The sequence below is a fragment of the Macaca thibetana genome, chromosome 12 (genome assembly GCF_024542745.1).
Source record: "Macaca thibetana thibetana isolate TM-01 chromosome 12, ASM2454274v1, whole genome shotgun sequence".
Lineage (NCBI taxonomy): Eukaryota > Metazoa > Chordata > Mammalia > Primates > Cercopithecidae > Macaca > Macaca thibetana.
Genome location: NC_065589.1, coordinates 34,843,676 through 34,973,540, shown reverse-complemented (window position 1 = coordinate 34,973,540; position 129,865 = coordinate 34,843,676). Strand labels below are relative to the sequence as shown.

Sequence of the window (129,865 nt, the reverse complement as noted above, 5' to 3'; positions counted from 1 at the left end):
GGGAGGATTGTTTGAGCTCAGGAGTTTGAGACCAGCCTGGGCAACACAGCGAGACACTGTCTTTACAAAAAGTAAACAAATTAGCCAGGCATTGTGGCACACGCCTGTAGTCCCGGCTACTCTGGAGGCTGAAGTGGGAGGATCACTTGAGCCTGGGAGGTCAAGGCTACAGTGAGCTATGATCATGCCACTGCACTCCATTCTGGGCAACAGAGCAAGACCTCGTTTCAAAAAGTAAATAAAATAAAATAAAAAGGACAGGTCTGGAGCCAAGGCTGTCAGCTGGGACTGGAAACTCAAGGCTCTCCCTACCCAGGGAGACCAAGCATTGGCGCATCTCCCTGCTAACGAGGGCTCATTTTGGTCTTCCCATTCATCCTCTTCCCTGTGGTGCTGTGACCTGACTGACCCCTCCTCTGGCTGTCCAGTCCCCACTCCACACCACAGAGCACATCTAGCCAAAGAAGGAAGGTGGGAAAAAGCTGAACACGCAGGGATATGAAATCAGCCTCCACAGACACCGTTTCTGACCCTCTCCAGACATCAGCAACAAGGTTTCCAGAAGCGCTGGGGAGCTGTGTGGCAGGATAACCTCCTTCCAGGGCCTTCCTTGACTCCTGATTCAGTAATCACGATGCCACCAGCAGACAAACCTAACACATACCTGTATAGAGTCATGTTCACTCAGCAGTTCTCTAAGAGAACAACTGTGTAAATTTCCTTAATAGGAAATGTTTTTAGAAGGAACATATGGAGAGTCAAAAAGTGGCTAAATATAAATCTATATTTACAGAACTGAATCAGGAGCAAAGAAAATTTAAACAGAAAGAGCTGGATGGATAAGCTTTCTCTCAAGACAGGTTTTTCTGTGTGTGTGTGTGTGTGTGTGTGTATGTGTTCAGTGTATGTGAATTTCTAGAACACCAGTGTTACCTACAGTTAAAAAAAGAAAAGGAAAAAATCTGATGCCAAAAATAATTTTGACGCCAGTCACATTACAGAAGTATCCAAGGCTCAGCCGGACGCGGTGGCTCACGCCTGTAATCCCAGCACTTTGGGAGGCCGAGGCGGGCGGATCACGATGTCAGAAGATCGAGACTATCCTGGCTAACATGGTGAAACCCCGTCTCTACTAAAAAATACAAAAAAATTAGGCGGGCATGGTGGCGGGCACCTGTAGTCCCAGCTACTTGGGAGGCTGAGGCAGGAGAATGGCGTGAACCCCGGGGGAGTTTGCAGTGAGCCAAGATCGCGCCACTGCACTCCAGCCTGGGTGACAGAGCGAGACTCCGTCTCAAAAAAAAAAAAAAAGAAAGAAAGAAAGTTAGTGGATAAAGGGATAGAGAATTGGGTACTTCTTTTTTTTTTTTTTGAGACAGAGTCTGGCCCTGTTGCCCAGGCTGGAGTGCAGTGGTGCTATCTCGGCTCACTGCAACTTCTGCCCCTTGGGTTCAAGCCATTCTCCTGCCTCAGCCTTCCGAGTAGCTGCAATTTACAAGCACCTGCCACCATGCCCAGCTAATTTTTTGTATTTTAGTAGAGACAGGATTTCACCCTGTTGCTCAGGTTGGTCTCGAACTCCTGAGCTCAGGCAATCCGCCCGCCTCAGCCTCCCAAAGTGCTAGGATTACAGGCGTGAGCCACCAAGCCCAGCCTCTGTCCATTAACTTTTATCAGCAGTAAACTCATTGGTTGCATTACAGACGTGGAGATGATCAAATAGAACATAGATTGTTCTAATACAAGTTTCAAGCTTAAGATTATTTTTTAACTAAAGTAACCCTACGAGAAATGTTTTACATTACCAATGCTGAAAGCAAAAAGAGGCAAACTTTGGGCTGGGCTTGGTAGCTCATGCCTGTAATCCCAGCACTTTGGGAGGCCGAGGCAGGTGGATCCCTTTAGGTCAGGAGTTCAAGACCAGCCTGGCCAACAGGGTGAAACTCCGTTTCTATCAAAAATACAAAAAATTAGCTGGACGTGGTGACAGGCACCAGTAGTCCCAGCTACTCTGGAGGCTGAAGCATGAAAATTGCTTGAACCTGGGAGGCAGAGGTTGCAGTGAGCAGAGATCACGGCACTGCACTCCAGCCTGGGTGACAGAGCGAGACTCCATCTCAAAAAAAAAAAAAAAAAAAAAAAAGAGTGGCAAAGTTAGCAGGAATGAAGGAAACTCCCATGGCTTAAAAAAAAAAAGAGAAAGGAATGAACATTTATTGAGCAATTACCACATGCAAGATGGTTGGTGGGCATTCTCTCCTTTGAGTTTCATAATATAACTTGTATGAGTCTGTTCTCACGTTGCTACAAAGAAATACCTGAGACTGGATACATTTTTCTTTTTTTTTTTTTTGAGCCTGAGTCTCACTCTGTCGCCCAAGCTGGGGTGCAATGGTGTCCATCTCAGCTCACAGCAACCTCCGCCTCCCAGGTTCAAGTGATTCTCCTGCCTCAGCCTCCTGAGCATCTGGAATTACAGGTGCGCGCCATCACGCCCGGCTAATTTTTTGTATTTTTAGTAGAGACAGGGTTTTCACCATGTTGGCCAGGCTGGTCTTGAACTCCTGACCTCAAGTAGTCCACCCGCCTCAGCCTCCCAAAGTGCTGAGATTATAGGCGTGAGCCACCACACCCAGCCATATTACTATTGTTATTTTAGAGCTTTATTGGCCACATCAATTTCCAAGCCTTGAAGAGAAAGTCCCCAGTGTCAAATAAAGGTGCTCCCTCTTGAAAGGACAGATTAGGTTTTATGACTCACAGGGCTAGTATCATACATATTGAGCAAGTTTGGGTGAAAAGCTATACATATTTATGAGAGGAGCCTGGCACACATGCAGTGGGTAATTTTTGTATTTTTAGTAGAAATAGGGTTTCATCATTTAGCCAGGCTGGTCTCAAACTCCTGACCTCAGGTGATCCTCCTGCCTTGGCCTCCCAAAGTGCTGGGATTACAGGTGTGAGCCACTGCGCCCGGCCCATAGGGGTGGATTTCTTTTTTTTTTTTTTTTTTTTTTTTTGAGACGGAGTCTCGCTCTGTCGCCCAGGCTGGAGTGCAGTGGCCGGATCTCAGCTCACTGCAAGCTCCGCCTCCCGGGTTCGGGCCATTCTCCTGTCTCAGCCTCCTGAGTAGCTGGGACTACAGGCGCCCGCCACCTCGCCCGGCTAGTTTTTTGTATTTTTTAGTAGAGATGGGGTTTCACCGTGTTAGCCAGGATGGTCTCGATCTCCTGACCTCGTGATCCGCCCGTCTCGGCCTCCCAAAGTGCTGGGATTACAGGCTTGAGCCACCGCGCCCGGCCGGATTTCTAATGAATAGCTAAGCACTATCCCTTTGCTGCTGTCCTCTCAATAGTGAGTTATTGCAAGAGCTGGTTGTTATAAAGTGTGGCAACTGCCTGCCCCCATCTCTTGTTCCTGCTTTTGCAATGTGAAGTGCCTGTCCCCACTTCACCTTCTGCTGTGAATAAAAGCTCCCTGAGGCCTCTTCAGAAGCCAAGCAATGTCTGTGCCATGCTTGTACAGCCTGCAGAACCATGAGCCAGTTAAACCTGTTTTCTTTGTAAATTACCCAGTCTCAGGTATTCCTTGTTAGCAATGCAAGAATGGTCTAATACATATCGAGACCTTACATGTTTACACAGTGTATTAGTCCAGTCTCACACTGCTATAAACTGACCAAGACTGGGTAATTTATAAAAGAAAGAGGTTTAATTGACTCACAGTTCCACAGGGTTGGAGAGACATTAGGAAACTTACAATCATGGCAGAAGGGGAAGCAAACATGTCCTTCTTCATGTGACAGTAGGAAGGAGAAGTGCTGAGCAAAAGCAGGAAAATCCCCTCATAAAACCATCAGATCTCGTGAGAACTCACTCACTATCACGAAAACAGTATGGAGGTAATCGCCCCCATGATTTAATTACCGCCCACTGTGCGGATTATGGGAACTACAAGCCAAGATGAGATTTGGGTGGGGACACAGCCAAACTATATCACACAGTATGATGTGATATACTACTTTACTCAATTGGATAATTGGAAAAAAACTGTAACAGCATAGGATAGGTCCTGCCAAGTCTCCTCCTGTTGCTTTCCTTTACTCAAATGTCAATTAAAAAAAAAAAAATAGAGACAGAGTCTCACTATGTTGCCCAGGCCAATCTCAAACTCCTGGCTTCAAGCAATCCTCCTGCTGGGGCCTCCCAAAGATCTGGAGTTACAAGCATGAGCACTGTGTCTTTCCAATGGCAATTTTTGAATAAAAGGATTAACTACTAATTCTGAGGCATTGGAGATTGAGGAGAATGAGAAAGACGGCCAGCACTGTGTGCTTCTCTGGCTGTTCATTGTATCAGTTTGCATGAGAGGGCAGTGGGCTCAGTTTACTGAACAGTAGTTCCCCTACTTCATGAATGTTTTTCAAGGATGATTCTAAAAGGAACTAGAGGAGTAGGTAACAGCAGCATTGATGGAAGATTCTGAGAGGAAGTAAGCCACATCTAAGGAACTCTAGCCAACTAAAAATAAGTTCTTTATCTAGTATTTAAAAAGCATCTTCAGTGTAATCAACCAAAAATTTCCTAAGAAAAATGGGCTTGCTCATACGTTGTTGGTATGAAGATGTATTGTTATAAAGGTTTGAGAAGGCAATTGACAATTGACAATATGTATCAAAATTATTTCTTTTTTTTTTTTTTTTTTTTGAGACAGAGTCTCACTCTGTAACACAGGCTAGAGTGCAGTGGTGCAATCTCAGCTCACTGCAACCTCTGTCTCTCAGGTTCAAGCAATTCTTGTGCCTCAGCTTCCCTAGTACCTGGGATTACAAGCATGCCTGGCCAATTTTTGTATTTCTGGTAGAGATTGGGTTTTGCCATGTTGGCCAGGCTGTTCTCAAACTCCTGACCTCAAGTAATCCACCCGACTTGGCCTCCCAACGTGCTGGGATGACTGACATGAGCCACCACACCCAACCTTATCAAAATTCTTAATGTCACTGCCATAACATAGCAGTTCCACTTAAAGAATACACCTATAGGAGTACTTATGCCTGTAATAAAAATTTTGACTAAGGTAATCAAATTAAGCAACATATGCATAATGGGAGTCCCACAGAGGGAGGGGAAAAAAACAGGTAAAAATAATATTTGAAGAAATGATTGCCAAAACCTTTCCAAATTTAATGGAAAATATTAATTTACACATCCTAGAAACTCAATAAACTCCAAGTGGGATAAACTCAAAGATATGCACACTGAAACATCTTATAGTCAAGTTATCTAATGTCAAAGACAATGAGAGAATCTTGAGAACAGCAAGAGAAAAATGACACATAATGTACAACAGATCCTCAAAGAGATTAACAGCTTACTTTTCATCTGAAACTGTAGGGGCCAGAAGTCAGTGGAATGACATATTCAAAGTGCTGAAACAAAGACCATCATACAAGAATTCTACATCCAGCAAAATAGCTTTCGAAAATTGAGACATTAAGACATTCGAATAAACAAAGATAATCAAAAACTGAAAAAATTCATCACTAGTAGACCTGCTCTATAAGAAATACTAAAGGGAATCCTGGGCTGGGCACAGTGGCTCACGCCTGTGATCCCAGCACTTTGGGAGGCCAAGACGGGCAGATCACAAGGTCAGGAGATCGAGATCATCTTGGCTAACATGGTGAAACCCCATCTCTACTAAAAAATACAAAAAATTAGCAGGGCGTGGTGGTGGGCGCCTATAGACCCAGGTAGTCAGGAGGCTGAGGCAGGAGAATGGCATGAACCTGGGAGGCGGAGCTTGCAGTGAGCTGAGATCGCACCACTGCACTCCAGTCTGGGCGACAGAGCGAGACTCCATCTCAAAACAACAAAAAAAGAAATACTGAAGGGAATCCTTCAGCTACATGAAAGAACACTAGACAGTAATTGAATCCAAGAAATAAAGAATCCAAGAAATAAAGAGCACCAGTAAAGGTAAAAATAAAACCGCAAAGGTAAATATAAATAACATTATAAATGGGTTTGTGTTTGTGTGTGTAACTCTTTTCCTACCTAATTTAAAAGACAAAAGTGGCCAGGCATGGTGGCTCACACCTGTATTCCCAGTACTTTGGGAGGCTGAGGCGGGCAGATCACTTGAGGTCAGGAGTTTGAGACCAGCCTGGCCAACATGGTGAAACCCCGTCTCTACTAAAAATACGAAAATTAGCTGGGGGTGGTGGTGCATGCCTGTAATCCCAGGAACTCAGGAGTCTGAGGCAGAAGAATTGCTTGAACCTGGGAGGTGGAGGTGTCAGTGAGCTAAGATCACGCCACAGCACTCTAGCCTGGGCAACAAGAGCAAAACTCCATCCAAAAAAAAAGAAAAAATTTTATTTTGCCTCATAGAACATAACAACATATAAGTGACATAAATAGGCGTTTCATTAACTGATATTTACCTATTACTATAACACACTGATATTTTCTTTTCTTTGTTTTTTTGTTTTTTGAGATGGAGTTTTGCTCTTGTTGCCCAGGCTGGAGTGCAATGGTGTGATCTCAGCTCACGGCAATTTTCCGCCTCCCAGGTTGAAGCGATTCTCCTGCCTCAGCCTCCCAAGTAGCTGGGAATACAGGCATGCACCACCACACCTGGCTAATTTTGTATTTTTAGTAGAGACAGAATTTCACCATGTTGGGAAGGCTGGTCTTGAACTCCTGACCTCAAGTGATCCACCCGCCTCAGCCTCCCAAAGGGCTGGGATTACAGGAGTGAGCCACTGCACCCAGCCTCAGTAAGTTGATTTTTATGACTACTAATGGGTCCCCCAAAACAGATCTGAATCATAATTAGTCTACTTGTTATAAGAAAGTATGTGTTTGGCTTTTTGTTTAAGGAAAAAACAAAAAAAAAATTGGAAAATATTTTCAAAAATAAATGTTTATCAGCATTTTTATGGGAAACAATCTGGTGGAACAGGAGCCCAGCCAGGTAAATCATACAATCCAAGCAGAAAGAAATCATGGGAACGTGTCTCTGAATGGAGAGAGAAACATGGCTTCACAGGAAGCTTGCTTATTGAGATGTAGGACAAATAAAGTGGGTGAAAGAGGTTAAAAAAAAAAGCACTCTGAGAGGAGATTGAAGCGTAACTTTAATACACAAAACAAAAGCTGTATTCCACACTTCTGATCATCTCCCCTCTCTTACTCTTCAAGCTTTAGATTCCAACTTTCTAATACCACATCCAATCATATCGAATTAGCCTGAAGTTTGATTTGGAAGGCGGGTGACCCAGTCTCATTTTGGCCTGATGACATTTTGGGCTTGGGGCTATCTCCCTTTTTCAGTACTTAGCTCAACTACAGAAATAATACCAGCAATAATATCATACCCTTACCATGCACCTCTAATTGAAATGTGAATGGATGTGCTATTGGCCAAGGGCCCCTGTCCACTAATTATGTATCATCTGAAAATCTGACCCAAGTATCTGACAATCAAAGAGGGATAGCTTTCATCCTGCTGTTATCTGTTCACAGTTATGCCATCTGGCTCTTCTACCCAGAAGAAAACTTGGCATCCATATTCAACCGGAATGACCGTCAATTCTCAAAACATCTTATTTTCTCTTTGCCAAGAACCAAGTGACAACTGATCTCAAAGTGTAAGCACCTAACCTATAAAACAAATGACTTGGGGGAAGAGGCATTTTTCTCAATGAAAAATAGGGTTGAGAGAGTATTTTTGTGTCATCAGACATCTCAAACTATTTTCTAACAGTATAACCTAATTTATATTTTCTTTGTGTTTGTCTCTGACTTTTCAGTTCCTTTTTAATAAATACTTTTTGAGCACCTGCCATATGAAATGAAATGAAATGAAATGAGCCAAGCACTAAAAGGATACCAAGCTGTACTAGTCAGGGAAATGGCTCTAGCTCTGTAGGAATAAAACATCAGATTTCAGGCCGGGCACAGTGGCTCACGCCTGTAATCCCAGCACTTTGGGAGGCCAAGGCGGGCAGATCACCTGAGGTCAGGAATTCGAGACCAGCCTGGCCAACATGGAGAAACCCTGTCTCTATTAAGAATACAAAATTAGCCAGGTGTGGTGGCGTGCGCCTGTAATCCCAGCTACTCGGGAGGCTGAGGCAGAAGAATGGCTTGAACCCAGGAGGCAGAGGTTGCGGTGAGCCAAGATTGCGCCACTACACTCCAGCCTGGGCGACAAGAGCGAAACTCCACCTCAAAAAAAAAAAAAAATTACCTTTACCTCATTAAACTCCTGAGAGCAAGAGCAAGATGGGTCACCAACAACTGTACTGGGGCCACCCGCAAAAATTTGGCCAGGGTTCTGGCTCTTGTCGCGTCTGCTCAAACCAGCATGGTCTGATCCGGAAATACGGCCTCAATATGTGCCGCCAGTGTTTCTGTCAGTATGTGAAGGATATCGGTTTCATTAAGTTAAACTAAATGATGTTCCTTCAAAAGACTATCCAAGGCATCTACCTAATGAAAAACCATGACAGTTCTCTGTACATAAAATAAGCATTTATTTTTTTTAATCTTTAATTTAAAAAAAAAAGGGGAAAGAAACTTCATCAGAGTAGAAAAGAGTTAATAGAAGAGGGGTATCATGGAGGAAGTAGCATTTGAAATGATCCTTGACAGAACTGCCAGACAGCCTTTGTAAGAGCAGCATTCCAGAGGGAGCAGTGAGCACTAATAAAGCAATAGTGGTGGGGAGAGAATGTTGAGTAACTAGTTTTCCTCAGCAAAGTTTTTCATGGGGAAGAGATTAAGCTTTAAACGTGAGTTAGATCCCTGCTATCTAAGACCTTGAATGTCAGGGAAAGAGGTGTTTTGTTTTGTTTTTTGCTTTGTTTTTTTTTGACACGGAATCTTGCTCTGTTGCCCAGGCTGGAGTGCAGTGGTGCGATCTCAGCTCACTGCAGGCCCCGCCTCTCGGGTTCATGCCATTCTCCTGCCTCAGCCTCTGGAATAGCCAGGACTACGCAGGGAAAGAGTTTTAATTCCATTCCCCCGTTATCATGATCATTATGCTTTTTTTTTTTTTTTTTTTTTGAGACAGAGTCTCACTCTGTCACCCAGGTTGGAGTGCAGTGGCACCATCTCGGCTCACTGAACCTCTTCCTTCTGGGTTTAAGCAATTCTCCTGCCTCAGCCTCCCGAGTAGCTGGGACTATAGGTGCGTGCCACCATACCCAGCTAATTTTTTATTTTTAGTAGAGACGAGGTTTCACCATGTTGGCCAGGCTGGTCTCAAATTCCTGACCTCAGGTGATCTGCCTGCCTCAGCCTCCCAAAGTGCTGGGATTACAGGCGTGAGCCACCACATCCAGCCAGATCATCGTGCATTTTTAACACAAAGGCCCAAGAACAATTATAGCATTAATTGTTGACAAGTCATGGCCCCAGACCAGAAAATACATTCAGTCAGAAAAGATTTCATTTTGCAGAGGGCAACGCTAATGACAGCATCAAATTGCATTCACGAGCTGTAATAGAGTCCAGAATTTTGCATTTGTTCCCATGTGTCTTAATGTTTATTAAATCCAATCCAAACATCTCTACTACACTCTTGCTCTACTTCTCCCCAGATTGTCTCATATATTTATCTAGAGATCCCAGCAGTAGCCTTACACACCAACATCATAAACCATGTGTGCCTCCTCTCAGGTAGGGAAAGGAAATCTTATCAGGGCTGGGAACTCTAAATACAAAACCCAAACACTGTATATTCCACAAATATGATTTCCTTTTCCTTCAGCAGACAGTGCAGTCACAGTATTAAGTTCAACAGTAGTGTATGATCCATACTAGGAACTTTACGGGCATAAATATTTATTTTTTAAATTTTAGGTGCACAGTAACAGGAGGAGTACATACAGCAGCATTGGGACGCCTTAGGAAGGTAGTAATTAAACTTTGTCTGAAGTTGCTTAGCTTGGTAATTCTAGCGTTCTGGGAATTATGCCTTTCATGTGTATCCCTCCAAATCAGTTGAGGTTTCAAAATATACCCAAGTAGAGTATTTGAGAAATTCTAGTTGCGGGTAAGATCTGACTGTTTTGCATTGTGCTGTATACATCAATCTATTAATATTAGTTGTTTCCTTTTTGGAACACAGTAGGAAATAAACAGACAAATTAGCAGATAGCTTACAAGAGAGATGGTGGCTTCATGTCTTCTACAAAAGTCTTACTTGAGGTTCTATGACTTGCCTTTACTTATTCTTTCGATTCCATTTAATATAATTCAGTCTTACAGAACTGTTTTTAAGATATGCATGATATAAACTAGAACTTAGATATCTAGACTTCTAAGTATTATAAACTTAATTTTATTTGCTCCATAAAATAATTATAAGGAAGCAATATTCTTTCTTTCTTTCTTTTTCTTTTTTTTTTTTTTTTTTTTTTTTGAGATGGAGTCTCACTGTGTCACCAGGCTGGAGTGCAGTGGTGCGATCTCAGCTCACTGCAAGCTCCGCCTCCTGGGTTCATGCCATTCTCCTGCCTCAGCCTCCTGAGTAGCTGGGACTACAGATGCCCGCCACCACACCCGGCTAATTTTTTGTGTTTTTGGTAGAGACAAGGTTTCACTGTGTTAACCAGGATGGTCTCGATTTCCTGACCTCATGATCAAGGCCTCGGCCTCCCAAAGTGCTGGGATTACAGGCGTGAGCCACCACACCCAGCAGGAAGCAATAATTTTCATAACAACCAATATTTATTTTTTATAAGTTCACATTCACAGCCATTTTCCCACTATTGAATTAGCAAAAATTTAAAAAACATTGTTGGTGAAAATATCATGAGATAACCATTTTCATTCACTGATGCTGTGAATTTAAATCAGAACAAACTTTCTCAAAAACGATTTGGGAAAATGTATCAAGAATTTAAAACATCTATTCCATTTGTCTCAATTATATACATACGCACAAACAGAGCTAAAAGAAATGTCCCGCCCCTTGCCAAGTCAAGGTGTTAATAATAGTTATTTCTTGGTGATGGGATAATAGGTAGTTTTTATTTTGGAATTATATTTCTAAAAATTTTATACCCAGTGAGAAAGTATTACTCACTGATTATAGTTCATTTTCATCGCTGAAGAATATTTATACAGGCTGGCCACGGTGGCTCACGCCTGTAATCCCAGCATTTTGGGAAGCCAAGGTGGAGGGATCACCTGAGGTCAGGAGTTTCAGACCAGACTGGCCAACATGGTGAAAATCCGTCTCTACTAAAAATACAAAAATTTGTCAGGTGTACTGGCGGGTGCCTATAATCCCAGCTACCAAGGAGGCCAAGGCAGGAGAATCGTGTGAACCCGGGAGGTGGAGGTTGCAGTGAGCCGAGATTGCACCACTGCATTCCAGCCTGGGTGACACAGTGAAGCTCCGCCTCAAAAAAAATACAAAAAAAAAAAAGAATATTTATAGAGAATTTTAATAAAACAAAATATTCACAGTATGCAGTAAAAAAACACTATATTTTTAAAAGAATATAATAGCAACTAATTTTGTATGTATATAAGTGTGCATATGTATAAATATATGACCATTCACCTAATAAATACATCTGCTTAGCAAAGACTAAAATGAGGAACAAGCAAATCAAGTCTAAAACCATGTTAGCACTTTTGGAATATGTATTATGGGTTATTTTTAATTTCTGGTTTTTCATTTTCTTAACACTGAGCTTGTATTGCTTTAATATTTTAAAAAATACTATTAAAAAATCAATTAGAAAAAAATCTCTGCCGAGCATGATTATATCATACATGTGTTCACTGCACTGTTACAGATCCCATCAAGTTGTCAGCTTCCTCATTATAAAGTAAGGGGATTTGGCCAGGTGCAGTGGCTCACGCCTGTATTCCCAGCACTTTGGGAGGCTGAGGCAGGTGGATCACCTGAGATCAGGAGTTTGAGACCAGCCTGGTCAACATAGTGAACCCCACTCCCACCCCACGCCATCTCTACTAAAAATACAAAAATTGGTGTACTGGCAGGTGCCTGTCTCTACTAAAATTAGTGTAGTGGCAGGTGTCTCATTTCTACTAAAAATACAAAAATTAGTGTAGTGGCAGGTGCCTGTAATCCCAGCTACTCAGAACACTGAGGCGAATTGCTTCAACCCCAGAGGCGGAGGTTGCAGTGAGCCGAGATTGCACCATTGCACTCCAGCCTGGGCGACAACAACGAAATTCTGTCTAGTCCCAGCTACTCAGGAGGCTGAGGCATGAGAATCGCTTGAACCTGGGAAGCGGAGGTTGCAGTGAGCCGCAATTGCATCTCTGGACTCCAGCCTGGGCAACGGAGTGAGACTCTGTCTCAAAAAAATAAAAAAATAAAAATAATATTATATAATATAATGAGGGGATTATATTTGGTGTTCTCTAAGACACCTTCCAGCTCTAAAATCCTCTAAGTCCATGAACTATACAGCAGACATCTAGTAAATAGTTATTAAAATAACGGACCAGGCTGGGCACTGTGGCTCACACCTGTAATCCCAGCACTTTGGGAGGCTGAGGCAGGTGGATCACTTGAGGTCAGGAGTTCGGAACTAGCCTGACCAACACGGTGAAACTCCGTCTCTACTAAAAATACAAAATTAGCCAGGTGTGGTGGTGCACGCCTATAATCCCAGCTACTTGGGAGGCTGAGGCAGGAGAATCGCTTGAACCCAGGAGGCAGAGGTTGCAGTGAGCTGAGATCGCACCATTGCGCTCCAGGCTGGGCAACAAGAACAAAACTAACTGTCTCAAAAAAAAAAAAAAAAAAAAAAAAATATATATATATATATATATATATATTCTATTGTAAGTCTCAAAAGACTCCAAACTTGAGGTGTCAAGGTGTGATAATCAGAGGATGGCCTTGGCATTAAAGAAACGGCTGGAATCCTGGCTGGGTCTCACTTTCCTCATTTGAGCAGTGGGGATAATAACACCTCTCTCAAAAGACTGAGAAGGAACTGAAATGTGATCAGTCTGCAGGCCTTGTGTGTTGGCTTGCGTGGAGTAGATGCTTCATACATGACAGTTTTCTCCTCAATAATCCAAGGCTTGATCTGCCAGATTGCACCGGACCATCAGTTTGCAATCCCAGGATCTAAGCTCCCCTTTCGGGCCCCCACATCTGGAAGTGGAAGGGTCCCATTTGTGAGGACTAAGTGATATTTAGCTTTGGGATGTTGAGTCACGGGTTCCGGAGAGATGTGCGTGCAACAGCCAGAGCGGCCAGGGCAAGTCCTCTGATCCCGAGCACAGAGAAGGAGGCAGCAGGGGAAGACGGGGGAGGGGTGGAGGAGAAGCTTGGTCCTGTGTTTTCCTTCACGCGTGCTTGTCCACCCACTCACCAAACTTTCTTCCTCCCCCACTCCCTTCCTTCAGAAGACATCAATGATGCAGATTACCTGGCAGTCCCTGTGCTGGGTAACAGAGTTTGAAAACTGAATACAATATTGGCTCTGGGCCAGGCACAGTGGCGCATATCCGTAATCCCAGCACCTTGGGAGGTTGAGTCAGGAGGATCACTTGAGCTGAGGAGTTCAAGACCAACCTGGGCAACATACTGAGAGCTCCTCTCTACTAAAAAAAAATCAAAGTAATTAGCTGGGTGTGGTGGTGGACACCTGTGGTCCCAGCTACTTAGGAAACGAGGTGGGAGGATCACCTGAGCCTAGGAGGTCAAGGCTGCAGTGAACCTTACTGCACTCCAGCCTAAGCGAGAAACAGAGTGAGACCCTGTCTCAAAAAAAGATACTGGCTCTGCCCTTAAGGGTCTCTGGTCTTCTAGGGGAGGCAGACAACATTGTGAAACCCCATCTCTACTAAAAATATTTTTTAAAAAAATTAGTCAGGCATGATGGCAGGTGCCTACAATCCCAGCTACTCGAAAGGTTGAGCCAGGAGAATCACTTGAACCCCGGAGGCGGAGGTTGCAGTAAGCCGAGATCGCGACATTGCACTCCAGCCTGGGTGACAAGAGTGAAACTCCATCTCAAAAATAAATAAATAAATAAATAAATATCACAAGCCTACCCACATGATCAGCCCTGCACACTAGTGGGGTTCACAGGAAGGAAGACTCAGATCTGTTGGAGGGGCTGGTGGGCCATGGGACACGGTGAGAGGCGGCTTCCCAAAGGCAATCCCCTCAAGGTCATTTTTCTTTCTGACGGAAGTGGATTTTGCCCTATCGATCAAGATGTGCTTGAGATGGGGAGAGGAATACCCATCAGGAGCTCCCAGTGGGGATGGGAATAGTCCGGCTCCTCCATGACGGAATCTTGGGGAACTCCTCTCACCAGAGAGAAGGGTGTGACGAAAGGGGGCTTAAGACCAGATCCTGAGGGGCGTGAATCACAATTATAAAGTAGGAACAGTCTGGTGAAGGCAATGGACCATTCCCTGAAGTAGTTTAAAGTAGTTTAAAGCTCGGAGGGACACAAACACACCTGTATTTTACAGAGCAACCTCAGAAGAAGGTGCTTCACAGTTTGGCCATGGAACAGACTGGAGCCTGGGAGGCCAGCTGCAGGCCCAGACAGTCCAGCATCGGGTGATGAGGTGGGTCAGGCTCAGGGAGAAGCAAGAGGAGAAGCGACAGCACGCAGGAATGCAGGGGTGGCCAGGAGCTGCTGTCGCCATTCCTGAGGTGTGTAACCGTGGACATTGCCTGGCTGAGTAACTCTGGGCATTGTTTAGCTTCGTTTGTTGCTGATACTACCTGGAGAGATCATATGGTCACCAGCTTGTTTGTCATTGTTGTTCTGTGTGACTCTGGGAAAGGGTCTTCTGCCTCTTTCTTATATTGCCATTTGTATTCCAAGTTGCAATTCTCCTGAACCAATTAGAGTTCTGTTTTGGAGACTATCTCCAGAAATTCACTAACTTCCCATTTATCTTTCTTTTATCTCCATTCTATGGTATTTTTCAGCAACAATACTATTCTCCAGAAATGCATTCTAGGTGAGACCTTTTTTTTTTTTTTTTTTTTTTGAGACAGAGTTTCATTCTGTCACCCAGGCTGGAGTGCAGTGGGGCAATCTTGGCTCACTGCAACTTCCACCTCCCGGGTTCAAGCGATTCTCCTGCCTCAGCCTCCTGAGTAGCTGGGATTACAGGCGCTTGCCACTACACCCGGCTAATTTTTATATTTTTAGTAGAAACTGGGTTTTGCCGTGTCTCTAGTCTCGAACTTCTGGCCTCTTGTGATCCGCCCGCCTCGGCCTCCCAAAGTGCTGGGATTACAGGCGTGAGCCACCGCGCCTGGGCTAAGTAAGACCTTTTTTAATCTCCACATTTGAGAAATAGTATGCTTTCCTTTGTACAAACACACTAATGTGTGACTTCTGGAGGGTGAATCTGTCACAGTGAGTGACCAGACCACACTGAAATTCAGGTGCTAGAAGTCTACTGTGGTTTGAAGGTCTGCGTTCCCTCCAAATCTCATGTTTTGAAACAGAATCACCAACGTCACAGTGTTAAGAAATGGGGCTTTCCAGAGGTGATTAAGTCATGAGAGTGGAGCACTCGCGAGTGGCATTAGGCTTGACTGACCTACCAAAAAGCTTGATCAACTGCATTCAGCCCTTTTCCCCTTCTGCCCTCTGCCATATGAGGTCACACCGTCCCTCCCTCCTGAGGATGCACCATTCATGAAAGTAAAGACTGGGTCCTCACCAGGCAACAAACCTGCTGGTGCCTTCATCTTGGACTTCTCAGCCTTCAGAGCTGTAAGATATAGATTTCTGGGTTTTTTAATAAATAAATTACCCAATCTGTGGCATTTTGTTATAGCAGCACAGACTAAGACCGTGGTTCAGATAGGATACTTTTTTTTTCTTCTTTGTTTTTTTTTTGAGACGGCGTCTCACTCTGTCACCTAGGCTGGAGTGCAGTGGCGTGATCTTGGCTCACTGCAACCTCCACCTCCCAGGTTCAAGCGATTCTCCTGCCTCAGCCTCCCAAGTACCTGGGATTACAGACATGTACCACCACACCTGGCTAATTTTTGTATTTTTAGTGGAGGTGGGGTTAAACCATGTTGGCCAGGCTTGTCTTGAACTCCTGACCTCAGTTGATCCACCTGCCTCGGCTTCCCAAAGTGCTGGGATTACAGGCATGAGCCACCATGCCCAGCCTACTGTTTAGTGAGGCGCTCTCTCAGGGATACAATGCCTTACACAGAATTCAAACTTTGACTCAACAACAAGAGCAAAAAATTCTGTGTGTCATTGGCTTTTGAGATTATTTGTAAAATGTAGACATTGCTGAACGCCAAATGCCAAGAATAACATTTCTTCTAAATTCATCATGAGTGGCTTCTGGTAAAATAATGTGGCCTGTCAAAATCACCTTTAATACTACAATTCACAAATTATCAAATCTCTTATTTTTGTTTTTTGATATTTCATTTACTGCTTCCAAGCTTTTAGATAAGTTATAATTCTTCTGAAGATATAACTGCTTGTTTCTGTTTTCACTACTGTGTTATAGTTTGATTTAGATGTTTAACAGTTAAATATCAAGTTTTTTGGGGGCTGAGCCTGGTGACTCACATCCGTAATCCCAGTACTTTGGGAGCCCAAGGCGGGCAGATCACCTGAGGTCAGGAGTTTGAGACCAGCCTGGCCAACACGGTGAAACCCCGTCTCTATTAAAAATACAAAAATTAGCCAGGCATGGTGGCAAGTGCCTGTAATCCCAGCTACTTGGGAGGCTGAGGGAGGAGAATCACTTGAACCCAGGAGGCGGAGGTTGCAGTGAGCCGAGATCACGCCACTGCACTCCAGCCTGGGCAACAGAGCAAAATTGCCTCTCAAATAAATAAATTGATTAATCAATACAAATGAAGTTTGTTTGGTATAGTGTAAGTTAAAGTGTTTTTTATATTGCTAGCATGAAGAAATAAATTTACAAGGGGTTTTACTTCTCCACAAAGCAGATAATTTGCATGTTTTGTAAACTGCTTAGCATGGTATAAATGTGAGATAATTTAAGCCAGAGGAAAAAGATTTTTATCACACCACTACTCCCTTGGAAAATATTTAAAATATGGTAATCATATTTCTAATTTCCCTTTGAAGATACTTTTGGATAGATTCCAGGAAAACGACCCTTTGTAAAACAGATGAATGTTTCATCTAAAAATTTGGTCCACTTATAAAAAGTTAACTATCAAACATGTTTAAGTGTCTATGTTAGTTACTGTGGTACAAATTATATTCAGTAGAAGTTTCACGCTGAGAAAAACCACGATGTGCATAAGATGAATGCATTCATGGTGATTATGCTCTTCAGGAGCTAGAAAATAACTACTTAGGAAGATTATGCAGGAGAGTAATTGCTGTTTAATGGAGAAAAACGGGAAAATAATTATAAGAGTAAAGAAGACATTTCCTAACCATCTGTCATTTAAAAATCAGAAACAAAAAAAGGAAACATAGCATGTTTTTCAGAAAGACTTGGAAATGATGCCAAAAGGCAATACTCTGGTGGTGCACACACAAAAGAGCTCTCAGAAGAGTCTGAGATTACTATATAAAAACAGTCTAAACACCCAAGGTGTATTTACTATTACAGTTAGTCACCTTTATTTAACATTTCTATGTAGCCAAAAGTAGAGAACAAACCCAACTGAGATGTCCATCACTGGAACCAGGAAACAGCAATGGGAAGACATTTTCTCCCACTAGAAGAAAAAAAAGATAACTATAGGGAAAAGCAGTCTTCTTCTTTTTTTCTTCTTTTCCCGAGATGGAGTTTCACTCTTGTTGCCCAGGCTGGAGTGCAATGGCACGATCTCGGCTCACCGCAACATCTTCCATCTCGGCTCACTGCAAACTCTTCCTCCCAGGTTCAAGCAATTCTCCTGTCTCAGCCTCCCGAGTAGCTGGGATTATAGGCATGTGCCACCACACCCAGCTAATTTTGTATTTTTAGTACAGAGCGTTTCTCCATGTTGGTCAGGCTGGTCTTGAACTCCCGACCTCAAGTGATCCGCCCGCCTCGGTCTCCCAAAGTGCTAGGATTACAGGCGTGAGCCACCGTGCCCAGCTGAAAAGCAGTCTTCTATTTATCACTTTGAATTTTGGGTTTTGTTGAATGCATTGAAGAAATATTAGTAAGCTAATAAAGGACTATATTGTTACAGGCTTTATTCCTATAACATTTTATTGGTGGTCTCTTCTGCTGAAGCAGGTGTTCTTTAGACTATAGGTAGGCTGGGTGCGTGGCTCACACCTGTAATCCCAGCGCTGTGGGAGGCCGAGGCAGGTGGATCACTTGAGGTCAGGAGTTCAAGACCAGCCTGGCCAATATGGTGAAACCCCATCTTTACTAAAAATACAAAAATTAGCCGGGCAAGATGGTGCGTGCCTGTAATCCCAGCTACTGAGGAGGCTGAGGCAGGAGAATTGCTTGAACTCAGGAGGTGGAGGTTGCAGTGAGCCAAGATCACACCAGCGCATTCTAGCCTGGGAGTTTGAGACCATTCTAGCCTTAGGAGTTTGAGACCAGCTCTGTCACTAGCCTGGGTAACAGAGCGAGACTCCACCTCAAAATTTTAAAAAAAAAAAAGGGCTATAGATATTAGCCCCTGAAATGTGCCTATCAGAGTCTCCAATCCTGACTTGGAGGAGCTGTTGATCTGGATGTGGAGGAAGAAGCAACACCATGAATTATTCAGTGTGATTGGCTTGCTGTTGTTTAATAACACAGGAATTAATAACCAGACAAGACAATAATACAAGAGATGTGAGGCAGTATGTGATTAAGGGTGCAGCTGGAAGTGATCTCTCGCCTTTAAATTTCCGAACACTTTAGCTGTGTTCCTTATGACACTTTCCCCTTTCTCTCTGTTATTACTGTAATTTCTTGTCTTTTTCTCTTGACAACGGTGAACTACTGCAGGGCAATTCCGTGTCTGGTTCGTCCTTGATTCCCCACACAGAGTCTAGCCTGGGCCTGCCTAGCACTGCTGCCAAGAAATATTTATTTCAATAAAATGAGGGACACAGGGGATAAGTTTTGGGTGTGAAGAGGGGGGAGGGGAAGGGTATTGCTTGCTGTGAAGATTCTCACTTTGGGCAAAACTAGATTTTTTTTTTTTTTTTTTTCCTGAAACAGGGTCTCACTCTGTTGCCCAGCCTCCCGAGTAGCTGGGACGCACCACCACACCCAGCTAATTTGTGTGTGTGTGTGTGTATTTTTTATAGAGACGATGGCACACCATGTTGCCCAGGCTGGTCTCAAACTCCTGAGTTCAAGCAATCCACCCACCTTGGCCTCCCAGAGTGCTAGTATTACAGACCTGAGCCACTGAGCCCAGCCTGTATATATGTGTGTCTGTGTGTATATAAAAAATTATCTGGAAAGTTTTAAAAAAGATCCAGAAATACCCAGGCAGAGAGACGCTCACTGAAAGCTCTGCCTCCCAGGTTCACACCATTCTCCTGCCTCAGCTTCCCGAGTAGCTGGGACTACAGGCACCCACCACCACGCCTGGCTAACTTTTTGTATTTTTAGTAGAGACGAGGTTTCACCATGTTAGCTAAGATGGTCTGGATCTCTTCAGCCTCCCAAAGTGCTGGGATTACAGGCGTGAGCCACCGCGCCCAGCCATGAATTAATATTTATAAAGTATTTCAAACACTGTCTAGCACAAAGTAAGGACTCAATGAGTTCAACTTTTATTACTTTTTAAAAAGTATTCATCTGTATTGTAGCCCCTTGATCTAGATGAGAAAGTTGAGCTTAAACAGGTTAAGTCAAAGACTGCAATCTGGTCACTCACTGTTGGCTTGCCTGGTTTAAACAAATGTTTAAATGGATTGTAACCATTTGGAACCTGAGAGATTTCATATGAATATGAAGAATTCTGGCTTATTTGAGTGACAGGATAATCTCTTAACACTGGGCCAGCATTCCTGCAAGGCACCCACTGGCTCTTGCTGACCAGTGGCTTCTCGTTGCAGATGGAGTCTGCACTCTCCAGTTCATCACCACCCCAGCATCCCTACTCTTGCTTCTAACACTTTCCTCTATTTTGTACCACCTGCCTGGCCCTTATGGGCAACTCAAGGAAGAAAGGAAAGAAGAGATAGAGGAAAAATGGATTCAACAAATGAAAGTGTTCTTTCCGATTATTGCTATGTATACATTTTAATCATCAAAACATGCTTTATTTGATAGAAGGATCAAATCTGCCTTTGTAAAACAAGAGCCTATTTTAACCATTAAGACAACACACACGTTTGATTTGGAGGCATGTTCTCATTCAAAACCTTGCAAAATATTATTTCTTCTTGTCTGGGAGATGCTGTCTCTCTTCGGGAAGAACCTTGAGAGAAATGTCTATGAATGTGTCTGTAGAATGAGGATAGGACAACAAACATATTTTGAAATAATTTTTCTTTCTTTTAAAAAAAACAGATACTTTTAAAAGAAAATGCTGATTTAAATTACATAGCTCTTTTTTCCATTCTTACTCATCATTGTGGTTTCAATCAGTATTACATTTATTCCCCAGAGCTAGGATTGTTGTGTTTTTAGAAAGGGAGTCTGTTTGAAGGGACTCTATACTCTTGCAGTAATTAAAATCCTTTTAGGAATCTTTGACTTTGACTTACTGCTTTGTTTTAAATTATTGAAATTATTGAACTTCCCCATTATATCTCAGAAAAGGCTGTAGTTGTTCTCATTTATAATGGCACAATATAAGTTTAAAGATAACTGTCTCCACATGAATGCATCTGCAAATCCATCTCCCTTCTCCCTTCTCCCATCCAGGTTAAGAAGCTCCACTGCGCTCTGTCCATTGCAAGTTGAGAGGTGAGGCCCCAGCTGTCACATACAGTGAGTGAAGAAGCTGAGCTTCCCTCAAAGCCTGGGCCTCCACCTGCTGTATGATTTTTTTTGTTTGTTTGTTTTTGAGATGGAATTTCACTCTGTTGCCCAGGCTGGAGTGCAATGGCACTATCTTGGCCCACTGCAACCTCCGCCTCCCAGGTTCAAGTGATTCTTCTGCCTCAGCCTCCTGAGTAGCTGGGATTACAGATGTGCACCATCACACCTGGCTAATTTTTGTATTCTTAGTAGAGAAGGATTTTCACTATGTTGGCCAGGTTGGTCTCGAACTCTTGACCTCAGGTAATCTGCCTGCCACAGCCTCCCAAAGTGCTGGGATTACAGGAGTGAGCAACCGCACCCGGCCCTCTATTTGCTTTATATTTATCTTTCCAAACTCTCTCTCCCACTCTTCTTTTCAAATTTTGTTTCAAATTCATGATTTTGTTTTAGATAAGCTTCTTTTTTTATTATTATTTTTCTTTTTTTTTTTTTTTTTTTTTTTTTTTGAGACGGAGTCTCCATTTCTCCCCAGGCTGGAGGGCAATGGCGCAATCTCAGCTTACTGCAACCTCTGGCTCACTGCAACCTCTGCCTCCCAGGTTCAAGCAAATCTCCTGCCTCAGCCTCCCAAGTAGCTGGACTACAGGCATGCGCCACCATGCCCAGCTAATTTGTATTTTTAGTTGATATGGAGTTTCTCCATATTGGTCAGGCTGGTCTCAAACTCCCGACCTCAGGTGATCCGCCCGCCTTGGCCTCCCAAAGTGTTGGGATTACAGGCGTGAGCCACGGGCCCGGCCATAGGTAAGTTTCTTAAAGGAAATGCAGACTTCAATTACTTTCACCTTGGCTGTATATAAAAAGTTATCTGGGAAGCTTTAGAAAAGGTTCAGGAATACCCAGGCAGAGAGCAAAGGGAATTTGCTCCCTGTTCCCATAGAGACATTAAATTGAAATTGCTTGGATCAGCCGGGCACGGTGGCTCATGCCTGTAATCCCAGCACTTCAGGAGGCCAAGGTGGGCAGATTATAAGGTCAGGCGTTCCAGACCAGCCTGTCCAACATGGTCAAACCCATCTCTACCGAAAATACAAAAATTAGCCGGGCCTGGTGGCACATGCCTGTAGTCCCAGCTATTTGGGAGGCTAAGGCAGAAGAATCACTTGAACCCAGGAGTGCAGTGAGCTGAGATCGTGCCCCTGCACTCCAGCCTAGGTGACAGAGCAAGACTGCGTCTCAAAAAAAAAAAAAAAAAAAGAAAGAAAAAAATTACTTAGATCCTAAGAATGGGTATTTTTTTAAATTGTGGTAAAACAAACAACAACAAACCCACAATGTAAAATTTGCCATCTTAATCATTTTTAAGTGTACAGTTTAGTAGTGTTAAGTAAATTTACATTGTGATGCAACAGATTTCCAGAACTTTTTCATCTTGCAAAGCTGAATCTCTAAACTTTTTTTTTTTTTTTTTTTTGAGATGGAGTCTTGCTCTGTTGCCCAGGCTGGAGTGCAGTGGTGCGATCTCAGTTCACTGCAATCTCCGCCTCCCAGGTTCAAGCGATTCTCCTGCCTCAGCCTCCCAAGTAGCTAGAACTAAGGCGCCTGCCACCATGCCCAGCTAATTTTTGTATTTTTAGTAGAGATGGGGTTTCACTATATTGGCCAGGCTGGTCTCAAACACCTGACCTTGTGATCCACCTACCTTGGCCTCCCAAAGTGCTGGGATTTCAGGCGTGAGCCACTGCACCCGGCCATCTACACCCATTAAACAACTCCCCACTTCCCCTTCTCATCAGCTCCTGGCGACCACCATTCTACTTTTTGTTTCTATGAGTTTGACTACTTTAGATGCCTCATATAAGTGGAATCATACAGTATTTGTCTTTTGTGGCTTATGTCACATAGCATAATGTCCTCAAGGCTCATCTATGTTATAGCATGTGTTGGCATTTCCTTCCTTTTTAAGGCTGAATAATATTTCATGGTATGTACATAACACATTATCTTTATCCGTTCATCTATCAATGGGCATTTAGGTTGTTTCCACATCGTAGCTATTGTGAATAACGCCGTGGTGAACACCGGTGTGCAAATACTATATCTCTTTGAAATCCTGCTTTCAATTATTTTGGATATGTAGCTAGAAGGGGAATTGCTGGATCATATGGTAAGTATATTTTTAATTTTTTGAGGAACCTCCGTTCTGTTTTCCATAGCAGCTGCATCATTTTACATTCCCACGAACTGCACAAGTGTTCCAAAGAGCATGGGTATTTTTAAAAGCTCTTTCAGTAGAAGCTTTCTGTTTATTATCTTTTGCTTTCCTTTTTTCTTCTCTATCATTGCCTTAACACAACCTATCTCGTTTGCCTGGACTAACCAATTGGTTTGATACATTTTCCTATATTTTCTTTCTTTTTCTTATTGGAGGCTATACAATTCGATTCTTTTATAATAGACTTTAAATTTTTTTACATGTATATTATTTAATAAAATGCTTTTTTCTTTTTTCTTTTTGGAGCAGGGTCTCACTCTGTCACCCAGGCTGGAGTGCAGTGGCATGATCTCGGCCCACTGCAACTGCAGCCTCCTGGGTTCAAGCAATTATCATACCTCAACCTCTGGAGTAGCTGGGATTACAGGGGCACACCAACACCCCTGGCTAATTTTTATATTTTAGCAGAGATGGGGTTTCACCATGTTTGCCAGGCTGGTCTCGAACTCCTGATCTCAGGTGATCCACCTGCCGTGGCTTTCCAAAATGCTGGGATTACAGGTGTGAGCCACTGTGCCCGGCCATAAAATACTTTTTTCTAACAAAATCGAAAGCTTTTTACTGTTTTTATCTTTTCTTAAACACATCGTGACATTTAAAGTATGCTTGAATAATTTGTTGTATAACTTTATCCCCCACTCCATCATAATAGTGTTCTCTGGAGGTTTAATTTAACATTCTTTTAAGCACCCTCACCCCATACATTTTTTCACAATTGTTAAATTTTCTGACATAATTTATCAATTTGTGTGCTAAAATCTGTTTTCTGTGTACAGATGTATCTGAGTCACTTTTCCTCTTGCCACTTTCAAGAAGACCTGCTACAATACAAAGTATTATTCAAAATATGTAACAACCAGGGCCCTGGAATCAAACTGAGCTGACTAATCAGCATGCTCTCTTCCTGCAGGTGGGGTGGGGGGGAGGGGCTGCTGAAGGAGGATAGAAGGATTGTGGTTGGGGGGAGCGGTGGAGAGATAGGGGAGGTGAGAGGCTGTTCTGGGAGAGATAACTGGCGGATACTTGGGCTTTGGGGTAACGGTATTTACTAGCAAGTAAGGAAGTGTTCAGGAGCTATATTAAAGGTATTTACCCGTAGGGTAGCATGGGCACTCACTAGCCAGAATAGGGCACTGACCTATCAAAATGAGCACTGACTTTAAGCAGCCTCTTTGTTCACACCAGTGCTGCCATCCTCGGTGAGCATCAGCCACAGCCTGCAGAGAGAGAGAGAGAGAGAGAGAGAGAGATTATATGCAGTTTTTTGTTTGTTTGTTTGTTTGTTTTTTTCTTTTTCTCGAGATGGAGTCTCACTCTGTCATCCAGGCTGGAGTGCAGTGTCGCAATCTCGGTTCACTGCAACCTCCGCCTCCCAGGTTCAAGCGATTCTCCTGCCTCAGCCTCCCGAGTAGCTGGGATTACAGGTGCATGACACCATGCCCGGCTAATTTTTGTATTTTTAGTAGAGGTGGGGTTTCACCATGTTGACCAGACTGGTCTCCAACTCTGGACCTTGTGATCCGCCCGCCTCTGCCTCCCAAAGTGCTGGGATTACAGGCATGAGTCACCATGCCTGACCAGTCTTTTTTTTTTTTTTTTTTTTTTTTTTAAGATACTTACTGTTCTAGTGTGGAATATTGTCTGGAATGGAATGGTTTAAATAGTACCATAGTGTAGTTTAAAATATAAAATAGGATTTGGAACCTTATTGTGATAAATTTCTGTATGGGATGTATGTGGTTGTCTCCCCCCGCCAAAGTAAGGAACCCTTTTAAAGCATGTTGAGAAGGTATTTTTTGATATGAAAGGGTGAGAGGCCTTTAAATCTTTCAGGGATACATATAAGCATAAGGATACAGCCTCTATGGAGAAGGTGTGTGCAGCACTCAAAGTTGCTAACATCAGCTTCCTAACTTTCAGCCAGGGTTCTTACTGCATTTGGCATGGCTCTGATGAGACAGTGGAGAATTTCTGACAGTATAGCACACTACCTTCTGACAAATGGGGTTAAGCTGCCAACAGTGACAATCAGGGATTCCGTAAGAAATTCTGGTCATTAAATCGATTTTATATTATTACTTTTTTTGTTTGTTTTTTTTTTTGAGACGGAGTCTCGTTCTGTCGCCCAGGCTGGAGTGCAGGGGCGCGATCTCGGCTCACTGCAAGCTCCGCCTCCCGGGTTTACGCCATTCTCCTGCCTCAGCCTCCCGAGTAGCTGGGACTGCAGGCGCCAGCCACCATGCCCAACTAATATTTTTTTTTTTTTTTTTTTTTTTTTTTTAGGTGGAGACAGGGTTTCACCGTGTTAGCCAGGATACTCTTAATCTCCTGACCTCGCGATCCGCCCGCCTCAGCCTCCGAAAGATTACAGGCGTGAGCCACTGTACCCGGCCTGTATTACTACTTTTTATTAGGTTGGTGCAAAAGTAATTGTGGTTTTTGCCATTACTTTTAATGGGAAACACCGCAATTACTAATCTTCCGTTTGTCACAGGACTTTAAAACCATGTATTTCCCCTCAATTTTTTTCTCCTTTTGGTTTAATAGTTGTTAAGACATTTTTTCGTAATTAGCACAGTATGTTTGACTGCAGACAAGTTTATGATACTTCTAGGCTATAAATCTTTAGAATTCTGTGAATTTCAACATTTGAAGTAGTCCTTCAGTTATATTTACATATGTTGTAAATATGTAAATATATATACACACACATATTTTTATATATATATAATATATATATATATTTTTTTGAGACAGGGTCTCACTCTGTCACCCAGGCCAGAGGGCAGTGGCATGATCTCAGCTCACTGCAACCTCCACCTCCCCAGTTGAAGTGATTCTGCTGCCTCAGCCTCCCCAGTAGGTGGGACTACAGGCGCCCACCACCACACCTGGCTAATTTTTGTATTTTTTTTTTTTTTTTTTTTTTTTTTGAGACGGAGTCTCGCTCCGTCACCCAGGCTGGAGTGCAGTGGCCAGATCTCAGCTCACTGCAAGCTCCGCCTCCCGGGTTCACGCCATTCTCCTGCCTCAGCCTCCCGAGTAGCTGGGACTACAGGCGCCCGCCACCTCGCCCGGCTAAGTTTTTGTATTTTTAGTAGAGACGGGGTTTCACTGTGTTAGCCAGGATGGTCTCGATCTCCTGACCTCGTGATCCGCCCGTCTCGGCCTCCCAAAGTGCTGGGATTACAGGCTTGAGCCACCGCGCCCGGCCTAATTTTTGTATTTTTAGTAGAGTTGGGGTTTCACCATATTGGCCCTCTGGGGCCTCTTTCATGAGGGCACTGGTCTTTAACTCCTGACCTTGTGATCTGCCCACCTCGGCCTTCCAAAGTGCTGGGGTTACAGGAGTGAGCCACCGTGCCCAGCCATGAATATATTTTTAGTTTAGGGAATCTTCCAAAATACAAAGCACTCCCAGTTAGGTATCAATGAGTTTGAATTATTGGTAAGAGTTTGAATTATTGACAAAATGTCAAAAATATCATTTAATTTTAGATAATAATCTTATTAAATATATTTTTGTGGAAAAAAATGAAAGCTTGTTTTATTTTGCACCTACATTGCAGTAGTTCAGCAGTGTAGATACTGTTTTCCCTCAGCACCTTGAAGATACTACTTCACTGGCTTCTTTGTGGCATTTAATCTCTCAGTTGAGAAGACGGTTGCCTAATTGTCATTCCTTTCCCCCAATCTTTTATCTCTGATAGTCTTTTATCTCTGATAGCCCTTAAGATTTTCTTGTTGTTCTTGATGTTTTAAAATTGTTCTGTAATGAATTGACTTCTTTATCCTTTTGGTTTGTAACACACTTTTGTAAAAATTCAACTTTCCCTTCATTTTCTTCTGGAATCCTCGCAATCTAACCTCAATACTCCTCCATGGTTCTCTCATGTTATTCTCGTCTTTGGTCATGATTGCGTGAATTCCTCCACTCCAATTCAGTAATCCCCTTTTCAAAGGTATCCAGCCTAGAGTTCATTTTTTTCAATTGATTTTTAAATTTTAATGTCTATTTTTAAATTTCTACTTGTTCTCTTTCAGATCTACCTCTTTATTCTTCCATAATAGTTTTTTTTTTTTGCTTCCTACTTTCTTGTTCTTTTTTAATGGAGGAAATATCTTTATCTCTTTAAGTATCATAAGCACATTTATTTTCAATTCCTTATCAAACAGTTCCACAAAATTATTATTATTATTATCATTATTATTACTATTGAGACAGTCTTGCTTTGCAGCCCAGGCTGGAGTGCAGTGGCACGATCATGGCTCACTGCCGCTTCAATCTCCCGGGCTCAAGCCATCCTCCCGGGCTCAAGCCATCCTCCCACCCCAGCCTCCTGACTAGCTGGAACTGCAGAAGTGAGCCACTACACCTGGCTAATTTTTTTATTTTTAGGTTAAGGTTAAGGCCACACTGTGTTGCCCAGGCTGGTCTCAAACTCCTGATCTCTCAAAATGCTGAGATTACAGGGAAGAGCCACCATGCCAGGCCTAATTTTATCTAGAGTGAATTTATACTCTTAACTGGGGAGGTGGAATTCATACTCTTTCTTATGTAAAATATTTTAATGTGGTTCTGAACTTTACTTTGCAGGAGGCTATTCTGAGCGGAAAGAGCTGTAGTCTTTTATCTATTTTCTCCTTCCTGTTCCCTCCCTGCTCTTTTTCCTACCTGACAGTATTGCCTTTCCCTCCACATAGCAGCCTGGGACCTCAGCTCAGAAGCAGAAACACGGCATTTTTTCTTGGTATTCCTGCCTTACTTTGATATTGTAAATATCACAGTATTTACAATACCACAATTATCACATATTTACACTATCAAAATAAGGCAGGAATACCAAAAAATTAAACTCACATGTCAATTTGAGAAAAATTTATAGGACTATGACATGTGTTAATGTGTCATTTAAAAAATCTTCCATTAAAATGTTGTATTTTTTTCTTTTGATTCCTTCACTACATTAGGCATTAGGCTCTGTCCCTGAATTCCTCTTTCCCGACTTCTGCTTCGGTAGCTTTAAGCCATGGGGTATCCAACTTTTTTTCAGGCTCCATCACAAGAGGGAGCCCTATCGCTAGTCCCCATCCTCAAAGCTCTCTGCGTGATGTTGTCTACTGCTACTCTTCACTACCCTGTGGGAGCCAAAGCCTTGGGCGTATGAACAGAAGACAAGTAGGTATACAGCTGCAATTCAGCTCTCTTCACTGTGTAATTTTTGTTTGTTTCTGTGCCATGGAGGTATGTATGTTTTTGCATTCTGAACCAACTATATCATTTTAATTTCCCCTTCTTGTAAACTTTTTATTGCTACATGTTTGGAATGAGGGTAGGGGCTGAAGGTGGGAGAGGGGGAGAGATTCATCAGAGAATGAGGCTGACTCACGTCTTAGGCAGTTATCAGTTGTGTCCTTCTGCTAATATTCAAGGTGCAAAAGTTTAGGCTGGGCACAGTGGCTCACGCCTATAATCCCAGCACTTTGGGAGGCTAGGCCAGTGGATCACCTGAGGTCAGGAGTTCAAGACCAGCCTGGCCAATGAAACCTGTCTCTACTAAAAATACAAAAATTAGCTGGGTGTGGTGGCACGTGCCTGTAACCCCAGCTACTAGGGAGGCTGAGGCAGAAGAATCACTTCACCCTGGGGGGAGGAGGTTGCAGTAAGCAAAGATCGAATCGGCCTCAAAAAAAAAAAAAAAAAAAAAAAGAAAAAAAAATGTTATGTTCATGTTTTATTTGGCAAGCTATTTCATACTTTTTAGTTTTTATTTCTTTGTTTTAATTTACCAATAAAGCAAAGGCAAACCATTTAATTTCTATTTCTGATTACAAAAGCAATAACTTTTTTTTTCTTTTTTCTTTTTCTTTTTTTTTTTTTTTTTTTTTTTTGAGATGGAGTCTCACTCTGTCGCCCAGGCTGGAGAACAGTGGCCAATCTCAGGTCACTGCAACCTCCACCTCCCAGGGTCAAGCGATTCTCCTGCCTCAGCCTCCCGAGTAGCTGGAACTACAGGCGTGCATCACCATGTCCAGCTAGTTTTTGTATTTTTAGTACAGATGATGTTTCACCATGTTGGCCAGGCTGGTCTCAAACTCCTGACCTCACGTGATGTGCCCACCTCAGCCTCCCAAAGTGCTGGATTACAGGCATGAGCCACTGCTCCGGCCACAATAACTCTTCATTATAGAAAATTATTAAAATTCAGGAAAGGGGAAATACTAGTTTGGAGAATGGTGAGTGGGATGCTTTAAGGATGCCTCCTCTTTGAAGATGTGCCTTGAAAGATGAGGATTTTAGCAGTAGGATTGTGAGGAAAGAAAAGATAGAAGGGCATTTTAAAGGGGGGATGGAATCCAGATATGGAAATAAAAATATTCCACATGCTTCACAGGATATTGCTGGGTACATGGAGTAAGGGTGGATATGTAGATAAAGCTGGAAATGATTTGGGATGAGATTTTGCAGATCTTGAATGTATTCTTCAGGAAATGAAAATCCAAGTTCTTGGCCAGGCGCGGTGGCTCACACCTGTAATCCCAACACTTTGGGAGGCTGAGGTGGGTGGATCACATGAGGTCAGGAGTTCAAAACCAGCCTGGCCAATATGGCGAAACCCTGTCTCTACTAAAAATACAAAAATTAGCCAGGTGTGGTGGCAGGCGCCTGTAATCCCAGCTACTTAGAAGGCTGAGACAGGAGAATTGCATGAACTCTGGAGTCGGAGGTTGCAGTGAGCCGACATCGCTCCACTGCACTCCAGCCTTGGGGACAGACACTCCTTTTGTCTCCAAAAAAAAAAAAAAAAAAAAAGGAAAGAGAAGAAAAGAAAATCCAAGTCCACATTTGTCCTTAAAAAAAATTCCTGTAAAGCTCTTTTTGTACCATAGCACAGAGAAGTACAATGTTACATTTGAGAAACACTATTTTGTTCATTTCCTGTGAGACAAGTTTGAATGTAAAATGGGAGGAAAAGCCTTGTGTTTTAGTTCCTTCCTGATTCCCCCTCACCACCCCCCGAAAGGTAGGCAGGAGCTGGGGAGGAGAGGAGTTATATATTCACTCTCCACAATTAAACACAAGTAAAAATCCACATCTATCCCCAACAGTAAAAGTCACATAACCAGCACTTTAACTATAAACACAGAAAACGTTTTATGTTGCTACAAGAGCAAATGTATAATCAAGAAAGATTCTTTGTAATGTTATCTAAAACTTGAAAAGTCTATAGTTTTGGTTGGTTGCCCAGTAAATTGAAAGGACTTTTTTTTTTTAATCTTGGGTTTCGTTTTTCTTGGTCTAAAGCCCAATCTATTGCCAGTGGTGACTCAGAAGGGATGCCTGAAATAGTTCTTCTGAAGTTATCTCTCTTTGTGTCTTATCATCCGCGGATGGCCCAGACTTTCTCATGCATCTATGTATTTCACAAAAGCCTAGCACAGTGTTCCCATGTTAAATATTTGCTGAATTACAGAAAAGCATTTCAACTCATCTGTCAAATATGTGAGACAACAAATAGCATTTGGTGATGTGTCCACGGATGTGCAGTTAGAATTGTAAGGCCAAAGTAACCCAGAAGTTTCCTTTTCCCTTTTTCTTGACCAGGAAGAACTGTCCAATGAACGCTATTCACTGATGAAGGAAAAGTTCTGGTAAAGATATTTTTTCAAAATATTAAGATAAAAGTAAAAGCACTTATTTTCAGAAAGTGATTATCATTAGCTAGAAAAATCGAATCACAAGGCTAGGCACGGTGGCTCACACCTGTAATCCCAGCACTCTGGGAAGCTGAGGCAGGCGGGATCACAAGGTCAAGAATCGAGACCAGCCTGGCCAACATGGTGAAACCCTGTCTCTGCTAAAAATACAAAAATTAGCCAGGCGTGGTGGCAGACACCTGTAGTCTCAGCTACTTGGGAGGCTGAGGCAGGAGAATCGCTTGAACCCGGGAGGCAGCGGTTGCGGTGAGCCAAGATCGTGCCATTGCACTCCAGCCTGGGCAACAAGAGTGAAACTCCGTCTCAAATAAATAAATAAGTAAATAAACAAAACGATGTGTTTCCTCATGGTTCTGGAGGCTGGAAAGTCTTTGATAAAGACACCGGAAGATGTAGTGTGGTGTCTATGGAGGGCCTGCCTTCTGGTTGGTGAGCAGCACCTCACTGTGTCCTCACGTGGTGGAAGGGGAAAGGCAGCCCTCTGGGGCCTCTTTCATAAGCACTAATTCCATTCATGAGGTCTCCCCTCTTATGACCTAATAACCTCACCATGTGTCTAGAATTGGTGGGTTCTTGGTCTTGCTGACTTCAAGAAGGAAGTCACAGACCCTCGCGGTTAGTGTTACAGTTCTTAAAGACGGTGTGTCCAGAGTTTGTTCCCTCAGATGTTCAGATGTGTCTGCAGCTTCTTCCTTCTGGTGGGTTTGTGGTCTGGCTGACAGGAGTGAAGCTGCAGACCTTCGCGGTGAGTGTTACAGCTTTTAAAGGTGGCGCGTCTGGAGTTGTTCATTCCTCCTGGTGGGTGGGTTCATGGCCTCACTGGCTTCAAAAGTGAAGCTGCAGACCTTCGTGGTGAGTGTTACAGCTCATAAATGCCACGTGGACCCAAAGAGTGAGGAGCAACAAGATTTATTGCAAAGAGCAAAACACCTAAGGCTCCACTAGTGTGGAACGGGACCCTAGCGGGTTGCCACTGCTGGCCTGCTTTTATTCCCTTATCTGACCCCTCCCACATCTTGCTGATTGGTCTATTTTACAGAGAGTTGATTGGTCCATTTTGACAGCGTGCTGATTGGTGCGTTTACAATCCCTTAGCTAGACATGAAGGTTCTCCAAGTCCCTATTAGACTCAGGACGTCAGCTGGCTTCTCCTGGTGTATCCTGCACCCCGGCTGCAGGCCAAGCTGCCCAGCAGTCCCGCGCAGTGCACCCGCACTCCTCAGCCCTTGGGCGGTTGATGGGACCGAGCACTGCAGAGTGGAGGACGGCACTCATAGGGGAGGCTCCCCGACCTCGCAGGAGCCCACAGCAGAGCGGGCGGCTCAGACATTTCGGGCTGCAGGTCTGGAGCCCTGTCCCACGGGGAGGCAGCTGAGGCCCCGCGAGAATTCAAGAGTGGTGCATGCGGCCGGCAGTGCTGGGGGACCTGGCACAACCTCCGCAGCTGCTGGTTTGGGTGCCAAGCCCCTCACTGCCCGGGCCAGCAGCGCCATCTGGCGGCTCCGACTGCGGGGCACGCCAAGCCGGCCCGCGCCCTCCCGAACTCGCGCTGGCCTGTGAGCACCCAGCTCGGCCGGGTTCCCGCCCACGCCTCTCCCTCCGCACCTTCCCAGCAAACAGAGGGAGTCGGCTCTGGCTCCTGCCTTGGCCAGCCCAGAGAGGGGCTTCCACAGTGCAGTGTCGGGCTGAAGGGCTCCTCAAGCGCCACCAGAGTGGGTGCTGAGGCCGAGGAGTCGCGGAGAGTGAGGGCTGCTAGCATGTTGTCACCTCTCACCAATGGGCCCACCTGCTAATACCATCCCTCACCTTGAGGATTAAGTTTTTAATATATGAATTTTGGGGGACACAAATATTTTGATCATAGAGAGAAGGTAAATTGGTACTGCTCTAAACTAAGGAAACAGAGAGGACTCTGGGAAATGCTCCTCCCTCCCTGGGGCTTCTAAGCTTTTCAAATATTTTCATCATTGCCATATATCTCCCCTTAACCACTCTACAGCCCTGGATTAGACCGTAGCATAAGCCATGATTTTCAATTTGCTTATAATCTGGTGTAGAGTTTCATTCATTCATTCAACATACATGCAGCGCCTACAATGTGCCATAAATATATGCCAGAAAGGCAGAATATTTGCCAAACAAATCGTGCAGCTACTGTATGCAGTGAAATTTGGGAAGCTGTCTCTGGGGGTCAGATAGCTTGGGAAGGCTTTATCAAAGAACTGGTGATTTGAAGTCGGACTTGTAAAATGGATGGGATTTAAACTGAAGAAGGAGGAGGTAATGCTGGAGGTACAGAGGTGTGAGTAGAGGACATGAGGGAATTCAAACTGGAAAGGGGGGTTCCAGGCCAAGGGTGGTGGCTCAGGCCTGTAATCCCAGCACTTTGGGAGACCAAGGTGGGCAGATCACTTGAGGTCAGGAGTTCGAGACCAGCCTCGCCAACATGGTGCAACACTGTCTCTACTAAAAATGCAAAAATGGGCCAGGCGCGGTGGCTCAGGCCTGTAATCCCAGCACTTTGGGAGGCCGAGGCGGGCGGATCACGAGATCAGGAGATCGAGACCATCCTGGCTAACATGGTGAAACCCTGTCTCTACTAAAAATACAAAAAAATTAGCTGGGCGTGGTGGTGGGGGCCCGTAGTCCTAGCTACTCGGGAGGCTGAGGCAGGAGAATGGCATGAACTCAGGAGGCAGAGGTTGCAGTGAGCTGAGGTCGTGCCACGGCACTCCAGCCTGAGCGACACGGCGAGACTCCATCTCAAAAAAAATTAGCCAGGCATAGTTGCAGGCGCCTGTAATCCCAGCTACTCGGGAGGCTGAGGCAGGAGAATCACTTGAACTGGGGAAGTGGAGGTTGCAGTGAGCCGAGATCATGCCACTGCACTCCAGTCTGGGTGACAGAGCAAGATTCTGCCTCAAACAAATGAACAACAACAACAAAACAAATTTATACTTTAAAAGGGGGAATGCTGCTATGTAAATTCTATCGCAATGTTTTTTTCAAACTTAGACTATTTATTTATGATCCCTACATGGAATTAAACTAAATGATAAAAAATTTTCTTAAAATCAAGGTAGGAGTCACTTTTTAATCAAAGATTGCATTCTTTTTTTTCTTTTTTAGCTTTTATTTTAGGTTCAGGGGCACATTGTTCAGTTTTGTTATATAGGTAAACTCATGTCACGAGAATTTGGTGTCCAGAACATTTCATTACCCAGGTACCAAGCGTAGTACCTGTTAGGTATTTTTAAAATATGAAACGCTTCATGAAATTGCATGTCATCCTTATGCAGGGGACATGCTAATCTTCTCTGCATCATTCCAATTTTAGTATATGTGCTGCTGAAACTAGCACCAAAAGTTATATTCTACAGTATATGTCAAATGAAAATTGCATCTGATCTATGAATATTACTCTGGAAAAATCCCTTGAATTGTCCAGGGTATAGTAATAGTCAGGATTAATATATTCTTTACCATCTCTTCATAAATGTGGTGCAGCCAGTTTTTCCTCCAGCGTTGGAGTCCATCACTGTTGCTGTGGATCGGCAACAAATGAAGTCATTGGTTTGCATTTCAGGCCTCCCTTGTATTGAAAATACAGTTTGTGTGAACATAGTTGACTTGTCAGAAATTAAAGACATAGATGATGCAATTTCCCTGAATTATTTTTTTTGAGACTGAGTCTTGCTCTGTTGCCCAGGCTGGAGTGCAGTGGTACGATCTCCGCTCACTGCAACCGCTGCCTCCTGGGCTCAAGTGATTCTCCTGCCTCAGCCTCTTGCGTAGCTGGGACTACAGGCATGCGACACCACGTCTGGCAAATTTTTATTTTTATTTTTAGGTTTATCCATGTTGGTCAGGCTGGTCTCCAACTCCTGACCTCAAATGATCCACCCGCCTTAGCCTCCCAAAGTGCTGGGATTACAGGCGTGAACCACTGCACTCAGCCTTGAACTCTTAAATTCTATTTACTTCATACTATTTTATCTAATTCCTTTCCTCACTTGTATTTACCTTTTTTTTTTTTTTTTGAGACGGAGTCTGGCTCTGTCCCCCAGGCTGGAGTGCAGTGGTGCGATCTGGGCTCACTGCAAGCTCTGCCTCCCAGGCTTACACCATTCTCCTGCCTCAGCCTCCCGAGTAGCTGGGACTACAGGCACCCGCCACCATGCTGGGCGAATTTTTTTGTATTTTTAGTAGAGACGGGCTTTAACCATGTTAGCCAGGATAGTCTCGATCTCCTGACCTCGTGATCTGCCCATCTCGGCCTCCCAAAGTGCTGGGATTACAGGCGTGAGCCACTGCACCTGGCCTGTATTTATCTTATGATTAAGTTCTTCTATCTAGTCCTCGTGAACCTTAACATTCTTTCTGTATATAATACATTCTCCTGAAAAAACATAGTCTTCCCCCAAGTAGATATAAGTTTTATATTTTTATTTTTTAAATCTTTTTTTATTTTTAAAACACAGTTGAGATCATTCTGTACATACAATTTAATAGTATCTTGCTTTTTAGGGTTTTTTTTGTTAAGGTTTATTACATGTTCTTAAACACCATATCTTTCATCAAGTGAAGATATTTAGCCATACGAATGGTTACACATTTTTATTTTTTTTAGTGTTCTGATATTATAAATAATGTTGCAATGGACATATATGAACATAAATCTTAGTCCTCTGATTGTACTTTTCCATATTTTAAAATCTTTGTTTATTTATTTATTTTGAGATAGGATCTCATTCTGTCACTCCAGCTGGAACACGATGGCACAGCTCACTGCAGCCTTGACATCCCTGGGCTAAGCAATTCTCCCACCTCAGCCTCCCAAAGTCTCAAAGTGCTGGGACTACAGCTGTGAGTCACATGCCAGCCTGACTGTACTTTTGGGTTTTTTTGTTTTGTTTTGTTTTGAGGCAGAGTTTCGCTCTTGTTGCCCAGGCGGGAGTGCAGTGGCGTGATCTTGGTTCACTGCAACCTCCGCCTCCTGGGTTCAAGCAATTCTTCTGTCTCAGCCTCCCGAGTAACTGGGATTACAGGTGGCCGCCACCAAGCCCAGCTAATTTTTGTATTTTTAATAGAGATGGGGTTTCACCATGTTGGCCAGGCATGTCTCGAACTCCTGACCTCAGGTGATTTGCCCACCTCAGCCTCCCAAAGTGCTGGGATTACAGGCGTGAACCACCCCGCCCGGCCTGCTTGACTGTACTTTTTTTTTTTTTTTTTTGAGACAAAGTTTCACTCTTGTTTCCCAGGCTGAAGTGCAATGGTGTGATCTCGGCTCACCACAACCTCTGCTCCCAGGCTCAAGTGATTCTTCTGCCTCAGCCTCCCAAGTAGCTGGGACTAAGGCGCCCGCCACCACGGCTGGCTAATTTTTGTATTTTTAGTAAAGATGGGGCTCCTCCATGTTGGTCAGGGTGGTCTCGAACTCCTGACCTCAGGTGATCCACCCGCCTCGGCCAACCAAAGTGTTGGGATTATAGGCATGAGCCACCGTGTCGGCCAACTGTACTTTTAAGTGTGGTTTATATGCTCACTATAATAGAATGGTTTTTATGTGAAGAAATGGTCTATGTGGGAAACTGATAGCTCTTAGTCATTAAGTGGAAAATAAATTGTGTTTTTTTGTTGGTTTTCTGTTTTGTTTTGTTTTGTTTTGAGATGGAGTCTGGCTCTGCCACCCAGGCTGGAGTGCAGTGGCGCGATCTCAGTTCACTGCAACCTCCACCTTCCAGGTTCAAGCGATTCTCCTGCCTCAGTCTCCCGAGTAGCTGGGATTACAGGCATGTGCCACCACGCCTGGCTGATTTTTGTATTTTCAGTAGAGACGGGGTTTCACCATGTTAGCCAGGCTGGTCTCGAACTCCTGACCTCAAGTGATTCACCTGCCTCGGCCTCCCAAAGTGATAGGATTACAGGCATGAGCCACTGCACCCGGCCAATAAATGCTTTTTGAGGATTGCCTTGGGATAGTGAGATTTTAAAGGGTTCAAATGCTAGGAGAAATGACATTTGAGGGGTGTTCAGTTTTTAATCTTTTTATCTCTTTATCAGTTTTCAACTTTTGTCTTTGTTCATGCCTCTCATCTCTGAACATTATATCTACTATTTTTTTTTTTTTTGAGACAGAGTCTCGCTTTGTTGCCCAGTCTGGAGTGCAGTGGCGCGATCTCGGTTCACTGCAACCTCTGCCTACTGGATTCAAGCAATTCTCCTGTCACAGGCTCCCGAGTAGCTGGGACTACAGGCGCATGCCACCATGCCCAGCTAATTTTTTGTATTTTTAGTAGAGATGGGGTTTCACTGTGTTAGCCAGGATAGTCTCGATCTACTGACCTCATGATCTGCCCGCTTCAGCCTCCCAAAGTGCTGGGATTACAGGCATGAGCCACCACACCCAGGCAATCTACTCAGGATTTTTTATGGGATTCTTAAATAAGAACCTGTAAGTGCCAAATCTCAAAATTTCCCCCATTTCCCACAACAGCGGTTGTCCTGGCCTCACCCAATCCTTTTGATTTCTTTTTTTTTAAAAGCCAAAAATCAAACAAAAGTGTTGGGATTTAAAACCAGATTTAATATATCTGCTAAGTATTAAAGGTGCTACCAGTAGGTACAATACTACTAGGTACTAAGTCAATAATTCCATTCATAGTTGTTTTTTTTTTTTTTTTTTTTTTTTTTGCCAAGTTCTGTTGGTCTCCTCTTTAGTGTATCCCAGACCATTCCTACCAACATTACATGCCAATCTTCCTTGATGCAAGTTTTCCTTTTACAGTCGTGATCTTTCTTTCTTTTTAGAGATGGAGTCTTGCTATGTTGTCCTGGTCTCAAACTCCTGGCTTCAAAATAGGAAGATCTGTTTCTCTTGTGTTCTCTTTGGATGGCTGCTGGACCACTGTTTCTGTGCACAAACAAAGGGGCAGAGCTGAGGAACAGTCATTCCTCCTCGCTGTCCATTATCTGTTGCCAACATGGTTATTTTCATCTTTTTGCCACAAGCTCATTGCTCACAGCATTTTCCCTCTCGTGTACCTGCTGCCTCTTGATTCTCACACATATGAGTGTGACCCTGGACAGGTCCTTCTGTTCAGAGCTGAAGCAATATGAAGAGACTTCATAGCTTTTTATCTACTTAGTTAGATCTTTTGACTTATCTGCATAACTTTCGTAAAGTTACAAAACTTAAGTAGAGTTTTGGCCCACAATAAATAACCACCTTAGAAACTCTAATCGAGGTAAGTAGACCAATTTCCTAAGTGCTCTCTAATTATGTTTTTAAATTTATTGTCAAACCAACTATGACCATAAATTGAAGTGCTGTGGTTAGAGGGTACATTTCTAGTCAAATGAATCACAAACTCATGTCAGCTGGTCAAGGAATAATATGCTATTTTCAGTTTTTATAGTAGTAGGAAGCAATAAATGACAAGGACTCACATGCAATAAAGCTGTTATCAGTCTCTGAGAAAAATCTCATATATTAGTAGTTATGTTATAGCTATACCAACCTAATAAATTCAGATGTCTTTTGCATATTAGATTACTTTCCCACCACAAGCATGCTACAAATAATGTTTGTCTTTCTAAAGACAAACATTTGTCACAGTCATTCCTACCATTCTTGCATGAATCACACTGGTTCATCTGCTATGACTTAGAAGATTATGGCCAATGGTCAACACAAGCCAAAGTGATAAATGTGCAGTTAGCTCATGTGAAAGCCCATGTAGACTCATTTCTGGAACAACGGGAGGAAGATTTATGGTAGTAAGGCAGTGGCATGTGTGAGAATTTTCATAATGGTGGAGTTGAGACATGGAGGAATTGGGGTGAGAGGTTAGACTCATCAAGTTTAGAGAGAACTGCTGAATCAAGCTCATGGCAGCAAGCCAGGGGCAGTAGCTCGCGCCTGTAATCCCAGCTTCTTGGGAAGCTGAGGCAGGAGGATTTCTTGAAGCCAAGAGTTTGTGATCAGCCTGGGTAACAGAGCAAGACCCCGTCTCTAAAAAAAAAAAGTTAAGAAAAAAAAGAGGCCAGGCACGGTGGCTGACGCCTGTAATCCCAGCACTTTAGGAGGTTGAGATGGGTGGATCACCTGAGGTCAGGAGATCGAGACCATCCTGGCTAACACAGTGAAACTGCATCTCTACTAAAAATACAAAAAAAAAAAAACCAGCTGGGCGTGGTGGCATGCGCCTGTAGTCCCAGCTACTTGGGAGGCTGAGGCAGGAGAATCCCTTGAACCCAGGAGGTGGAGGTTGCAGTGAGCCGAGATCTCACCATTGCACTCCAGCCTGGGCAACAAGAGTGAAACTCCATCTCAAATAAAAAGAAAAAAAAGAAAGATACAGAGTAAAGGAAGGTTTCAGATCGATGCTAACCTAGGTCCCCAAATTCACCCAGTGGGCATACTGTGGGTTCTATGGCACATGAGGGCCCCCAGCCCTGGTTTCAGCACTGGGCAGCTCTGCTGTTAAATGAGTGGAGTCATAATTTTATCTCCTTTCCTTAGAGGACTCTAAGTCACTGAGGTGACAGGTGACAACAAGAGTTTATAAAAATCTTGATGATGTCCTATACATCAAGGAACACATTTTAAGTTTTTTTCAAAAAGACAATTATCATTAGTAAGAATGCTAAATAATTCATACCACTACTCTCTATTTTTTTTTTTTTTTTGAGACAGAGTCTCGCTCTGTCACCCAAGCTGGAGTGCAGTGGCAAGATCTCAGCTCACTGCAATCTCTGCCTCCTGGGTTCAAGTGATTCTCCTGCCTCAGCCTCCTGAGTAGCTGGGATTATAGGCACGTGCCACCACACCGAGCTAAATTTTGTATTTTTAGTAGAGATGGGTTTTGTCATGTTGGCCAGGCTGGTCTCGAACTCCTGACCTCAGGTGATCCGCCACCCTCGGCCTCCCCAAGTGCTAAGGTTACAGGCATGAGCCACCGCACCTGGCCCCATTACTCTCTTTAAGGTGTCGTGTAATTGAAGAAAATTCATTTTCGTGATGTAGATAAAAATCAGACACTACCAATTGCCCGAGTTGTTCTTATTTGTATCCAGGCCCCTCTTAAATTTTTTCACCACCAATAAGGACAAAGCAGCTACAAATGCCAGAGATCCCAAGATCTCAAGAGTGGCCCTTGGCATGGAGTAGAGGCACAAGGTTAGGGGATGTCCCATTGAGGTAGGTTCGATTTTTTTATAGGCTTGGGACAGGACTTGTGGTGAGGGAAGAAGTTCAGTTCAGTTCAGTTTCCTATTATGGTAACTGGCCAATTTTAACACACACTTTACAAATTATGTTTCATTTTGGTGAAAATGCACTTTGGAATTAATCATAAGAAGAATCTTGAGAAAGATGCAGAAAGTAAATCTACTTTTCTGCTTATCATTATGAAGCATAATGTTTACTTTTTTTTTGAGACAGTCTCTGCCGGGTGCGGTGGCTCAGGCCTGTAATCCCCGCACTTTGGGAGGCCGAGACAGGCAGATCACCTGAGGCCGTGAGTTCGAGAGCAGCCTGACCAACATGGATAAATCCTGTCTCTACTAAAAATACAAAATTAGCTGGGCGTGGTGGCACATGCCTGTAATTCCAGTTACTCAGGAGGCTGAGGCAGGAGAATTGCTTGAACCCAGGAGGCGGAGGTTGCGGCGAGCCGAGATGTCACCATTGCACTCCAGCCTGGGCAACAAGAGCGAAACACGGTCTCAAAAAAATAAAAAATAAAACATACAAATAAAAATACAAAAAATTAGCCGGGTGTGGTGGCGGGCACCAGAGTCCCAGGTACTCTGGTGACTGAGGCAGGAGAATGGCGTGAACCCGGGAGGTGGAGTTTGCAGTGAGCCGAGATCGTACCACTGCACTCTGGCTTGGGTAACAGAGCGAGACTCCGTCTCAAAAAAAGAAAGAACGAAAGAAAGAAAGATAACATTCTTAGATAATTTCTACCCAATAAAGAATTCAAGGGCCAGGTGTGGTGACTCAAGCCTATAATCCCAGCACTTTGGGAGCCAAAGGTGGGAGGATGACTTGAGCCTCAGAAGGTAGAGGTTGCAATAAGCCAAAATTGAGCTGCTGCACTGCAGCCTCCGTGATAGAGTGAGACTTTGTCTGAAAGAAAGAGAGAAAGAAAGAAAGAGAAAGAGCTGGGTGTGGTGGCTCACATCTGTAATCACAGCACTTTGCGGGGCTGAGGTGGGAGGATCACTTGAGTTTAGGAGTTTTAGATCATCCTGGGCAACACAGCAAGACTCTGTCTCTACAGAAATTTTTAAAAACAAGCTGGGTGTGGTGGTGTGAGCCAATAGTCGCAGCTACTCAGAAAGGCTGAGGCAGGAGGATCCCTTGAGTCCAGATATGCAAGGCAGCAGTGAGCTATGATCAGGCCATTGCATCCCAGCCTGGGTGACAGAGTGAGACAGAAAAAGAAAGAAAAGAGAGAGAGAGAGAGAGAAAGAGAAAGGAGGAAAGGAGGGAGGGAGGGAGGGAGGGAAAGAAAGAAAGAAAAGAATTCAAGAAAACAAGGATCATGTTATCATACAGGAAGAGTCTTAAATTTATTTGAAAAGGTGAGAAATTGGAGAATTTAGATGTTCTGACTATTGTCAATCTCTTGTGGCTCTTCAGATGGATAGCAAGACCCAGGCTGCTATCACACACAGGTGTGCTGCCATAACCTGAGATGCTCTGATCTAGAAAACTTCTAGAGGACTTGAAATACAGCTGAGGTAACTCTTTCCTCTCCAAAGTTACAAGAGTTCCACAGAACTACTCCTACTCCAAACAATAAGATTCCTGTATCAAATGCAATAACAGTTTAAAATATAGTTTGGTCAGGCTGGAGGCGGTGGCTCATGCCTGTAATCCCAGTCCTTTGGGAGGTTGAGGTGGGCGGATCACCTGAGGTCAGGAGTTCAAGATCAGCCTGGTCAACATGGTGAAAGCCCAGTCTCTACTAAAATTACAGTGGTGGGTGCCTATAATCCCAGCTACTCGGGAGGCTGAGGCAGGAGAATCTAGCCATTGAGCAAGACTCCATCTTAAAATAAATAAATAAATAAAATATAGGCTGGTCTGTGTGCAGTGGTGTTTACAACTAAGATCACCACGAGTTACAGATTTCTTTGTTCCTTCTCCACTCCCATTGCTTCACTTGACTAGCCTAATTCTTCCAAAGAAAATAGCTAGGCACCAGAACAAAAGATTGAACTTAAAACTGGAGTATGACAAGATGTCAAGGAAGCCTGGGGGGGTACTGTACCCAGATACAAGTTCTAATGGCCATGGACTGGCATTTTATTATTATTTATTTATTTTTATTTTTTATTTTTTTTGAGACAGAGTCTGGCTGTGTCGCCCAGGCTGGAGTGCAGTGGCGCGACCTCGGCTCACTGCAAGCCCCGCCTCCCGGGTTCACGCCATTCTCCTGCCTCAGCCTCCCGAGTAGCTGGGACTACAGGCGCCCGCCACCACGCCCGGCTACTTTTTTATATTTTTGGTAGAGACGGGGTTCACCGTGTTAGCTAGGATGGTCTCAATCTCCTGACCTCGTGATCCACCCGCCTCGGCCTCCCAAAGTGCTGGGATTACAGGCGTGAGCCACTGCGCCCGCCCGCATTTTATTTTTTTTCAGACAGAGTCTCGCTCTGTCGCCCAGGCTGGAGCGCAGTGGCCCAATCTCAGCTCACTGCAAGCTCCGCCTCCCGGGCTCAAGTGATTCTTGTGCTTCAGCAACCCAAGTAGGTGGGATCACCTCAAGTGATCTGCCCATCTTGGCCTCCCAAAGTGCTAGCATTACAGGTGCGAGCTGCCGCACCGGGCCCAAGCCCAGAAATTTGTGTAAAAGTGGGCCCTGAATAAGATGATATCCGTGAAAGCCCTGACAGAAGTTAAAACAAAATCTCCCTTTGGAGACACTTTTATAATTCAAGGCACATGGAATGTCTAACGAACAGTTGCACTTTGCTAAAAATGTGTTCACAGTGAAAAATTACAGAGCATGTGAGGAAGTGATCTACAGGGGAGTCAGGAAGCAAAAGGGGAGAATTAGCACCCTGAGAAACTGAGACAGTAAATGATAAAATAAGAAACAACAAAAGAAAACAAAGAGGCAATCAAATAAAATACAAAAAGGAAACGATGAAAAGTAATATGCTATTTAGTAAAAGAGATGTTAGAATACGACCTAAGTGTACATACTCCTACAAACTCACTGATTCATAATGGATTCAAATTGAAACTAGAGAATTGAAAGTAAGCTTGAAAATGTTTGATTATACTTTAGAATAAATTACCTGAAAGAATTATGAATTATGTGACTCTCATTGGATTTTATTATCTCATTGGATTTTATTATCTCATTGGATTATGTGACTCTCGTTGGATTATATTAAAAGCCATGTGACAGGTTTAGCTTAGATGATAAATGCATACATTTTTCATTGATTTTGAGCTGCTATACAAATAAATTTTTTTCAGAGAAATGTTTTCTGGGCTGGGCGCGGTGGCTCACGCCTGTAATCCCAGCACTTTGGGAGGCCGAGGCAGGTGGATCACCTGAGGTCAGGAGTTGGAGACCAGCCTGGCCAACATGGTGAAACCTTGTCTCTACTAAAAATACAAAAAAAAAATTAGCCCAGTGTGGTGGCAGGCGCCTGTACTCCCAGCTACTCGAGAGGCTGAGGCAGGAGAATCACTTGAACCTGGGAGGCGGAGGTTGCAGTGAGCCAAGACCACGCCATTTTACTCCAGGCTGGGGACAAGAGCGAGACTTCGTCTAAAAAAAGAAAAAGTTTTTAAAGTTTTAACTTGTTTAAATTAATAAAATAACATAACTTTTTTTTTTTTTTTTGAGACGGAGTCTTGCTCTGTCGTCCAGGCTGGAGTGCAGTGGCACAGTCTCAACTCACTGCCAGCTCTGCCTCCCGGGTTCACGCCATTCTCCGGCCTTAGCCTCCTGAGTAGCTGGGACTACAGGCGCCCACCACCATGCCCAGCTAATTTTTTATATTTTTAGTAGAGACAGGGTTTCACCATGTTAGCCAGAATGGTCTTGATCTCCTGACCTCGTGATTCACCTGCCTCGGCCTCCCAAAGTCCTGGGATTACAGGCATGAGCCACCACACCCGGCCACACTATTGATATTCTAGCAGAGTCTTTTCTGGGTCTTTTTTCCTGAACGATGTTTGGTTTTTTGTTTTTGTTTTTTTGTTTTTGTTTTTTTTGGAGACAGAGTCTCACTTTGTCACCAGGCTGGAGTGCAGTGGCGTGATCTTGGCTTACTGAAATCTCCGCTTCCCAGGTTCAAGCGATTCTCCTGCCTCAGCCTCCCAAGTAGCTGGGATTACAGGCATGCACTACCATGCCTGGCTAATTTTGATTTTTAGTAGACATGGGGTTTCTCCATGTTGGTCAGGCTGGTCTCGAACTCCCGACCGCAGGTGATCCACCCACCTTGGCCTCCCAAAGTGCTGGGATTATAGGCATGAGTCACCGCACCTGGCCCTGAACAATGTTTTCTTACGAAGCTGAACTTACACTGAAATACTGTTTAGTATGCCCTTTGTTTTATAAATGTAACCTACATCATACACATTTTCCCATGTCCTTAAAACTTGCTATAAGTATAGTTTAAATGATTATATAGTATTTCTTCCTGGATACACCATTTATTTAATAATTCTCATTATTGCATATTTAAATTGCTTCCTTTCTTTCATTGTTATAACTCTTCAATAAATATTTGTGCATTAGTCTTTGTTTATGGGTTTAACTATGTCCTTAGGCTACATCTATAATTTTTAAAATCAAGGGACAAGCCTTGATCTTTACAATTCATGTATTCAAATGTATTTTATTTCAATTCAACAAAATCCACTGAGCATTCACTAAATGCCACATAACTTTTCCCTAGACACTTATTATTTGTCTTTGTTTTGTTTTTCTGATTGTCAAAGTCATCACATAGATAATTTGGAATATATATGTGTGTTTTTCAAAAAGGAAAAGCCAGGAAAGAGGAAGCATCAATGAATTCAGCTATTTTCTATGTTCAGTTTGTAGGATCTAAGCCAACAAAAAGAAAACTCCAAATCGAAGAACTTTTGCTGGGCATTAAAAAATTTGCAAAGTGCACGGTGGCTCACACCTGTAATCCCAGCACATTGAGAGGCCAAGGCAGGTGTATCACTTGAGGTCAGGAGTTTGAGACGAGCCTGGCCAACACGGTGAAACCCCGTCTCTACTAAAAATACAAAAATTAGCTGAGTGTGGTGACACGTGCCTGTAATCCCAGATACTCTGGAGGCCGAGGCATGAAAATCGCTTGAATTTAGGAGGCAGAGGTTGCAGTGAGCTGAGACTGCTCTACTGCACTCCAGCCTCGGTGACAGAGTGGGACTCTGTCTCAGCAAAACAAATAAATAAAAAACTTTAAAAAGTAGACCAGGCATGGAAGTTCATGCGTGTAATCCCAGCACTTTGGGAGGCTGAGGCTGGTGGATCACCTGAGGTCAGGATTTTGAGACCAGCCCGGCCAATAAAGTGAAACCCCGCCTCTACTAAAAATACAAAAAATTAGCTGGGCGTGATGGCGGGCACCTGTAATCCCAGCTACTCCGGAGGCTGAGGCGGGAAAATCGTTTGAGCCTGGGAGGCAGAGGTTTCACTGAGCCGAGATTGAGCCATTGCACTCTAGCCTGGGCAACAGAAGCGAAACTTCGTCTCAAAAAAAAAAAAGTAAAAATTTGCAAAGCAAGTTTGCTGTATGGGTACAAAGGTGATGGAGTGGTGGTTTATTTCACTTGATCTTTGGAATATGTCTGCACCAAATCAGTAAGGTAAGTCAAATTACCACCTTTCCAGACTTTCTTCCTGCTATAATTCTGTATTTGGTGGCAATTTTTATAACAACATTAAAAAACTATGTTGGTTTACCAAAATGTCTAATCAACCAAAACATACACGTTTCAGAGCTGTGTTTACAAACTCCAGCTCTTCATTACTTACTTCAACTAAAAGAAACACTAACCCTCTAATCAAATAAACCAAATTTACTCACAGCAACAATTTCCTGGAAAACCTAAATTTAAAAAACAATTAAGTTGAACTTATTTCAAATAGGCCAATTGATTTCCATTCTGTCTTAGACACAGAGGTAGATAGACTATTTTACGTCTGCTTAGATTCTGCCATAGCAGAGAAAATGATTTAAAAGTCATAGTGCTGGCTGGGCGTGGTGGTTCATGCGTGTAATCCCAGCACTTTGGGAGGCTGAGGCTGAGGTAGGCGGATCACCTGAGGTCAGGAGTTCGAGACCAGCCTGACCAACATAGTGAAATCCCATCTCTACTAAAAATATAAAATTAGCCAGGCGTGGTGGCATGCGCCTGTAATCCCAGCTACTCGGGAGACTGAGACAGGAGAATCACTCGAACCTGGGAGGCGAAGTTTGTAGTGAGTCAAGATCGCGCCATTGCACTCCAGCCAGGCAACAAGAGTGAAACTCCATCTCAAAACCAAAAATAATAAATAAATACATGTTGTAGTGCTAAAACCTAGAAATAAAGCAAAAGGTTACAGACAGAGGAGGAGTGATAAATCAAAGGACAATAGTTCTGTTATGAAGTTACCTGCTCCAGTGCTCAGTTCTCCTAGCATACAGCTCTAACCTCACGGCCACTGCTTATGGTTGTTTGTGCCCTGAATAATCCCAGGGGGCGCCATTCACAGCAAGCCCTGGCAGAGGACTCAAGCATTGTAATTCAATAATGCAACAGACTGAGATGACTTCAGAAAGAATAAATGACAGTAGTTTATTATATGAAGGGATATATTTCTGAAGAAACAAAGAAAAGTGACAATTGTGTATACAGTTGAGAAAAACGAAACACCTTTTTTGCAGGGAAATGTCTTTTGCCTTGTGCGCCAGTCTAGGCTGGAACCATCTGCAAATTTTTGAAAGTACCCTGCAAAAAGCTGAGGCTGTGAGTGTCTGTCAAAAAGTAATGTGGGGAAATAGAAATCTAAGACATTTAAGAAAATAGAAATTACTTCAACTTAGTGCCTAAATAATCCCTTAAACAATGCTCAATGGTGAGGAAGAGGAAACGCAACATGAATAACAGGAAAAACTACAAACTGGTCTTCACTTTGCAAGAATAGTTTCTCTTGTGCTTCCACTGCTCGCCTACCACTTCAGCCTTTTCACACCATTGGCCGAAATAAATAACTAAAACAATGTTTTTACATTTTTTTTAGACACAAGGTCTTATTATGTTGCCTAGGCTGGATTCTAATTCCTGGGCTCAAGAGATCCTTCTGCCTCAGCCTCCTAAGTAGCTGGCCCTGTAAGTATGGCCCACTACTCTCAGGTAATAATTTAAAAATATGAGAAACCATGGGGATAGATTCCAACCCTCTGTTTTCCAGCCTGGGCAAGCCCAATAAAGAGTCAGGTTGGATGCAACCAGGTCTCACGGATGTCTTCCAAGGCTGGTTTGCTGAAAATGGCAGCTTCCCCTGCCTTATTTTTATTTATTTATTTATTTATTTTTGAGACGGAGTCTCGCTCTGTGGCCCAGGCTGAAGTGCAGTGGCATGATCTCGGCTCACTGCAAGCCCTGCCTCCCAGGTTCACACCATTCTCCTGCCTCAGCCTCCCCAGTAGCTGGGACTACAGGCGCCCGCCACCACGCCCGGCTAATTCTTTGTATTTTTAGCAGAGACGGACTTTCACCGTTTTAGCCAGGATGGTCTCGATCTCCTGACCTTGTGATCCACCTGCCTCAGCCTCCCAAAGTGCTGAGATTACAGGCATGAGCCACCGCACCCGGCCTCCCCTGCCCATTTGTAATCTTTTTCTAGGGCCAGAACCCTGGAAGATTCAAGGAGACAAAGGAAGGGTGTCTGTGTCTAACATTTGGTACACTGTGTTTGCGGGGCATTTCTTCTATTTCATGACCTGATTAATCAAATTTTCACTATGCATATACTTTTCCTTTGGAGTCACTATGCATCTTTAGAAGCCATATCAACTTTTCCTGTGCAGAAAGGTGGAAACAGTAAGAGCTTGGGAATCAGGCAAAACCAGATTTTGAATCCTAGCTCTAAACTCTGGGCAAGTGACCTGTACCTTACTTTCTTCATCTGAGAAATGGGGAAAACAATGAGCTCCTCATGGAGAAATAATATAATAGCTGAAGATCATTTGAGACAGCACCTGGCATGCAAAAGTCTCAAAGAAAATGTAACTAGTGTTGACTAGCCATTTAGAGAGGAAAAGATTGGACTTAAACAGCCAGACTGCCAGAACCTGAGCATGTTGGCTTGTCACTTACAGCTATGTGACCTTGGGCGGGTCACTTCAACTCTGTTTCCTTATTCCCTAAGATGGGAATAATGAGAGCGCTGCTTTGTGGGTAGTCGTGAGGAAGGAATGAGTTAATCCATATACAGGACCAAGAACAGCACCTGTCATGTAGTAAATTCTCAATAAAAATCTTAGCCATTATGATCCCTAGGCTCAGAACTAAAAAAATTATTTCCCCTATCTCATAAGCTTGTTGGGAGGTTTATATGAGACAACCTATAAAAGTACTTACGGCCAGGTGGGGTGGCTCACGCCTGTAATTCCAACACCCTGGGAGACAGAGGTGGGCAGACTGCTTGAACCCGAGAGTTTGAGACCAGCCTGGCCAACAAAGTGAGACCCTATCTCCACAAAAAAAAAAAAAAATTAAAATTTAAAAAGTGCTTAGCAGAGCTCTCAGCTCACTTTAAGTCTTCAAAATTAGGTATTAACTTGGTGATTATTATTATTATGATTATTAGTTCACTATATTGAAAAGTTCTGTAGTATAAGACAGCTTTCTATATTTCTAACAATAATTATTTAGTATTAGTAATTAATTAAATACTATCACTAGTTAGTAAAATCAGCATTTTCACATATGGCTGCTAAAAATGTGAATTGAAAAGGGTTACACTAATATAATTAAAGCATACAACTTATTAGCCTTTTTGGAAATTTCCTACTTTACTACTTTCTAACTTTTTATAATACAAATTTTCTGAGTTTTCTACATGTTGTCATATGAGTTCGGTAAAAATATATTTATTTCCTTCAAAGTAATTTGAGTCAGTACCTTGGTATTCAGCTAAATTGAACTCCGGTATTTTGGAACAGTATCTGTTGACACAAATATATTTGGCATCACTGGCGAATTTAAAACTACATACAGACAGTGTCATGATCCCTCAAACTCAAGGCGACAGTACTATTACAGAGGACAAGCGTTGTTAAAAAGCTTTACGTTGTCATTTCTATACTGAACATATGGGCATTCTAGTTTCTGGTTAACAGTGGCAGTTACAAAGGCTAAACTATAGTTTTGCAAACATTCTAAACAAAATATTTAGGATTGCTCAAGAAAAGAAGCATGAGAATCTGGCAAGATACACACTGAGACACGTGCAACCTCTCATTCACCTTCTATCTGATCCTGAGGTGACTGCATGGGGTAAAAATCAGTTCCCTTGCTCACTTCAGCCCAGAGGCATATCTGATTCTCACCAACCTTGAAGATATGGGCTCATGCTCGAGATTTTGTTTGGGTTCTGCCTAGATATTTCTAGTCTCAGAAATTCCCTGATGGCTAAATTAAATGGAAAATCTAAGAATTCAGACACTGACAGGCCCGGGAAGAATATTTGTGACTCTGAATCTTCTGCAACAACATTTTGTTTTTCTAAGTAAAGAAGTAATCTGAGGAGGCCCTTAGTGCTGAATGACCAGACTTTGTCACCTTGCCTCGGTTTCAGGTTTTCATAGGGCCTTCCAGAGGTCAAGAGAGGCATTGGCCACTTCCATATTAAACAAAAACCAAAAAGAAGAAGAAAAGATTTGCCAAAATAGGGTTATAAGATTTGTGGCGTATTTTAAATATCGGTATTTAACAAGTAAGCAATTCTGACACCCACATGCACACACACATTCAGTTCAGTATAATTATTATATTCCCAAAGTGATTGGGGGGTTATTAGGGGATTTATTTAAAATATTGGTTCATAGTTCATGAGAGATGAGACAGTAATGAGACAGAAAGCTAAAGTTGGTTGATGCCATCTTCTTTCTTCAAATCTGCCAGTGCTTCTATTTAACTATGGCTGTGACCTGGTGGCACCAAGGCCCTTGATGATAGTGAGGCCTGGAGCTAGTGGCCTCCTGATGTCCCATTTTCAGTCTCAAGACGTTTCCTCTTGGAAATATCCAGCTTATACACATAGGCACCACTGCCTAGCTTTTCTTTTTTTAGGCAGAGTCTTGCTCCATCACCCAGGCTGGAGTGCAGTGGCATGATCATTGCTTACTGCTGCCTCGATCTCCAGGGTTCAAGCTATCCTCCCACCTCAGCCTCTCCAAGTGCTGGCATTACAAGTGTGGGCCGCCATGCCCAGCCCTACCTTTTTTTTTTTTTTTTTTTGAGATGGAGTCTTGCTCTGTTGCCAGGCTGGAGTGCAGTGGTGCAATCTTGGCTCACTGCAACCTCTGCCCACCAGGTTCAAGCGATTCCCCTGCCTCAGCCTCCCGAGTAGTTGGGACTACAGGCGTGCTTTTTTTCACTGAATGACCCTGTGGAGAGGACTCATGAAAAAAATCAGGCTGATTTCAAATGATAGCTTATCCAGTTTATCAGATTGGGGTATAGGATGGCCAAGTAGGATGGCAGGGGTACAAAGAGGGATTTGGACTTAGGGTCAATGCCTTAGAAGCGCCTCTTTCTGTCAAACCTTCAAGCTGTGCTACTAAATAATTAATATGAAGGTTACAAACTTTTTGATATATGTAGTCTGGGCTTCATTCAGGAGCCAAGGAGCCCCTATAAAATATGTCAGGTTCAGTGGCTCTCCAGTGGCTTCCCATTTCCCGCAGAATACACTCTAAAACCCCGTCTAAGGCCTGCAGGCACTTTAGGACCTAGTGGTACCTTGCTGCCTCTTCGAACCACATCTTCCATTTTCCCCCAACCCCTCTTCCAGGTACCTGGCCCCTTGACTTTCCCCTAGGGCTCTGCTTTCGGGCTATTCCCCAAATACCCATAGAGCTTGTACCCTCTCACTTCATCCAGGCTGTTTTCTATGCCCCTTGTTAGTCTGCTTGTGCTGCCATAACAGAGTACCACAGATGAGTGACTTAAAAAATTTATCTTCTCACAGTTCTGGAAGCTAGAAGTCTGGGATCAAGGTGCTGGCAGGATTGGGTTCCTCTGAGGGTGGTGAGGAAGGGATTTGTTCCGGGCCTCTCTCCTTGGCTTGTAGATGACCATTCCCTCCCTCAGTCTTCACACGGCCTTCCCTCCACATGTCTATGTCCAAACTTCCTCTTCTTTTTTTTTTTTTCGAGACAGAGTCTTGCACTGTCGCCCAGGCTGGAGTACAATGGTGTGATCTCGGCTCACTGCAACCTCTGCCTCCCGGGTTCAAGCGATTCTCCTCCCTCACCCTCCCAAGTAGCTGGAATTACAGGCGCCCACTACCACGCCCAGCTAAGTTTTTGTATTTTCAGTAGAGACAGGGTTTCACCATGTTGGCCAGGCTGGGCTCAAACTCCTGACCTCAGGTGATCTTGGCCTCCCAAAGTGCTGGGATTACAGGCGTGAACCACCACACCTGGCTGGCTCTTGAGATTTTGATTATTTTTCTCTCATTGATGTGTATTTTCTGATTTCTCTGTAGTGAATATAAATTCTGTAAGAGAGAAAAAACAGTAGAAGTTATGAATGGTTAATAGAAGATATGTTGTCATACTTTTAACTGGCTGTTAGGTTAAGAAAGAAAAAAGACGCTGTTTTTCTTTTCAGTGGGAATGGTGGGAAGCACAGAGTGGGTGATGTCTCCAAACCCAGCAGCTGGGGACATAGCCTGCACAATCCATCCCATCTGGATTCACGTCCTAACTTGCCACTTTCTAGATCCATCATCTCAGGCATGTCTGTCACTCATAGTGTCCTGGTTCTTCATCTGTCAAATGGAGTAATATTGTACTTACAGGACATAGAGCTGCCTGTAGTCTCTGGCCCAGGCTGGAATTTTATTCTTTTGATCTCAGTGATTTGGAAATATCAAGACACCAAGGGTCAGAGACTAGTCCAAGGGTTTGGTTCTCCTTTTACTCCCCTTCAAGGGCAAGCCAAGCAATGTCCAGATACTGCTCACGTTGCTTCTGGGTACAGGGCCTGAGCTAGGGTGAAGTAGTAAGGTGCTTGCCACAGGCACCATTGCTAAGGCGCACCAAAACCACTTGGTACTCATCATAAATAATGTGTTAATGCAATATTTTAAAACATAAAATTATAAAAATGTACAATGAACAACATAGCAATAATTTTGATAAAGACACGGTAAGTATTAATAATTTTTTCTTTGCCTCGGGCTCCGTTATGGATGAGTTAAGCACTGCTTCCAGCCCACAGCCTGAAGGGAGCAGACCATCAATTATCCAAATCATTATTAATTACTTCTTAATTATAATTAATTATCCAAATTGTCTTGAGTCTCAGAAGCTGCATTGCTTGTTCTGTGTTTATTTTGCTTTCAGTCAAGGCCCTGTTAGGATATCAATAGGGAATATTTATTTTTCTGACCCTGTTTGTTCCTTTCCTCTATATAGATACCTAATCATAATTGCTACCTAATTGTGGCCCTTCTACCTCACTGAGAACTCTGAAGGGCAGGTTGCTCCTTATACTTTTATAGAAACATAAAATGCTAGCAGAGTATGATTTCTACCCAAAAGAGCACTAAGCAGAGTTTACAGATGTTGCAGATACTTCTGGCGAAGGGCACCCAGACCTGGGCATACCTTGCTTCAAAAACAGGCCATAGCACACAGTCTGCTCATTCCATCCACTTCCTAAGAGAAGGGAAATTCTTATGTGATGGAGTTAGGCAGGTCTTTAGTCTTGGTGGAGGGTTTCCTGAGGGACTTTCATATTACCGTATCCTGGGATTTTTGTGGGTATTAGTTAATCATGTAAAGCAATACCCTGTACATATTCACATGGTAATTGCTAGTTAAAAGTAGCAATGATAGGCCCGTGCTGTGGCTCATTCCTGTAATTCCAGCACTTCAGGAGGCCAAGGCGGACACATCACCTGAGATCAGGGGTACGAGACCAGCCTGACCAATATGGTGAAACCCTGTCTCTGCAAAAAATACAAAAATTAGCCAGGCGTGGTGGCACATGCCTGTTGTCCCAGATACTTGGGAGGCTGAGGCAGGAGAATTGCTTGAACCCAGAAGGTAGAGGTTGCAGTGAGCTGAGATTGTGCCACTGCACTCCAGCCTGGGTGACACAGCGAGACTCTTTAAAAAAAAAAAAAGTATCAATAACAATCACATTTAAAATCTTGTCTTATGGCTGGGTGCGGTGGCTCACACCTGTAATCCCAGCACTTTGGGAGGCCAAGGAGGGCGGATCACAAGGTCAGGAGATTGAGACTATCCTGGCTAACACGGTGAAACCCTGTCTCTAATAAAAACACAAAAAATTAGCCGGACGTGGTGGCAGGCACCTGTAGTCCCAGTTACTTGGGAGGCTGAGGCAGAAGAATCACTTGAACCCGGAAGGCGAAGGTTGCAGTGAGCCGAGATTGCGCCACTGCACTCCAGCCTGGAGACAGAGTGAGACTCCGTTTCAAAAAAAAAAAGTAGCCAGGCATGGTTGTGGGTGCTTGTAACCCCTGCTACTTGGGAGGCTGAGATGGAAGAATTGCTTGAACCTGGGAGACGGTAGTTGCAGTGAGCCAAGATCATGCCACTGCACTCTAGCCTAGGCAGGTGAGTGAGACTCTGTCTCAAAAAAAGAAAAAAAAAAAAAAAAGAAAGAAAAATATGATGTTCTTAATGTGTAAATTTTAGGAAATTTGGCCTATTACTCTTTTTAGTTTGATTAAATGTATGTGTGTGTGTTGTTTTTAAAAAAATGTAAGTTGAATATATATTGAAAATATAAGTTGACATGACAAAATAGACTTAATTCATAGCAAATTTGTTTCTGAAAGCACCTGCAGAAAGCTGCGTTCTTTGTAACTCTTAAAAAACTCAGAGGCAAGGAGAAAAATGGGATTCTTTGGATGCCAGATAGTGCATAAGATTTAGATTTGGTTACAGTAATTTTAGCATAATCCATTGTAAGGTGATGATCTGGATGAACTTCACAATAGTGAAGAAACTGGTTTTGAGATTTGGGTTTTTTTTCCCCTTCACTGGAAGGAATGTTGCTCACCACATCTCTTCTACTTGCCTTATGTTTTTAGATTAATGTTTCCTGGAGAGGTGAAACACACTGAGATTAGATAGCTGTATTCTGTAAGAAGTCTGACTGTTCTGAGATTACCATGCTGTGGGGAATGTGCAACCAGTCCCACATGTGCCAGCCTTCACAGGCTAGTCACCTGATTTGCAAGTCATCATAAACTTTCAGTCTCGGGGATGTGATCTGGAGAAGAGTGGAAGAATCCCACTGACAGCTAGAGCGAACACTCCAGACATATAGCCCCAGGAGAGCAGTCTCAGCCAGGTCCAATCGTTAGGTCCACTCCAGCTGAGGCCCCCGTCATCCCGGAGCAGGGATGAATAGCCCCTGCAGTGGTCTGCCTAATTTCCTGACCCGAACTCATGAGCTTTATACAATGGTTGTTGTTTTTTAAAATGCTACAGGAGAATAGAAATTAGAAGCAGAGGCATAAAAAAGAATAGGAAAAGGCCAGGCGCGGTGGCTCAAGCCTGTGATCCCAGCACTTTGGGAGGCCGAGACGGGCGGATCACGAGGTCAGGAGATCAAGACCATCCTGGCTAACATGGTGAAACCCCGTTTCTATTAAAAAATACAAAAAATTAGCCGGACGAGGTGGCGGGCACCTGTAGTCCCAGCTACTCGAAAGGCTGAGGCAGGAGAATGGTGTAAACCTGGGAGGCGGAGCTTGCAGTGAGCTGAGATCCGGCCACTGCACTCCAGCCTGGGCGACAGAATGACACTCCATCTCAAAAAAAAAAAAAAAAAAAAAAAAAAGAATAGGAAATACTGAACAAAATAAGGAATCATTGCACACAGTTCTCAAATTGTGATTGTTAGTACTGTCAATTCAACTTTTTCATCTATTTATCCATTCATTCAGGAAAAATTTGTTGAGAGTACTACAAGCTAGTTAGTGTGGGAGATACTAAAAAATGACTAAATTAGCTCTGATCTCAGCAAGTTCCTAGTTTAATGGGGGTGTCAGACAAGTAAACAATTAGCATACACTGTAATACAATGTTGCTCTATTGTAAGGGTTTGGAGAAGGAACTGATTGCTTTGAAGATGCAGAATCTCACAGTCTTGAAAGAATCAAAGAAATTCATAGGAGCTCTGAGGCTCAAAGACTGCATAGAGGTTTATTGGATGGCCAGAGCAGGGCAGCTACTGAGTTCCCAACTCTTTGGATCTCGGAGCTAACACTATGGCTGCAAAGAACAGGACAGGCCCAGTTTGGACACTCTGGCTTCAACTGCTCCTGTGAGCTCAGAGTTTTTCTTTTCCTTTCCTGCGCAAAGCAATGATTACATAGCCAGAATTTTTTTTTTTTATAAGAGGATTCACGGCCGGGTGCGGTGGCTCGTGCCTGTAATTACAGCACTTTGGGAGGCAGAGGTGGGCGGATCATTTGAAGTCAGGAGTTCCAGAGCAGCCTGACCAATATGGTGAAACCCCGTCTCTACTAAAAAGTACAAAAAAGTTAGCTGGGTGTGGTGGCACACACCTGTGGTCCCAGCTACTCAGGAAGGCTGAGGCAAGAGAATCGCTTGAACCCAGGAGGCAGAGGTTGCAGTGAGCCAAGGTTGTGCCATTGTACTCCAGCCTGGGCAACAGAGTGAGACTCCATCTAAAAGAAAAAAAAAAGTATTCTATTTCATCTGTGTGTTGAAAAGAAACAGCTCATGGAGTGTGTGGCATTATTCAATGTAGACTCATCAAACAAGCACCTTACAGAAGCAAGGTCTGCTCAGCAGAGGAGACAAGGACCTATTCCCAATAAAATTCAATCTAAGTAGGTATTTTGTTTGTTCATTTGTTTTAATGTGTTTTCTATACAAACATATCGCTTAAGACAAGTTTCCTGGGCCCTATATCCATCCAGGTTGCTGTCCTAATGCCTTCTGATAGAAAATTTCTAGAGGCACTTAAGGGTAGACTGCATGCTGTGAGGATAAAAATAGAGTTGTCTTAACAATAGGGCAACAGAGCCATCACGAGTAAAAGATGACGTCCTAAGATCCATGAGCTTTGTTTCTAGGGGACAAATCTGGTTCAAAAGACTTCTTCAAACTTTTCCCTGCTGTCAAGTTTAATGCAATTCCTCCTCCTCCTCCAGTTTTGCCTTTCTAATGTCAGATTGATTTGAGAAGGTAGCTGTCAAAAAGGCTACTAGAATAATCTGGAGGGAATGTGTTAAGCCATTGCAAGAAAATGGTTCCAGCTGGCCGGGCACAGTGGCCCACGCCTGTAATCCCAGCACTTTGGGAGGCCGAGGTGGGTGGATCACCTGAGGTCAGGGGTTCGAGACCAGGCTGGCCAACATGGTGAAACCCCATCCCTACTTAAAAAATACAAAAAATTAGCCAGGCATGGTGGCAGGCACCTATAATCCCAGCTGCTTGGGAGGCTGAGGCAGGAGAATTGCTTGAACCCGGGAGGTGGAGGTTGCAGTGAGCCAAGATCGTGCTATTCATTGCACTCCAGCCTGGGTAACAAGAGCGACACCCTGTCTCTAAAAAAAATTCTCGCTTTGTCACCCAGGCTAAAGTGCAGTGGTGCTATCTTGGCTCACTGTAACCTCCGCCTCCTGGGTTTAAGAGATTCTCCTGTATCAGCTGGAATTACAGGTGTCTGCCACCATGCCTGCCTAATTTCTGTATTTTTAGTAGAGACAGGGTTTCTCCATGATGGCCAGGCTCCTCTCAAACTCCTGACTTCCAGTGGTCTGCCCACCTTGGCCTCCCAAAGTGCTGGGATTACAGGCATAAGCCACCAGACCTGGCTAGTTTATTTATTTATACTTGTGTTGTTCCAAGATTAATTTTGTAGTAAGTTTATTTCCTGAGCAAGAGTAGATGGCAGCTCTCTTATAAAACTAGTTAACTGCAAACAACATGTTGTTATAGTCATTGGAACTAGGAGTAGAGCAGGCATTTGCTTTAGAAAACCAGGAGCCTGAACAGACACTTCCGGAAAAAAAAAAAAAAAAAAAGGATCTTCCACCGCCACTGGGAGGTGATCTGAGGAAGTCTAGCAGTGGGCTGAAAAGGCTGAGTAAGATTTTAGACCTTTTGCTTGGGAGGCCGAGGCGGGCGGATCACAAGGTCAGGAGATCGAGACCACGGTGAAACCCCGTCTCTACTAAAAATACAAAAAATTAGCCGGGCGCGGTTGTGGGCGCCTGTAGTCCCAGCTACTCGGGAGGCTGAGGCAGGAGAATGGCGTGAACCCGGGAGGCGGAGCTTGCAGTGAGCCGAGATCCGGCCACTGCACTCCAGCCTGGGCGACAGAGCGAGACTCCGTCTCAAAAAAAAAAAAAAAAAAAAAAGATTTTAGACCTTTTGCAGCACCTAGGCAAATGAAACTGAAAGCAAATACACCAGTTTATACGGCGGAGAAGAGTAAAGAGCCCAAGAAGGCAAAAGGAAGCTCCTAGTCTCTCTTAAAACTGCAAGCCTTTCCTAGATTTTGTCTCATAAAATACCCTGATGTTTGGAACTGTAATCACAGTGGAAATTTGGGGCAAGAACTGACCTGTCCAATGAGCACTATCTGCCCTGGTGATATGGCAAAGTAACACTCTTCCCCCTTTTTTTTTTCTCAGAGCATAATTTCACGTAAATTAGCTTTCTCATCTCAACTGACTCACTTGGCAGAAACAAATCTACATGCTGTAGAAGACAGAAGGCAGGAGAATAGTTCAGAAGGAGTAAAAAGAGATAAGTGGAAGAAGAATTGGGCAGTGTACTAAATTATAGGTACCAGCACCATCGTATGCCCAATTTACTGAAAAATCCAGATTGGAATTTTTTGAAATCAGGAATGAGAGAAGTTGAGCTGTTCCACATCATATTAGGCATAACAGTAATTCTTAAAATTTTTGTTAAGAGTTACCTTTGAGAATATGATGATAACTGTAGACTCTCTGCCGAGAACAAAAGTACATATAACTTAAACACAAAATCTTATTATATTAGAAGAACGAGTTATGATACCTGAGATGGAACCAATTAGTCACAACACACACACAATATACTGTATATCCCTGATCTCTTGACTGTCATAAAATTGTTCTTGCATCTAACCTGAAGTCTCATTCTATAGTTTAATCCTCTCTGCACTTTTTCTGTCTTCTTAGCTTAAGAAAAGATCATTACAAATTCCTTGTTTTTCACATACTCTTGCAAAGGGCTATGAAATTTTATTGCTATTAGTCTTTCTCTCTCTTTCTCTCTCTCTCTTTTGAGACGGAGTCTCTCTCTGTCGCCCAGGCTGGAGTGCAATGGTGCGATCTCGGCTTATTGCAACCTCTGCCTCCCGGGTTCAAGAAATTCTGCTGCCTCAGCCTCCCAAGTAGCTGGGATTACAGGCACGTGCCACCATGCCTGGCTAATTTTTGTATTTTTAGTAGAGACAGGGTATCACCATGCTGGCCAGGTTGGTCTCAAACTCTTGACCTTGTGATCCACCTGCCTTGGCCTCCCAAAGTGCTGGGATTACAGGCATGAGCCACCACACCGGGCCTGTTATTACTCTGGTTTTAAACAGAAACTTCCTTAATTTTTCCTTACAGAATGTGGCAGAGACTGCTAGTTGCCTTCCAATATCCATTTCTTCCTTTTGTATTAGTCACCCTAGCTATATGATTATGTTTTTCTTTTTAGCTTCCCCTGTAGCTAGGTATGGATATGTGACTAGACTTTAAGCCAATGATTTGTAAGCACTATGCTATGTGGGCCTTCCAAATTTTTTTCTTTTTTCTTCTTTTTTTTTTTTTTTGAGACAGAGTCTTGCTCTGTTGCCCAGGCTGGAGTGCAGTGGCACCATCTTGGCTTGCTGCAACCTCTACCTCCTGGGTTCAAGCAATTCTCCTGCCTCAGCCTCCTGAGTAGCTGGGACTACAGGAGCACGCCACCATGCCTGGCTACTTTTTTGTATTTTAGTAGAGACAGGGTTTCACCATGTTGCCCAGGCTGGTCTCAAACTCCCAAGATCAGGCAATCTGCCCACCTCAGCCTCCCAAAGTGCTAGGATTACAGGTGTGAGCCACCGTGCCCGCCCAAATCTAGCAAGTTTTAAAATGATGTAATTGTTCCCTGATGGTAAAAATCCAAAACCAATACTTCAAAACTTATGGAATGTCACACGCCTGTTAAATAGAATATTTAGCATTATCCTCTATATTTTCATCAATTAATAAACACAACTTGGACAATAATTTCAGTTGAATTTCATGAGTTTGGCTGTGTCAAATTATGTTTTATATGGCAGTGGTGTCTTCAACTCAGAAATTTGATGCTTGGTGAATGAACGGATTAATCGATAGGTGGAAGGATACATGAGTGAATAAATAGACAAAGATGCTTAGCAATGTTCTAAATGCTTAAACATTACATGTTTAAAAAAATTTGGCCGGGCACAGTGGCTCACACCTGTAATCCTAGCACTTCGGGAAGCTGAGGTGGAAGGATTGCCTGAGTCCAGGAGTTCAAGACCAGCTTCAGCAACATAGTGAGACCTGGTCTCTACAAAAAGTTTTTAAAAAATTAGCTGAGCATGGTGGTGCACGCCTGTAGTCCCAGTTACTCAGAAGGCTGAGGTAGGAGGATCACTAGAATCAAGGAGGCAGAGGATGCAGTGAGCCAAGATCATGCCACTGCATTCCAGCCTGGGTGACAAGAGTGAGACCCTGTCCCTCCAAGCAAAAAAAATTCAGTGTGTTCTAGTTTGTTGGGTAATAAAGTATGACTCAGGTGAAAATTGTGAAGTATTTTATTTTTTAATTGACAAAACAATTGTATATATTTATGAGGTACCATATGAATACATTCTAGAATGGCTAAATCGAGTTAATTAACATATGCATTACCTCTACATATTTTTCATTTTTTTTTTTTTTTTTGTGGTGAGAACACTTAAAATCTACTCTCTTAGCAATTTTTAGCTTCCCCCGCAGCTAGGTATGGCTATGTGACTAGGCTTTAAGCCAATGATTTTTAAGCACTATGCTATGTGGGCCTTCCAAATTGTTTTCTTTTTTCTTCTTTTTTTTTTTTTTTTTTGAGACAGAGTCTTGCTCTGTTGCCCAGGCTGGAGTGCAGTGGCACCATCTTGGCTTGCTGCAACCTCTACCTCCTGGGTTCAAGCAATTCTCCTGCCGCAGTCTCCCGAGTAGCTGGGACTATAGGCGCCACCATGCCTGGCTAATTTTTTTGCTTTTTTTTTTGAGACAGAGTTTCGCTATGTAACCCAGGCTGGAGTGCAGTGGTGTGATCTTGGCTCACTGCAACCTCCACCTCCATGGTCCTGGTTCAAGCAATTCTCCTGCCTTAGCCTCCCGAGTAGCTGGGATTACAGGCAGGCACCACCATGCCCAGCTAATTTTTGTATTTTTAGCAGAGACAAGGTTTGACCATGTTTGCCAGGCTGGTCTTGAACTCCTGACCTCATGATCCGCTTGCCTCGGACCTCCCAAAGTGCTGGGATCACAGGTGTAAGCCACCATGCCCCACCTTTTTTTTGTTGTTTTTTTTAACGGAGACAGGGTTTTGCCATGTTGGCCAGACTGGTCTCGATCTCCTGACCTCAAATGATCCACCCCGCTCAGCCTCCCAAAGTGCTGGGATTTCAGGTGTGAGCCACCATGCCCGTCCCCCCAAATTTTTCTTTCTTTTTTCCTTCCTCCACACTGCTGTCTGAAATGAAGATCCAATAGCTGGAGATCAATAGCCATCCTAGGCCGTGAAGGTGGAGGTGATGGCCAATGTTGTCTGTTGACTCCCTACTGGAAGTTTTGCAAGAACAGGAGCCTTTTTTCATCTTGGTGAAAGCAACATCCCCAGCACTTAAAAATTATGTGACATGTGCTAAGAGCTCAGGTATTGAATGGATAGTGAATGTATGAGTTAACTCTGGACCTATACAAAGTCTCAGCTTCTCTGACAGAATCAAACTCTTGCTTAATTCAAAGCACATTCCTCCTACTTGCCTCCCTTTGCTCTCCCAGACTTGCCACTGTTATAGAATAGAATTTTTTTTCTTAATTCTCTCCAATATTTCCTTCATTCAAAACGTTTTAAAATCTATTTCCATAACAATGCTTCCCAATATCTTCCTGGTTAGCAACTTTTAAATTCTTGAATTTTCAGGGTCATAGATATCTGTTTTTGTGTGTGTGTGTGTGTTGTTAAATGCAGGCATTATTTTGTACCTTAAAATAGGCATCGTCTCAAGTCTACAAGATCATCCAAAATGGTATCTAAAGACATTCCTAGGATTTCAGACAATTTTCTTTTTTTTTTTCTTTGAGACGGAGTCTTGCTGTGTCACCCAGGCTGGAGTGCAGTGGCCTGATCTGGCTCACTGCAACCTCTTCCTCCCGTGTTCAAGCGATTCTCCTGCCTCAGCCTCCCAAGTAGCTGAGACTGCAGGCGCCCGCCACCACGCCCGGCTAATTTTTTGTATTTTTAGTAGAGACAGGGTTTCACCATGTTAGCCAGGATGGTCGGGATCTCCTGACCTCGTGATCCGCCCGCCTTGGCCTCCTAAAGTTTTGGGATTACAGGCTTGAGCCACCGCGCCCGGCCGGGATTGTTTTTAAGGGTTAAATAAATACACCACAGTTGGAACACTGGCACATAGTGCTTGCCAAATGGTAACTATTCATCTTCACGGAATCAAGACTGTGGTACCCGACTGCATGATTCTCAGTTTTGCGTGAGAAAATCGTGCTTTATGTGCTGTTTTTAGTACAAGAAGGGAAATCTGGAAGTCCCTGCCTAGAGGGGAGAAACAGGCAAGAAAAGGGAGTTGGTGAGTCCCAGCATTTCAGAGTTGGCAGGGACGAGTTAAGTCCCTATTTTATGGACGAGGAAGTGGAAGGGTGACGTGTCCTCGAGTCTCATTCAAGACCCACAGCCACAACTCTTTATGGAGAGTAGGACCAGGGCTCCAGGGTTGCCATGATCACGTTGCAGGTGAAAAGTAACGCTCATTGGAAGACAGGAGCGGAGCATTTAGTTACAAGAACAGTTAACAATTTGGGTGTAACCAAGTTCAGTGAGCAAACGAAAGTTGTCAGACTCGGAAAAACAGAGTTGCTAATGGAACGCACTCTTTACTAATAACGGCTTTCTACAGAGATCATTGACTCAACTTCCAGTTACAAATGCCCGTGCGCTTCCAGTAGGACCGGAAAGCTCCCAGCAGCCAGCGATGAATGAAAATCGGAGTCCGGGCTGGCGGCGTGAGGGGCGGGGCAGCTGCCAGGCGGGGGCGGGGCAGTGGGTCACGTGCCAGGCTTCGAGGCGGGCACCGGAGGGGGAACTCTGAGCATGATTGGTTCCTCTTAACCAGGTGACCGCAGGTCGCGTTCCGGTTGGCAGGCACCAGCCAGGGCCAGCGGCCCTCAGTCGGTAGGCGGCGGCGGAAGGAGGAGGAGCTCCAGCCGCGCTCTCTCTGGGCAGTGGCTGCGCCTCACAGCGCTTGTTGTGTTCCCCACCCCTTTTAAATAAGCCGGGCTGGTCACCGCCCTCGCAGACGAGTCAGCTCTAGGGAGGCGGCGGCAGCGCGGCGGCGGGGGTGCGGCCGAGGCCCGAGCCCTGCCCGGGGCCGGGCCGCGGGGCGGGCGGGCGAACCGCGGACGAGGCGGCGCCTGCTTGCGCGGTGCAGCCCCGGCGTAGCCCGGGGCTGCCGGTGCCGGCCGCGCCATTGTTGGGGGAGGGGGTGGCTGCTGAGGGCGGCGGAGTAGGGGGCGAGCGAAGGCGCCGGTGGCGGCGGAGAGGAGCGGAGGCGCCCCATGGGGAACACGCTGACCTGTTGCGTGTCCCCCAATGCCAGCCCCAAGCTGGGCCGGCGCGCGGGGTCGACGGAGCTGTACTGCGCGTCCGACATCTACGAGGCGGCGTCCGGGGACGCGGTGGCGGTAGCGCCCGCTGCGGTGGAGCCTGCCGAGTTGGATTTCGGAGAGGGCGAGGGCCACCACCTGCAGCACATCAGCGACCGCGAGATGCCCGAAGGTAAGGAGGCGGCGGATGCCATCCGCCCTCGGGCTCACCTCTGCCCGCCGCCTCCCCCAGAGTCCCCCGGGAGGCATCCGCCGCCTCGGGCTCCTTCCTGCCGGTAGCCGGTTTTCCCGGGGCTGGGCTCCGGGACGAAGGCTGGCTCTGCCTCGCGTCCCCACCCTTTATTCTTTCACTGCTGCGTCTGGCCAGTTTCTTTCCCTCCTCCTTACCCTAACGCCCAGTTATTGCTCCCTCTTTCCATTCTCTCAAGCCGGCTTGGGATCCTCTAGTCCGCCGCCCTTCTTGTTTGTAGCTCTGTTCATTGTCTGGTGGGACTTTGCTAAGACTTTTGGGGCATATTGTTTTCCTTTTCTCAATGGAAACTCAAATACCTCAACTTCGGAGTACTCATCCCATTCCCTCAACCCATCCAGATGGTACCTAAGTGAAGGAACCAGGTAAGGGTCTGATTGTTCCTTTCTCCCATCCGTGAAGGTAGCTGATGCCCGCGACAGTTTAGACCCAGATGTTTGGGAATTTCTTATTTAGACTCAAAATAGAGGTTGCCATAGGAGACACTATATGATATTCCTAATAGGTTAAGTCGGCTTGAAAGAAGCTGCTTTATTCCTTCCAACTATAATTTGAACACAGAAAGAAAGAAATGGGTGGGGGGAGTAAAATAACTGTGAAGGGTGTGAGAGGTTATTACCAGTGGTGCAGAAAAGTTGCTTTTTTGAGACGGAATCTCGCTCCGTCCCCGGCCCAGGCTGGAGTGCAGTGGCGCTATCTCTGCTCACTGCAACCTCCGCCTCTAGGTTTCAAGCGATTCTTCTGCCTCTGCCTCCTGAGTAACTTGAGATTACAGGCGTGCGCCACCACGCCCAGTTAATTTTTGAATTTTTAGTAGAGACGGGGTTTCACCATGTTGGTCAGCCTGGTCTCGAACTCCAGACCTCGTGATCCGTCCACCTCGGCCTCCCAGAGTGCTGGGATTACAGGCGTGAGCCACCGCGCCCAGCGGTTGTTTTTAACTCAGAGTTTAGCCACCGAGTTCTGATTGCTTTAAAATTCCCACGGTGACAAATACATCTCCAGCCATTCTCCGGTGACTTAACAGACTTCATTACCTCCTTGTTCTAAAAGAGAGGTGGGGTGGTTCGTGGTTAAAAGTTTCAAAAGAGACAAAATATAAGTTTAGACTTTAATTTATTTTTTTTTTTTTTGTTTTTTTTTTTTGTTTTTTTGTTTTTATTTCTTTTTTTTTTTTAATTTATTTATTATTATTATACTTTAAGTTGTAGGGTACATGTGCATAACGTGCAGGTTTGTTACATATGTATACTTGTGCCATGTTGCTGTGCTGCACCCATCAACTCCTCATTTACTAGACTTTAATTTATAATGTAATGGTTTGGAAGTTAAAATGCTAGACGCTGCCTGCTCAAAAGTGTTTCCGTGGCTCCCCTTCCTTCTTCCCAGTCCTGCCAATAGAATCCTGGTCAAAGATGAGAATGTTGGAGTTCGTCAGAGTCTAAACCGTTGGGGTAGGGGTAAGGAGAGAGGAAACGTTTAGTTTTTTGCCTCTAGAATTTTGGAAAGAGATTAGGTAAAAATAATTCCGGGCAACGGCGTGGTTCTTGAATAAAAACTAATTGCTTTGAAGTAGAAAAACATTGTATCATAAAGATGTTTAAATCCAGTGGGCTCTTTGTTTCATTTAAATGCCAGAGATTTCATTACTATTGAGGGAATGTTAGAACTCTTCTATTTAAACTTTGCTTGGGCTCTTAATTTCTTTAAAATAATAATTAAGCTTCATAATGGACATGCCTTCGTAACTGGGAACTACTGTACTCACCTTGCGGAATATTCAGACATTGTGAAAGAATGAACAAATGTATTATGTGAGTTAATTGATTGTACCTTTATATACAAAGCATGTAAGTACTTGTGAAAACTTAATGCTCTCTTAGAGAGGTGCCAGGTAAGCCTCTGAGTGATTTTACACACCAGTTAGTAGATGGATGGGTGGTGTTGGGTGAGATCCACAAATAAGGCTCTCACCCAGTGTACATGAAAATACATATTTTCATGTACATTTAATTTAGCCCTTCCAAAATAAGGCCTGTGTATATTCCCCGTGTTGCTAATGAAGAAATGAAGAGTTAGATATCTGGAATGACTATGTAAGACGGCCACTGAACAGAACTGAGGTTCTCAGTTCTCAGACTGACATGGAGATGAGATATGCCAAGTTCAGTTCTTTAAAAACTTTTAAAAATACAGAATTCATCATGTATTTTACCCATAAAGTAGTCCTGTATTTGAGAACTTATTTCGGTCTTGATTAGTTCCTTTCAAAGTTTGTTTTACACGATTCAGAGGCAACATTTACATCTCTCTTTCTTTTTTTTTTTTTTTTTTTTTTTTTTTGTAAAGAGAAAGAGTCTCACTGTGTTGACCAGGCTGGCCTCGAACTCCTGGCCTGGGCTCAAGCAGTCCTCCCACCTCAGCCTCCTAAATAGCTGGGACCTCGGGTGTGTGCCATCTTGTCTGGCTCCGTGTTATGTCTATACATTCATTTCAGTGGATAAGAATAAAAGTTAGAGGTAACAAAATGGCCTAAATATACCCATCAAATAAACAGATTGATAAATTTGAAGAGTTTGTTCTGGTACCTGTGAATTGAAGCTGAGAATGCCCTGGACAGAGGGATATTAGGGGAAGCTGGCAAGAAGGAAGGTAAGGTGCCAGGCATTAAGCATTAAGGATGATGATAAGGAGTGCTAAATCAGAAAAGTTGAAAAAAGAGAATTTGTAACCACAGAATTTACCATTGTATATTAGTGTGACAGTTACATTTTTATTTCAATTTGTCTCAATTTATTTTTGTGGCATTCAATAAAGTGATAATAGAAATCTCAATTTCGGCATTTGCCTATTATTCATAAGTTTCCATAGAAACATGGCCAGAACACCAAATATAAAGTATAGACACATTGAAAGTTTGCTTTTAGTATCTTTATTTCAGACAATTTTATATCAGTCTCCCTGGAAACAGAAATTTTTACTTAGATGTAAAACATTTGGCTGGGCGTGGTGGCTCACGCCTGTAATCCCAGCACTTTGGGAGGCTGAGGTGGGTGGATCACGAGGTCAGGAGTTCGAGACCAGCCTGGCCAACATGGTGAAACCCCGTCTCTACTAAAAATACAAAAATTAGCTGGATGTGGTGGCGGGCGCCTGTAATCCCAGCTACTCAGCAGGCTAAGGCAGGAGAATCGCTTGAACCTGGGAGGCAGAGGTTGCAGCGAGCTGAGATCGTGCCACTGCGCTCTAGCTTGTGCAATGGAGCAAGACTCTGTCTCAAAAAAAAACAAAAAAAAAATTTTAGCTTTTCTACAATGAAGAATTATTTTTGTTACTTAAACAAAAATCATACATAAATTTTGCTCGGCTTTGTTCTTCAAGCTGTTTCTTTCTTTCTTTTTTTTTTTTTTTTGACAGAGCTTCACTCTTGCCTAGGCTAGAGTGCAGTGGCACAAACTCAGTTCAGTGCAACCTCTGCTTCCCGGATTCAAGTGATTCTCCTGCCTCAGCCTCCCGAGTAGCTGGGATTACAGGCGTGTGTCACCATGCCCAGCTAATTTTTGTATTTTTAGTAGAGATGGGGTTTCGGTATGTTGGCCAGGCTGGTCTTGAACTCCTGACCTCAAGCAGTGCAGCCGCCTTGGCCTCCCAAAATGCTGGGATCATAGGCGTGAGCCACTGCACCCAGCCTTTTTTTTTTTTTTTTGAGAAGGAGTTTCGCTCTTGTTGCTCAAGCTGGAGAGGAATGGTGTGATCTTGGCTCACCATTGTAGCCTCTGCCCCCTGGGTTCAAGCGATTCTCTACTTCGGCCTCCTAAGTAGCTGGGGTTACAGGTGTGTGCCACCATGCCCGGCTAATTTTTTGTGTTTTTAGTAGAGATGGTTTCACCATGTTGGCCAGGCTGGTCCGGAACTCCTGATCTCAGGTGATCCACCTGTCTCGACCTCCTGAAGTGCTGGAATTACAGGCGTGAGCCACCACGCCTGGTCTGGTCAAGCTGTTTCAAAGAGATGCTCCTAAGAACCTACTAAACATTTCAGATAGGCTCAAAAGTATTTTCTACTACCATGCCTTTATTTAATGGTATGTCTAACATAACTGACGGTAGTATCAGTAACACAAGATAGTAAGATCTTATTGTCCAATTTTATTAATACTCTCGACTTTTCATAGAGCCTTTTACGTTCTGACGTTAGGAGGTTTGCTAATTTGCTGACTAAAGGCGCTCTCTGAAGTGACCTTTTCTATTCCCTTCCCTTGATGGGTGAAGGTAGGGAAAGAATTGGCAATGTGATGTGGAAAAACCTCTGAGCAACAGATCTTTCCTCTTTCCAGTAGCTATTTTAAGCCCCCCCCCCTTTTTTTTTGCTTTTTTGAATAATGATATGTTTGATGTAAAAGACTCGGAGAATACAGAAAAGTCATTGATTATACTCAGAATAGTGAGTTAACTTTGATTAATATTTTGGTATTGACTTTTTGATTTTTTTGTATGCATATGAATATAACATTTTATTTTAGAAAAATGAGATCATTCTATATGAGCTGCTTCATAACTTATAGCAGTGAAATAATGTCATAAATTCCTGAACCACTGCTTGACATCCAGAGAGTGCTCCAGTATATCTTTCCATGCCAGGGCACCCTGCTCTGTCGCATGCCTTTTTATAACTGCTTAGTGTACCATCAGATGGTTGGAGTATCATTTACCTATCCTTTATGAATGGGCATCTTTTATAGTAACATCATACACAGACTCGTTACGTTTGATTTCAAGGGTACCAAAACACATTTTGATGATTGATGCCTTGTACCTCCCTATAGAATTAAGTTAAATCTATGGGTTGAGTCATTTTTGTAGTTAAGATATTTTAGTGTTAAATGTTTTTATGCCAAATTGGAGTTAGCGTTGACTTTTTCCTGGACATTTGAATTCATCATTTAATATTTTTTGTTTCTTGGTAGCCTATCTTGCATCTTTAATTCTGAATAGCTACCACTTTAAAAGATTTGATGCTGTCTTAGATGACAAATCGAGAGAGTGTTAGAAGAAGTCTTACAAGATGTGGGAAAACTGGGAGAAACTTGACTAGTTTTGGGGGTGCTGAAACATGTTTATTGAGTACCTTTAGGTGGCCAAGCTATGTTCCAGATTCAGGGCAAACAGTGGTATACAAGACAGAGCCTCATCCTAACTCTGATCCTTACATTCTAGAGGGAGCTAGGGATAGATAATATATGAATAATCAGGAATGAGGTGGTGAGGTGCTGGGGAAAAAAGTATAATAGGGTCATGGATTGGGGAGGAGGACAGTTACATGGGGGTTGTGGGGATGAAAGATGGCTGCTCTCCTTAAGTGACCTGTGAGCAGTCCTAAAAGTGAGAAAGGAGCCTTGTGAGGATGGTTGGCGAGAGCCAGGGGTCCACGCAGATGGATAGTTACTTTGGAGTTCCTTGAATGGGAGCAAACTTGTTTTTGGCAAAGGACAGAAAGATACAGGGTGGCTGCTGAAGAGTGAAAAGGATGCCAGGACTATGGTGGGTTAAGTCCATGTATACATAGTGGGCCTTGGCAAAGAATATAGACTCTAGTTGTGATAGGAAACCATTGGAGGATTTTTTTTAATTCTGGGAAATATTTTTAATTCTTTCTTTTTTTGAGATGGAGTCTCACTCTGTCGCCCAGGCTGGCTCAATCTCCGCTCACTGCAACCTCTGCCTCCCGGGTTCAGGCGATTCTCCTGCCTCAGCCTCCCTAGTAGCTGGCACTACAAGCACATGCCACGACACCCGGCTAATTTTTTGTATTTTTTAGTAGAGACAGGTTTTCACCATGTTAGTGAGGATAGTCTCACTCTCCTGACCTCGTGATCCGCCTACCTTGGCCTCCCAAAGTGCTGGGATTACAGGCGTGAGCCACCGCACCCGGCCAATATTTTCAGTTGTTTAAGAAAAAGACCAGACAGTGGCTCATGCCTATAATCCCAGCAGTTTGGGAAACTGAGGCAAGAGGATTGCTTGAGCCCCGGAGGGGGCTGGGGCTAGCCTGGACAACATACTGAGACCCTACCTCTACAAAAAGTAAATTAGCCAGGTGTGGTGGCACACACCCATAGTCCTAGCTACTCAAGAGGCTGAGGCAGGAGAATCTCCTGACCCCAGGAAGTTCAAGGCTGCAGTGAGCTATGATTGCGCCACTGCCCTCCAGCCTGGGTGACAGTGAGACTGTCTCAAAAAAAAAAAAAAAAAACAAAGAAAAAAAACCAGACTAGCTGCAAAAGTAGGTAACAAAGTGATGAATAGACAAGTCACAGAAAAATAAATGCAGATGATCCTTAAACACAGCTTCACACTTAAGAGAAATACAAATGAAAACTATGCTGTGACTTCTCTGCTGTTGGGAGAAGAGCCAAAAACTTGACAATACATTCTTTGGTGTGGCTGCAAAGAGAGTTGCATTCGTATATTGCTGGTGAAAATGCAAAGTGGTTTGAGTCTGTGAAGGGGAATTTGGCATAATCACAAACATTGCAAATACATTTAATCCAGAAATTCTACTTCAAGGAATTTATCCTGAAGGCATACCCCATAAATATGAAATAACATGTGCATAAGGCTCTGTTGCATTATTTTCAGTAGCTAAATATTGGAAATAATATATCTAGTTAGAAACTGGTAAAATAAACTGTTATATCCACACAGAGGAGAACTATAAAAAAAAAAACAACAAATCTCTCTTTACTGCTATGGCTATGGCGTGATACCCAGATATCCAGGATATGTTACATGAAAAAAACAAGGAGGAGAACAGTAATCTTATTTCTTACATTACTGTAACGAATAATATGTATTTGCTTATTTAAAACAACCACACTGAGGCCGGGCGCGGTGGCTCAAGCCTGTAATCCCAGCACTTTGGGAGGCCGAGACGGGTGGATCACGAGGTCGGGAGATCGAGACCATCCTGGCTAACACGGTGAAACCCCGTCTCTACTAAAAAAATACAAAAAACTAGCCGGGCGAGGTGGCGGGCGCCTGTAGTCCCAGCTACTCGGGAGGCTGAGGCAGGAGAATGGCGTGAACCCGGGAGGTGGAGCTTGCAGTGAGCTGAGATCCGGCCACTGCACTCCAGCCTGGGCGACAGAAAAAACAACCACACTGAAAGGAATTCTTGGTGGTGGTGTGAGACTGTTTTTCCCTTAATTTCAGGGGTAGCCAAAGTGCATATTTCCTCAAGATGTTATTTTGGTATGGGCTTTCCAATAAATGCTAACTGTTCACTTTTGCTTTTAATTTGTGAAAACTTTGTTTTGTAATTTATTGTGCATTATGTGGTATATAGCAATTGCTTTTTTTTTTTTTTTTTTTTTTTGAGATGAAGTCTAGTTCTGTTGCCCAGGCTGGAGTACAGTGGCACGATCTCAGCTCACTGCAACCTCCACCTCCTGGGTTCCAGCAATTCTCCTGCCTCAGCCTCCTGAGTAGCTGGGACTACAGGCATGTGCCACCACGCCCAGCTGATTTTTATATTTTTAGTAGAGATGAGGTTTCACCATCTTGGCCAGGCTGGTCTTGATCTCCTGACCTCAGGTGATCTGCCCACCTCAGCCTCCCAAAATGCTGGGATTACAGATGTGAGCCACTGCACCTGGCCTATCGCAATTGCTCTTGCATTTCATTTTTTTCTCACTATATTTTGAGTTAGGTAGTATAGGAATTATACTTGTTTTACATATAAGAAGACAGGCTTTGAGAGGTGTAAATTGAGTTTTCCAAAGTTTTTTAGTTTGTTTTTTGTTTTTGAGATGGTCTTTATCTGTTGCTGATGCTAGAGTGCAGTGGTGTGATCATGGTTCACTGCAGCCTCCACTTCTTGGTCTCAAGTGATCCTCCTGCTTCAGCCTCCCAAGTAGCTGGGACTACGTTTTCCAAGGTTTAAAAAGATAAGACTTGGTATGGTCATGTGTGGTGGGTCACGCCTGTAATCCCAGCACTTTGGGAGGCTGAGGCAGGCGGATCACGAGATCAGGAGACAGAGACCATCCTCGTCAACATGGTGAAACCCCGTCTCTACTAAAAATACAAAAATTGGCTGGGCGTGGTGGCACGTGTGTGTAGTCTTAGCTACTTGGGAGGCTGAGGCAGGAGAATCGCTTGAACCCCAGAGGCGGAGGTTGCAGTGAGCTGAGACAGCACCATTGCACTCCAGCCTGGGGGGCGGTAGAGTGAGACTCTGTCTCAAAAAAAAAAAAAAAAAAGGCTTGATAGATCAAGAATGTAAATTTCAGATATATGGCATATAGGATTAGAATTTATAGAATGACTCATGGGCTTCTTTGGATACTGCCATTTTTCCACCTTTTTTTCAGTTAATAAAGCTTTAGAGTTAAAATAGTAACATTGGATAATGAAAAATGGAGGTACTTATAACCCAGACTTTTATTTTTTTTTCTCTGGAGGAGACAGGGTCTCAACTCTGTCTGTTGCCCAGGCTGGAGCACAGTACTGCCCTTAGAGCTCACTGTAACCGCAAATCCCTGGGCTCAAGCTATCCTGCCACTTCAGCCTCCTAAATAGCTGGGACTACAGGCATGTGCCTCCACACCCAGCTGATCTTTTAAAAAAATTTTTGTAGAGATGGGGGTCTCACTGTGTTGCCCAGGCTGGTCTTGAACTGTCCTCAGGTGATCCTTCTGCCTCAGCCTCCCAGAGTGCTGGGATTACAGGTGTGAGCCACTGCACTCCACCCAGAAATGTTCTTAAAAGTCTAAAAAAGGAGTTAAGTGCTATTAAGAAGTACATCTGTAATCCCAGAAATACATAAAGGGAGAAAGGTATACTATAGCATATGAAGTGTCACAGCTCAGTCACAATCACTAAAACATAGATTGAGGAGTAAAAGTCAGTTAAAGCAAGAGTGAACGCTGACATAGAAGGAGGTAGAGAAGTGGTTTGGAAACCAGATTTGGGATTGTCAGAAGCTGCGAAAGCAGAAACAAGGCATGAGTGAGCATGAGATTGGAGCTTGGCTGTGTACTGTGTGACCTCAGATGAGGCAGGGCAGCTCAAGACCCATCAAGTAAGACTTACCTGATGGGTGGAACGTGCGACTTAGATAAAATCTCAGACTTTACATCATAATTGAGAGGTTTGAAATGTTTGTGTTATGGACCTAAGACTAATACATTGTGCATTATGATAGAGCAGGTCAGTAAATGCAGTAAGCCTTTAAACAAACAGATGCCCAGCAGTTGGCCCAGAAACTGCTGATATCTCCTGTTTAATTGGGATATATTGAAATCAGTATGTTGAAATCAATCTCTTTCTCTGAAATATGCTGCTTCTGTCAGTTACTTTCTTGGTTGCTGCCCTCTCCCTTTAATATATTGACAAGAAAAATCATTTCTTTACAGTTTACAATTGCATAATTTTACACTTTTGGCCTTCAGTAATGCATTTCATTTATTCTAAGTTCCATATTTTTACATTTTTAATTAACATCTGTGAAACTGAGATGGCTGATAGATTCAAGGAAAAACAGTGTTCAATGTCAGTGGATCTTACAGATTTCTTCTCCTGAGGGGTGTTTATATTAAGACCTGAGTTTATTTTTTTTTGTCTTACTTGCCCCCCATCATACTATCATGCTTTTAAATTAAGTTGCAATTTAAATTGATAATACAAAAATAGTGGGTCTTAAAATACAATTTTAGACATAATCCCTAACCATGATATCAAAAACCATTTCTTCTAGTTTCAAACTTTCTTAGGAGTGTTTTGTTTTGTTTTGTTTTGCTTTGTTTTGAGACGGAGTCTTGCTCTGTCGCCAGGCTGGAGTGTAGTGGCACCATCTCGGCTCCCTGCAACCTCCGCCTCCCGAGTTCAAGCAATTCTCCTGCCTCAGCCTAATGGCTTAAATGTCCATTCTGTAAAATAGCATTGTGTGGTATTTGTTAGTGCAAGTTATATAGGAAATTGTATCAAATAAATAAATGCCAGTTACAGCCATGGTGATGTTCCTCATTCACATCAATAGGAATTTTTTTTAAGCATCCAAAGCTAAAACTGATGTAACTGGTGGCATTATATCCTAATATACCCTTAACTCCTTTAGAAAGCAACTGAGCACTATATACTGAGTGATGAAAACAATCTGACCTTTTGGTCTGATTATCCCACTTTTGTGAAAAATCTTTCCTAAGGAGATTTTAAAAATAATTTAAAAATACCATAAAATTGAAGGTTTTCCTCCTAAGAGCAGAGCTTTGTAAGTACCTAAGTCCGCAACAATATGGGATTGGCTGAGTAGAGTATAGGAATAACACTTGATGGACCATCATTTATCCATTGCACAGTAAATATTCTCCATTGGAGTGGAGATCATTTGTAAAATAAGACGTAAGTTGTATATGGATTAGAGCTATTTTTTTAACATGCATAAGAAAAGCAACTTAAGGCTGGGCACAGTGACTCACGCCTGTAATCCTGGCACTTTGGGAGGCTGAGGCGGGCAGATCATGAGGTCAGGAGTTCGAGACCAGCCTGGTCAACATAGTGAAACCCCGTCTCTACTAAAAATACAAAACTTAGCCGGGCATGTTGGCATTTGGCATGCACCTGGAGTCCCAGCTACTTGGGAGGCTGAGGCAGGAGAATTGAACCTGGGAGGTGGAGGTTGCAGTGAGCTGAGATCAGGCCACTACACTCCAGCCTGGGTGATAGAGCGAGACTTTGTCTCAAAAAAAAAAAAAAAAAAAGGAAAGCAACTTAAAGTAATGGTTGTGAGTTTATAATTTGTAATTTGTTTGTTTGTAATTTGCAAATGAAGCATTATTTTGACTCTTGCAAATTTCTGTTCATAAGATATTAAAGGAATGAGTTAGAAGCTTTTATCTATCCCCACCTTTAGTGTGATCACATCAGTATTGTTCATAAACCAGGCCTCTTACTTGCAAGTTCAAAAAATCTATCTCAAAATAGTTAAAAATTAAAAAAAAAATTGTATAACCAGGGATTCACATAGTCAATTAGGGACTACTTGACCCGGGAATTAAGAACTTGTCTCAGTTCTGCTCTTCTGTTGATCTCTCCTGAAAAGACACCCTTCATGATGGCAGAGGGAACCACGGGTGGCAGCTCCTGGCTGTCTAACAGTGCTAGAGTACAGCCCTGCCTTTATCCTCTGGTTCCTGGGAAGTCCCAAGAGAAATGTAACTGATTGGCCAGCTGTAAGTCACATGTCCACCCTAAAACCCCTGAGTTGAGGGAGTGCCAGCTTGTTTCTTGGGCTAATTTGACTTTTTTCTCTATATCTTTTCATTTCTTTTATACTAGCTGCCTTGGATTTTTTTTTTTTTTTTTTAAGATGTAGTGTCACTGTTGCCCAGGCTGGAGGGCAGTGACATGATCTTGGCTCACTGCAACCTCCGCCTCCTGGGTTCAAGCGATTCTTCTGCTTCAGCCTCCCGAGTAGCTGGGACTAGACGCACACGCCATCACGCCTGTCTAATTTTTTTGTATTTTTAGTAGAGATGGGTTTCTTTTTTTTTTTTTTTTTTTTTTTTTGAGATGGAGTCTTGCTCTGTCGCCCAGGCTGGAGCGCAGTGACCAGATCTCGGCTCACTGCAAGCTCCACCTCCCGGGTTCCCGCCATTCTCCTGCCTCAGCCTCCCGAGTAGCTGGGACTACAGGTGCCCGCCACCTCGCCCGGCTAGTTTTTTGTATTTTTTAGTAGAGACGGGGTTTCAACGTGTTAGCCAGGATGGTCTCGATCTCCTGACCTCGTGATCCACCCGTCTCGGCCTCCCAAAGTGCTGGGATTACAGGCTTGAGCCACCGCGCCCGGCCGAGATGGGGTTTCATTGGATTGATCAGGCTGGTCTCGAACTCCTGACCTCATGATCCGCCAGCCTTGGCCTCTCAAAGTGCTGGGGTTACAGGCATGAGCCACCATGCCCAGCCGCCTTGGATATTTATTATATTTACACAGTAGCACATCTTGGTTTTCTTATATTTAAGAAATTCATATTACATAGTAGCACATCTTGGTTTGGTGGGGGTGGGTGTGGGTAGAGTGGTATGTGTGTGAAGCCTGCTTCTCTTTGATTTTGGTACTTAATTTTCCTGGACTTCCATTGAAAATTCCTGTTTAAATTTATCATGACGTGGGTACTGATTCGTAATATGGCTTCTTCTGTAAACATTAGTTATTTTTTAGATTCAAATGGTGGTAGTATATTTGCTTTCTTTTTGAAAGGAAGTAGTCAGGAATCCTTTTAGAAGCTTTAGGTAGAGGCTGGGTGTGGTGGCTCACACCTGTAATCCCAGCACTTTGGGAGGCCAAGGGGGGCAGATCACAAGGTCAGGAGTTTGAGACCAGCCTGGCCAGCATGGTGAAACCCAGTCCCTACTAAAAATACAAAAATTAGCCGGGCATAGTGATGCATGCCTGTAGTCCCAGCTAGTTGGGAGACTGAGGCAGGAGAATCGCTTGAACCTAGGAGGTGGAGGTTGCAGTGAGCCAAGTTTGCACCACTGTACTCCAGCCTGGGCAACAGAGTGAGACTCTGTCAAAAAAAAAAAAAGAGGAAGAAGCTTTAGGTAGAGGCAGTTGGGAAAGTCTCTGCCTGTCATTTTGTGCACAAGTGATTTTATTTTTCCAAGTAGCTTAACATTGTCACATCATCTTTTCAAGATGTGGAAAAACTTTAAACATAATTTTTGTTGGGTCTTTTACATAAGAATAGTTTTCTCCAAAAACATTTTAATAAAGTTCAGTCAAGGAATTTCCATGGAGAATAAAGCAATTGGTTTAGGTATGTAAGTTTTTAGTGATCTGGCAGTACTATTAAAATGGATGATTCATAATTCTTTTTAACCAGGAAGTCCCAAAATTATATTCATGTAAGATTCTAACCAAATTACTTAGAAGAGAGAAAAGGATTCTAGGTAGATAAATTTGTGAAATGCTGAATTCGACAGTAATCACTACTAGACTGATTAGTTTTTAATATATCAATGTGCCTTTTGATTTTGTAAGAGCCAGGGATAGAGTATATTGTCATTTGACCACTAAATCGCTTTTTAAAAAGTAGAGCAATTGTATTAATATGTAGTTTTGGGAAATACCGCTTTAACTGTTACTATGGATCTTGGCCCAGTTTCTTACAAGATTGGTTAAGATAAGTGGCTTGAAATGGACCTTGCTGGGCTGGGCCCGGTGGCTCACCCCTGTAATCCCAGCACCTTGGGAGGCTGAGGTGGGTGGATCACCTGAGGTCAGGAGTTTGAGACCAGCCTGGCCAACATGGTAAAATCTCGTCTCTACTAAAAATACAAAAATTAGCTGGCCTGGTGGGAGGCATCTGTAATCCGAGCTATTTGGGGGACTGAAGCAGGAGAAGAATTGCTTGAACCCGGGAGGTGGAGGTTACAGTGAGCCGAGACTGTGCCACTGTACTCCACTCCAGCCTGGGCGACAGAGTAAGACACTATCTCAAAAAAAAAAAAAAAAAAAAAAAAAAAGGACTTTGCTGAAGAATACCATAGATTTTATTTTTTCCCCTCATGACAGTTTTTATTATCCCATATAATGGCAAAGTTTGTTTCATGAAAATTTAAGAGTCTGTTTTGTAATCTTACCTAAATATATTATCCAACTTTGGTGCATGGTGAACTACAGGCAGATTTATCATGACATAGATAGGGGCAAAATTTTTTAGAAACAACCCTAAGATCTGCTTCAAAACATACTCTTGATGTAACACCAAATTAACCATACTGTTAGAAGAAAGAAATGAGAAATTGAGGGCAAAAGTTAATAATTTTCTAACATGTTCCTGTATATTAGAACACAGAACTTCTATTCAGTCCTCTTAAATCTGCCATGATGAATAGCCCCCCAAAAAACCACAGCTAACTAAATTAGTTCACTTGTTGAATGGAGTTAAAATTAGCCATTTGATTGTCTAAAGAACATTTGCCAAAAACAACTCTTTGTTTTAACCATATTTGATGTATTGAGCTAGTGCCTAACGGTAACTGGCCACAGCATCGCCTGCTACTTGAGATTGTTCTTGAAATGTGCTAGTAATAGCAGCAGAGAGGAGAGTGTGGTTATATTTCTGTTTGATAAGTTGAAGGAGGGGAGGGTATGTGTATGATTCATGTAACATTTGTACCAGATTGTTTAGGCACAGATTTTTTATTAAAAGTCTCTGACACAGCCTGGTTTTGTCCACGTGTGTGGAGAGATTCTACAGTTTTGCATTCCCCAGGAGCATTTCTGTATTGTTGTCTTTATTTCCGTCATATTTATTACTAAAAACTTCTCTGAAGACTGTTAAAAGTGATTAAAATGGATGTGTATCTAATTTCAGAAATCATCTTTTCTACTCACCTAAAGTATCACATTTTTTTCCTCCTCTTCTATAGATTTAGCTTTGGAGTCAAACCCTTCTGACCATCCAAGGGCAAGCACAATTTTCCTGAGCAAATCTCAAACAGATGGTAAGACAAAACTGTTTTTTCCTTGCAAGGAAAAGACTGAAAACTGTTTCTATTTTATTGGATGTATTATAGAAGGCATTTAGAAGAACTGATGTATTAGTTTAAATTTTTCTTTTCATATGTTCACTTATTTTAATATGTGATATACTTTCTTTTAGTTGTGATTGTTTAGTAATAACATGTAGACCTTCTATTTACAGGTTTTGTCACCTTTTTATCAACGCAATTAATGGCCACCTGATTTAGTAACATTGATTTTTTTTTTTTTTTTTAAGAGGCCGGAGTGCCTTTATTGCCCAGGCTGGAGTGCAGTGACGCTGTCTCAGCTCACTGCAGCCTCCACCGCCCATGTTCAAGCAGTTCTCCTGCCTCGGCCTCCCAAGTAGCTGGGACTACAGACATGAGCCACCACGTCCGGCTAATTTTTGTATTTTTATTAGAGACGGGGTTTCACCATGTTGGCCAGGCTGGTCTCGAACTCCTGACCTAGTGGTCTGCCCTCAGCCTCCCAAAGTGCTGGGATTACAGGAGTGAGCCACCGCGCCTGACCAGTATCATGGATTTATACTTATTTCTACACACTTCTTTGACCTCTTTCCCTTGTCCAAAAGAGTACATTTTAAAGATGAACGATAGTTTAAGCTGCAGCTTGGTTTCATTTGAACACATTTTTTAAAAAATCAGTTTGTATACAGGGATTGAATCTGTGATTTTGGCTTCCTTTTATACAATGCTCTAACCACATGAGCCTATCACATTCAAATTTATGCTACTCAGAACTTTTAAGCTATTAACTTTTCCATCCTAATGTAATGTAAATGTAAACATGCCCTATGGTGTTTCCCAGAAGGTTAGCCTCAGCAAGCGAAACTTATGTACATTTTCCTTGCCTTGCTTGTTTTAGGATGAGAATCAGAACTGTTTTATTTTTCTGTACTCCTGTTTATCTTCCTTAAAATTATGTTAAATCCTAATTTGTTTGCTAAAAAGCCGTACACAGCTAGGTTTTTCAGTTTATTTCAACAAGAATACAAGAAGTAGGGGTTCTGTAATATTTGAAGTAATGCAGCACAACACAAAATGGGGGGTTGTAAGCTGCATTTTCGAAGCTTGTGTGGACTTTCATCTGTCTTGAGCTGGTCATTTCTGGTTAGGATAGTTTATTTCTTAGTTTCTTTCAGAGCCACAGGCTTCTCACACATGCAGAGTGTGGAAGCAGTAAAAGAAGAGCTATCCCATGCTCCTCTTTCTTCAGTGGTAAGGAGTGTGTGCTTGTGATACTCGTCTAGCATCAAAGGAAGAGGCAGTGTAGGAAACAAAGCGTGGTCCAAGTCCCTCTTGGAGCTTTTATTCTTCTGGCTTTTGTTAAAATGATTTTATGTGCTGAATATACCGTGTTCAGTTAGGTTAACATTCATTTTAACTTTTAAATTTAAGGTAGTTTACTTTCCACTTGTATAAAGACCCGTTTATTTTTTCAGTAACATATTAGTAGATGACCCGTAAGTGGTTCAGGATGCTTGCAGGGATTGTGGTGCAGCTAGAGATTGGCACCTAGTCAGAAACTGGTTCTTAGAGCTGTCAGCAGTTAGATCTTGGTAATTAAGTGACCTTTAAATGTAGAATTAAAAAATACTACTGGATGATGGTTCAGATATGCAACAGGGAAACCTATTAGCTAAATTTCTCATTAAGCATAATTTGTTTTGCCCCCTTCTTTTGTACATAAGGATTCTTTCATTTCTATGTAGTAGAATATCTGTTAGGTCAAAAAGTAAAACTAAGTTTTTAGATTTTATTTTATGGGATTCATCTTGCCAGATGATTTAAATGATGAGTTTTGTTGGAAATTATTTTTTAAATGGAATTTTTATCTCATTTTGTATATTGGTAATCAGATGATCAGCAACTACTTTTATACTGTGGCATTTATATCAGAATTGATCAGCTAATTTTTTTTATTCTTAGTGCGAGAAAAGAGGAAGAGCAACCATTTAAACCATGTAAGTAAACAGTTGGAAAGTTAAGAAATTAATAATTGAATTAAAAGTATGTCTGCTGTGATTCCATAAAAATATAATGGGGACCCAATACTGTTAGTATGGGCCTCTTTTTGTGGATTTTCTAAATCATTTCTATTTTCCTAGGAATCAAATTTATGCAGGAAAGTCTTTGACTTAGTGTGCCCATTTGTTCAGGGTTTCTGACATTTAAGTTAAATTTCAGTAATTTGGTTGTGGTATAAATATCTGCCTTAAATATTTTTGCGTACATTTTTTAATCTTTTTAAAAATCGAGTAACAAAATTATAATAGCTAACTTCATTTTTAGCAGTATATGTTGACTTCTTGTCATAGCAGGTGAAAGCTTAGCTTCCTCACTCTACCGTGACCTTATTTTCTTTCCTCTATTCCCCCCACATATATCATATTTTAAATTAAATCAGTAATCGATGTTTACATTGTTATGATTATACAGATATTATTCACTGCTGAGTCATATGTTATTCTTACTGTCTCCTTCTTGTACATCCTTTGTTTCTCTTAAATATTTCTGAAATCTGAGCATGTCTGCATGTCTCTTTTCGTAGCCTCCACTAACTCACACAGCCAAATGCAGTGAGTATCCCTTGGCTGGTCTCCTTGCTTTCATGTTTTTTTTTTTTTTTTTTTTTTTTTTTTGTGGAATTAATTCCCTGACTATATTCATTTGGCTGTTTTCTAACAGCTATTTTCCCCCCCAAATGTTGTAGCATTTGCCACATGCCTATCAAAAGTATTTTCCATCTACTAAAACACATCTGTTCCATTTTTCTCTTGGAGACAACTTTACTCAGCCTTTTGTCATCCTCCTCAAATATAGACGGGCTTTTCCTAAGCCTGCTCTGTGCCTGTTTTCCTGGGATCTTTCTCTGAAGTCACCTGGGATCTCACATAACTCCTCTTGTTTTGGGTCCCTTAAATCCTAGATTCTGTATTCTCTCTATCTTGTTATCCTTCCTAGTTGTACTGGAGCACATTTTCCTGGGAAAGGGTCCATAGACAGGCATAGAGATCTAGCCTGTCCGAAAACCTCTCATTTCTTTTTCTCTCTCTTTTTTTTTTTTTTTTTTTTGAGAGAGAGTCTTGCTCTTGTCCCCCAGGCTGGAGTGCAGTGGTGCAATCTCGGCTCACTGCAACCTCCACCTCCCGAGTTCAAGCAATTCTCCTGCCTCAGCCTCCCGAGTAGCTGGTATTAACAGGCGCCTGCCACCACACCCAGCTAATTTTTGTATTTTTGGTAGAGACGGAGTTTCACCATGTTGACCAGGCTGGTCTCGAACTCCTGATCTCAGATGATCTGCCCACCTTGGCCTCCCAAAGTGTTGGGATTACAGGCGTGAGCCACTGCGCCTGGCCTTTTTTTTTTTGAGACAGGGTCTCACTCTGTTGCCCAAGCTGGATGACAGTGGTGTGATCTCGGCTCACTGTATTCTTAACCTACTGGGCTCAAGTGATCCTCCCATCTCAGCCTTCTGAGTAATTGGGACTACAGGTGTGTGCCACTATGTGCAGCTAATTTTTATATTTTTCCATCGAGATGGGGTTTTGCCCTGTTGCTCAGGCTGGTCTCAAACTCCTGGGCTCAAGCCATCCACCCGCATCCGCCTTTCAAAGTGTTGGGATTACAGGTGTGAGCCACTGCATCTGGCCAAAGCTTCCTATTTCATAAGAGTATAAAATGCTAGAGTATAAAATGCTAGGTTCACACTAAATTTCATAGTTCTGAAGACATTTCTCTATTGTGTTCTCATTATGGTATTCTTGAATCTGTTGCCATTGTGTGTGATACAGTACATGTAACCAGTTTTTACATGTCTCTGGAAGCTTTTTAGTGCCTTCTCTATCCCTGAGATCCTGAAATTTCATAATATGGCTTGCTATGTACCTTTTCTTTCTTTTTTCTTTTTTTTTTTTTCTTTTTTTGAGACGGAGTCTTGCTCTGTCGCCAGGCTTGAGTGCAGTGGCGTGATCTCAGCTCACTGCAATCTCCATCTCTCAAGTTCAAGTGATTCTCCTGCTTCGGCCTCGCAAGTAGCTGTGACTACAGGCGCACGCCACCAGGCCCGACTAATTTTTTTGTATTTTTAGTGAAGAAGGGATTTCACCATGTTGGCCAGGATGGTCTCGATCTCCTGACCTTGTGATCTGCCTGCCTCGGCCTCCCAAAGTGTTGGGATTGGGATTACAGGTCTGAGCCACCGCACCCAGCCTGGATCTTTTCTTTTTATTGGGACCAATAAGTCTGCAGACTATGTCTTCTACAGAATTTTCTTGTTTCTTTGTTCCTTCTTTTTCCTGATATTCTTAGTATTTAGATGCTGAGCTTCTTAGACCAGTGTTTCTGCATTGATCTTTAATTGTCTTCCCCCCCCACTCTCCCATTTTCTAGTTAGTCTTTTGTTCTACCTGTTGGGCATTCTTTTACTTTATGCTCTAACCCTTCTATTGAATCTTTCATCTTTTTGAGGGTGTTTTAAGAATTTTTTAAAGTTTTCATTTGCTTCTGGATTTTCACAACTCCCATGCATTCCTTTTTCCTATTGTTTTGCTCTCTCTTGTTGGAGGCTTCCCTCACATGTGTGATAGTCCCTGGCTTTCTCTAATTGCAAGCAGGACTTTTGTTAACTGGTGGTTCTTACTGCAAGGACATTGGAGGCCAAGCCAGCCTTTAATTTAGGAGACCTCCGTCTGTTACCTGGTGGGTCTTATCTTATCTTTTCTCTTTTCTTATTTTTCTCCTTTCCCCTTTCCTTTTTCCTTTCCTTTCCTCCTTCCTTTCCCCTTTCCTTTCTCCTGTTCTGTCCTTTCCTTTGCTTTTCTTTCTGACAGAGTCTCATTCTGTCACCCAGGCTGGAGTGCAGTGGCGTGATCTCAGCGCCCTCTGCCAAGATGCAACCTCTTCCTCCCGGGTTCAAGCAATTCTTGTGCCTCAGTCTCTTGAGTGACAGAGATTACAGGTGTGTGCCACCACGCCCGGCTAATTTTTTTTTTTTTTTTTAGTAGAGACAGGGTTTTGCCATGTTAGCCAAGCTGTTCTCGAACTCCTGGCCTCAAATTCACCCACCTCAGTCTCCCAAAGTGCTGGGATTACAGGTGTGAGCCGCTGTGCCCTGCTGGGTGCGTCTTTTCTGAGACTGTTCAGTTTCTTCAGAGAAGACTCTCCCAGTTTTCTACCTGGGGAGTACAAGCATGGCTGCTTGTTTTCCAGAAGCAGAATTGGAAAAAGGGAGGTAGAGTTCTACTTCTCAGTGTGTAGTTTTTTTTCCCATTTCTCAGATTTCAGTCCTACTATTTCTGAGCCCAGACCTTATATATTCTTTATAAGATGGGAGGACAGGTGGACCTGGGACTCTAACTACATGTTTTCAACTGACCTTGCTGGTTTTGTTTTATGTTTCATTCTACCTTCCAAGGTGCCATGTGTCTTTGAGTTTGGAGCTTGCCTTGGGTTCTGCAAGACAAACTAACTTGATCCTGTTCCAGTCACTCTCTCTAGGCACTAAAGTTGTGCTTCCATATCAGTTACCACTCCATTGTCTTTTTCATCTTTCAAGATTTATTAAAAATCATCTGCTGTGGCCAGGTGCGGTGGCTCATGCCTGTAATCCCAGCACTTTGTGAGGCTGAGGCAGGTGGATCACTTGAGGCCAGGAGTTTGAGACCAGCCTGGCCAACATGATGAAACTCCATCTCTACTAAAAATATAAGAATTAGTTGGGTGTGGTGGTGTGTGCCTGTAATCCCAGCTGCTCAGGAGGCTGAGGCAGGAGGATCGCTTGAACCTGGGAGGTGGAGGCTGCCGTAAGCCAAGATTGCACCACTGCACTCTAGCCTGGGCAACGGAGCAAGACTCTGTCTCAAAAATTAATTAATTGATTAATAAACTCTCAAAAATGAATAAATAAAATAAAATAGAAAAAGTTTCTGCTGTCATTCCTGTTGCCTGATCCTATGTATGACCTTTATTTTATGTCTTTAATTCTAATGAAATTTCAGGAGAGCGAGGAAATACATTTATGCTCAACCTGCCATGTTTAACCCAAATTTAGAACCTTTAAAGTGTAAATCTAAGTTTAAATTCAACATAATGATACTAATCCAGACATTTTTTAGTTATACCTATAATAAGCATATTATACTCTTCTACTAAGGGCTTAGGAATTGTATTCAAACTCTGCACCCTGCTATATTGTCCCATTACTGTGCAACATAGATGGAGGTGTTTTCATTAATGCACAAAATGTCAGGAATTTTTAAGTTAATTAAAAGTCATTCTTTTTTTTTTTTTCTGAGATGGAGTCTGTAGTAGCATTTACCTCTTATTTTAAATGGGTTAAAATAAGAGGCATTAGGCACAATGGGAAAAGTCAGTGGGTAGGGATAGGAGTTCAACAGGTACTTTACCTTTAAGATTTCAGTTGCGACTCAGTAGACTACTAAGTGTGATTATTTTATATCTTTGCTATTCTACCTTAAGTCTACTCAGTACCCCTTCCCTTTCTTGTTACAGATTGTCATTTGTGCAGACTAAATGAAGATGAATGATATATTCTTTGTCCCTATTTTGTGACTACCTGAAATAACATCTGTAAACTTGCAGTAGTGTTTTGCTGTTTGGATTTTTTTTTAAAAAGTATTTATATTTTATATTATTATGTTTGCCAGTAGTTTGTTGAGGTTGTAAGTCAGCATTGGTAAGGCTTTAGCCTAAAATAAAGGAAATTGTTGAGTTTTCCCACAAGATGATGGGGGAATTACCTGTTGCCAGCTATAATTGCTTTGCTCAGAAGCTTAATTCTGCCACCCTCTAGTCTCAAGAGATACAGGGATGCTCTTGATAACAAAAAATTTGGATAGTTGAAAGTTAGTGCTGTGTCTCATGCTACATATTGATTAGCAGAGAGGTTTTTTTTTTTTTTTTTTTTTAAGACCAAGTCTCGCTCCATCACCCAGACTGGAGTGCAGTGGTGCGATCTTGGCTCACTACAACCTCCGCCTCCCAGGTTCAAGCCATTCTCCTGCTTCAGCCTCCCAAGTAGCTGGGATTATAGGAGCCCACCACTACACTTGGCTAATTTTTGTATTTTTAGTGGAGATAGGGTTTCTCCATGTTGGCCAGGCTGGTCTCGAGCTCCTGACCTCAGGTGATCCATCCTCCTTGGCCTCCCAAAGTGCTGGAATTACAGATGTGAGCCACCGTGCCCGGCCCCACCTTCCACTTTGAATGAAAGTATTTGAATGAGTCAATTGTTATTTTTTATACTGTATTTGTTTTTTGAGACAATAAAAGTATATACATTAACACACACAGTTAATGTAAACTATATACATTAAATATAATAGCTTAAACATGAGTTTAGATATAGTTGAAAACATTTCTAGCTTGAAGGAGAATTTGGTCCTTCAAATAGTAATACTTTTTAAAAATAGAATATCTGGGACTTTTTGTTAGTAAGAATTAAGTGACTGCAGTAAAAACATCTGAAACAAAATGGTGTTACACTGTATGGATATTTCTGATTATTGGCTACTGGCAATTTTTAAATGCATGCACTTTTAAAAGCAACAACTAGACCTTCTCCCTGCCCTGTCTTTATGTATATGTGTGGGATACTGATGGGAGAGTGTGACAACGTGGTAAAAATTATCATATTAATAGGAAGAAGGAAGGCTCATCTGAATTAGTCTTTTTTTTTTTTTAAGTGTTAAAATTATTAGTATTCTGTGGTTTAAAAAAATGCTACTGTTACTTTCAGCTATTCCATGACTGAGATTTGGTTACTGACCTTATTTTTAAGGAAGAGAATTGTCTTAACATAGTTCAGGCTGTTTCAGTATTTGACTGTTGCACTCTTCCCAAATAAATGGATACTTCTAAAGTGTTTTAAAGATGGTTTATTTTTTAGAGGGCTCAAAAAGTTCATGGTCACCTCCTTGATACAACTGCAGATAAATTCTACTAATTTGTGTCTATAGTAGCATTTACCTTCCAAATTGTAACTGATTTAAATAATTTGTCGAACACTTGTTGAACTCCTAAATTTGTCCCCAATTCTGTGCTCAGCAGCCAGGGGTATGAGGAGGAAGAGTCCTTCCTTCCCTGGAGAAGCTTACCTTCTTTTTTTTTTTTTTTTTTTGAGACGGAGTCCCACTCTGTCGCCCTGGCTGGAGTGCAGTGGCGCAATCATGGCTCACTGCAACCTCCACCTCCCAGGTTCAAGCAATTCTCCTGCCTCAGTCTCCTGAGTAGCTGGGATTACAGGTGCGCACTACTGCGCCCGGCTAATTTTTGTATTTTTAGTAGAGGTGGGGTTTCACCATCTTGGCCAGGCTGGTCTCGAACTCCTGACCTTGTGATCTGCCCGCATCAGTCTCCCAAAGTGCTAGGATTACAGGCATGAGCCACCACTCCCGGAGCAAGAAGCTTACTTTCTTATGAGGGGATACTCCACAAGCAATTGGTATCATATAACAAGTGGTAAATTAGATGGATGAATGTACCAAAAGGGAAATGTTTTTTGGTGTGGCTGCTGGCAAAGGGATCCCAGAAGGTAGATGGGGCTAGCCTTATTGGGATAAGGAGGAAGAACTAGGTATTCCAGGCAGAGCAGCATGAGTGAGGCAGGCAAGTGCCATGATGCCTGTCAAATAACTTATAGAATAAAATTAATAACATTTTGAAATGGAGAGTGTTCTCTGAGGTTCTCATTTGAGTAATGTAATGGCAGTTTTATTTAAATATGAAGTGAAAGTTAAATTCCTAAAGTTGTTTTTGTCATCTGTTTTTTGGAATATTAAAGTGATACTTTTTCTCCTCCATATAAGAAAACAGGCCCCCTCTCGCTGTGGGTGATGGAGCAGCCCTGGCAGACAGGGCCTCTGTGAAACACTTGTTTCTCATACTGTCTCCTGAACTAATACATTTAGTATTAGTAACTTAGTAAATGTAGTATTAGGCTTTCATTTACCGCAATAAAATGCTCTTATGCAAATATGATTTAAGACATTACATTTTACTGTAGTAAATGAATAATAGAAAATCTCAGCTGCTTTTTGTTGCTTAAGAAAGAAACACAAATCTTATTGTAAACTTTTCCCATTAATTTATATAGGGAATGCATAACAGATGCTTGCCAGGTTTGATTATAGGTATCACAAGAGCAGCATTTTATAACCCATTCCTCAAAACACTGTCTGTGGGAGAGCCTCCACTGGGTTTCCCATAGAGCTGCACATGATACCACACTCAAGTCAGTTCATGGAGTGTAAGAAATATCTTAATGCTTTATCATTTGACATTTTAACCAAGGAAAAAACCACACTTTTATAGGTTTAACTTACTGTGACATTTTCTTCTATTTCCCTTCCCCTTCAGGTATCTCCAGGGCAGCTTACTAAAAAGTATAGCTCATGCTCAACAATATTTCTAGATGACAGCACAGTCAGCCAGCCTAATCTTAGAACCACAGTAAAATGGTGAGTACAACTAGGCTGCCAAGGGCTAAGTGACAGACCCCCTTATATGCTAAAAGCATCCTCGCCATCCTCGGTAATTTCAGCCATTTGATTGTCCTTTTCAGCAATCAGTTTAAGAAATTGGTGTCAACTATATATTGATTTCAAGGACCTCAATATGAATTTTCATTTCCTGTTTTAATCTTAGGCTGCATGGTGGAAGGGAAAGCCAGTTAGTGAAGAAGCAATCCCAGAAAAGTGTAGCTATTTATTTAATGCATTTATGTTAAGACAGTGTTGAACATAATGTGAGAAGGAGAGGTGCTTTTTATTGGATGTTTCTGGAAAAACATTAGTTTGTTATGAGTTACAGGCCTAAAACAATGTGTACTGCTTTGGAAACTACTCTTGGAAGAAGGAACAGCTTGTCCTCTGCTGGCACCACAGTGTATCTGCATTTAAATTTTCCCTGTCGTGCATGAGCACCTCTTGGGCACAATCTGAGATGCACTTTCAGAACACCCTAAGATGAACCTTTCAAGTTTATTTAAAAACTAACAACAACAACAAACAACTCCATTGGGGTTGTCTGGAAACTATTAACATCTCCTTCGATTATGAGCGTTGATTTTCAGAACACAGTTTGAGAAGTGCTACACTAGAATATTAATGTCCTTATTCCTAATTTTACTTTTCAGTCTAAAAACGTAACTAGCTTATAAACTTACTTGTTTCTAATGTACTAGCTTTTTTTTTTTTTTTTTTTTTTTTTTTTAGTTAATTCAATTGTCAGTAACTTCTACTTTAAAAGCAAAAAATTTACACTCATAATCATGTCACTTTCCTCTCTCCCTTATAACAGTAGTTGAAATCGAATTGTGTTTCAGCACAAGCTGGACTCTGACTCTGTCTAAAGTCCTGAGCTTTGACACCTACTGAGTAATCATTGAATGTTTGTATTCAGCCAGGGTCCTAAATCCTTGAGTTAAAAAACCAGTCCACTTTGGCTAGAGTCCCTGGCTTCTTTTGAATTCAAAAGATTCTGATGTTTCTGTAAGATTCAAAGTAGTTTTAAAGATTAACTTTGTATAATAGATTTACTATCTATTACTAGTATAATAGATTATACTATCAAACAAGTATAATAGATTTCATGCTTTTTCCCCCCATTTTAGTCTTAATTTTTAGATGTCTACTTTGGGAAGTACAGAAAGTTTTAATTTGTTCTCAGTAAGTTTTAGAAATGGTCATTTGGTATATTTCACTATTGGTTAAATAAAGATTTCACTAGTAGGGCAAATTGACTTTTAGGAAAGATTTTGAAAAACGTTTATCATGGCTTAATAGTGCATTATTCTCATGGGGTGGGTGAGCCATATCAGAATCACTTAAGCAACTTTTTTCAAAATGTATGTCTACAAACACATTCATCTCACCTCCACCTTCCCTTGATCTCTAGGCAGTCACAAGCCTTTTAGGAAAATGAAGAAGGCATGTGAGGCATAATTACACGGACAAGCACATCCCAGATGATTCTGATCTTAACCCTAACTCAGTCGTTCCCAAACTTTGCAGCACATAGGAATCATCACCAGGGGAACTTTAAAAACAACCCTCAGGCTGGGCGTGGTGGCTCACACCTGTAATCCTAGCACTTTGGGAGGCCTAGGCGGGTAGATTGCCTGAGCTCAGGAGTTCGAGACCAGCCTGGGCAACACGGTGAAACCCCGTCTCTACTAAAATACAAAAAAATTAGCCAGGCGTGGTGGCGTGCACCTGTAATCCCAGCTACTTGGGAGGCTGAGACAGGAGAATAGCTTGAATCCGGGAGGCGGAGGTTGCAGTGAGTCGAGATCATGCCATTTTACTCTAGCCTGGGCGACAGAGCGAGACTCCGTCTCAAAACAAAACACACAAAAAAACACTCCTCATATCCCAAGTCATACCCAATGCCAATTAAATCAGAATGTCTCAAGTTGGAAGTTAGGCAGTTTTTAAAGCTCCTCAGGTGATTGCAGTGTGCAGAAAGTTTGAGAACCACTGCTTAATTGAGTGTAGGAGGATGAACTCAATTCTATTTGGTGGGACCGTGGGCAAGTCAGTTTTAAGCCTTGGTTCCCATATCTGTAAACTGGGTGTTGGATTAAATGTCATGTAAGGTTCTGTGGTCCTTTTCAGCATATAACTTGAAATTCTGTAATGTTAAAATCAATTTGGACATGAAACTGTTTGAAGCACTATAGAAGTATCCATCTTAGATGCTAATGTTACAGACTTTTTTAAAAAAGTGCTAACATTGTATAGACTTACTTTTAAAATTCAGATTTGCCTTCCCTCAATTATTTTGAGCCTCAGTTTAGAGACTGAGGGCAAATGGAAGCATATAGCTTACCTAAGACAACTCCTTGTTTCCTGATACACAACATCTGTGGGTAATTTAGGACTACAGTAACATATCTGAAAAGTCGTGTCTGTTCACTAATATTTAAACCAATGTGGAAGTACTTGCCATTAATATTACACTTTGTAGTTTTATGCTGCATTGTTAGCACTGCTTATTTCAGGATAGCTATACCTATCATTGGTTTTGTGTGCACTTATTTACTAATAAATTTTCTACTAATGATGCAGAATTGATCGTAAATGATTTTATTTGGTATAAAACACTTTTATTTAAGGGGAAATAATGAAAAATGGGTGAGTAGGTGATAGTTAATTAAATCAACTGAAATGCAGAGCCTAACAACTTAAAAAGCAAAAAATAAAAATAACCAAAAAACCAAACAGTTTAAATTTAAGCGTGCATACAAATAGGTAGAACTTGCATAAGATGAAAGGTTCTATGGGCAGAAGAGCAAATGGGGATATATGTAATTATTTATATGTTATAATAGTCAACAGAAACATGTATTTTAACAGCATGTTACTTAGCATTTTGGTTCTTGTATTTTTGCTGAAAGGAACTAAAACAAGGGGAAAGTACCTATATGGTACTGTTCTGAACTAGAGGATTTCAGGGCCACTAGGAGGTTCCTCCCTTCCCTCATTTAAAAAATGTCTTCAGGCCTAACAAATGTTTAAATCAGTTGTTAAAAATAATTTTTTTTCCTTTCACAGTGTGACCTTAGCAATATATTACCACATAAAGAACAGGTGAGCTCCTTTAAAACCTGTCTTGTTATTCCAGCTAATTACTTTGCATGATATCAAGTTCAGTATTAGGTCATAACTATAGACATCATAAGCTGTAGAGTGCTATTACAGTATTGAACTGAATCATTTGTGGTTTTTCTGGTCCCTAAGACAGTTTTAACTATTAAATTACTGAGGATCCCAAAGAGTAATTGTTTGTGTTGGTTATATTGATATTTATTATATTAGAAATTGAAATTGAGAATTAAAAAAAAAAAAACCTATATTTAGTTTTGGTTTCTCAACCTTGGCACTGTTGATATTTTGAGCTAGATAAGTCTTTGTTTCGGGGACTGTCCTGTGCATTGTAGGATATTTAACAGCTGTCCCAGGTTGTGACAACAAAAATATAACCCCTGACTGAGAACAATATTGTTAACACAAATAATATTTTCTCATGAAAAATAACTCTCTTCAACAACAAAGTTGAGTAAAATGTGTGTCATGTATTTATATTTTTGCAACTCTGGTGTCCAGCTTAATAGAAAACAGCTGGATTCTCATCTCTGTCTTTGTAATTAGTTTTTTTTTTTTAATTTCAACTTTTATTTTAGATACAGTGAGTACATGTGTAGGTGTATTACATGGCTAATATTGCACTCTGGTAGTGAGCTGTAATTTGTTTTGAAGAAGTGATAAGAAGATGACCTAGCCTCTTGCAAATACATAGTTGGTAAAAGGTATATTTTTAAAGCTTTCAGATGGTTGTGGGTATTCTTTATTTTTTAATTTATTTTTATTTATTTGGTTTTTTTTTTTTTTTGAGATGGAGTCTTGCTCTGTTGCCCAGGCTGGAGTGCAGTGGCGCGATCTCAGCCCACTGCAACCTCCACTTCCAGAGTTCAAGCGATTCTCCTGCCTCAGGCTCCCGAGCAGCTGGGGTTACAGGCGCATGCCACCATGCCTGGCTAATTTTTGCATTTTTAGTAGAGATGGTGTTGCGCCATGTTGACCAGGCTGGTCTTGAACTCCTGACCTCAGGTGATCCACCCGCCTCAGCCTCCCAAAGTGCTGGGATTACAAGCATGAGCCACCACACCTGGCCAGTATTCTTTAATACTACCCAACACTCCACAAGTGCTAGTTTCTTTTTTTTTTTTTTTTTTTTTTGAGACGGAGTCATGCTCTGTCGCCCAGGCTGGAGTGCAGTGGCCGGATCTCAGCTCACTGCAAGCTCCGCCTCCCGGGTTCACGCCATTCTCCTGCCTCAGCCTCCCAAGTAGCTGGGACTACAGGCGCCCGCCACTTCGCCCGGCTAGTTTTTTGTATTTTTTTAGTAGAGACGGGGTTTCACCGTGTTAGCCAGGATGGTCTCGATCTCCTGACGTCGTGATCCGCCCGTCTCGGCCTCCCAAAGTGCTGGGATTACAGGCTTGAGCCACCGCGCCCGGCCGACAAGTGCTAGTTTCTTAAAATGGTTACAGTGGAATTTCATGTATCAATGAATTTTTTGTTAGTACTCACCCATCTGTCTTATACAATAAATGTATCATTTCCCCTTACTTGCTTTTATAATATTATGCATTGGCTATATGGAAAATATTGGTTCACGTTTCTTTTTTCTTTTTTTTTTTCTTTTTTTGAGACAGAATCTCGTTCTGTCACCCAGGCTGGCGTGCAGTGGTGCAATCTCAGCTCACTGCAACCTCTGCCTCCCGGGTTCAAGCGATTCTCCTGTCTCAACCTCCTAAGTAGCGGAGATTACAGGTACACGCCACCACACCCAGCTAATTTTTTGTATTTTTAGTAGAGACAGGGTTTCACCATGTTGCCCAGGCTGGTCTTGAATTCCTGAGCTCAGGCAATCCGCATGCCTCAGCCTCCCAAAGTGCTGGGATTACAGGCGTGAGACACCGCACCCAGCCTGGTTCATTTCTTGACAGTGTCAAAAGCTCGCTTTTGTTAGTGTCCCCACCAATTGTATTAAAATATTTTTAAGTATTGAGAAGCTATTAAACTTACATAATAAGGTACAAGTTTCTCCAAATCCTGATTTTTAGTTTGAAAGCTTGAATTTTATCATATCATTGCAACAAATAGTGTTATTTTCTTGAAGTGACGGGCCCACTTCATTTTTTAAAATTATTTATTTATTTATCTTTTGAGACTGAGTCTCACTCTGTTGCCCAGGCTGGAGTGTACTGGTGCCATCTTGGCTCACTGTAACCTCTGCCTTCCGGGTTCAAGTGATTCTCCTGCCTCAGCCTTCTGAGTAGCCGGGAGTATGGGTAACTCTCACGATGCCTGGCTAATTTTTGTATTTTTAGTAGAGTTGGGGGTTTCACCCTGATGGGCAGGCTGGTCTCAAACTCCTGACCTCAACTGATCCACCTGCCTTGGCCTCCCAGAGTGTTGGGATTACAGGCATGAGCCACCACACCTGGCCACTTCTTTCATTTTTGAGAATGATAGTCGTATTTTCAAGTAAAAATGATATTCTATGGAAAAAAAGGCTTGTTTAGCTCACAATTAAATCACAAGTGCTTTTCCTTAACACAGCCATACCTTGTTATGCAGAATTACTTTATATCTACTTTCTGCTTACTCAGAATAGTAAAAAGAAAGGTCAATATTTAATAATACCATTAATTTTTACTGTTTCATCAAGGATATTCGTAAGTGAAGCAGGTGTTTTTCTTAAACTGCAAGAGGCAGTAAAGAATAGAATGACGGCCGGGCGTGGTGGCTCACGCCTGTAATCCCAGCACTTTGGGAGGCCGAGGCGGGTGGATCACCTGAGGTCGGGAGTTCAAGACCAGCCTGACCAACATGGAGAAACCCTGTCTTTACTAAAAATACAAAATTGGCTGGGCGTGGTGGCACATGCCTATAATCCCAGCTACTAGGGAGGCTGAGGCAGGAGAATCGCTTGAACCTGGGAGGCGGAGGTTGCAGTGAGCCGAGATCGTGCCATTGCACTCCAGCCTGGGCAACAAGAGTGAAACTCCGTCTCAAAAAAAAAAAAAAAAAAAAAAAAAAAAAAAAGAATAGAATGACTACTAGTATAATTTGGTAGCACTGCCTTGATTTCATGCTGAGAAGCCAGCAGTTTACCCACTTTCGCTGTTATACATTCATTACAAATGTCAAACAGTCAAAAAGCAAGCAATATCTTAGTATTCTTTTTTTAAAAATTATTTTTATTTCTAAATATTCAATCAGCTTTCTCCGGTTGAATGGTATTCTTTTTTTTTTTTTTTTGAGACGGAGTCTCGCTCAGTCGCCCAGGCTGGAGTGCAGGGGCGTGATCTCGGCTTACTGCAAGCTCCGCCTCCCGGGTTTATGCCATTCTCCTGCCTCAGCCTCCCAAGTAGCTGGGACTACAGGTGTCCGCCACCTCGCCCGGCTAGTTTTTTTTTTTTTTTTGTATTTTTTAGTAGAGACGGAGTTTCACTGTGTTAGCCAGGATGGTCTCGATCTCCTGACCTCATGATCCGCCCGTCTTGGCCTCCCAAAGTGCTGGGATTACAGGCTTGAGCCACCGCACCCGGCCAGAATAAGTATTCTTATAAGAACAGTTTTGACCTCAAGGACCTCTTAGAAAAGGATCTAGAGGGTCTCCAGAAGTCCACAGACCACACTTGGAGAACCACTGGTTTTATTAAATGAGCACAATGTATTAGTTTTATAAACTTGTAAAGATTATCAAAGGCTTGTCTCTTTTAAAGTAAAAAGGCAATACAGTTTTTAACTCATCAAACTACTTAAAATAAACAAATATATGTCAAGAATGTAATACAGAGAACTAGAGAGGAAAAGCCTGGGAAATCTGAATCTCATTCACAGTCATTAAAGTTCCGAAGATTTTATTGCCCACCACTACTGCTTTGTAAAATGTTCTTGAGTTCCAATGAGGGGTTAGAAGAGTGAAAATACACTTTATTACCATTGCCTGTTAGGGAGGGCCAACACTTAAAGGCAATTCTGAATTGTCATTGTAGAAAAGACTTCACAGTACAGAACCTCATGTGCTGAGTAAAAAGAGGTCAGGAAATCCTCTGAAGGCTGGGATCCAGGAGAAGAATTTGTACAACTGTTCGCTTTGGCGAAGCAAACACCAAAGCAAACAGGAGGCATCTCCTGCCACCCCCAGCAGACATTTTACTCAGTATTAACAGTTCCTGAATTAACTTCTTCAATGCATATTCTTATTTTATAGAGATGCAAATAGATCCTTGGATATTTTTGATGAGAGATCACATCCACTTACAGTAAGTGTCACTTTTTTTGAGGTAGTATTTTTCTCTCATAGAGTTATGTTTATTTCATGCTGATATTTATAAATAGTCCTAACAAATAAATGTGATCTCTATGAAGATTATTAGAAAACAATTTAAATTTAAATCAATTAAAATGGTGTGAACCTTTAAAAATTCACTTCCTCAGGTATATGATAGCCGCTTGTGACTAATAACTATTGTATTGGACAATGAAGCCTTTGAGCCTTATGGTTACAGGAAACTAAAACTATTTTTTCAAAGTTTATTTAAGAGGATCATGACATGCCGCGATTAGTAAGACTTTCGAGCCTACAAGTAGTTTACATTTTGATAGAGTTCTGTGGAGGGAAAGTGGAAAGGAACATAAAAATTTTCTGAGTTGTGCCTGTATTTTTCCTTAATGATAAATGGTGATGAGTTTTGAATCATTATGATATTTTAAGATGCAATTGTTTATATTTTAAAAACTGAAAGTCATGTCACTCAACCAGAATTATTTTAAGGGGTACATGGGCTCAAACGTCAACACTGCTGGTCTTAAGAGTACTTAGGCTGACCGGGTGTAGTGGCTCACTTGAACCCAGGAGGTAGAGGTTGCAGTGAGCCAAGATCATGCCATTGCACTCCAGCCTGGGCAATAAGAGTGAAACTCCGTCTCAAAAAAAAAAATTTTTTTTTCTTCAGTGGATACTAACATTGCATCTTTTCTTCTTTCAGCGAGAAAAAGTTCCAGAGGAATACTTTAAGCATGATCCTGAGCACAAATTTATTTACAGATTTGTTCGTACTCTTTTTAGTGCTGCACAGCTAACAGCTGAATGTGCAATAGTAACTTTGGTAAGATATTTCTCATTTATAAAGCGTCTTTAGAAATTAGTCTTGTATACAGGGTATGGTCCTATTTTTCAAATAAAAATAGGTTCCTGAAATTATCATCAGAACTTGTAAGAGAAACCTGTCAAAGGAACGTAAATATGTACCTTCACATTTAATCATCATTATGGTTGAACATGTTTCCATTGCTTTTCTCATCACAGAACAGTTGCTACAAAAGGCAGCCAGGGAGATTTCTGGTTTCTCCCCCTACCCATCAATGCACATGTACACATTCAGTGTGTACACATACAAGGCATGGTGGCAGGGCTGGGGGTTATGGAGAGTGGTAACAAAACCATGTGGTTCAGAGCCAGATACTGATTCCAGTGTAGGTCTAAGCCAAGTCCCAGGCTCTATTCCCCAGGTATTTCCGATGTGTGTTGTGATTGAGAACTATTGCTCTAAATTCTTTGTTCCTTGGATGATGGGTTTTAATCATCTCTGCCTACCTCTTGTGCCTGCTTGTGATGTTGCCCAGCAATGTGGTACAAGTAATACTTGGACAAAGGCTTTGCTGATTAGCTTACTAAGCTATAACTGTGTCCTTAACTTTATGTCCTCCATACAGAATTCCTATGGTAAGATTTTATCATTGAATAATAAATCCTATTCAAGTGGTTAGGATTGTTTTACTCTTCCCCACAGCAAACCTATAGAGGAAGGTCAACTGCGTGGCCTGGAGGGAAAGAATACTTAGGTCAGTACCTACTCCGTTAGCATCCATCTGGAATTTAGCAGAGAAGGCTTCTGCTGTGCACTTGAATAGAAACCCCTCAGTGGGTACTGGATCAGATTTAGGCGTTTTCATGGAGCTGTAAGCCATTTGGAACACTTAGGACATACTGTAGAGAAGCAGGAGTGGTGCTTCCAGAGGTAGAGAGACAGGTGATACAGGAGGGAAAGCTGTATAGGAAGAGGGGGAGTTCATTATAGATGGTTTAAGCTCTATGTGCCTGTGAGGTAGCAGAGTGGCAGTGTCCAGTAATCATTTGAATATACTGGACTGGAGCATGAATCTGAGCTTAGAGGTAAGGAATGAAGAGTTAGAGTAGCTGTTCAAATACAGAGAAAGGGTGCAGAATGAAAGTGGACAAGCTAGGCATGGTAGTGCACACCTGTAGTCCCTGTTACTGGGGAGGCTGAGGTGGGAGGATTGCTTGAGTGCAGTAGTTTGAGTCCAGCTTGGGCAACATAGCAAGACCCCCATCTCTAAAAAAAGAAAAGAAAGTGGATAGAAGTAGATCTCTAAAGACTGTTAGCATTTGAGGGACAAGCCCCCAGATGGAGTGGAAGGAGGAAACCCAGGAGAAGTTTATAAAAGAACAAAGAGTTCAAGATAAGAGAGGCTGTGGTCCCAGTGTTAAATGCTGCCAAGAAGTTTCTGATTCTGTAAATATTCACTGGGTGCCTACTCTGTGCCACTATTCTTGTATTTTGTATTTGTTGTTGTTGTTTGTTTTAATTTTTTAGTAGAGCTAGAGTCTAGCTATGTTGCCCAGGCTGGTCTCAGAACTGACCTCAGGTGATCCTGCCAGAGTGTTGGGATTACAGACGTGAGCTACCAAGTGCTAGAGTAGAGGAGAGGATTGAACAAAATTCTTGCCTTTACGAGCTTATGTTCTAGTGAGGAGGACATTTTTTCAGGTAGTGGTAAGTAGCAAGAAGATGAAGCAGCATAAAGGGATACAGAGTGACAGGAGGGGCTCACTATTTTAGATAGAATGATCAGGAAGAACCTCTCTAGAGGTGACATTTGTGCAGTGACCTGATCAAAGTAGGAAGGTAAGGAGTGCCGGCATTACAGGCAGTCAGACAAGTGCCAAGACTAGACAGGAACATTTTGTGTGTGTGTGTGTGTGTGTGTGTGTGTGTGTTCAAGGAACAAACAGCAAGGTGTCCAGTGTGGTTGGAGTGAGTTGGAAAAAGTGGAGGAGGTGAGGTCACATGGGCAATGCCACATACAACTCATAGGGCCTTTTGGCTTGCAGGCCACAGGAAGGTTTTGTTTTGTTTTGTTTTGTTTTGTTTTGTTTTGTTTTTGAAACGGAGTCTTGCTGTGTCACCCAGGCTGGAGTGCAGTGGTGCGATCTTGGCTCACTGCAACCTCCACCTCCCAGGTTCAAGCAATTCTCACTGCCTCAGCCTCCCGAGTACCTGAACTTACCAGCGCCCGTCACCACGCCTGTCTAATTTTTTTTTTTTTTTTTTTTTTTTTTAAAGTAGAGATGGGGTTTTGCCATGTTGGCCAATCTGGTGTTGAACTCCTGACCTCAAGTGATCCGCCTACCTTGGCCTCCCGAAGTGTTGGGATTACAAGTGTAAGCCACTGTGACTGGCCAGGAAGAAGTTTTTATTCCAGTTTGATGGGTACTTTTGGTAGATTTTGAGCAGGGGAGTGAAGTGCTCTTAATTTAAGAGGTTATGCTGATGGCTTGAAGAGAGTAGACCGTAATTGGCAGAATAGAGGCAGAGAAGAGAGTCAAGAAGCGACTAGGGTGATGTAGGTGAGCAGTGACAAATGGCGAGCAGCCTACCAGTGAAGGTGGACATAGCAGGAATTGTACACAGTCTGGAGTGGGGTAACTTGAGCGTAGGTATTTGGCCTCAGCAACTAGGTGAATGGAAATGGCCTGTACAGTATTAGGGAAGACTTGGGGAGTGGAGCAGTGGGATGAAGAGTTCTCGCTTGTAAGTGTGAAGACTCTGGGGACCTTGGCAAGAGGAGTCTCAGGAGAGTGACAGCAGCAAGGGACAAATAGGAGTGGGTTAAGGAGAGATGAGAGATGAAAAGCTGATACCAGGGCATGATGCTTTGAGCAGATGAGAGGACACATCCGGGGAACTGTGGGGAGGGGGATGGGAACAAAGGAAACACACTGGGGAGAATCTCTGGCAGAGAAGGAGAAAGCCTTCAGAAAGATGCAATTATGGGGACAGTGTTCTGCACAAGTGGAATGGGATCAACTGCACTAGTGGGAAGAAAAGAACTCACTGACACAGGAGGGCAAGTGGTATCAGTGAGCATCAGCACATCATCAGCTTACCAGTAAAGGCAACAGGAAGTTGAGAGATTGTCTATGTTGTTTCCCTGTGGTCTAATTATTCCCATTGAGAGTTGAACCCTGTGAAAGAGGTTCATTCTTAGGATACTGCCAGTGCAGAATTTTGGGGGAAAAGGAACAGAATCTGTCTTAAGAACATGTCATGTTCAATACCTATTTTTGAAAACACAGTTGAGTTTGGAGAGTACTGCCAGATCTCAGCTGCCTATCTGATAACCTTCAGACAATAAATAAGCTCTGTTAAAATGAACTTTTTTCAGGCTCGGCACAGTGGCTCATTCCTGTAATCCCAGCACTTAGGAAGGCTGAGGTGGGCAGATCACTTGAGGCCAGGAGTTTGAGACCAGCCTGGCCAACGTGGTGAAACCTCGTCTCTACTAAAAATGCAAAAATTAGCCAGTCGTGCTGGCGGGTGCCCAGCTACTCAAGAGTCTGAGGCAGGAGAATCGCTTGAACCCAGGGGGCGGAGGTTGCAATAAGCCAAGATTGCATCACTGTACTCCAGCCTAAAAAGATTTCTTCTTGTCTCGATACAGAGTTCAAGTAGCATACAGACATATTCTTCCACAGAGAACCCTTTGAGGTGACAGCAAATTACAGCTTACCTCTGTAATCTTTACTTAGCTGTTCACTTTGCTCAATTCTTTGAAGGATGTTTGGTAGATGTAAAATAATTCATGAAGTTGTCTGATAAACTGCTTGGCAGGTTTAGAGAAATACCAGGAGTCCAGAGACGTCCTTTTGTCCATGTGTGTTCCTTGTGGAGGCACTGAATACGGGGAATATTTTATAGCCCTAAAGACCTGCCCCTATCATGCTGCTCTGCACAGCAGCCACTGGGTGGCTCTCTTGACCAGCAGTTCTTCAAGCTAGTGCCACAAAAGGGTTAGTTACTGTGAAAAGGAGAAGGTAAAAATGTGCTCAGTATTACTTCGTATTTGAGCATAATATAACTACCTGTAAAATTACTATCTACTAACATTGCATCTGGTAGGCACTCAGTATTTATTGAACAACTCTATTACGAGTGTGGAGGTGATAAGAGTGCCTCTCTTCATGATGCCCTTTGCTGAGATGTCCAGTCATTCCTGTGACCAAAATCGGGCAGGAAATGTATATGGGCAGAGTAGGCAGCACAGATATCTGACCTACAACTGTGATTTGGTGTCTCGCTTTGGCTGACTAAGCAAAGTCTCTGTAGAACATAAGAATAAAAGGCACTTATTTTCTGGTCAAAAACAGAAGAAATCTGTTAGTCATGAATTCTTATCAAAGCATTTAGGGGCCAGGCGCGGTGGCTCATGCCTGTAATCCCAACACTTTGGGAGGATCGGGTGTATCACCTGAGATCAGGAGTTCGAGACCAGCCTAACCAAAATGGAGAAACCCCGTCTCTACTAAAAATACAAAAATTAGCTGGGCATGGTGGCACATGCCTGTAATCCCACCTATTCGGGAGGCCAAGGTAGGAGAATCGCTTGAACCTGGGAGGTGGAGGTTCTGGTGAGCTGAGATCGTGCCATTGCACTACAGCCTGGGTAACAAGAGCGAAAAAAAAAAAAAAGCTTATCAAAGCATTTAAACTGAACTAAAATCAAAGACCAGTGTTCTATTTTACAGGTTTACTTAGAAAGGCTTTTAACTTATGCTGAAATCGACATTTGTCCCACTAACTGGAAAAGGATTGTTCTGGGAGCCATTCTTCTTGCCTCAAAGGTTTGGGATGATCAGGCTGTATGGAATGTGGACTACTGCCAGATCCTCAAGGACATTACAGTTGAGGACATGTGAGTTTCTTAAGGTTTTGGTGAACTTTCTAACCATTTTCCAGTATCTTATTTGTTTCTGTAAAGTTAACAAAGAATATTTGTAAAGGTTACATTATGCAGATAATGGAAATAGGCATAAGACTATATATTTCTATCTTTAGTATAACAGTTCACAACAGAGCAAGACTCTGTCTCAAAAAAAAAAAAAAACTATATATTTTCCATCATTACTTGATAGGTTTTGATGTGTGATAATCTGCTTGATAAATTGAAAAGTATTTTTCGGGTGGTTTTTGGCAAACATCTTACAAGTATACTACCAGAACAACATAGTACAGTAAATATGTTTATTTTATTTTATTTTTTTCTTTTTTTGAGACGGAGTCTCGCTCTGTGCCCAGGCTGGAGTGCAGTGGTGCAGTCTCGGCTCACTGCAACATCTGCTTCCCAGGTTCAAGTGATTCTCCTGCATCAGCCCCCTGAGTAACTGGAATTACAGTGGGATTACAGGCATGCGCCACCACGCCTGGCTAATTTTTGTATTTTTAGTAGAGACAGGGTTTTACTGTGTTGGTCAGGCTGGTCTCGAACTCCTGACCTTGTGATCCGCCCACTTGGCCCCCCAAAGAGCTGGGATTACAGGTGTGAACCACTGCACCTGGCCCCTTTATGGCTTTTAAAAAGTTATCTGCCAGTTAAAGCTCTTTGCTCTTTTTCTTTCATTCATTCATTCATTTATATTTTTTCATGTGACCAGTAGGGTATAAACAGCCCTTAAAGGGCATATGTCTGGCCTTTGAAATAATTGTTTGGCCACTATTAAGGTCTTAGGGCCTCTGGACTATTGAGAAGTTACATAGCTTCAACCGGAGTCACACATTGTATATTTGCTTTTGCTAGTCTTTCCACATTTTATCTGAAGGTCTGTTTTTACAGAAGCCTTGAGATATGAAGATCCCTGTGCCCCTGACCCCTCCCCATTAGGAGTGTTTTTTGTATTTAGAAATTGGTCTGATGAGTTAGGAAGCTCCATTGTTCCCCTTAGGCAGTCTGAGAAACACTGCTGGGGCATCACCCAATACTCACCACACTTGAGAGGCTCTCTGGGTACTCCAACAACCACAGCACCACTTTGGGGGCCTTGAGTTACCTATGAGAGTACAAGGAGCCTTACTGAGTCATGGAGTTCCTCACAAATGGCACCAATATGACCCTGAAACAGCAGCTTCATCAGGGCTTCCTTCCAGTCTGGCCTCATGACTGCTGTGAAGGGAAGGGCCTTGGAGCTTGGTAGGCAGGGTGAGCCAGGGAGGCATTTCCAGCAAAGCTCTTAGGGTGCCAACTGGACAGTGAGGATGGCTTTGTGGGTGGCATTTAGAAAAATATGAAGGAGCACCTCTTGATGATGTTGAGTAACAGGAAGATCAAGGTCATGACAGGCAGTGGCAAGACTTTGTTTTTATTGCCTTTGCCCATTACTCCATATGACTGTCATTCAGAATTACCATACCATATATTCACAACTGAAGTGAGGATGCTTGTGACTAAAAAGGAACCAGTGATTGTGGTAGCTGTTGAAGTGGCTTTTGGTGAAGTTGACCACTTTACTAATGGTGTAAACCGAGCAGCCCTAGTGATATTGCTGGTAGCCATTTTAGCAAAGGGTGTGACAGCAAATGAATTTGAAACAAATGGAAGTACTTTTGGAAGTTGCAGAAGCTAAAGTGACTTTGATCACTGCTGTCGTTAGTCTGCAAACTGGTTTCTTCAAGGAAGCAAAATTCATAATTATGAACACTAAGCCATACCATGATGGCAGCTAAAATGTTCTCAAAACCTGCAACTGAACTGGCTGAAGTTCTCGTTCTAGATACAAGATCAGAGAACATGCAGGGAAATGTGCAGGTTTCTACAGATGTAAGCTTCAGGAGTAGCAGTGGCAGGGGCCAGCTCCAAGAAGACCAGTTCTAGATAGTTGCTGTTTGTGTATGCCCAGGGCAGCACCAGGAGCTATGCTACAACCAGGCAGCTTTCGTTTATGATCTTTGGAAAGCATTTCAACAAACCGTTTAATATACATTTGTCTCATCCCCCTGCTGTTGACTATTTGTAGTGGTCTCATTTGAGTCTAAATTGAAACAATTTTAAATTGGTGTCTATGAGGTTATTCTTAAAATTTTTCAACATCTACATGTCCTGTTAGAATATATTTCCCTTTAAAAGAATAAGTTAAACTGAGCAGCTGCTATTAGACGGTTTGCTATGCCTGTAAAGGGTATGCTATTCAGCCACCTATCCATTTAAAAAACAACAAAAAACGTAGAAGATGCATGTTCTGTAGGCATAGTGCTTTTCTTCAGTGATTAAACCTCTATTAATACGTGTGTTAATCCTATGAAGTACTGTATTTCTACACAGTTAAAATGTATTAGTGGAAAAAATATAAAAGGGATTGTGAAGTGCATTTATTACTGTAGTAAATTAAGTCCTGATTAGCTGATTATCAAAACATTATCTGATTTACATTTCTATAGGCTTATGGACATAGGAACAGGAAATTAATTTTGGAAGTAGGTTCAGTTGGGTTTTTAAGCTCAGCAAATGAGAAAACCACATCTCTGCTCATATTAACTGCTCTCCATACAGGAGATCGTCAAGCATTTGTTGACTTAGCCAGTGGATAAAATATTAAAACTTTAAACCCAAGAAACCAAATATGTTGTTTAGGTATTTATCATTTTTATACAGTTAAGTACTTGTAGGGATTACTGTGAAAGTGGTTAAGATTTTCTCTAGTTTTGTGTTTATTTGCTTAAGCATTTGGCAGGGGCAGCTGTGTGGTCATGTGACTGAGTACTACTCCCAGCCCTTTCCTCTCCCACTGCATTCAGCTCACTCCTACATTCTGTTCTGACCAGGATGGTAGATACTGAGCACCTCAGGGTTTCATTCCTAACTCAGAAGAAACACTGAGTTTTTAAGTCCAGTGACCTACCACGAGGCATATCATAAAATGGGTTTAGTCTAGCCGAGACATCCACCTTTGATCTTTCTGCCTTCCAAAGTTTAAAGAGTATCTTTACCCTGTCATAGTGACAGTTTCTCACCTTCATAATATATTAAAGTGAGCAGAAACTTGCATTATGCCCTTTGACATAGCCTCATGCGCTGGGACAGGGGGAGGGGATTCCCTTCCCTGTAATGTAGCTTGCTTATTTATTTATTTGAGATGAATCCTTGTTGCCTCAAGGGTTTTTCCCCCTCAGAGATAATAGCAGTGGCTCTCGATGGATCCATTTGTTGCCGTGGTGATATGCCCACTCCTTTTGTTGGTGCTTCTCAACTTCAATAAGCCCCTTCCTGTTATCAGCCCGGTGAAAATGTCTGCAAGTTCTTCAGAGCTAATAAACAGCATACATCATTCCTTTCATCTGATCACTATAGTGGGGCCTTGTGAGTGAGCATGAAGTATGAATTGTACAGCTGCACTAATGGAACTCTGAAGAATGAGGCCCGAGTCAGCAGCACAAGTGTATCAGAGGCCGTAACCTTCAACCTTCATCCCAGTCCCAGAGTGCTGGGATGCAGAAGGGACCACAAGTAACTGTACCTTGTGTGAACATTAGTATGTTAATATAACTGGGTAGCCTATATTTTAAAACAGAGTTTAGAGCTATTCTAGTCACTCAGAATGATATTTTTGAAGATAGCCCACTTGACTGACATTGTCCTGTGCTGGTTCTGTTGTGTTCTTCCTCCTCCAGGAATGAAATGGAAAGGCATTTTCTGGAGCTTCTTCAGTTTAATATTAATGTTCCTGCCAGTGTTTATGCCAAATACTACTTTGACCTTCGCTCCTTAGCAGATGACAACAACCTGAATTTTCTATTTGCTCCTCTTAGCAAAGAAAGAGCACAGAACCTAGAGGTAAGGCTGTGAAGTCACTAAGTGGGGTTTTCCATCAGCCACCAAAGCCAACATCTGTGACTAAATCATATTAAGTAGTGATTAGGAAAATGGAAAGCTTTAAAATTAACTAACACACTGAAGAGCTTATTAGCCCTTTGGCGTCAGATTTCCTGTGTCTTTTATGGTTTAGACAAGGATCAACATTATTTAAAAATTATACATATTAACTCTTCTGTGACCATAATTCAGAATATTTTAAATCAAATTTAATCTGTTGTTCATGAGGCTTCCTTTTGAACTTCTACCCTTTCATATAACCATACATGAATAATTTTTTTAACTGGGCGCTGTGGTTCATGCCTGTAATCCTAGCACTTTGGGAGGCCGAGGCAGGTGGATCACCTGAGGTTGGGAGTTCGAGACCAGCCTGACCAACATGGAGAAACCCCGTCTCTACTAGAAATACAAAATTAGCCGGGCATAGTGGCGCATGCCTGTAATCCCAGCTACTCGGGAGGCTGAGGCAGGAGAATCACTTGAACCGGGGAGGTGGAGGTTGCAGTGAGCCGAGATCGTGCCATTGCACTCTAGCCTGGGCAACAAGAGCGAAACTCCATCTCAAAAAAATATATATATATACACACAAAAAAATATTATTCGGGTATGGGAGCGCATGCCTGTAATCGCAGCTACTTGGGAGGCTGAGGCATGAGCATCGCTTAAACCTGGGAGGTGGAGGTTGCAGTGAGCCAAGATCGCAACACTGCACTCTAGCCTGGGTGACAGAGTGAGATTGTGTCTCCAAAAAAAAAAAAAAATGTTCTTTGTGACTATATTCCTAATTTTATCTACATACATAATTCATTTGCCACTCTTGACTGTCTTACTCTGTTTGTAAATTCATGTCATGGTTTACATATCACAGTGCAGTCCTGTGAGTTTTTTAGACAAAGGATTAGTGGGTAAGCCAAGAGACCTATACCCTTCACTAATATAGGGTGCAAGTGTTTCAAATGCTAGATGTAAGTGCTGGGCATGGTGGCTCAAACCTGTAATTCCAGCACTTTGGGAGGCTGAGGCAGGTGGATCACTTGAGATCAGGAGTTCGAGACTAGCCTGTACTAAAAATACAAAAATTAGCCGGGTGTGGTGGCGGCGCCAAGTTACTCAGGAGGCTGAGGCATGAAAATTGCTTGAACCTGGGAGGCGGAGGCTGCAGTGAGCTGAGATCATGCCACTGCACTCTAGCCTGGACGATAGAGCGAGGCCCTGTCTCAAAAAAAAAAAAAAAAAACAAAAACAAAAAAAAGAAAAACAAATAATGTAGGAAGTACATGGGTTTTTTAATGGAAATGGTAACTTTATGGGGCAAAGTAATATTTATGGCTTATGACTCTTGGTGAGTATACAGCAGAATTACAACTGAAGTGGACACATACTTTAAACTGACACTTTCTGTGGCACCATGGTGGTACTTTAGAATAATATGTATTTCTAGACTGGGCTCAGTGGCTCACGCCTGTAATCCCAGCACTTTGGGAGGCCGAGGCAGGTGGATCACCTCCTGGCCAACATGGTGAAACCCCGTCTCTACTAAAAATAAAAAATTAGCCAGGTATGGTGGCACATGCCTGTAATCCCAGCTACTTGGGAGGCTGAGGCAGGAGAATCGCTTGAACCTGGGAGGTTTCACGCAATTGCACTCCAGCCTGGGCAGCAGGAGCGAAACTCCGTCTCAAAAAAAAAAAGAAAAAAGAAATAATACGTATTTCTACCATAATTAACGTGCATGTGAAGTAACACCTTTTGGTGCGTCAGTCATTAGACCTCTCATATATTCCAATATAGTCCAGCACATGCCTGCCTCATTAAAATGTGCTTTGAGTATATAATAGCTAATAAGGATTGGGTAGAATTTGAATAGCTGAATAAACTTATTTTTTTGCACAAGTGTATGTTTGTTATATTTAAGGGATAAGTGCACAGGTAACAGATGCTATTGCTGTTAGGAGCCTATCACAATACCTTTGACATTATTGGGAATCCAACTTTTTAATAATATAATAAATTCCCCTTTATTCTCTGGGAATCTAATCGTAGCCCTTAAAGGATATTACATTGGTGAATTGGCAGGAAGTAGTGTCCCCAGAACCTGGCAGTGTAAAACTCAGCCAAAGTAGCTGTAACTGTGAATTATGTAAAGGAGTCTACATGTGTGGCTTTCATCAGTGTGCTTTTTCAAATGTGGGAACCCTTTTTAAAATTGTACCTGTTTTCTATTTGATTGACTTTCCTAGGCTATTTCTAGATTGTGTGAAGACAAAGACTTGTGTAGAGCCGCTATGAGAAGGTCTTTCAGCGCTGATAACTTCATTGGTATTCAGCGCTCCAAAGCCATCCTCTCTTAAAGGGAGAAATGAGGGGATATAACGTCACGCGACCTTCTACAAAGACTGGAGAAATATCACCTTTCCTGCTCAAAAACCAGCAAAATTAGTATTTTCATCAAAAGGAAAGATCTCAAATTCAAGAGACTCATGGACAACAAGGATTATACTCCATAGGAAAGAATGGGACCTTGTCAATGCAACAGAACACACTTCTGATCTTTTTAATGTAAACAGAGTTACAAAAACCACTCCAAAGTGAAGGCTCCCATCCCACACACAGATATTTACTTACTGTGTGGGCCCGATAGCTGTGAACTATGTAAGGTTTTTTAAACAATAGTTTAAATTTTTAGACTTTAAAGACACTAACCATATAACTTTTATGTTTCTTCCCGTTTTTCTTCCTGCCCCCCATTTTGCTGCATATGCCTTTCAAATCAATGCAGTATTACCATTAAAACATGGGACTCTTCACTAAAGCCACTTAGGAGCAGACTGCAGCATTGTTAGGTATTGAAGGGTTCTTTCTCCCTTCTGTTACCATTGAAGCTGCTAGTCATTGGCAATCATTTTAAACCAAAAAGCTGCTGGATAACATTCGTCATTCATATTTTTTGCAAGCATTACTTTAGCATTTTAGCATGTTTGGGATCATAAACAGGAAGTATCAGTTATTGATATCTACTTCTGTTGGGGTCCATGTTGCATTTCTTGTGAACTAAATGGTGCTTCTCATTTTCTGATAATTTTTCTCTTGTTAAATAAAGGTCTTAAAAGATTTTTTCATAATGCCAACCAACATGGTGGTTCAGTGATGATGAAAAAAAGTAAAGCAGTTTTAAGCTTTAATATAGTTTGGGCCCTCCAGGGCACTGCAGCATGAGTATAAATGCTATAAACCTTTAAAAAAACATCGTTTGAAAGTTTTTTTTTTTTTTTTTTTTTTTTTTGAGATGGAGTCTCGGTCTGTCGCCCAGGCTGGAGTGCAGTGGCGCAATCTCGGCTCACTGCAAGCTCTCTCTCCCGGGTTCACGCCATTCTCCTGCCTCAGCCTCCCGAGTAGCTGGGACTACAGGCGCCCGCCACCGCACCTGGCTAATTTTTTCTATTTTTAGTAGAGACGGGGTTTCACCATGGTCTTGATCTCCTGACCTTGTGATCCACCCGCCTCGGCCTCCCAAAGTGCTGGGATTACAGGCGTGAGCCACCGCGCCCGGCTAGTTTTTTTTTTTTTTTTTTTTTTTTTTTTTTTTAAGAGATAGGGTCTTACTGCGTTGTCCAGGCTGGAGTGCAGTGGCTGTTCACAGGTGCAATCATAATGCACTGCAGCCTAGAACTTCCTGGCCTTAAGCCATCTTCTAGCCTCAGCACACAAGTAGCTGGGACTAAAGTGCACCTAGCACTTGTCTCCTGAATATTAAGCTTTTAATTTTTTTGTTTTGGTCACTCTTGATAGCAGACATTGACTGAAACAAAAAATTAAAAGCTTTATATTCAGAATTGGCAAGATGAAGTTGGTGTGGTGGTGCACGCCTATAATCCCAGCTACTTGGGAGGCTGAGGCTGGAGGATTGCTTGAGGTCAAGTATTGGAGGCTGCAGTGTACCATGATTGTGCCTATAAGAATAGCTACTACACTCCAGCCTGGACAACGTTATCAAGACCCCATCTCTTAGAAAAATGCAAAATTAAATGCAAAAGAAATGGGCTGGGCATAGTGATTCATGCCTATAATCTCAGTACTCTGGGAGGCTGAGGTGGGAGGATTGTTTGAGTGCAGGAGTTCAAGACCAGTCTAGGCAACATAGTGAGACTCTGTCTGTAAAAATAAGTCAGTAAATAAAAATAGTTGATATGGTGGCATGTGTCTGTAGTCCCAGCCACTCTGGAGGCTGAGGTGGGAGGATCAGTAGAGCCTAGGAGGTCAAGGCTCCGGTGGGCCATGATCATGTCACTGCACTCTAACCTGGGTGACATCCAGACCCTGTCTCAAAAACCAGAAAAATGTTCAAACATGATTTTGTAAAGGTTTGTAGTATTATATTTCTACAAGTATCAAAGCTTAAAATTACACTGAACTTTTGGAATACCTTGTATCTCCATAATAATGCCCTCCTGTTTTTAAAAGTAGTTACTTGCAGAGTTGTGCTCTATATGCTTTGATCACCGAAGTTTCTTTAAAGGAAGATTTTGAAGAGCAGTGTTAATTAACATGTAATAAAAGGAATTGGACCCTAATGATAGAAGGTGATATGAACAGCTGATATGAACAGCTGTTTTATCGTCCTACATGCTACCAAGCTGTAGGTGTCCCATTAAGTCCTGCTACTTAAGAAATAACTTACATAACCCTTAGGAACTCTTACTTCAGGCTTTAAAAGGCAAGGAGCAAATAATTTTAGGAGACCGATAATGTCACCTAAATTTGAAATAGTAAAAAGATTAGTGTTTTCAACCATGTGAAATCTATTTCTCCTACTTTCTCAAATCTAATCCTAGGAATCTTGCTTATAAACAAAACATTTCTGGGCCAGGAATACTTCCTCTGTTATAGCAATGCTTCACATCATATTGTGCTGCAGTTTCCATCATTTTTAAAGGACAGAGACATAAATGATAAATAATGGTATAAAAATATTACAATCTACCACCTCAAAAAAACACAAATATAATGTTTATGGAATTCAGAGCTTGGAGATTCAAGTATTGATTGCAGTTTTATTTTGAAAAGAATGCTACAATTTATGTGGTTTTTATTTCTCATGTTTATATTAAAAGCTAATAAACTCTATTTTAATTAAAATATGGCTAGTGTGTTTGTAACACTTCTATTCACATAGTGTTACATCTCTGCCCAGCCTAGTTTTAAGTCAATCCTGTCTTTAAAGCATTTTCAAACCAACCATAATTTGATTTGATCCATGCCTCTAGTTAAGATGTAGTGATCCATTTCTTTTGCATATGCTCTTTTCAACGTGAAGATAATTTATTATACTTAAAATCACTGTCTCGCCACGATACTTAATGGCATAGTGTATTAGATGGCATCTTGAATAGTTGGTTATCGTGTCTGAGAGGGAAAAGCACATTAGAATATGAAATTAAGTAAAATGTACCAAAGAGAGAAGAATTTCAGGAATAGCGTAGAATTAGAACAAGAGGTATTTGAGGTTATCAGACAGTTAAACAGGAAAGAGAATGGAAAGACAGGAACTAGAATTTGTGTTGCTGTTGAGAGGGTGTCTTAAGCCACATAATTTGACTTTAACGTGCTATTTTCAAGCTTACATTTCAGTTAAAAATATACCAAGTCACTATTAGGTTTCTTTAGAACTAAGAGTAGCCACTCAGCTTTAGCAATTCTCACTAAATCCTGACAGTATTGCAATATTTCCATCCACTTTAATTCTTCATTACCTAAAGTCAAATATTTAAGTAAATGATCGTGGCCAGGCACGGTGGCTTACGCCTGTAATCTCAGCACTTTGGGAGCCCAAGGTGGGTGGATCACTTGAGGCCAAGAGTTTGAGACCAGTCGGCCAACATGGTGAAACCTCGTCTCTATTAAAATTACAAAAAAGACTGGGTGCAGTGGCTCACGCCTGTAATCCCAGCACATGAGGTCAGGAGTTCACGACCAGTCTGGCCAACATGGTAAAAACCTCGTCTCTATCAAAAAAAAAAAAAAAAAAAAATAGCCAGGTGTGGTGCATACCTGTAATCCTAGCTACTCGGGAGGCTGAGGCAGGAGAATCCCTCAACTCTGGAGGTGGAAGTTGCAGTGAGCTGAGATGGCACCACTGCACTCCAGCCTGGGTGACAACAGTGCAACTCCGTCTCAAAAAAAATAAAATTACAAAAACATTAGTGGGGTGTAGTGGCACACGCCTGTAATCCTAGCTACTCAGGAGGCTGACACAAGAATCGCTTGAACCCAGGGGGCAGAGTGCAGTGAGCTGCGATTGCACCACTGGACTCTAGCCTGAGCGACAGCATGAGTCCATGTCTCAAAAAAACAAAAAAATAACTGATCACTGTGTCTTGATAAGTTGCCGACTAGGATAAATGATCTGATTTAACTTAGAAAAAAAATGTATCATACGTCACTTTATAAGATGGTTTGCACCTTGTGATATGCCAGTTACAAGCAGAAATGCTGACATATTTGAGTGGCCAAAGAAAGTTTGGGAGAGGGACATTGGACATGAATCTGTGACTTGAAGAACAAGTTGGTAAAATAAGTATCACTAAAGTTGCTCTCCTCCTTTGACTTTTAATTCTAGAAGGCAATACAGCGACTTTGATAAATGGGAAATTGGGTCAGTTGAGGAAAAGTATAAATGCCACTGAAAAGCAGGTAGGTTCTCTGACAAATAGGGCATGGAAACTAAGTTGCTAGTGGGGTGGTAACTATGGCATTTTTCTCAAGAGTTCTGTACCTAGGGAAGATTTGTTCCCTAACATGAGACTTTTAAAAAGGACTGATTACCTGGACTCAAATTTATTTTCATTTGTAGGTTTTTTTTTTAACTACTATAATACAGACCCCAATGAAATACTAACGTTGGTATATTGTGAACTGAACTTTCACATCTTTATTACAAGAAAAACACAAAATATCTGAAACATATTTGATAGGAGTCTGGGGGTGAAGAGTTAAAAAAATGAAAGATATATTTGAACCAAATTGTCATTTTTATAGGCCTTTTGGTTGCCTTTTGGCAATTTCATGTGTTTCATCCTAAGATGACCACTAAGGGCTCAGTGTTTCTGGTTAAAGAGAAATTTTATACTGGCCCTTTATTTTACATTTCCTCTTTATGTAATCCATATGTCTATACATTATTGAAATCCAGCACTAAATCCTGGCTTTATAACAGCTCAAGGTTCATTTCTTGGTCTAGTTTTCCTGCATTTCTAAGTATAGCTTGATTTTTTTTTTAAGCCAAAGCCGATTTTAATCAGAAATTCAGTCTTGATTCTGTGTTCAGGCTCTGCAGTGTTTCTGGGAACTAGTTTAGCCACAGTATGCAGGTTAACTAGAATCTTTCATCACCCAGCCTTTCTCCCTAACTACATTTAAGATAGTTATGACGGACTCTCAAGCAGGCTTTTTTTTTTTTTTTTTTTTTTTTTTTTTGAGACGGAGTCTTGCTCTGTCACCCAGGCTGGAGAGCAGTGGCATGATCTCGACTCACTACAACCTCCACCTCCCGGGTTCAAACGCTTCTCCTGCCTCAGCCTCCTGAGTAGCTGGGATTACAGGTGTGTGCTACCATGCCTGGCTAATTTTTGGGGTTTTCTTGGTTTTTTTTTGTTTTTTTTTTTTTGATGGAGTCTCGCTCTGTTGCCAGGCTGGAGTGCAGTGGCGCAATCTTGGCTCACTGCAACCTCAGTCTCCTGGGTTCAAGCGATTCTCCTGCCTCAGCCTCCCAGGTAGCTGGGATCACAGTCATGCGCCACAATCCCCAGCTAATTTTTGTATTTTTAGTAGAGACGGGGTTTCACCATGTTGGCTGGGATGGTCTCAATCTCTTGACCTCATGATCTGCCCGCCTTGGCCTCCCAAAGTGCTGGGATTCCAGGCATGAGCCACCACACCAGCCTCAAGCAGGCTTATTGAGTATAGTACTATTTGGAAAAGACAGCTGGCAGAGAACTCTCCCAGGTAAGTGCTAGTTTCTGTGCAGAATCTGTAGTTTACACCTAGCACCTCTCAACAGATTAAGGAATGTATTACCTTAAAGTCTAACTTCTGCCTACTTACCCATCTGGTAGACCTGGCTGGGGCTGACTGACATTGTGCCAGCAGGCAATACCTAGGAGCCCTTCAGTGAAGCCTGCTCCCCTTAGTATACAGGAGCAATCTGGTTTCTAAGGCAATTTCCATCTAACTATTTGACAAGGGAGAGAATGTGCACTTAAATGTGAAATTTTAAGAATGTTTGTGGTTTAGGATATCTAGGGTGCAGGAAGAACAACTAACTGTGAAAGTGAAATGGTATAGAAATTAAGAGGAATCCCGAGTCCAATGAAAAAAGGTTAACAGTCTTTAAAAAGGGACAGATTTAACCAGGTGCGGTAGCTCACGCCTGTAATCCTAGCACTTTGGGAGACTGAGGTGGGTGGATCACCTAAGGTCAAGAGTTAGGGACCAACCTGGCCAACACGGTGAAACCCCATCTCTACTAAAAATAGAAAAATTAGCCTGGTGTGGTGGCACGTGCCTGTAATCCCAGCTACGCAAGAGACTGAGGCAAGAGCGAAACTCCGTCTCAAAAAAAAAAAAATAAAAGGGACAGGTTTGGTAATTAACTGCTATAAGGGAGCAAAGCAATTGGAATGTGATTAGGAAAATTCAGTAATGGTCCCAGAACCTAAGGTCTTCAATGGGCTATCAGTATTATCTACTTCAAAAGATTCCCAAATTAGACTGCTAGCTTTAAGGGGGGAAAAAAAATCTGTTGCTTCGTCATCTTAACCTCTATTCTACAAATGTTTACCTGCCACCCCCTAGCTGGTGGCTCCTGTGTCTGCTCAGTGTGAGAACTCTCTGACAAAGGCGGAGCTTCAAGTGTTTTATGCACCTTGTCTTCCACCCGCTCCTTCACTTTTAGGTGAAGATCCTTAGGACCCTCCCTCAACAATACCATCCCAGCCTCACCCTGACTCAATGTGGCAATGCTTGATATTGGTCACTGTGACCCACTACCAAAGCATTAGCATCAGGTTCTAGGACATGCAGGTTTCATGAGGCTCACAGGCTAACAAGCCTCTTGTAATTCCCTTTCATCACCTATTTGAGCCCACCTGTGTTCCCCAAAGCAGCTGTTCCCAACTTACTGCACTTACCCGTTCTCCTGACTTGCTCACAACCCTAGTCATATATCCTCAATCTAGGCTGCGGACTAAGTGGCATCTGCACCTTCCAAAATCTACTATTTCCTCTGGCATTAGATGCCTTCTTTAAAGTAACCCTCCTCATCTAGTGGAGAGCATTCCATCTCTAACTCTAAAATCAACCTTCTATATCTACCTTCTCCACTACTTTATTCCCTTCTGCTTTAAAATTGCATTCATCTCCCCAGTTTGGGGATGCAGCAATTGTTGTCCAGTTCTTTAAATGTCCCAGTGATTCTCACGATGTGGTCCCCAACCCACCTGCCTCTCATCAGCTGAAAGTGCCTGTGAAAAACAAAGCTTCTCTAAAGGCAATGTGGTGTCCTGCACTGGATCCTGGAACAGATAAAAAAACATTAGTGGAAAATCTGATGAAGTCTGCATTTTAACAAATGTTAACATTGGGAAATGAGTAAGGGGCATACAGAAACTGATTTTCACAACTTTTGGTAAATCTAAAATTATTCCAAAGTTAAAAGCTTATTTTTTTAAAAAATAGCTGATTGTGCCCCAGAGCTACTGAATCTCAATTCCTGGGGCTGAGATCTGGGAATTGATATTTTTAACATGAACCTCAAATGATCCTTAAGCAAATACAAATTTGAAAACCTAATCTCTCTTTCATTCCATGTCTGAACAGTGGCTTCCCCATTGTTTTACTTAACTTTGCCTTAATCTGAGTCAATCCTTTAAATCTTTTTAACCCTAAAATATAAATCCCCCTTTTCACAAATGAGAAAACTGAAATACCCAGAGATTGTGTCCAGGATCACATGACACATAGTGGTGGAGCTGGGACGTGAACTGCTAATAAGTCTGGCTCCCAAATCCATGCTCATAACCACTCTGCCTCTCAACCCTGTTACCATCCACGGACAAACGAACAAGCTGTGTAACTAAATCACTAAAAGAACCATTGTTACCAATATTACCCTGGGCCCACCTATTTCTGCAACCTTCTTTTTTTTTTTTCTTTTGAGATGGAGTTTCACTCTTATTGCCCAGGCTGGAGTGCAATGGCGTGATCTTGGCTCACCGCCACCTCCGACTCCCAGGTTCAAGTGATTCTCCTGCCTCAGCCTCCCGAATACCTGGGATTACAGGCATGGGCCACCATGCCTGGCTAATTGTAGAGACAGGGTTTCTCCATGTTTGTCAGGTTGGTCTCGAACTCCCGACCTCAGGTGATCTGCCCGCCTTGGCCTCCCAAAGTGCTGGGATTACAGGCGTGAGCCATTGTGCCCGGCCTATTTCTGCAACCTTCTAAGCCCAACAGTCCTTCTCTCTGTTCCAGCTTGAGACTTTGCCCTTTGTCCCTTTTACCAATGGGGAAAAATGAATGACAAGAAAGCACGGGGAAGATGTGCTAACTACCGTGTCCTGGACATGTAAGGTACAGTTCCTCTTCTCTTAGGATTCAACTCAACTATATTTTCTTTTTTTTTTTTTTTTTTTGAGACAGAGTCTCACTCTGTCGCCAGGCTGGAGTGCAGTGGCGCAATCTCAGCTCACTGCAACCTCTGCCTCCCAGGTTCAAGTGATTCTCTTGCCTCAGCCAAGTAGCTGGGACTATAGGCACACGCCACCACGCCCAGCTAATTTTTTGTATTTTTAGTAGAGACGGGGTTTCACCATGTTGGCCAGGATGGTCTTGATCTCTTGACCTCGTGATCCGCCCGCCTCAGCCTTCCAAAGTGCTGGAATTACAGGTGTGAGCCACTGTGCCCGGCCAACTCAGCTATATATTCTAGTCTGCTCTCCTAACTACCTTACGCATCAATCTAATAAAGTTCCTAGTGTTCACCTTGACGTTGAATTACACACTCTCATATTGCTAACTTCTTATTGGATTTATGTTGTCTCCTACAAATATTTTAAGCTAATTACCCATGTTCTCCAACATGCTTATGTCTCAGAGCATTGGTGGAGAACACTGACACACCAGGCATTAAAATGAGGTGGTTTGGTAGACTGGTGGCTAATCTGCATTTTGCCAAAGCAGCCTCAGTAGAAGGTGGTCTGACAATATATCTCAGGCTCACTAAGCATCTGTCCAGATGATCAGGGAAGAGCCAGCTCAGTCAGTTTCACTGTCTCTTCTGGGCTCCCTGACTTGTATTTAGAGCGCAATACCAAGTTGCAGATCCCACTGCTGGATGATAAAGTTTTGGGAGTTCCTGCCCTCCAATCAGACACACAAAACAGCATCATCTCTAATCAAATTGGTTCAGTATAAATGGAGGGCTTATAAAATAGAACGCAATCTCAGGCAAAGTCTCTGTTCTTCCATGTATCTCCCTTCATCAAGTGAATCACGAGACAATCACAGGATCGGCAGGCGTGAGACCTAGGAAATATATTCAAGTAAAACATGTTTCTTCACTAGTTCTGTTTCTGGTGATTGCAATTTGCTTGATTTTACTTACTAATAAAATTGTTGCTGCTTATATTTTAAGTACATCTGAAAAACCTGATTATGAAGTTAGAATCCATATATCTCCTCAAATACTCTTAGAAAGCAGTGTCTCTCCATAAAAACATGAGGAGAAAAAGACTTCTACAGCATCTTTTTATTGTCTTTACCATTTACTTTAATGCATTTTAAAATTTATCTACATTAATTGGGAACAAAGAAAAATAGACATTTCTTTGTTTTTCATAAATAACTAATCTTCGTATTTGATAAAAATCTCAAACCATTATTTTACCTTCCCACAAATATAATACATACAAAAGTTTTCTGAAGTAAGCTCAACAAATTAAGTATCTTGAGACTAACATAACCACATACAACTGCCGTTTGTACTGACTCCCAGGAACGAAGCAGAAAAACTCATCAAGCTGCTCTGGGTTTCCTTTTGTAAGTGTTACAGATTCAGAACTGTAATCATGTATCATCTGCCAGTAATAACGTATGGATTCAAATTGATTGTCTACAAATAAGATATCACTGGCTCTGGGGTAACTTCTGGATTTAACATGACAGTGACTACTGCATGGGATAGGCACTATACATATGTGGAAATCAAAAAAAGTACTGAATGCCCTGGACTTGAACTACTGACTCGGTATGTGCCTCATTTGGCTCAGTAATAAATTCACCTGCACCAAACCCGTATCAAAAGTCACCAAATCTCTCATATATATATAATATATATTATGTATATACACAACCCACAAAACATACATACTATACATAGTTTGTAACAACATGAAGTCATTGTCTTAAAATGATGTACTCACAGAGAGACATTATCCTGGCTGAAATAAATCCTATTGTCATCAGGCTGCTAGCTTTTGAGAGTCTTGACTCAGGTTAGCTACTTATATTCTGTCTACTCTTCACCCTTCTTTAACATCTTGGCAGTTCTTTCAGAACCACCCTCCCCAATCCAGACAGATTTCTTTCCCAGGATCACTTGATTGGACTTTGGAAACAAGAAAGAGCATGCAGAGGGAGCAGGCAATTCTTAGCCACTGTCCCTCACACCTGCCTATATGTGTGATGTGCTCTGTCCTGTTGGCCACATTTAGTGTTAGAAAGCAGTTATTCAAAGCTTTGTCCCTCCTACCCCCCTTGGGCTTTCTGTAGAGCACAAAAGTGAAAGAAGCTTCTTTGGCAGGGGTAGCAGTTCATTAAAATATACAACTACATTTCCTAGCTCTGGGGTTCCCATTCTGTACTGGAGAGTGCAGGTCACGGATGCTGTTATTAAGGTTCGGTGTGTGATCCATGAGGTTTTCTCCTGGCAGCCGGTGTCAGGATTAGTGCAGCTCCAGCCCAGGAGGAAACAGCCTAATGAATACCAACTTTGAAACAGTGCTGTCGGCACGTTATTTAAGCTTGTACATGCACACAATTACACACAACACATACAAGGGCCTTGGTCACTGGCAATGGTCATGAGAAAATATGACAAAGGTTTGCAAGGATAAACCAATAAGGCACCAAGAAAAATTATTTCCAGTCAATTTGACCATTTCAAAATATAAGAAGGGAAATCATAGAAATTAAAAAGATTTCCTAATATCTGGTCAGCTGATTCACTGAGAGGTCCCATTAGTTCCTTTACACAACCTACCTAAATCGAATCCTCACTGGCTAAACTATGAAGTGAGGCACCGCTTAAAATCAAACTGAAAGGGATAGCCCTGAAGCTGTACACATAAGAGACTCCAATGGGCCCTAAATCCTCCCCAGCTTCACAAAGCTGGCTGTGAAGAAGTTGCAGAACTACTCCATAACCTTTTATTTTACAATTGTTTTCATGAGCATGACTTGTTTCCATAATCAAATGCAAACTGGAGGAAGTAAGTCTATGGATGGAAACAGGGGGTGGCCGTAAGTAGATCCAGTTTCCCTCCCCTGGGGTGGCTGATATCAGTAAGACTTAGGGAAGCAGGTGGGCTTTTATCTTTGTCTCTTAGGGGATGAGGGAAGAGAGGGACAGCAGAGGTGAGAACAGAGACAAAGAAGTGCCTCTGAAAGTTGGTCTGGAATTAGACCCCAAAGATCCCGACTAATATTGCCCCCCCTTGAGCTTAGCATCCTTTTGTTTTAACTGGCTGATTTTTAAAGTAAATTAGTTGTTCAGCATGTTGCTAAAATGAAAAAAAAAAACAAATTCTAAAAATGAATTAAATCACTTTCATCCACTGCATCCCACAACTTTTGGATACACTGTGCATCATTTCTAGATTTCTCCACAAAGAAGGAGGGACAACTCAAATTAGGCACAATGACTGAAGGCAGCAGAGCAGTCTGTGTACTTTCTGGGAAGACATACGAAATGAGGGAAAAGGTCAAGGTGATCAGAAAAGGTTCTCTCATTTGAAAAACAGGAGAGGAATTGGCACTCAGTCAAGGGATCTATTTCAAGATTCTAGGAAGAGGCTTCTTCCTAGAAGAATAGAGGAATAAAATAGGCACAAAGTTCTGTAGCTATTTGTATGAAGTTTTGTAGAATCCACTTAAATTTTAATTTTAATTCAGAGGATGAGTTGGGTAAAAGCAGTGCATTCTGATAAATGTGAAGTTTTTGAGAGTCCTTAAAACTTTAATACTAGGTTTCTTCCCACTAGTGAAGTGTTTAAATTCCCTCTGGGAACTATGCATTTGTCTATTTAACATCCATGAAATAAAAATGGGCCTAGGCTTACATTTTACTTTTCCAGCTTTGGTATAAGTGAATTACAAATGCCTAGACTCCAGTTGTTTTCCTAGACAGGACTTTCTCAAATGTTAATTGCTCTGGTCATTTTAGCTTCCTAAATTTAGTCCCCAATCCTGGTCATTGGTATTTTGCTGGCTGAGGCACTGTCACCCCCTTCCCCAGTAATGGCCCCACACTCTTCATGAATGAATGCTTAAACAGATTAGGAAAGCAAACAGAATTTTCTAATAGCAAAGAAACCTCTGTGTGTGTGTGTGTTCATCAATATAGGCTTTCATAATGAATGAAGGAATAGTTAAACAGATTAGTAAAGCAAACCAAATTCTCTAATTGCAATGTGTATGTGTATGTGTGTGTGTGTGTGTGTGTGATCAATATACAGGCTTTATCAGAAGAGGAAGAAAACTATAGAGGTAGCACTACATTGATCTATATTTTAAAAGGTTGTGCAAGCATGTTGTGGGTCTCTTTTGTTTTCAGAGACGGCAGAGAGCAACGTCTTGCTGCTTTTGGAATATCTGGCTATAAACTAGTCCAAAGTCCAGGGACACTTATTTTCCCTTATTTGGGCCAATGTTTGTTCACAGGTAGCCAGCCTCCTTCCCCCAGTTCAAGCACTTCATTCAAGGGTGGGTGTGGTTTCTAATCACAGCTCTCCAGGAGAGGAGGAATAAGAAAAGCAAAAAGGCTGTTTAACATGATAAAGGGGGAGGGGTGGGGGGTGCAGCAAATAAGTGTTGGAAATTTACTTTAATTATTGGAAGTATATCCATTTTAGTCCTTACATTTAAAAAGGAGCCCCCGTTGGCAAGTATCGCTAAGTATTGTCCAGAGGGAGTGGGTTTATACTTTTACCAAAATTATAACACAAGTTCCTTAAAAAAAAAAAAAAAAAAAGCGATCACTGAAGCCTAAGAACCAGCCACTACCTCTCAGGCACAAGGCTGCCATCTCACCAGCCTAAAATTCAAGCTCCACCAGTCACCATCGCTTAGGTTCTCACTATTGCAAATATTTATGCCAGATCCTCTATAATGCTACCTCTAACTTATTCAAGACACAACGATGGTGCTGTTAGGAGTGAGAATTATTACAAGCACTACAGAAAAGAAACTGAACCTCCCTCTATAAACAAAGCCAAGGATGAACACAAAATCGCTAAGCACTCCCTAAGCTTGTCACTTTGGAGAGGCCCTGAGCACATTATGCTCCCCTCCTAGGTATGACCTGGGGCTATAAACTGCAGCTCACCTTAAATAATCACGGATACTTTAAGCAGTAGAAGGAGGAGCTGGCTGAAAAAGCACACCCAACAACTTCCCAGTCACAGCAACCGAAACGTTCACTGTTCACATTTTTTTTTAAAGACACACATATAGGAAATATATTTTCCCAATTGAGACCACACAGTTCAAAGAAACCTGAACCAAGTGGAACTTCATTACAACGCCAACCTTAGGATTGTAAAGCCCCCAAAGCAAAGGTAAATTTTGTTGCCAAAATGCAACAAAGTTACAAATTAAGAAAAACACATATAAATTAAAAAGAGGGTTCCCATAAAGAAGGCAGTAAGAAACGCAAAATAGAATACACGTGAGCTGGGCCTCTTGGAGAAGACCTGGGACAGGTTCTTCCTCGAAAACGCCCCTCTTCCCTCTCTCCAAGTCGCCGCGGGAGGGGGCAACAGCACCATGAAGGTAAACGGAAGTGACCTTGGCAAAACTACCAAACAAAACGCCCCCCTCCCGTCAGCTCTTCGGCCGGGTCCCTCGGCGGCAGCCTCCTACACGTGCGACAGGGACACCTGCTTGTGGTAGGTGGCGGCGGGGCCCGGCGGCCCGGTCCTGCCTGTGAGAGCGGCGCTCGCCTCGGGGTAGTCCCCAGCGGCCATGGCGCCCCCGCTCTTGTGGCCGCGCCGCGGGCGGCAACAGCAGCGGCTGGTGAAACGCCGCCACGACTCCACCGTCTTGCCCGACCAGATCCAGACGCCCGACGTGATGCCCACCACCAGGCACATGAAGTACTTGAGCATGAGCACCCAGTACTCGGGCTTGGCGCGCGGCTGGCCGGCGTCGGGGCCCGGGCAGGCGCAGGTGAGCGCCGCCTCCCAGCTCTCGCGGTAGTGCTGCTCGTACAGGTAGCAGGCCACCACGATGCTGGCGGGCACCGTGTAGAGCAGCGTGAAGATGCCGATGCGGATCATGAGCTTCTCCAGCTTGTCCGTCTTGGTGCCGCCCTGCTTGATGACGCTGCGGATGCGGAAGAGCGACACGAAGCCCGCCAGCAGGAAGAGCGTGCCCACCAGCAGGTAGAGCACCAGAGGGCCCAGCACGAAGCCGCGCAGCGAGTTCAGGTTCTGGTTGCCCACATAGCAGATGCCGGCCACCGGGTCCCCGTCCACGGAGCTCAGCGCCAGTGCCGTGATGGACTTGACGCTGGGGATGAGCCACGCAGCCAGGTGGAAGTACTGCGCGTAGCCCGCGATGGCCTCGTTGCCCCACTTCATGCCGGCGGCCAAGAACCAGGTGAGCGACAGGATGACCCACCAGATGGAGCTGGCCATGCCGAAGAAGTAGACCAGGAGGAAGACAATGGTGCACAGCGCAGGGCCCGTGGTCTCGTAGTGGATGTGGTTGTGCTCGCGGCTGCAGGCCACGCTGGCATGGCCCACGACCAGGCGCACTAGGAAGCCCAGCGACACGCACAGGTAGCAGGCTGACAGGAAGATGATGGGGCGCTCAGGATAGCGGAAGCGTTCCATGTCGATGAGGAAGGTGGCCACCGTGGTGGATGTGGAGATGAAGCACAGGACCGACCACAGGCCGATCCAGAAGGTGGCGAACGTGCGCTCGTCGGCACTGAAGGACGGCTGGTAGCAGGGTACCGCGCAGTTGGGCACCTGGCCCGTCCGCACCTTGTTGTAGAGGGGGTGTGACTCCTTCAGGATGGGCACGAAGGGCTCGCGACACTTGCACACGGATGGGCTCCCAGCGGGGCATTCGCCCCCAGAGGCCGGCGCCCCTGGCGGGCCTGGAAGGGTGGGCTTGGCTGGGAAAGGCCTGGGGGGCGCCGTGGTGGCCTCGCTGCGGTTGTAATCCATGCAGAGGACCTCGGCGTCGCGGCCCAGCACCGGGAGGCGGTCGCAGCTCATGCGCTCGGGCCAGGCGAAGCCGTACTGGCGCATCAGCGGCGAGCAGCCGGCCTTGGCGCGCTCGCACACCGAGCGGCAGGGCGGCAGCGGCTTGTGGTAGTCAGGCAGACAGATGGGCGTGTACATGGAGCATAGGAAGAAGCGCAGGTCCGGCGAGCATTGGATCTCCACCAGCGGCCAGAACTGGTGCACCTCCAGGCCCGCCTCGTCCTGCGTGTCGTGGTTGAACTGGTTGGGCATGTGCGTCAGGTTGTAGCCGATGCCGCGGCACATGGGCACCGTGATTTCCTGGCACACCGGGGCCTTGGACGCGGCGGCCGCCCGGCCCACCAGCTGCGCCAGGAGCAGCAGCAGCAGCGAGGGCGGCGCGGACGGGTCAGGTCGAGCCATCGCCCCCTCCCTCCCCTCGCCTCCAGCGGCCCGCGAGGGACCGACACAGGCAGAGGAATCCGGGCCGGGGCTTCTCCCTCCGGCGTCTCGTGTGTTGCACCGGGGCTGGCAACCTGTTGGTTGCTTTTTCCTTTAAAAAAAATTCGTCCAAAGATAAACTGCTTCGGGAAGGCGCTGCCTCCGCTGGCAGCGCTCCGCTTCTCGCCGGATAGGGCTGAGGAGAGACGGTGAGGGCTCAGATCCCAGGGAAAGGACTCTTTAAAAAAGAAGGGGGAGAAGAAAGATTGCAACCACTCCCTGTTGGAGGGGCGTCAACGGTTCGGTCCCCGCGAGCGGTCTCCAAATCTCTAAGTTAACCCCTTTCCTTTCCTCCCCGCTCCGCCTCCTGGAACCAAACTACTGACTCCCCCACCCTTTCTTTCCAAGCTGGGCCCTCCAGGCAGTGCCCGGAGACCAGAACCCTCAGCTTCCCGGAAAAGGGCACAGGAACCGGGAGAAGAACAGAGAGAAATGGAAGGCTCTCACCTCCACGGATCCCGCCGAGAGAAGCAGACAGTCCGCAGCCAGCCTGGGTCCTCCGTCCCTGGGTCACTCCGCTGAGAAGCGCGAATCAGAGCCGGGCTGGCGCGGGGAAAGTTTAGCGACAGGCTGGGTACCCGTGGCAGCGGCACATGGCAGCAGGTGGGGGCGACTCAGAGAGGGGGGCGCCCCCAGAACAGACGCGGCGCAGGCCAGTCACTCGCCCTCTCCTTCTCGGGGGCCCCCCGCATGATCCAGACGGAGCCGGGCAGGGGCAGGCCGTGCGGTCTCCCCGGGGCCGGGAACCGGACGGAGGGCGAGCGCGCCTGGCAGCACCTGGGCGGAAGGAAGGCGGGAGGCGGGAGCCGTGGGACCCCTCCGCCTCACAGCACCGCGAGCAGCCGGCGCTGGCCGGGCCGGGACTGCATGGTGCGCGCCGGCCGCCGCGTCCCGCCCGCCGCTCGCCTCCTCCCCTGCAGGGGGCTCCGCGCTCCAGTGGACTCCTGGGGGCGGTGGCGACGCTCTCGGGACGTGCCCTGCTCGGCTCCTCCCCCGCGCTCTCGCACCCTTTCGCCCACCTCCGGCGAGCACGGAACCGCGCGCGGCGGCGACCACAGAGGACTCACGGCCGCAGGCTGGCTGCCCTCTCCCGCCCCGCCCGGGTCACCTGCTTCTAATGCCCGCCGGGAGGCCCCGCCCCGGCCCCGCCCCCTCAGGCCCGGGCGCGGTTGGTGGGCCGCCTAGCCACGCTCTCCTCGCGTCCCCGCCCACTGCCCCGCGGGCTCGGCCTTTCCCCCGGCGCCCTCTGGCCCCGCCCGGAGCGGGCAGCCAAGGAGCGCTGACCAATCGCAGACCGGGAGGCGATGGAGGCGGGGCGAATGCTAATCATGCCGCTCTGGGAACCCAGGCGGGAAGCCCTCGCCAGAAGTCCCTCCGGAGTTCTCTGCCGGCGCCCTGGGTGCAAGACTCGCTCCTGTAACGTCCTGGCTTACGCACCTTTGCTCCCAGGGCCCCTGCCCTTTCTGTCTGCAGCTAAGCGTCCTTACAGAGTTCAGTGCTTCTTTGAAAGAATTGCTCAAGGAATCATTCTTAGGCGTGGCTGTCTCCCTTCTGCGCTGTCTTGGAACTGTGTGAAAGAAGAGAGAATACTTACTGAGCCTTTTACTGTGTGCCTAACAAAGTGTTAATCGTTTATATCCTTTTTTTTTTTTTTTTTTTTTTTTTTTGAGACGGAGTTGCTCTGTCGCCCAGGCTGGAGTGCAGTGTCGCGATCTTGGCTTACTGCAACCTCCGCCTCCCGGGTTCAAGCGATTCTCCTGCCTCAGCCTCCCGAGTATCTGGGATTACAGGCGCGCGTCACCACGCCTGGCTAGTTTTTGTATTTTTAGTAGAGAAGGGGTTTCATCATGTTAGGCTGTCTCTCGAACTCCTGACCTCGTGATCCGCCCGCCTCGGCCTCCCAAAGTGCTGGGATTACAGGCCTGAGCCACCGCGCCCGGCCCGTTTACATCTTGAGACAAGGTCTCACTCCTTACAACAATTCTGCGGCAGGTATTCCCTACAGGTGAAGAAACCGAGACAGACTTGGCCAAGGCAACCGAGCTAGTCGTAGTTCCCGCAAGAAAGGGCGACCTCGGCAAGCAAGTTCACCTCCGTATTCCGATCGCCTGCCATTCGCCGCCCAAATGGCAACCCTGGGATTCGAACCCACGTAGTCGGGCAGCGGCATTCACCATCGTAGCCACCCCTACCCCCATACTATCGCAGCCTCTCTGGCTTCGACCTTTACTTTTGCATCTCTTAACAAACTCTTGTTGTGACAAGAAAGTGGATTTCTTTCTGCCTTTAGAAGACCCAGAAAGATGTGAGTCCTTTATTAGTCGTGGTTTATAATCCCAGGCAGTTCCGAAGTCGCCCGCAGAGAGAAGCGATACCAACCCAGGGCTCTGTGCTGGGCACGGCGCCGGCCTCCCCGTCCCCTCCAGTCCCCGGCTGCCTGCTGCTAAGCCGCGCACTCGCGCGCCGTGGGGGGTCGGAGGGCGCACGGATGGCGGGGACACGGCGGCGCTCTTCAGTTGCGCAATTATGCTACAAGTTTTAAGTGTCCTAAAAATGCCTCTTTTCTATGTATTGTAATTAGATTGGAAGACTGAGGTATTTAGCATTCTTGAAATACATTCACACGCCTAGGAAGAGGATTTAAATTGTTTCCTTCTCTCCAAACTCTTCCTTTCACTGGGCAAAGGGCGAAAATAGGCAAGAGGGCCTGGGGACACTTGAAGGAATAGGGACTGGACTAACTGGATTAGATCCAGATCAACCGCGGGTTACTGTCGATCTCCTGTCCCGGATCCCTTTGGCACAGGTTGGAAGAATAAATTGCGGAAGTGCCACTCCCCTCCTGCGTATCAACAACGCTTTGTGGGCAATAATGAAGAACATGTGTATTAATCCCAACCTCCAAGTTAAAAAGGAACAAATATCAATCACTTCGCAGATATCAAAACTATTAATAAACGTTTAAAAGGCCGGGTGCCATGGCTCACGCCTGTAATCCTAACACTTTGGGAGGCTGAGGTGGGAGGATGGCTTGAACCCAGGAATTTGTAGACCAGCCTGAGCAACATAGCAAGACCCCCCACTCTAAAATACATAATTAAATAAATGAATAAATATACCTTACGTCTTTCATTCTCTGGAATTCTACAGGTGTTCACATTTTATCTCTTGTGCTTTGGAATTACTTGGCACTCTGGGTCAGGAAGCCTCCCAGGGTTGAAAATAGTGGGAGCTGAAAAGTTGCGGGCATAACAGTGAGCAAGAAAGGGGAGCCCTCAGTGGAAAGTATGTGCAGACTATGAACATGCCAAGGGAGGCCCATCTCATTCTGTGCTCTTTATGCAACGTGTGTATTACTGGGGATGGACAAGTGTTGGCTAATAATAAAAATTATTTGAAGTTGGAGAATGTTAATCACTCACACTGGAATTTAGCCAGAATATTTGTGTTATTTCACACGGTTCTATCAGAGGCATTTGAACCAGAGCAACTCCATCTTGGATAGGGACTGGGTAAAATAAGGCTGAGACCTATTGGGCTGCATTCCCAGGAGGTGAAGACATTCTAAGTCACAGGGTGAGATAGGAGGTCATCAAAAGATACAGGCCATAAAGACCTTGCTGATAAAACAGGGCGCAGTAAAGAAGCTGGCCAAAATCCAGCAAAACCAAGATGGCCAGGAGAGTGACCTCTGGTCGTCCTCACTGCTTATTATACCTTAATTATAATACATTAGCATGCTAAAAGACACTCCCACCAATGCCAAGGCAGTTTACAGATGCCATAGCAACCATCAGGAAGTTACCCTGTATGGTCTAAGAGGGGGAGGAACCCTCAATTCCGGGAATTGCCCGCCCCCTTCCGGGAAAACTCATGAATAATCCACCCCTTGTTTAGCATATAATCAAGAAATAACCATAAAAATGGGCAACCAGCGGCATATGCCCGCTGCTCTGTCTATGGAGTAGCCATTCTTTATTCCTTTACTTTTTTTCTTTCTTTCCTTTTTTTTTTTTTTTTTTGAGACAGTCTGGCTCTGATGCCCAGGCTGAAGTGCAGTGGCACGATCTCGTCTCACTGCAACCTCTGCCTCCTGGGTTCAAGCGATTCTTGTGCCTCGGCCTCCCAGGAAGCTGGGATTACAGGCCTACGCCACAACACCCTGCTAATTTTTGTATTTTTAGTAGAGTCGGGGTTTCGCCATGTTCACCTTCACCAGGCTGGTCTGGAACTCCTGGCCCCAGGTGATCCTCCCACCTCGGCCTCTCAAAGTGCTGGATCACAAGCATAAGCCACCTCGCCCGGCCCTTTCTTACTAAACTCGCTTTCTCTTTACTCTGTGGACTCGCCCAGAATTCTTTCTTGCAGGCGATCCAAAAACCCTCTCTTGGGGTCTGAATCGGGACCCTTTTCCGGTAACGGTTCCGAAGCAAACAATGTAAACATTTTCTTCATCAACTGCAAAATCTTAATTTTGCTTGGAGATCTCTAATAATAATAGTGACAGCAGACAACTTTATGGAAAGCTGGGCAAGGTGGCTCATGCCAGTGATTTCAACACTTTGGGAAGCTGAGGCAGGAAGATCACTAGGGCCCAGGAGTTCAAGACCAGCCTTGGCAATATAGTGAGACCTCACCTCAAGAAAAAAAGGAGAGAGACATTTTATATTGTATATCTTTTTGTATTGTATTGTGTTGCTTTTTGTCTATATTTTGAAGGCAAGTTTAAAATATGCTGACTGTTTCACATGTATTAGTTAGGGTGCTAGACCTCATTTAATCCTCAGATGAAGAAACCGGCATTATAATGACTTTAATGACTTGCTTGAAGTTATTTACTTAGTCTGTGGGAAGAGTCAAAATAAAAATTTTCATACACCGTGATGACTACAGTTCATTAACAACATACTGTAAATGAAAATTGCTAAGAGAGTAGATTTTAAGTGTTCTCACCACACACACAAAAAAGAAAAATATGTAGAGGTAATGCATATGTTAATTAACTCAATTTAACCATTCCAGAATGTATTCATATGGTACATCATAAATATATACAATTGTTATTTGTCAATTAAAAAATAAAATACTTCACAATTTTCACCTGAGTCATACTTTATTACCCAACAAACTATAGAACACGCTGAATTTTTTTTTTTTTTTTTTTTTTTTTTTTTTTTTTGCTTGGAGGGACAGAGTCTCACTCTGTCACCCAGGCTGGAATGCAGTGGCACAATCTTGGCTCACTGCAACCTCTGCCTCCTTGGTTCTAGTGATCCTCCCACCTCAGCCTTCTGAGTAGCTGAGACTACAGGCGTGCACCACCACGCTCAGCTAATTTTTAAAAAACTTTTTGTAGAGACCAGGTCTCACTATGTTGCTGAAGCTGGTCTTGAACTCCTGGACTCAGGCAATCCTTCCACCTCAGCTTCCCGAAGTGCTAGGATTACAGGTGTGAGCCACTGTGCCCGGCCAAATTTTTTTAAACATACAATGTTTAAGCATTTAGAACATTGCTAAGCATCCTTGTCTATTTATTCACTCATGTATCCTTCCACCTATCGATTAATCCGTTCATTCACCAAGCATCAAATTTCTGAGTTGAAGACACCACTGCCATATAAAACATAATTTGACACAGCCAAACTCATGAAATTCAACTGAAATTATTGTCCAAGTTGTGTTTATTAATTGATGAAAATACAGAGGATAATGCTAAATATTCCATCTAACAGGCGTGTGACATTCCATAAGTTTTGAAGTATTGGTTTTGGACTTTTGCCATCAGGGAACAGTTACATCATTTTAAAACTTTCTAGATTTGGGTGGGCACAGTGGCTCACACCTGTAATCCTAGCACTTTGGGAGGCCGAGGTGGGCAGATTGCCTGATCTCGGGAGTTTGAGACCAGCCTGGGCAACATGGTGAAACCCTGTCTCTACTAAAATACAAAAAAGTAGCCAGGCATGGTGGTGTGCTCCTGTAGTCCCAGCTACTCAGGAGGCTGAGGCAGGAGAATTTCTTGAACCCAGGAGGCAGAGGTTGCAGTGAGCCAAGATTGCGCCATGGCACTCCAGCCTGGGCGACAGAGTGAGACTCTGTCTTCAAAAAAAAAAAAAAAAGAAAGAAAGAAAGAAAACTTTCTAGATTTATGTTGTTTATACATGCATTATTTTGTTGAGATTCTTGAAAGTTCAATGCTGTAGGAAGGAATGAACAGATACCCTTTGTATGTATACTATTCAATATCTTGATAATCAAGCCTGGAATGTTATGTTACATCTAGACACTGTCAATAAATATCTGTGAAATAAATAAATGAGTGAATGACAACTGATACTAACGTTTTCAATTTTAGCAACTGGCATTGAGTCTTTGAATGCAGCTTATCTTATGAACTCTCTCTCTGAGGTTGACCAGGTCCTGTTAAATGAAGCATAAGTCCAAATTTTGGCTCTGCCTTTACAAGCTAGGCAACCTCAGGCAAGTCACCTAACAGCTCCAGGCCCCCTTTCTTCTCTGTAAAATAGAGTTAGAAATAGTTATCTACCTCTTAGAGCTATAGTGAGGAGTATGTACATTTATATGGTAAAGAGCACAGAACCATGTCTAGCCCCTAAGTCTACATAGATCTTGGCTATTATTATCAGTTTTTTCTGGGGTTCATTCTGTTTCTCCAGTTTTCTGTATTTTCTTTTGTATATTACTTTAAAAATGGAAAAAAAAACCTCTTTTTTTTTTCCAGATATACTTTATTTCTAAGCACACTGCCAGCTCTCACCAATTATCTCTGGCACTTAGATATTGGTAAATTTAGCGCCAAAGCAGGGATCGTGTCACTTGCCCAGAATCAAAGTGCACACACCTGATATCAGTAACCATGTGTGTGCACACTTGCTGGCTCAGGATAGAGAGCCACCAGTCAACCCAAGTTCCTCACAGCTATTTCCAGACTAGCTCCCGACATGTCCTACGGCATCTCTGATCACTCCTCTTCCCATCATATCAGATACCTCAAGACACAAACCAGAGGATTAACACGATGAGCCATTTTCCCGGGTTCAGAATGAGAATTTCTTTTGTAAGTGGGATAATTCAACAGTAATCTTCAGTCCTCTCTTCTCCCACAATGTGGTGGAGATTATAGAAGAGTAAAAGCAGCTTTCTTTTTCTCCCTGAGGTAATGGAAGTACTGGACTAATCTTTGCCACGTTGATCAGTGGCTCTCAGCTGCGCAGTGGCTCTCAGCTGCGCATTACAATCACCTGGGGAGGTTTTAGAACTACTGAAGCTTGGGCCCTGTTTAATCAGAGTCTCTGGTTGAGGGACAATGTGTTTTGGTTTATTTGTTTGTTTTGGTGGTTGTTTTGTTTTTAAGTCCTAACCCTGATTTGGCTAGGGTGGAGAACCACTGGCATAGATGGTTTTGGCCTTTCCTCAGTACAGCTCCAAACTT

At 43.1% G+C, this 129,865-nt stretch overlaps 3 protein-coding genes and 1 non-coding gene across 5 annotated transcripts; 2 read left to right on the top strand and 2 right to left on the bottom strand.

Annotated features, from left to right (window-relative positions):
- Positions 1–8,291: 8,291 nt before the first annotated feature.
- Positions 8,292–8,462, top strand: LOC126933104 (40S ribosomal protein S29-like). The gene has a single exon (XM_050752673.1). It carries the CDS (start codon positions 8,292–8,294, stop codon positions 8,460–8,462), a length of 171 nt encoding a protein of 56 aa, XP_050608630.1.
- A 25,665-nt stretch (positions 8,463–34,127) lies between these two features.
- Positions 34,128–34,234, bottom strand: LOC126933345 (U6 spliceosomal RNA). Its single transcript, XR_007718568.1, has one exon. It is a non-coding gene; the product is annotated as a U6 spliceosomal RNA (small nuclear RNA).
- Positions 34,235–62,735: 28,501 nt separating this feature from the next.
- CCNYL1 (cyclin Y like 1) lies at positions 62,736–109,522 on the top strand. Of its 2 annotated transcripts, XM_050752648.1 has the most exons (10): positions 62,736–63,216; positions 77,730–77,804; positions 79,773–79,807; positions 87,222–87,322; positions 90,419–90,454; positions 94,653–94,704; positions 95,431–95,550; positions 100,272–100,438; positions 104,185–104,347; positions 106,627–109,522. In XM_050752648.1, the coding sequence occupies exons 1-10, from the start codon at positions 62,997–62,999 to the stop codon at positions 106,735–106,737; spliced, it is 1,080 nt and encodes a 359-aa protein (XP_050608605.1). In that variant the 5' UTR covers positions 62,736–62,996; the 3' UTR covers positions 106,738–109,522. The 2 variants fall into 2 exon arrangements, with proteins under 2 accessions (XP_050608605.1, XP_050608606.1); XM_050752649.1 differs by lacking the exons at positions 87,222–87,322; positions 94,653–94,704 and having other exon boundaries at positions 62,748–63,216.
- A 6,652-nt stretch (positions 109,523–116,174) lies between these two features.
- Positions 116,175–123,501, bottom strand: FZD5 (frizzled class receptor 5). Its single transcript, XM_050752643.1, has 2 exons — positions 122,860–123,501; positions 116,175–122,590 (listed from the first exon to the last, which is right to left on the bottom strand). Exon 2 carries the CDS (start codon positions 122,332–122,334, stop codon positions 120,577–120,579), a length of 1,758 nt encoding a protein of 585 aa, XP_050608600.1. The 5' UTR covers positions 122,335–122,590; positions 122,860–123,501; the 3' UTR covers positions 116,175–120,576.
- Positions 123,502–129,865: the final 6,364 nt, after the last annotated feature.

Excerpts from the sequence above, each read along its gene's own strand:
- LOC126933104 (XM_050752673.1), top strand. The coding sequence starts at position 8,292 with ATGGGTCACCAACAACTGTACTGGGGCCACCCGCAAAAATTTGGCCAG.
- CCNYL1 (XM_050752648.1), top strand. The coding sequence starts at position 62,997 with ATGGGGAACACGCTGACCTGTTGCGTGTCCCCCAATGCCAGCCCCAAG. Across the intron at positions 63,217-77,729 it reads CGACCGCGAGATGCCCGAAG|ATTTAGCTTTGGAGTCAAAC; the intron begins GTAAGGAGGCGG and ends CCTCTTCTATAG. Across the intron at positions 77,805-79,772 it reads GAGCAAATCTCAAACAGATG|TGCGAGAAAAGAGGAAGAGC; the intron begins GTAAGACAAAAC and ends TTTTATTCTTAG.
- FZD5 (XM_050752643.1), bottom strand. The coding sequence starts at position 122,334 with ATGGCTCGACCTGACCCGTCCGCGCCGCCCTCGCTGCTGCTGCTGCTC.